This window comes from Columba livia, chromosome 23 (genome assembly GCF_036013475.1).
Source record: "Columba livia isolate bColLiv1 breed racing homer chromosome 23, bColLiv1.pat.W.v2, whole genome shotgun sequence".
In the NCBI taxonomy this organism is placed as follows: Eukaryota; Metazoa; Chordata; class Aves; order Columbiformes; family Columbidae; genus Columba; species Columba livia.
In genome coordinates, this window is record NC_088624.1 from 5480563 (window position 1) to 5590727 (window position 110165).

General features: G+C 49.2%; 11 protein-coding genes, 2 long non-coding RNA genes and 1 other non-coding gene across 20 annotated transcripts in view; 6 read left to right on the forward strand and 8 right to left on the reverse strand.

Moving 5' to 3' along the window:
• The first annotated feature begins 897 nt into the window (after positions 1–897).
• On the forward strand, positions 898–1996 carry LOC135576200 (feather keratin Cos1-2-like). Its single transcript, XM_065039942.1, has 2 exons — positions 898–1062; positions 1352–1996. The coding sequence occupies exons 1-2, from the start codon at positions 913–915 to the stop codon at positions 1676–1678; spliced, it is 477 nt and encodes a 158-aa protein (XP_064896014.1). The 5' UTR covers positions 898–912; the 3' UTR covers positions 1679–1996.
• Positions 1997–5861: 3865 nt separating this feature from the next.
• On the forward strand, positions 5862–6952 carry LOC135576203 (feather keratin Cos1-1/Cos1-3/Cos2-1-like). 2 transcript variants are annotated; one of them, XM_065039950.1, is made up of 2 exons: positions 5862–6012; positions 6309–6952. In XM_065039950.1, the coding sequence occupies exons 1-2, from the start codon at positions 5881–5883 to the stop codon at positions 6633–6635; spliced, it is 459 nt and encodes a 152-aa protein (XP_064896022.1). In that variant the 5' UTR covers positions 5862–5880; the 3' UTR covers positions 6636–6952. The 2 variants fall into 2 exon arrangements, with proteins under 2 accessions (XP_064896022.1, XP_064896023.1); XM_065039951.1 differs by lacking the exon at positions 5862–6012 and adding an exon at positions 6050–6085.
• Positions 6953–9296: 2344 nt separating this feature from the next.
• LOC135576207 (feather keratin Cos1-2-like) lies at positions 9297–10393 on the reverse strand. Its single transcript, XM_065039958.1, has 2 exons — positions 10240–10393; positions 9297–9941 (listed from the first exon to the last, which is right to left on the reverse strand). The coding sequence occupies exon 2, from the start codon at positions 9918–9920 to the stop codon at positions 9615–9617; it is 306 nt and encodes a 101-aa protein (XP_064896030.1). The 5' UTR covers positions 9921–9941; positions 10240–10393; the 3' UTR covers positions 9297–9614.
• Positions 10394–15488: 5095 nt separating this feature from the next.
• LOC135576195 (feather keratin Cos1-1/Cos1-3/Cos2-1) lies at positions 15489–40838 on the forward strand. Of its 4 annotated transcripts, none has more exons than XM_065039931.1 (2): positions 15489–15643; positions 15937–16579. In XM_065039931.1, the coding sequence occupies exons 1-2, from the start codon at positions 15512–15514 to the stop codon at positions 16261–16263; spliced, it is 459 nt and encodes a 152-aa protein (XP_064896003.1). In that variant the 5' UTR covers positions 15489–15511; the 3' UTR covers positions 16264–16579. The 4 variants fall into 4 exon arrangements, with proteins under 4 accessions (XP_064896003.1, XP_064896004.1, XP_064896002.1 ...); XM_065039932.1 differs by lacking the exon at positions 15937–16579 and adding an exon at positions 40222–40838 and having other exon boundaries at positions 15497–15643; XM_065039930.1 differs by lacking the exons at positions 15489–15643; positions 15937–16579 and adding exons at positions 34599–34697; positions 40222–40838.
• On the reverse strand, positions 18576–19666 carry LOC135576201 (feather keratin Cos1-1/Cos1-3/Cos2-1-like). The gene is made up of 2 exons (XM_065039944.1): positions 19512–19666; positions 18576–19218 (listed from the first exon to the last, which is right to left on the reverse strand). Exons 1-2 carry the CDS (start codon positions 19641–19643, stop codon positions 18892–18894), a joined length of 459 nt encoding a protein of 152 aa, XP_064896016.1. The 5' UTR covers positions 19644–19666; the 3' UTR covers positions 18576–18891.
• Positions 25533–26796, forward strand: LOC135576210 (uncharacterized). Its single transcript, XR_010467826.1, has 2 exons — positions 25533–26282; positions 26513–26796. It is a non-coding gene; the product is annotated as an uncharacterized LOC135576210 (long non-coding RNA).
• Positions 28483–65558, reverse strand: LOC102097818 (Feather keratin Cos2-3). Of its 2 annotated transcripts, none has more exons than XM_065039946.1 (2): positions 65475–65558; positions 28483–29126 (listed from the first exon to the last, which is right to left on the reverse strand). In XM_065039946.1, exons 1-2 carry the CDS (start codon positions 65541–65543, stop codon positions 28800–28802), a joined length of 396 nt encoding a protein of 131 aa, XP_064896018.1. In that variant the 5' UTR covers positions 65544–65558; the 3' UTR covers positions 28483–28799. The 2 variants fall into 2 exon arrangements, with proteins under 2 accessions (XP_064896018.1, XP_064896017.1); XM_065039945.1 differs by lacking the exon at positions 65475–65558 and adding an exon at positions 29423–29571.
• On the reverse strand, positions 33426–34512 carry LOC135576198 (feather keratin Cos1-2-like). The gene is made up of 2 exons (XM_065039938.1): positions 34357–34512; positions 33426–34068 (listed from the first exon to the last, which is right to left on the reverse strand). The coding sequence occupies exons 1-2, from the start codon at positions 34504–34506 to the stop codon at positions 33742–33744; spliced, it is 477 nt and encodes a 158-aa protein (XP_064896010.1). The 5' UTR covers positions 34507–34512; the 3' UTR covers positions 33426–33741.
• LOC135576199 (feather keratin Cos1-2-like) lies at positions 44286–45376 on the reverse strand. Its single transcript, XM_065039939.1, has 2 exons — positions 45222–45376; positions 44286–44932 (listed from the first exon to the last, which is right to left on the reverse strand). The coding sequence occupies exons 1-2, from the start codon at positions 45369–45371 to the stop codon at positions 44606–44608; spliced, it is 477 nt and encodes a 158-aa protein (XP_064896011.1). The 5' UTR covers positions 45372–45376; the 3' UTR covers positions 44286–44605.
• On the forward strand, positions 45464–51703 carry LOC135576196 (feather keratin Cos1-1/Cos1-3/Cos2-1). 2 transcript variants are annotated; one of them, XM_065039934.1, is made up of 2 exons: positions 45464–45562; positions 51086–51703. In XM_065039934.1, exons 1-2 carry the CDS (start codon positions 45479–45481, stop codon positions 51410–51412), a joined length of 411 nt encoding a protein of 136 aa, XP_064896006.1. In that variant the 5' UTR covers positions 45464–45478; the 3' UTR covers positions 51413–51703. The 2 variants fall into 2 exon arrangements, with proteins under 2 accessions (XP_064896006.1, XP_064896007.1); XM_065039935.1 differs by lacking the exon at positions 45464–45562 and adding an exon at positions 50653–50797.
• A 4571-nt stretch (positions 65559–70129) lies between the features above and the next one.
• Positions 70130–71711, reverse strand: LOC135576209 (uncharacterized). Its single transcript, XR_010467825.1, has 2 exons — positions 71176–71711; positions 70130–70803 (listed from the first exon to the last, which is right to left on the reverse strand). It is a non-coding gene; the product is annotated as an uncharacterized LOC135576209 (long non-coding RNA).
• Positions 71712–79557: 7846 nt separating this feature from the next.
• On the reverse strand, positions 79558–83280 carry LOC102097994 (olfactory receptor 6F1). Its single transcript, XM_065039961.1, has one exon. The coding sequence runs from the start codon at positions 82703–82705 to the stop codon at positions 81725–81727; it is 981 nt and encodes a 326-aa protein (XP_064896033.1). The 5' UTR covers positions 82706–83280; the 3' UTR covers positions 79558–81724.
• A 3472-nt stretch (positions 83281–86752) lies between these two features.
• LOC110359942 (uncharacterized) lies at positions 86753–87920 on the reverse strand. Its single transcript, XR_010467827.1, has 2 exons — positions 87781–87920; positions 86753–87480 (listed from the first exon to the last, which is right to left on the reverse strand). It is a non-coding gene; the product is annotated as an uncharacterized LOC110359942 (transcript).
• Positions 87921–107498: 19578 nt separating this feature from the next.
• LOC135576111 (uncharacterized) overlaps positions 107499–110165 on the forward strand; it is an 8751-nt gene continuing 6084 nt past the window's right edge. The window contains exon 1 of the mRNA XM_065039478.1: positions 107499–107613. Within this exon, the coding sequence (XP_064895550.1) occupies positions 107499–107613 (115 nt within the window). The remainder of the gene's footprint in view (positions 107614–110165) is intronic.

Here is a 110165-nt window from a genome sequence, read left to right on the forward strand (position 1 = left end):
TACACCTGGACCCTGGTCTAATACGCATTTGATCAGAGCTACACAGCTACTGCCTCACTCAGCCCCAGGCTGGGCAGCTACTCTCTGAGAACCTCTCTGCCAGGACAAAAGCACCACCACTCAGCTGCAGATGGGCTCCTTTTGTCAAAGGCAGCCTGCTGCTCTACGCTGCTCTTGGACACACCAGGGAAGAGTCACCTGCTACAACATGCATGTGTCTTCATTATGAGGGTCATAGAGGTACAGAGGGACACAAGTGTGCTTGTGTAAGTCTGCATCGAAACATGCAATATTCTGTATGCTCACAGAAAGCCAGAAAACCATCAGCAAATGGGTACTTTGTTGAGGACATGCTGGAGACCACTGTGCTAGAAAAGGATTCAAGTTCCAAAGGGAAAACCAGGCCCCAGACAATCTCCTGGCATTTCCTGAGGACCTGCAGAGAGTGCAAGGAGAGGGCATAAGGCAAAGGAGCCCAGCAAAATCATCCTGAGAGCACTGTTAGTGTCGTGATAGTGTCAGACACTCCCAGCAGAGGCCTGCCTGCATCCAGCAATGAACAACCATCGGAAAGGTGGAGGAAACAAGAGAAAAGGATATGGCATGTTGTCCCAAATGTCAGTCCTTGGTCACCGGATGGGAAACATTACAGTGTTGCCCTTTTCCGGACAACTTTGCCGCAAAGGAGCCCACAGTAATGACCCAGCTGAAAATCACCTACCTGCACAGGATGCCACCAGCACTTGGCCTGAGTCTTCTGCCCATGCTGACATCTGTCTACCCTGGAAATCCTCAGGCCTTTCATCCTGGCACTTACAGAAGAAGCCTTCATATGGGAAAGCACATGGCAGAAAACAGGAAATGAAAAGGCGGCAGTGCACAAAATCAGGACACAGCCCATGCCATTAGCCGATGTGTTTTACATTCATCATGAGCTTGTCAGAAAATTATTGCTTCCACAAAGGGTGCCTGAGCCTGAGGCAGTGCAGGACTCCTATAAATGGCAGCCCAACTCCCTGCTCTCTCATCCACTTCTCTCGCTTCATTCTCCTTGGGCATCAGGTGAGTGTGATGCCTCTTGTCCTCCTGCTTCAGGATCCGGTGTCTTTTTTCAATGTGTGTCTCAGCTGATAGGGCCTGTCCTTGCCCTGGCTTGGGAGCTGATTCTGATGGGAGGGGGAAGGGGAGAGAAGGTCTTCTGTTGAGAGAGGCAGGGACTTAGTGGAGGTGGCTGCTGGGATTTGAGGCAGGCAGCGTATGCTGGTCCAGGAGGTGCCTTGTGCCCTCTGTGGTTGGGTGCAGTGCTGCTTTTCATGTGCACGTCATGCTCTGTTTCATCCTGTCCTCTCAGGTGAGCCTCTGTCCCAGAGACATGTCCTGCTGCAACCCATGCGTGCCCTGCCAGCCCTGTGGCCCGACCCCACTGGCCAACAGCTGCAATGAGCCCTGTGTCAGGCAGTGCCAGAGCTCCACCATCGCCATCCAGCCCTCCCCGGTGGTGGTGACCCTGCCCGGCCCCATCCTCAGCTCCTTCCCACAGAACACCGTTGTGGGCTCCTCCACCTCCGCTGCTGTTGGCAGCATCCTCAGCTGTGAGGGAGTGCCCATCAACTCTGGGGGCTTTGACCTCTCCTGCATTACCAGCCGCTACTGTGGCAGCAGATGCCGACCCTGCTAAAGCTGCTGGCAACGTCCTTGGGCAAGAACCTCTCAAGACCTTGGAACATGGTCCTTGAAAGGAGGTAGAGCTTCACAGCATTGCATTCAGAGCTCTGAACTCTTGTTTCCTTCTTCGACTCATGTCTCTCTCTCTTGCTTTTGCCGATTCTGTCTCCCAAGGGCAGTGTGGCAGGGACCTGTTTTTGTCCCTCCCTCTGCAGGGCAGGCAGACTGACACTCTGCAGGAGTTTCACTGCAATCTTATGGCTGTCCATGGTGCTCCCTCTGAGCCACCTCCTTTTCTTCTTGAGTCTCATTAAACTTGTGCTGCATCCGAGTCTGGGCCTCTGAGTCCTCCTTTGTTCTGAGGTAACTCTCCCAGTCTGCTCAGGGAAAACATGGAGGAAGGGGAGGGTTGGACTCCCTGCAGTGGATTGTTTCATGGCCTTTCCTTTGGAGCTGAAGAACACATTCATGGCTAATGCTACAGGCAATGGCCTTAAGTGAGTAAAGGGTTCCAAGGTGTGGCAGGAGTGGCGCTGGGAAACAGCAAGTCCTGGGGACAATACACACTCTCATCTCTCTTATTCCTTCCCCTCCATTACCTGATCTAGTGTGCATGGTCAACACACATGGGCTCAGTCAGCGGGACCGAGGAACCTCCTGCAGTCCTTCAGCATTTGGCAGGGCCCAGTTACTCTCCAGACACTGGTCTGCATGCAGATCATACAATAGCATAGAATAATTTTGCTCAGGGGTTCAATCAGATACCTCCCAGGAGTAGCTTGCACTTATTGCCCCTCGTCTTTTCCATGTGATTGCTTGTAACAAGGGAGTGTCCATCTTCTTTCTAGGCGCTCTTATAATTCTGGAGCATAGTGCTGAGGTCTCCCCTATGCTTCTCCAAACTGAACATCCCCAGTTCTCTCAGCCTTTCCTTATGCTGCAGATTCTTATTCCGTTGATCATCTTTGTGAGCCTTCTCTGGAATATTTCCAGTCTATCCACATATTTGTTGTATAGAAGTGACCAAAATTGAACACAAATTTAAGATTTGGCCTGACACGCTCTGAGTAGAGTGTGATAATGACTTCTTTTGTCTCCACTGGTCATGTCCTTGCTAATGCAACCAGGCATCTAGTTGGCCTTCTTTGCTGCAGCAGGACGTTGTTCACTCCCATTGAGCTGCTTGTCCAGCAGGACCACCAGATCCCTTTTCACAGAGCTGCTCCCCAGCCAGATAGCTCCCAGCCTGTGCTGGGATTATGTTTTCCCATGGGCAGCACCTTACACTTGGCTGAGATAATTCCCGAGTTGGGATTTGTATTAGCCACACTCAGGCCACATAATGGAGTCCCCACTTGCTGTGAATCTAATGACCGTAAGGTCCACCGCAGCCCCGGGACAGAACTGAGTGTTCAAAGGCTCATTATTCTGTCATGATTGCACAGAGGGTGACTGGGCAGTTGGCTTGCATGACAGGGTCTTCCCAGCAGTCCAGTCCCTGGTCGTTGGAGAGCTGTCCTGCAAGAAACCCTGCACACCCCTGGGAACCCCATGGACACACCAAAGTGCAGGGCTGTGCCCTCATGATAAGACACATCTCCCCCTACCAATCTCTGCAGTAAACAGTACCAGTGTTGGTGGTTTTACTGGGAGGAAAAGTACTGGTCGTCAACCCAGGAAGACAAGCCCCCCCGCATGCTGCCATGGGCCTACTCTGCCCTGGGGCCCAGGTAATGGACCCCAGCATGGAGCATCTCCATGCACATGGGAGCTGTTGCCTTGAAGACCTAGGCAATCAAGACAGTCCTCTGGATACATGCATCTGCCACTCTAGATGGAAGTCTCATATGGACCTGCTGACTCACACTTTGGGGGTTCTCATTTCTCTTGATCGTGACTGTGCTTCTAGAGAAGAAGATCGAAGGTTCGTGTCCCTCATTGCTATTCCCTGCCTGCAGAGTATGTCTTTTACAGTGAAGAAGTCTTGGAAATTAGGAGGACTATAGCCACGCACTATCCTATTTTCTCAGAAAAATAAAAAGTGTATTTCAATTGCAATAAACTCTTTTGGAATCAGGATTTTCTTGTGATGACAGTGGTGCAGTAGAGTGGATGGCATATTGTGACATCACGATTGAAGGGCATTACTGGGAGGGACAGGGAATCATAGAATATTGAATAGTGGAAGTGACCTTGAATGATCACCTGGTCCAATCTTTCATGGGAAAGAGAGACAAGATGAGATTGGCTACCACCCTGTCCAAACACATCGTGGAAACTTGTGGTGATGGGAACTCTACCACATCCCTGGGAGGTCATACCAGTGAAGGATTGGTCTTACTGTAGAAAAGGTATTTCTTATGTCAAACTGAAACCTCTCCCATTGACGCTTGGACTGATTGGCGCTTGTCTTCTCCATGTGGCTCCTTTGAATGAGAGAGCTGCCATCCTCTTTGTCGATATTATTTAAGTACTAGAATATGCTGAGGAGGTCTGCCCAAGCCTTCTGTTCATCCCGCAGAAAAACACCTATCTCCTTCAGCCTTTCCTCAGAGAACAGGACCACTCTGGTCTTCTGCCCACACTGGTGCATCCTTGCTCTGAACATCCTGGGAATTCTCAGCTCAGCACTCAAAAGAAGCATCTATGAGGCACTGGTCATGACATAACCTTTTAATACATATGCAGTACAGAGGGAAAGAACAGCAGGTGCCATGTCATTATCCCAGATGTCTCCATTCAGTAGGAGCATTCAGGAAAATCGTGGTTTTCTCCTCCCCCTTCTCATATAGGATGGGATCCAGTCTTCAAGGGCAATTAAGGTTGTATCAGCTCCTCGGTTCTTTGCTGGTGCTCTGAGATCATAGTCATTCAATATGGCAAAGGAGAGGCAGTTTATCATTGAGAGAGGATGATGGTGAGCTGATGTCACTTTGTGGCTACAGGCCAGGCAGGAGGATCTCTGGGCCTGGCTCCTAACAGAGGGACCCTGCTGGGCTCAGTCAAATAAGCTCTTGTTGCCCCTGCACAGCATCCTCCTCCCTACCCAGCAGGTGCCTTTGCTGTCTAACCTTAGGTAAGGTCACAAGGTGATTCACTTCTCATTTTTTTCCATCCCAGCTCACATGGGCTGCCCTAGGCAATGACACAGTTAGGAGGATTTTAACGTGAAATCAGTGGTGTCTTGTTGTCCCAACTCTCTCTCTGGTCAAGACAAGAACAATGTTGTTACTCTACAGTGCCCATGGTCATATCAGGGAAGAGTCTCCAGCTGTGATCTCCACATGCCCGCATGATGAGGGTCACACAGGTACAAACTGAGACAGGTGTGCAGGATTCTCGGCCTTTTTCCCTGTTTGTAAAGCAAGAAAGAGAGGGCGCTGGAGGCAGAGACTGCATTTCAGTTCCCTGAGCATCTCTCTGCCAGGACAAAGGCACTACCATTCAGCTGCAAACGGGCTCCAACTGGCAAGGGCAACCTTCTGCTCTACGGTGTCCATGGTCAAATCAGGGGAGAGTCGCCAGCTGTGATCTCCACATGCTCGCATGATGAGGGTCACAGAGGTACGGACTGAGACAGGTGTGCTCACGCAGGCCTGCGTGGAACCATGCAAAAATCTGTACACTCACAGAAAGCCGAGGAAACATCAGCAAGTGGAGACTCTGCTGAGGAGATATTGGGGACCACAGTGGCAGTATTCAAGTATTCCAGGTAAAACCAGGACCCAAACATGATCCCGTCATTCCCTGAGGACCTGCAGAGAGTACACAGAGAGGACATGAGGTAAAGGAGCCCAGCAAAATCATACTGAAAGCAGGATTAATGTTGCTATAGTGTCAGACACTCCCACCAGAGACCCACAAGTGTGCAACAAGGAGCAACTGTGAAGAAGGTGACAGGAGCAACAGAAAAGGATAAGTCTTGTTGTCCCAAATGGCAGTCCTTGAGCACCAGATGGGAAACATAAGAGCATTGCCCACTTCCAGAAAACTTTGCCACAAAGAAACCCACAGGAATGACCCAGGTACAGATCACCTGCCTGCACAGGTTGCCACCAGAACTTCGGCTAAAACTTATGCCTATGCCTTTCATCCTGGCATTAATAGAAAACTTCATATGGGAAAGAACGTGCAAAATGCCAGGAAATGAAAAGGTGGCAGTGCAGGAAACTAGGACAGAGCCCATATCATTAGCTGGTGTATTTTGCATTCACCATGAGCTTGTCAGAAAATTATTGCTTCCACAAAAGGTGCCTGGGCCTGAGGCAGTGCAGGACTGCTATAAAAGGCAGCCCAACTCTCTGCTCTCTCATCCACTTCTCCTGCCTCCTTCTCCTGGGGAATCAGGTGAGTGTGAAGCCTCTTCTTGTCCTGCTTCTGGATCAACTGTCTTTCCTCTATGTGTGTCTCAGCTGACGAGGTCAGTCCTGGCCATGGGATGGGAGCTTTTTCCCATGGGAGAAGGAAGGGGATAGAAGGTATTCTGCAGAGTGGTGCTGGGACTTGATGATGGTGGCTCCTGGGATTTGATCTGGGCAGCATATGTTAGGCCAGGAGGTGCCTTGGCTCCACTGTGGTTGGGTGCAGTGCTGCTTCTCAAGAGCAACTCCTCATGCTTTATTTCCTCCTGCCCTCTCCCTCAGGTGAACCTCTGTCCCAGAGACATGTCCTGCTGTAACCCATGCGTGCCCTGCCAGCCCTGTGGCCCAACCCCACTGGCCAACAGCTGCAATGAGCCCTGTGTCAGGCAGTGCCAGAACTCCACCGTTGTCATTGAGCCCTCCCCTGTGGTGGTGACCCTGCCTGGCCCCATCCTCAGCTCCTTCCCTCAGAACACCGTTGTGGGCTCCTCCACCTCCGCTGCTGTTGGCAGCATCCTCAGCTGTGAGGGAGTTCCCATCAACTCTGGGGGCTTTGACCTCTCCTGCATTACCAGCCGCTACTGTGGCAGCAGATGCCGACCCTGCTAAAGACGCTGGCAACATCCTCAGGCAGGAAACTCCGAAGACCTTTGAGCACGGTTCTTGAAAGGAGATAAGTCTCAATGACATTGCATTCAGAGCTTTAATCTGTTGCTTACTTCTTCAACTCTCATCTCTCATTCTTTCCCCTGCTGATTCTGTCTCCAAGGCCTGCCTAGTGGGGACATGTTGGTCTCCTACCCTCTGCAGGTCAGGAAGACTGACACCCTGCCAGAGTTTCACTGCATCCTTGGGGGTCCCCATGGTGCTCCCCGTGAACCACCTCCATTTCTTCTTGACACTCATTAAAGTTGTACTGCATCCAAGCCTGGACATTTGAGTTTCCCTTTGTTCTGAGGCAACTCTTCCAGTCAGCTGAGGGTAAACAGTGGCAGAACGGGAGGGTGGGACTCCCTGCAGCAGATTTTATTTTGTGCCCTTTCTCTTGCATCTGAGAATACGTTCATGGCTAATCCATAGCCAATGGCCTTAAGTGATGAAATGGCTCCAAAGGGTGGCAGGAGTGGGGCTGGGAAACAGCAATACCTGGGGAGAGCCTACAGCCTCATCTCTCTCATTCCCTCCCCTCCATTACCTGACCTAGTGTGCATGACCAACACACATGGGCACAAGTCGATACGTACCTCATATATTCCTTCAGCACCTGGCAGGGCCCTGCTGCTCTCCAGACATGCATCTGCACCACCATCATAGAATACCAGGATGAAACAGACAAAAAGGATGTCCTGGACCAACCTTTCTTGGCAAAAGCACCGGCTAGACAAGATGGTCCAGTACCGTGTTTAACTGCATCGTATAGGTGTCCAAAGTTTCAGAATCCAGCACTTCCCCAGAGACAGTATTCCAGTGTGTGCTTGTTCTCATCATGAATAATATTGCTCTGGTGTTCAGTCAGATTCCTCCCAGGAGTGGCTTGCACCTATTACCCATCGTTTCTTCCATGTGACTGCTTGCAGAAAGGGAGTCTCCATTTTCTTTCTAGGCACCCTTGAAATACTGGAGCATGGTGCTGAGTTCCCCACTAAGCTTCTCAAAACTGAACATATCTAATTCTTTCAGCCTTTCCTTATGCTGCAGATTCTTATTCCGTTGATCGTCTTTGTGACCCTTCTCTGTTTAGTGCAGTCCTTAGCGGCTGTAGAGCTGTCCTGCAAGAGACCCTGCTCACCCCTGGGAACCACATGGGCACACCAAAGTGCAGGGCTGTGCCCTCATGGTAGGACATCTCTCCCCACATGAGGCCCTGCAGTAAACAGCACCAGTCTCGATGGTTACACTGGGAGGAAAACTACTTGTTTTAAGCCCAGGAAGCCAAGCCAAGCCAAGTACATGGTGCCATGGACCCACTCTGCCCTGGGGCCCAGGCAATGGACCCCAGCATGGAGTGCCTCAACGCACAAAGAGAGCTGTCACCTACAAGACCTGGACGATCAAGACACTCTTGTGGGTACATGTATCTGCCACTCTAGATGGAAGTCTCTTATGGACTTGCTGACTCATCTTTGGGGGTTCTCATTTCTCTTGATCAAGACTGTCCTTCTAAAGAAGAAGTGCAAAAGTTCATGTCCCGCTTTGCTATTCCCTGCTTACAGAGTAAGTCTCTAGGTGAAAAAGTCTTGGAAATGAAGAGGAAAATAACCATGTACCATCCTATTTTCTCTGAAAAAAAAAAAATAAAATTGAATCTCAATCACAATAAACTCTTTTGGAATGAGGATTTTCTTTGTGATGACAGTGGTGCAGTAGAGTGGATGGCATATTGTGACATCACGATTGAAGGGTTCCACTGGGAGGGAAGTGACCTTGAATGATCACCTGGTCCAGTCTTTCATGGGAAAGAGAGACAAGATGAGATTATCTACCACCCTGTCCAGTCACATCCCAATGCCCATGCTGCCAGGGATTGCAAGAAGCAGATATTCTCCTTCATGGGAGTGTTGCTACGGAGAAGTTTGCATATGGTGACATTACAATTAAAGGACATGACTGAGAGGATCAAACATGAAAATGACTGTGTCACCCAGCAGACAACACAAACTGTTTTACTCAAGGCAAGGAAAATCTACATCATTTTTGACACAACAGTGGCGGTGTATCAGGTCTTCACCAAGGAAATATGAGGAGGAAGAAGAACGGAGGTCATTTTCCACCAGGGTTGAGAAGATACGTGGAGAAGACAATGGCACATGGGGCCATGTGCCCACCCTGGGAGGGATGGGAAGCCCAGGGGAATGAGATCAGTTACAGGTGTCTTGTTCTCCTTTGCCATGGTCCAGTACCTGACCAGAAGGAATCAGAACCCAGATAAGAGTGAAGGAGCAAAGCTGCGGTGGGTTAAATCTACTATTTCGGTTGCTGCCAGAGGGACAAACCACCTTTGTTCCTGACTGAGAGAACCCGCTTACCCCAGATAAAGGTCTGACCATACCAGGGTGAGGTGTGGATATGGACCAGAGCAGAAAGGACCTGACAGAGTTCCGACCAACACTACTGCTCTGCTGGGACTCACCATTACCGTGGAATGGCGGATTCCCGCTGCAAGTGACAAATTTCCACTGCAGGGAGTCCCACCTTCCCCTTGATCCATATTTTTCCCTGAGCAAAATGGAAGTGTTCTCTGTGAGCAGAAGAGGACTCGGAGACTCAGGATTAGATGCAACACAACTTTAATGAGTTTCAAGAAGAAAAGGAAGCGGTTCACAAGGAGCACCATGGATACACACAAGGATGTGGCGAAACACCTGCCGGGAGTCAGTCTGCCTGCCCTGCAGAGGGAGGGAGACCAACAGGTCACAGCTAGGCTGGCCTTGGGAGACAGAATAAACAGAGGAAAGAGTAAGAGACTTCACTGAAAGAAGGAAACAGTGGTTCAAAGCTCTGAATCCAAAACCATGGATCTCTATCTCCTTTCAAGGACCATGATCCAAGGTTTTGGGAGTTTCATGGCAAAAGTACTTGCCAGCATATTTAGCAGGGGCGACATCTGCTGCCACAGTAGCGGCTGGTAATGCAGGAGAGGTCAAAGCCCCCAGAGTTGATGGGAACTCCCTCAGAGCTGAGGATGCTGCCAACAGCAGCAGAGGTGGAGGAGCCCACAACGGTGTTCTGTGGGAAGGAGCTGAGGATGGGGCCAGGCAGGGTCACAATCACTGCAGAGGGCTGGATGACAACATTGGAGCTCTGGCACTGCCTGACACAGGGCTCATTGCAGCTGTTGGCCAGCGGGGTCGGGCCGCAGGGCTGGCAGGGCACGCATGGGTTGCAGCAGGACATGTCTCTGGGTCAGAAGGTCACCTGGAAGAGAGGGTACGAGGAAACAGAGCGTGTGAGGTTGATCATGAGAAGCAGCACTGCATCCAACCACAGAGGACACAAGGCACCTCCTGGCCCAACATACACTGCCCATGTCAAATTCCAGGAGCCACCTCCACTATGTCTAAGCATCTCTCTGCAGAAGACCTTCTATATCCCCTTCTCTCTCCCATGGAAAATGTCTCTCACCCCAGGGCCAGAACAGACCCTGTCAGCTGAGACACACATAGAGGAAAGACCCTTGATCCAGAAGCAGGACAAGAAAAGGCTTCACACTCACCTGATTCCCCAGGAGAAGGAGGCGAGAGAAGTGGATGAGAGAGCAGAGCGTTGGGCTGCCTTTTATAGGAGTCCTGCACTGCCTCAGGCCCAGGCTCCCTTTGTGGAAGTAATAATTTTCTGACAAGCTCATGGTGAATGTAAAACACACCAGCTAATGGTATGGGCTGTGACCTGGTTTCCTGCACTGCCGCGTTTTCATTTCCTGGCATCTGCTACGTACTTTCCTATATGAAATTTTATTCTGTGAGTGTCGGGATTAAAGGCCTGAGGATTTCCAGGTTGGACTCATGTCACTATGTATATCTTTTTAGTTCATGCCCATTGCCTCGCAGATGCTTCTTTTGAAGATCGGATGAGAAATCCTGGGATTTCCGGGGCAAGGATGAATCATTGTGTTCAGAAGACAGGCACTAAGAGCCAGAGGGGTGCAGTGGAGGCAGGCGGTGTCAGCCTGGGGAACTCTGGTGGGTTATTTTGTATGGTCTTACTGACAGGAAGGGTCCCAGCTGCTCCAAGCCCTGCAGTCCTTGACTTTTCCCAAGGACTCCTGTGACTGTGTGCAATGACCTCTCTCATTTTCTCCTGGCTCTCTCCACCAGTCATTGGCTGTCATATTCCTGGGCAGGTGGGCTGCAACTCATGTTTCCATCTCTCTTTCACCCTAAGCTGCCCTCAGGAGGAAATCGCAGCCTCTTTGGCCTTCTCCTCTCTCTGGGCAGTCCATGGATCCCTGAGACTAATCAAGCAATGCTGCCTGTGCATCTGCCCTGCTTAGAGTGCCCCATCCCTGCTGTGGAGTGGGTGTCCCCGGCAGCTCCTCAGTCACATCCATGGCTATGTGCTGATCTGCAATAATGCACCTATTAGCATGATTGTGTACCAGTCTGTTTGATTCCCTACATGCACATCCATGTGCTTGTCCTCCTGGCCGTGCACACACCTGTGTACCTCTGGTGAGACCGTGTTTTTATCTGCCTGTACAATTCTTTGCGCATCTCTGGCCTCGTGCATGTTTGCTTGTGTCTGTGCATCTCTGAAATTCCTGTTGCACACGTGAGCACATTGGATACGTGTTCAGTGCATATGTGTGTGTGTACATAGTTGTGCCTAACCATTCCAAGGCCCTCACTGACACTCCTCTGCTTCAGTGGCAGGCCTTGACAGAGTCTCAGCCCCTTGTCTGAGAGGGAAGGGACAGGGCCACAGCGCTCTGTTCTCGATGAGGAGAATGTCCAACCCTGCACAACTTATGTTGGCTCCAGGTAGCCTCAGAAGGGCTGAGTTGTTTCCCAGGGTCCTTGCTCCTGACTCCTGTAAAAGCTTTGAAGTGACAGGATTCACCTGGCTCCATGACTGACCCTTGGCCAGAGCCAGCAGCTATGGAAAAGAGAATGAGGCTTGGGGAGGGTGGGAGGAGAAAGGTGGTGAACATGAGGTGTGTAGCCAGTGACACCTGTAAAGAGCATCAATGCTGGAAAGAGCCAAGGATCCCAAGTGTCAGCAACATTAGATAAGTCCAGCTGTGCCATAAGTTCTCTTTCCAAGCCTCTAGTGAGACACTGACCCGAAACAGTTCTTACAAACGTTTAGCCATGGCTGAGATGCAGGAGATGTAGCTTCTGGGTACCATGGCCTGGAGAGGGATAGCGGAACTCCAGCATCAGCTAGCATCAGCACATAGGGGAAAGCAGCCACTGGTGCTCCTCTGAAGAGTTTTTAACAGAATCACAGTATGTTCGGAGTTGGAAGGGACCTCTGCACATCATCTACTCCATCCCACTTTCTTAAGCAAGTACACCTATAGCAGATTGCACAGGAGTGTGTCCAGGTGGGTTTTGTATTTCTCCAGAGAAGGAGACTCCACAAATTCTCTGGGCAGCCTGTTCCAGTGCTCTGTCACCCTAGAAGAAGAAAAGAAATTTTCCTCATATTCAAAGGGAAGCTCCTGTGCTTTATTCTGTGCCCATTGCCTATCATCCTATCATTGGGCACCACTGAAAGGATTCTGGTACCATCATCTTGACATCCACAATTGAGATGTTTGTAAACATTAACAAGACCGTCTCTCAGCCTTCTCCAGGCTGAACTGACACAGCTGTCTCAGTCTCTCCTCGTAAGAAAGATGCTCCAGGCCTTGGTCATCTTCATAACCCACCGCTGGACTCCATCCAGTAATTCCTTGTCCTGCTTAAACAGGGGGCCCAGAACTGGATGCTATTCCTTAAATGCAAGCACTCTGACTTACGCCACAGTGCCTTTCCTTTTCCCCAAATGATGGCAGAGAGACTCTCCTCAGCATCTTCAAAGTGTTTGGGGAGATGGTGCATCCCCTGCATAGGACACCTCTCAGCAGCAAACAGAAGAAGGCACCTCTGAACTGGCTGGGAGTCTTGACTGTGCACTGCTCCACACCTTGTTCCCATCAGGCAACTGTGGGGAAAGACCTCTCCCCTTGTGGGATTTGGGGTCACTGAGACACCCAGTGAGTTTGGAACTCTGCAGTGAGTGACTAGTGGTGGAAAGGGGCACAGGGGCTCTGTCTGCTTTGCAGAACCTTACTGCTACGTCCCATCCCACTTGTGCATCCGCAGGTCCAAAGAAACGCTTTTTCACTGTGGAGGTGCTCAAACTCTGAAATAGGCTGTTCAGAGAAGTTGTGGAGTCTTATCTGTGGAGATACTCCAATACAGTCTCGACAGAGCTCTCCGCGAATGTGCTCTAGCTGACCTTACTCTAGCAGAGGTATTGCGCGGGGTCACCTGCAGAGGTGCCTTCCAACCTCAACGGTTCCGTGATTCTGTGAAATGCAGAGCTCCAGGTGCAGCAGAAACACAAGGAAGTTCAGTTTTTTTTCACAGCCAGCAGACAGGGACCCTGAATTCAGTTGTCCCCCATCACTGTAATTCTCTTCTGTCCATGTCCTCCCCAGGACCATGCTGAAGTCCAGCAAAACTCTTGCGCCCACCCCTTCAGGAGACACCACTGCAGCCCTGTCCAATATGTCTCTCCAGAGCTAATCTCACTTCTTAGCCAAGCACCCTTGATGGGGCACTCTGGGCACTGTGAGGCCCTGTCATATAGCGGGAAATCAAAGGCAGCATAAAGGGAAACAGTAGCACGTGCCACAACATTACCTGCAATGTTACCATTCATTAGGAGCATGCAGGAAAATTGTGGCTTATGCAGTGTGTGCCTTTGAGCCCGAGGCCATGTGAAGACAGAAGAAAAACCAGTTCAACCGGCCTCTCCCTCAAACAGTTCAGTCACCTCCTTTACCTTAGGAACAAGATGAATGGGAACTGCCTCTAGACCAGGCAGGGGGATCCCTTGGTTCAGGCAAAGAATCTTTTCAGCTTCCCAGCATCTCCACAAAGCGGGGACATAGCATGCATCAAAGCAAAGCGATCAGATATCCCAGGTACGTGAGCACAAGTGTCAATTGACATTATCGCCCACCAACCCCACAGGGGAGCAAAACCAGGAGAAAGAGACTGCTTGTGATAGAATACATAGAAAGCTGAAATAAAGCATGGAAATGACAGACACTTGTGGCCCTTCCAACTACCATAACTGTTGCAAATCCAAGAAGATCTTGGCTGGCTTTCAGACACCCACCCACCTGGCTACTGTCTCCTTCATCTACGGGACCGGTGGAAAACATAAGGTGAAAACCGCCATGGGTCCTGGTGAAGACAGGGGTATTACTCACCAATGATCACTAGGGGCAAAATAGGCATGGCTTGGAGAAAATTAATTTATATTATTAACAGTAAGACATAAAGCAGAATGGTGAAAAACATCCAAAAAAGCCTTAAGAATTTCCCCGCATTCCTTAACTCTTTTTAAAAGACTCATCTTCCCTCCTTCATTGCAGGCTTCTCTATTTGATCCACTCTTAAACAATACAGTGGGATGCAGAATATGGGGTTGTGGTCAATACACAACAGTTCCTTTCTGATCCAACACAGACTTTGACTGACCTACCTGTGAAAACCATCAGAGTGTTTGTGGCTTTCCCTACTACACACGTCCCTGCATTCTCAGACACAGCTGATGGGCCTTCCGACTCAGTTCTTTTATGGGGACGTGGAAGCCCTGGTGCTTGAAAAGCAAAGGAGTTTGACTGAAAACTCTTGGACTTCCCCTAATGCACCCAGAGATTTGGTCCTCCATCTCACAGCAGAGCTACACCTGGACTACAGTCTAATACACATCTGATGAGAGCTGACAGCCACTGCCTCACTCAGCACCAGGCTGAACAGCTGCAGAAATACATTTGGCATTGTCATGGTCATGAGGAGCCTGTATCTCACCCCAGTCACCAGCAACACTACATCAGCAGGGTATCACCCCAGGGACAATGTCCTGCACAGGTGGGCAGGTTTTCTTGGACTTTCTTCCTGTTTTTAAAACAAGAAGGGGAGGGTACAGAATGCAGAGACTGCATTTCAGTTCTCTGAGCATCTCTCTGCCAGGACTAAGGCGCCACCATTCAGCTGCAGATGGGCTCCTTCTAGTAATGGCAACCTGCTGCTCTGCAGTGCTCATGGACACACCAAGGGAGAGTCCCCCACTGTGACGTGCACAGGTCCTCATGATGAGGTTCACAGAGGTACAGAGTGACACAGGTGTGCTCATGAAGGGCTGAAGGAAAGCATGCAAAACTCTGAACACTCACAGAAAGCCAGGAAACCACCAGCCAGTGGGAACTTTGCTGAGGAGATGCTGGGGACCACTGTGGTAGAAAAGGATTCAAGTACCCCAGGGAAAAACAGGCCCAAACAAGCTCCTGGTGTTTCCTGAGGACCTGCAGAGAGTGCATAGAGCAGCAAAATCATCCTGAGAGCACTGTAAGTGTTCCAATAGTATCAGACACTCCCAGCAGAGGCCCACCTGTGTGAAACAATGAGCAACCATCAGAGAGGAGGAGGGAGCAAGAGGTAAGGATATGTTTTCCTAAATGGCAGTCCTGGCAAACAGATGGGAAACATACGAGTGTTGCCCATTTTCTGACAACTTTGCCACAAAGAAGCCCACAGGAATGACCCAGGTGCACATCACCTGCCTGCACAGGATGCCACAAGTACTTGGGCTTAAACTTGTGCCTGTGCTGACGTCTGTCTGCTCTGGAAATCCTGGGCTTTTCATCCCAACACTTACAGAAGCCTTCATAATGAAAGCACGTGGCAGAAGCCAAGGAAATGAAAAGGTGGCAGTGCAGGAAACTAGGACACAGCCCATGCCATTAGCTGATCAGTTTTGCATTCACCATGAACTTGTCAGAAAATTACTACTTCCACAAAGGAAGCCTGGGCCTGAGGCAGTGCAGGACTCCTATAAAAGGCAGCCCAACGCTCTGCTCTCTCATCCACTTCTTTCGCCTCCTTCTCCTTGGGAATCAGGTGAGTGTGAAGCCTCTTGTCCTCTTCCTTCAGGATCAGGTGTCTTTCCTCAATGTGTGTCTCAGCTGATAGGGACAGTTCTTGCTCTGGGGTGGAAGCTGCTTCTCATGGGAGAGGGAAGGGGGAGATAAGGTCTTCTGCAGAGAGATGCTGGTACTAAGTGGAGATGTCTCCTGGGATTTGAGGTGGGCAGCATATGCTGGGCTGGGAGGTGCCTTGTGTGCACTGTGGTTGGGTGCAGTGCTGCTTCTCATGTGCCTCCTTGTTGCAATTCTCCCTGTCCTCTCTCTCAGGTGAGCCTCTGTCCCAGAGACATGTCCTGCTGCAACCCGTGCGTGCCCTGCCAGCCCTGCGGCCCAACCCCACTGGCCAACAGCTGCAATGAGCCCTGTGTCAGGCAGTGCCAGAACTCCACCGTTGTCATTGAGCCCTCCCCCGTGGTGGTGACCCTGCCTGGCCCCATCCTCAGCTCCTTCCCACAGAACACCGTTGTGGGCTCCTCCACCTCCGCTGCTGTTGGCAGCATCCTCAGCTGTGAGGGAGTGCCCATCAACTCTGGAGGCTTTGACCTCTCCTGCATTACCAGCCGCTACTGTGGCAACAGATGTCGCCCCTGCTAAAGCTGATGGCAACATCCCTGGGAAGAAGCTCCCAAGACCTTTGAATATGGTCTTTGAAAGGAGATAGAGCTTCATGGCATTGCATTCAGAGCTTTGAACCATTGTTTACTTCTTCCACTGAAGTCTCTTACTCTTTCCCCTGCTGTTTCTGTCTTTCAAGGTCAGCCTAGCAGGGACCTGTTTTTCCCCCTCCCTTTGCAGGGCAGGCAGAACTACTCCCTGCTGGAGTTTCACCACATCCTTGTGGCTGCACATGGTGCTCCCTGTGAGCCATCTGTTTTCTTCTTCAGTCTCATTAAAGTTGTGCTGCATCCAAGCCTGGGCTTGTGAGTCCTCTTTTCTCTTCTGTAACTCTTCCATTCTGCTCAGGGAAAAATGTGAATGAAGGGGAGGGTGGGACTTGCTGCACTGTATTTTCTCACTTTGCAATCCAGGAAATAAATTTCATATCTTAATGAATAAACTCTGTCAGGTCCTTTCTGCTGTGGTCCATATCCAAGAGACCTGTCTGCAGGGATACTCCAATCCTGTCTCAATAGAGCTCTTAGCCAATGTGCTCTAGCTGACCTTACTCCAGCAGAGGCATTGGGTGAGGTCATCTGCAGAGCTGACTTCTAACCTCAACTGTTCCGTGATTATGTGAAATGCTTACCTCAATGTGCATCAGCAACACAAGGAAATTCACGTTTCTCTCAGGGTCAGCACACAGGGACCTGAAATTCAATTGTCCCCCAGCACTGCAATGCTTTTCTGTCCATATCCTATGTTGAAAATATCCTTTGCAACACTGCATCACCAGGGTTTCACTGCAGCGATAATGATTTGCCCAAGTGGGCAAGGTTTCTTGGCCTTTCTCTCAGTTTGTAAAGCAAGAAACGGATGGTATACGAGGCAGATACTGCATGTCAGTTCTCTGAACACCTCTTTGCCATTCCAAGGGCACCAGCATTCAGATAAATTCATAATGATTGAAGGACATCATTGAGAGGTCATAGAATACTCCATACTGGAAGAGACCTTTAAAGATCATGTAGTCCAGTCTTTCATGGAAAAGAGACACAAGATGAGATTAACAACTACCCTGTCCAATCACGTCTTGGAAACTTCCATTGATGGGGAGTCTGCCACATCCCTGTATTGTCACTCCAGTGAGGGATTGGTCTTACTATAAAAATGGTATTTCTTCTCTCAAGATAAAACCTGTTCTAATGCAACCTGTATTCACTGGCCCTTGTCTTCTCCATGTGGCTCCTTGTGAATGAAAGAGCCTCTGCCCTCTTTCTAGATACCCATTAAGTACTGGAATACTGAGATGTGGACCCCTGAGCCTTCTGTCCTCCCGGAAGAAAAGACTTATCTTCTGCAGTCTTCCCTCAGAGGACAGTTCCTCCCACCCTTTGGTCCAGTTAGACACATATATACAAGAGTGATGGTGGCTCCTGGATAAGGATCAGTGAAGGCTGAGTCAAAGGTGTGGGACCCCAGCGATGGCTTTCTTGATGAGGAAGGTTCAAGCAGCAGAAGTGGCACCTGTGTGAAGATGACCACAATCCAAGTACCTGTGCTACCAGGGCTTGCAGGAAAGAGATTTTCTCTTTCATGAGAGTTTGGCAATGGAGAAGTTTGCATATGGTGACATCAAAACTAAAGGACATCACTGAAAGAATCATGAAATCAGTGATAGCCAGGAAGACAGGAAAACATCAAAACGACTGTGCCAGTCAGCAGGCAACACAAATTATTTTCTTCATGGCAAAGAAGCCTACATAATATCTACCAAAACAGTGGTGGTGTATCAGGTGTCCACAAAGAAAATATGAGGAGGCAGAAAAATGGAGGTCATTATCCAACAGGGTTAAAACATATACGGAGAAGATAATGACACATGGGGCTATGTGTCCACCTTGGGAGGGATGGAAATCCAGGGGAATGAGTTACAGGTGTCTTGTTCTTCTTTGACATGGCCCAGTACATGGCCAGAAGGAATCAGAACCCAGACAAGAGGGAAGAAGCAATGATGTGGTGGGTTAGATCTATTATTTCTGTTGCCTTCCGATGGACAAAACAGCCCCGGTTTCTGCCTGAGAGAACTCACCCCAGATAAAGGTCTGACAGTACCAGGGTGAGGTGTGGATATGGACCACAGCAGAAAGGACCTGACAGAGTTTATTCATGAAGATATGAAATTTATTTCCTGGATTGCAAAGTAAGAAAATACAGTGCAGCAAGTCCCACCCTCCCCTTCATTCACATTTTTCCCTGAGCAGAATGGAAGAGTTACAGAAGAGAAAAGAGGACTCGCAAGCCCAGGCTTGGATGCAGCACAACTTTAATGAGACTGAAGAAGAAAACTGATGGCTCACAGGGAGCACCATGTGCAGCCACAAGGATGTGGTGAAACTCCAGCAGGGAGTAGTTCTGCCTGCCCTGCAAAGGGAGGGGGAAAAACAGGTCCCTGCTAGGCTGACCTTGAAAGACAGAAACAGCAGGGGAAAGAGTAAGAGACTTCAGTGGAAGAAGTAAACAATGGTTCAAAGCTCTGAATGCAATGCCATGAAGCTCTATCTCCTTTCAAAGACCATATTCAAAGGTCTTGGGAGCTTCTTCCCAGGGATGTTGCCATCAGCTTTAGCAGGGGCGACATCTGTTGCCACAGTAGCGGCTGGTAATGCAGGAGAGGTCAAAGCCTCCAGAGTTGATGGGCACTCCCTCACAGCTGAGGATGCTGCCAACAGCAGCGGAGGTGGAGGAGCCCACAACGGTGTTCTGTGGGAAGGAGCTGAGGATGGGGCCAGGCAGGGTCACCACCACGGGGGAGGGCTCAATGACAACGGTGGAGTTCTGGCACTGCCTGACACAGGGCTCATTGCAGCTGTTGGCCAGTGGGGTTGGGCCGCAGGGCTGGCAGGGCACGCACGGGTTGCAGCAGGACATGTCTCTGGGACAGAGGCTCACCTGAGAGAGAGGACAGGGAGAATTGCAACAAGGAGGCACATGAGAAGCAGCACTGCACCCAACCACAGTGCACACAAGGCACCTCCCAGCCCAGCATATGCTGCCCACCTCAAATCCCAGGAGACATCTCCACTTAGTACCAGCATCTCTCTGCAGAAGACCTTATCTCCCCCTTCCCTCTCCCATGAGAAGCAGCTTCCACCCCAGAGCAAGAACTGTCCCTATCAGCTGAGACACACATTGAGGAAAGACACCTGATCCTGAAGGAAGAGGACAAGAGGCTTCACACTCACCTGATTCCCAAGGAGAAGGAGGCGAAAGAAGTGGATGAGAGAGCAGAGCGTTGGGCTGCCTTTTATAGGAGTCCTGCACTGCCTCAGGCCCAGGCTTCCTTTGTGGAAGTAGTAATTTTCTGACAAGTTCATGGTGAATGCAAAACTGATCAGCTAATGGCATGGGCTGTGTCCTAGTTTCCTGCACTGCCACCTTTTCATTTCCTTGGCTTCTGCCACGTGCTTTCATTATGAAGGCTTCTGTAAGTGTTGGGATGAAAAGCCCAGGATTTCCAGAGCAGACAGACGTCAGCACAGGCACAAGTTTAAGCCCAAGTACTTGTGGCATCCTGTGCAGGCAGGTGATGTGCACCTGGGTCATTCCTGTGGGCTTCTTTGTGGCAAAGTTGTCAGAAAATGGGCAACACTCGTATGTTTCCCATCTGTTTGCCAGGACTGCCATTTAGGAAAACATATCCTTACCTCTTGCTCCCTCCTCCTCTCTGATGGTTGCTCATTGTTTCACACAGGTGGGCCTCTGCTGGGAGTGTCTGATACTATTGGAACACTTACAGTGCTCTCAGGATGATTTTGCTGCTCTATGCACTCTCTGCAGGTCCTCAGGAAACACCAGGAGCTTGTTTGGGCCTGTTTTTCCCTGGGGTACTTGAATCCTTTTCTACCACAGTGGTCCCCAGCATCTCCTCAGCAAAGTTCCCACTGGCTGGTGGTTTCCTGGCTTTCTGTGAGTGTTCAGAGTTTTGCATGCTTTCCTTCAGCCCTTCATGAGCACACCTGTGTCACTCTGTACCTCTGTGAACCTCATCATGAGGACCTGTGCACGTCACAGTGGGGGACTCTCCCTTGGTGTGTCCATGAGCACTGCAGAGCAGCAGGTTGCCATTACTAGAAGGAGCCCATCTGCAGCTGAATGGTGGCGCCTTAGTCCTGGCAGAGAGATGCTCAGAGAACTGAAATGCAGTCTCTGCATTCTGTACCCTCCCCTTCTTGTTTTAAAAACAGGAAGAAAGTCCAAGAAAACCTGCCCACCTGTGCAGGACATTGTCCCTGGGGTGATACCCTGCTGATGTAGTGTTGCTGGTGACTGGGGTGAGATACAGGCTCCTCATGACCATGACAATGCCAAATGTATTTCTGCAGCTGTTCAGCCTGGTGCTGAGTGAGGCAGTGGCTGTCAGCTCTCATCAGATGTGTATTAGACTGTAGTCCAGGTGTAGCTCTGCTGTGAGATGGAGGACCAAATCTCTGGGTGCATTAGGGGAAGTCCAAGAGTTTTCAGTCAAACTCCTTTGCTTTTCAAGCACCAGGGCTTCCACGTCCCCATAAAAGAACTGAGTCGGAAGGCCCATCAGCTGTGTCTGAGAATGCAGGGACGTGTGTAGTAGGGAAAGCCACAAACACTCTGATGGTTTTCACAGGTAGGTCAGTCAAAGTCTGTGTTGGATCAGAAAGGAACTGTTGTGTATTGACCACAACCCCATATTCTGCATCCCACTGTATTGTTTAAGAGTGGATCAAATAGAGAAGCCTGCAATGAAGGAGGGAAGATGAGTCTTTTAAAAAGAGTTAAGGAATGCGGGGAAATTCTTAAGGCTTTTTTGGATGTTTTTCACCATTCTGCTTTATGTCTTACTGTTAATAATATAAATTAATTTTCTCCAAGCCATGCCTATTTTGCCCCTAGTGATCATTGGTGAGTAATACCCCTGTCTTCACCAGGACCCATGGCGGTTTTCACCTTATGTTTTCCACCGGTCCCGTAGATGAAGGAGACAGTAGCCAGGTGGGTGGGTGTCTGAAAGCCAGCCAAGATCTTCTTGGATTTGCAACAGTTATGGTAGTTGGAAGGGCCACAAGTGTCTGTCATTTCCATGCTTTATTTCAGCTTTCTATGTATTCTATCACAAGCAGTCTCTTTCTCCTGGTTTTGCTCCCCTGTGGGGTTGGTGGGCGATAATGTCAATTGACACTTGTGCTCACGTACCTGGGATATCTGATCGCTTTGCTTTGATGCATGCTATGTCCCCGCTTTGTGGAGATGCTGGGAAGCTGAAAAGATTCTTTGCCTGAACCAAGGGATCCCCCTGCCTGGTCTAGAGGCAGTTCCCATTCATCTTGTTCCTAAGGTAAAGGAGGTGACTGAACTGTTTGAGGGAGAGGCCGGTTGAACTGGTTTTTCTTCTGTCTTCACATGGCCTCGGGCTCAAAGGCACACACTGCATAAGCCACAATTTTCCTGCATGCTCCTAATGAATGGTAACATTGCAGGTAATGTTGTGGCACGTGCTACTGTTTCCCTTTATGCTGCCTTTGATTTCCCGCTATATGACAGGGCCTCACAGTGCCCAGAGTGCCCCATCAAGGGTGCTTGGCTAAGAAGTGAGATTAGCTCTGGAGAGACATATTGGACAGGGCTGCAGTGGTGTCTCCTGAAGGGGTGGGCGCAAGAGTTTTGCTGGACTTCAGCATGGTCCTGGGGAGGACATGGACAGAAGAGAATTACAGTGATGGGGGACAACTGAATTCAGGGTCCCTGTCTGCTGGCTGTGAAAAAAAACTGAACTTCCTTGTGTTTCTGCTGCACCTGGAGCTCTGCATTTCACAGAATCACGGAACCGTTGAGGTTGGAAGGCACCTCTGCAGGTGACCCCGCGCAATACCTCTGCTAGAGTAAGGTCAGCTAGAGCACATTCGCGGAGAGCTCTGTCGAGACTGTATTGGAGTATCTCCACAGATAAGACTCCACAACTTCTCTGAACAGCCTATTTCAGAGTTTGAGCACCTCCACAGTGAAAAAGCGTTTCTTTGGACCTGCGGATGCACAAGTGGGATGGGACGTAGCAGTAAGGTTCTGCAAAGCAGACAGAGCCCCTGTGCCCCTTTCCACCACTAGTCACTCACTGCAGAGTTCCAAACTCACTGGGTGTCTCAGTGACCCCAAATCCCACAAGGGGAGAGGTCTTTCCCCACAGTTGCCTGATGGGAACAAGGTGTGGAGCAGTGCACAGTCAAGACTCCCAGCCAGTTCAGAGGTGCCTTCTTCTGTTTGCTGCTGAGAGGTGTCCTATGCAGGGGATGCACCATCTCCCCAAACACTTTGAAGATGCTGAGGAGAGTCTCTCTGCCATCATTTGGGGAAAAGGAAAGGCACTGTGGCGTAAGTCAGAGTGCTTGCATTTAAGGAATAGCATCCAGTTCTGGGCCCCCTGTTTAAGCAGGACAAGGAATTACTGGATGGAGTCCAGCGGTGGGTTATGAAGATGACCAAGGCCTGGAGCATCTTTCTTACGAGGAGAGACTGAGACAGCTGTGTCAGTTCAGCCTGGAGAAGGCTGAGAGACGGTCTTGTTAATGTTTACAAACATCTCAATTGTGGATGTCAAGATGATGGTACCAGAATCCTTTCAGTGGTGCCCAATGATAGGATGATAGGCAATGGGCACAGAATAAAGCACAGGAGCTTCCCTTTGAATATGAGGAAAATTTCTTTTCTTCTTCTAGGGTGACAGAGCACTGGAACAGGCTGCCCAGAGAATTTGTGGAGTCTCCTTCTCTGGAGAAATACAAAACCCACCTGGACACACTCCTGTGCAATCTGCTATAGGTGTACTTGCTTAAGAAAGTGGGATGGAGTAGATGATGTGCAGAGGTCCCTTCCAACTCCGAACATACTGTGATTCTGTTAAAAACTCTTCAGAGGAGCACCAGTGGCTGCTTTCCCCTATGTGCTGATGCTAGCTGATGCTGGAGTTCCGCTATCCCTCTCCAGGCCATGGTACCCAGAAGCTACATCTCCTGCATCTCAGCCATGGCTAAACGTTTGTAAGAACTGTTTCGGGTCAGTGTCTCACTAGAGGCTTGGAAAGAGAACTTATGGCACAGCTGGACTTATCTAATGTTGCTGACACTTGGGATCCTTGGCTCTTTCCAGCATTGATGCTCTTTACAGGTGTCACTGGCTACACACCTCATGTTCACCACCTTTCTCCTCCCACCCTCCCCAAGCCTCATTCTCTTTTCCATAGCTGCTGGCTCTGGCCAAGGGTCAGTCATGGAGCCAGGTGAATCCTGTCACTTCAAAGCTTTTACAGGAGTCAGGAGCAAGGACCCTGGGAAACAACTCAGCCCTTCTGAGGCTACCTGGAGCCAACATAAGTTGTGCAGGGTTGGACATTCTCCTCATCGAGAACAGAGCGCTGTGGCCCTGTCCCTTCCCTCTCAGACAAGGGGCTGAGACTCTGTCAAGGCCTGCCACTGAAGCAGAGGAGTGTCAGTGAGGGCCTTGGAATGGTTAGGCACAACTATGTACACACACACATATGCACTGAACACGTATCCAATGTGCTCACGTGTGCAACAGGAATTTCAGAGATGCACAGACACAAGCAAACATGCACGAGGCCAGAGATGCGCAAAGAATTGTACAGGCAGATAAAAACACGGTCTCACCAGAGGTACACAGGTGTGTGCACGGCCAGGAGGACAAGCACATGGATGTGCATGTAGGGAATCAAACAGACTGGTACACAATCATGCTAATAGGTGCATTATTGCAGATCAGCACATAGCCATGGATGTGACTGAGGAGCTGCCGGGGACACCCCCTCCACAGCAGGGATGGGGCACTCTAAGCAGGGCAGATGCACGGGCAGCATTGCTTGATTAGTCTCAGGGATCCATGGACTGCCAGAGAGAGGAGAAGGCCAAAAAGGCTGCGATTTCCTCCTGAGGGCAGCTTAGGGTGAAAGAGAGATGGAAACATGAGTTGCAGCCCACCTGCCCAGGAATATGACAGCCAATGACTGGTGGAGAGAGCCAGGAGAAAATGAGAGAGGTCATTGCACACAGTCACAGGAGTCCTTGGGAAAAGTCAAGGATTGCAGGGCTTGGAGCAGCTGGGACCCTTCCTGTCAGTAAGACCATACAGAATAACCCACCAGAGTTCCCCAGGCTGACACCGCCTGCCTCCACTGCACCCCTCTGGCTCTTAGTGCCTGTCTTCTGAACACAATGATTCATCCTTGCCCCGGAAATCCCAGGATTTCTAATCCGATCTTCAAAAGAAGCATCTGCGAGGCAATGGGCATGAACTAAAAAGATATACATAGTGACATGAGTCCAACCTGGAAATCCTCAGGCCTTTAATCCCGACACTCACAGAATAAAATTTCATATAGGAAAGTACGTAGCAGATGCCAGGAAATGAAAACGCGGCAGTGCAGGAAACCAGGTCACAGCCCATACCATTAGCTGGTGTGTTTTACATTCACCATGAGCTTGTCAGAAAATTATTACTTCCACAAAGGGAGCCTGGGCCTGAGGCAGTGCAGGACTCCTATAAAAGGCAGCCCAACGCTCTGCTCTCTCATCCACTTCTCTCGCCTCCTTCTCCTGGGGAATCAGGTGAGTGTGAAGCCTCTTCTTGTCCTGCTTCTGGATCAAGGGTCTTTCCTCTATGTGTGTCTCAGCTGACAGGGTCTGTTCTGGCCCTGGGGTGAGAGACATTTTCCATGGGAGAGAGAAGGGGGATAGAAGGTCTTCTGCAGAGATGCTTGGACATAGTGGAGGTGGCTCCTGGAATTTGACATGGGCAGTGTATGTTGGGCCAGGAGGTGCCTTGTGTCCTCTGTGGTTGGATGCAGTGCTGCTTCTCATGATCAACCTCACACGCTCTGTTTCCTCCTACCCTCTCTTCCAGGTGACCTTCTGACCCAGAGACATGTCCTGCTGCAACCCGTGCCTGCCCTGCCAGCCCTGCGGCCCGACCCCGCTGGCCAACAGCTGCAATGAGCCCTGTGTCAGGCAGTGCCAGAGCTCCAATGTTGTCATCCAGCCCTCTGCAGTGATTGTGACCCTGCCCGGCCCCATCCTCAGCTCCTTCCCACAGAACACCGTTGTGGGCTCCTCCACCTCTGCTGCTGTTGGCAGCATCCTCAGCTCTGAGGGAGTTCCCATCAACTCTGGGGGCTTTGACCTCTCCTGCATTACCAGCCGCTACTGTGGCAGCAGATGTCGCCCCTGCTAAATATGCTGGCAAGTACTTTTGCCATGAAACTCCCAAAAGCTTGGATCATGGTCCTTGAAAGGAGATAAAGATCCATGGTTTTGGATTCAGAGCTTTGAACCACTGTTTCCTTCTTTCAGTGAAGTCTCTTACTCTTTCCTCTGCTTATTCTGTCTCCCAAGGCCAGCCTAGCTGTGACCTGTTGGTCTCCCTCCCTCTGCAGGGCAGGCAGACTGACTCCCGGCAGGAGTTTCGCCATATCCTTGTGTGTGTCCATGGTGCTCCTTGTGAACCGCTTCCTTTTCTTCTTGAAACTCATTAAAGTTTTGTTGCATCTAATCCTGAGTCTCCGAGTCCTCTTCTGCTCACAGAGAACACTTCCATTTTGCTCAGGGAAAAATATGGATCAAGGGGAAGGTGGGACTCCCTGCAGTGGAAATTTGTCACTTGACACCACAGTAAATCAGTTTCAAGTTTTCATAGTTCAACTGACTGGAGTTGCTCTTGAGGGACAGTCAACTTAGTGACTTTGACAGTCTATTTGCTTAGCTCTCCTTGGCAAAGACATAGGCATTTCTTAAGCAACATTCTCTGCTCTTGCCAGTCACACCTGATGTATTCTCCGGCAACAGTCTGCATTAGACCTAAAAGGGACTTTTGCCACTTAAAATAAGCAATTAAGAATGAGGCAATTAAGAAACCAATGCACCCAGGAACTGTCACACACCCAACTACGTGCAGCGGGAATCCGCCATTCCCCGGCAATGGTGAGTTCCAGCAGAGCAGTAGTGTAGGTCAGAACTCTGTCAGGTCCTTTCTGCTCTGGTCCATATCCACACCTCACCCTGGTATGGTCAGACCTTTATCTGGGGTAAGCAGGTTCTCTCAGTCAGGAACAAAGGTGGTTTGTCCCTCTGGCAGCAACCGAAATAGTAGATTTAACCCACCGCAGCTTTGCTCCTTCACTCTTATCTGGGTTCTGATTCCTTCTGGTCAGGTACTGGACCATGGCAAAGGAGAACAAGACACCTGTAACTGATCTCATTCCCCTGGGCTTCCCATCCCTCCCAGGGTGGGCACATGGCCCCATGTGCCATTGTCTTCTCCACGTATCTTCTCAACCCTGGTGGAAAATGACCTCCGTTCTTCTTCCTCCTCATATTTCCTTGGTGAAGACCTGATACACCGCCACTGTTGTGTCAAAAATGATGTAGATTTTCCTTGCCTTGAGTAAAACAGTTTGTGTTGTCTGCTGGGTGACACAGTCATTTTCATGTTTGATCCTCTCAGTCATGTCCTTTAATTGTAATGTCACCATATGCAAACTTCTCTGTTGCAACACTCCCGTGAAGGAGAATATCTGCTTCTTGCAATCCCTGGCAGCATGGGCATTGGGATGTGACTGGACAGGGTGGTAGATAATCTCATCTTGTCTCTCTTTCCCGTGAAAGACTGGACCAGGTGATCATTCAAGGTCACTTCCCTCCCAGTGGAACCCTTCAATCGTGATGTCACAATATGCCATCCACTCTACTGCACCACTGTCATCACAAAGAAAATCCTCATTCCAAAAGAGTTTATTGTGATTGAGATTCAATTTTTTTTTTTTTCAGACAAAATAGGATGGTGCATGGTTATTGTCCTCTTCATTTCCAAGACTTGTTCACCTAGAGACTTACTCTGTAAGCAGGGAATAGCAAAGAGGGACATGAACTTTTGCACTTCTTCTCTAGAAGGACAGTCTTGATCAAGAGAAATGAGAACCCCCAAAGATGAGTCAGCAAGTCCATAAGAGACTTCCATCTAGAGTGGCAGATACATGTACCCACAAGAGTGTCTTGATTGTCCAGGTCTTGTAGGTGACAGCTCTCTTTGTGCGTTGAGGCACTCCATGCTGGGGTCCATTGCCTGGGCCCCAGGGCAGAGTGGGTCCATGGCACCATGTACTTGGCTTGGCTTGGCTTCCTGGGCTTAAAACAAGTAGTTTTCCTCCCAGTGTAACCACCGAGACTGGTGCTGTTTACTGCAGGGCCTCATGTGGGGAGAGATGTCCTACCATGAGGGCACAGCCCTGCACTTTGGTGTGCCCATGTGGTTCCCAGGGGTGAGCAGGGTCTCTTGCAGGACAGCTCTACAGCCGCTAAGGACTGCACTAAACAGAGAAGGGTCACAAAGACGATCAACGGAATAAGAATCTGCAGCATAAGGAAAGGCTGAAAGAATTAGATATGTTTAGTTTTGAGAAGCTTAGTGGGGTACTCAGCACCATGCTCCAGTATTTCAAGGGTGCCGAGAAAGAAAATGGAGACTCCCTTTCTGCAAGCAGTCACATGGAAGAAACGATGGGTAATAGGTGCAAGCCACTCCTGGGAGGAATCTGACTGAACACCAGAGCAATATTTTTCATGATGATAACAAGCACACACTGGTATACTATCTCTGGGGAAGTGCTGGATTCTGAAACTTTGGACACCTATACAATGCAGTTAAACACGGTACTGGACCATCTTGTCTAGCCGGTGCTTTTGCCAAGAAAGGTTAGTCCAGGACATCCTTTTTGTCTGTTTCATCCTGGTATTCTATGATGGTGGTGCAGATGCATGTCTGGAGAGCAGCAGGGCCTTGCCAGGTGCTGAAGGAATATATGAGGTACGTATCGACTTGTGCCCATGTGTGTTGGTCATGCACACTAGGTCAGGTAATGGAGGGGAGGGAATGAGAGAGATGAGGCTGTAGGCTCTCCCCAGGTATTGCTGTTTCCCAGCCCCACTCCTGCCACCCTTTGGAGCCATTTCATCACTTAAGGCCATTGGCTATGGATTAGCCATGAACGTATTCTCAGATGCAAGAGAAAGGGCACAAAATAAAATCTGCTGCAGGGAGTCCCACCCTCCCGTTCTGCCACTGTTTACCCTCAGCTGACTGGAAGAGTTGCCTCAGAACAAAGGGAAACTCAAATGTCCAGGCTTGGATGCAGTACAACTTTAATGAGTGTCAAGAAGAAATGGAGGTGGTTCACGGGGAGCACCATGGGGACCCCCAAGGATGCAGTGAAACTCTGGCAGGGTGTCAGTCTTCCTGACCTGCAGAGGGTAGGAGACCAACATGTCCCCACTAGGCAGGCCTTGGAGACAGAATCAGCAGGGGAAAGAATGAGAGATGAGAGTTGAAGAAGTAAGCAACAGATTAAAGCTCTGAATGCAATGTCATTGAGACTTATCTCCTTTCAAGAACCGTGCTCAAAGGTCTTCGGAGTTTCCTGCCTGAGGATGTTGCCAGCATCTTTAGCAGGGTCGGCATCTGCTGCCACAGTAGCGGCTGGTAATGCAGGAGAGGTCAAAGCCCCCAGAGTTGATGGGCACTCCCTCACAGCTGAGGATGCTGCCAACAGCAGCGGAGGTGGAGGAGCCCACAACGGTGTTCTGAGGGAAGGAGCTGAGGATGGGGCCAGGCAGGGTCACCACCACAGGGGAGGGCTCAATGACAACGGTGGAGTTCTGGCACTGCCTGACACAGGGCTCATTGCAGCTGTTGGCCAGTGGGGTTGGGCCACAGGGCTGGCAGGGCACGCATGGGTTGCAGCAGGACATGTCTCTGGGACAGAGGTTCACCTGAGGGAGAGGGCAGGAGGAAATAAAGCATGAGGGGTTGCTCTTGAGAAGCAGCACTGCACCCAACCACAGTGGAGCCAAGGCACCTCCTGGCCTAACATATGCTGCCCAGATCAAATCCCAGGAGCCACCATCATCAAGTCCCAGCACAACTCTGCAGAATACCTTCTCTCCCCTTCCCTCTCCCATGGGAAAAAGCTCCCATCCCACGGCCAGGACTGACCCCGTCAGCTGAGACACACATAGAGGAAGGACAGTTGATCCAGAAGCAGGACAAGAAGAGGCTTCACACTTACCTGATTCCCCAGGAGAAGGAGGCGAGAGAAGTGGATGAGAGAGCAGAGCGTTGGGCTGCCTTTTATAGCAGTCCTGCACTGCCTCAGGCCCAGGCACCCTTTGTGGAAGCAATAATTTTCTGACAAGCTCATGGTGAATGCAAAATACACCAGCTAATGATATGGGCTGTGTCCTATTTTCCTGCACTGCCACTTTTTCATTTCCTGGCATTTTGCACGTTCTTTCCCATATGAAGTTTTCTGTTAATGCCAGGATGAAAGGCATAGGCATAAGTTTTAGCCGAAGTTCTGGTGGCAACCTGTGCAGGCAGGTGATTTGTACCTGGGTCATTCCTGTGGGTTTCTTTGTGGCAAAGTTTTCTGGAAGTGGGCAATGCTCTTATGTTTCCCATCTGGTGCTCAAGGACTGCCATTTGGGACAACAAGACTTATCCTTTTCTGTTGCTCCTGTCACCTTCTTCATAGTTGCTCCTTGTTGCACACTTGTGGGTCTCTGGTGGGAGTGTCTGACACTATAGCAACATTAATCCTGCTTTCAGTATGATTTTGCTGGGCTCCTTTACCTCATGTCCTCTCTGTGTACTCTCTGCAGGTCCTCAGGGAATGACGGGATCATGTTTGGGTCCTGGTTTTACCTGGAATACTTGAATACTGCCACTGTGGTCCCCAACATCTCCTCAGCAGAGTCTCCACTTGCTGATGTTTCCTCGGCTTTCTGTGAGTGTACAGATTTTTGCATGGTTCCACGCAGACCTGCGTGAGCACACCTGTCTCAGTCTGTACCTCTGTGACCCTCATCATGCGGGCATGTGGAGATCACAGCTGGGGACTCTCCCCTGATTTGACCATGGACACTGTAGAGCAGCAGGTTGCCCTTGCCAGTTGGAGCCCGTTTGCAGCTTAATGGTGGTGCCTTTGTTCTGGCAGAGAGATGCTCAGGGAACTGAAATGCAGTCTCTGCCTCCTGCACCCTCTCTTTCTTGCTTTACAAACAGGGAAAAAGGCCGAGAATCCTGCACACCTGTCTCAGTTTGTACCTGTGTGACCCTCATCATGCGGGCATGTGGAGATCACAGCTGGAGACTCTTCCCTGATATGACCATGGGCACTGTAGAGTAACAACATTGTTCTTGTCTTGACCAGAGAGAGAGTTGGGACAACAAGACACCACTGATTTCACGTTAAAATCCTCCTAACTGTGTCATTGCCTAGGGCAGCCCATGTGAGCTGGGATGGAAAAAAATGAGAAGTGAATCACCTTGTGACCTTACCTAAGGTTAGACAGCAAAGGCACCTGCTGGGTAGGGAGGAGGATGCTGTGCAGGGGCAACAAGAGCTTATTTGACTGAGCCCAGCAGGGTCCCTCTGTTAGGAGCCAGGCCCAGAGATCCTCCTGCCTGGCCTGTAGCCACAAAGTGACATCAGCTCACCATCATCCTCTCTCAATGATAAACTGCCTCTCCTTTGCCATATTGAATGACTATGATCTCAGAGCACCAGCAAAGAACCGAGGAGCTGATACAACCTTAATTGCCCTTGAAGACTGGATCCCATCCTATATGAGAAGGGGGAGGAGAAAACCACGATTTTCCTGAATGCTCCTACTGAATGGAGACATCTGAGATAATGACATGGCACCTGCTATTCTTTCCCTCTGTACTGCATATGTATTAAAAGGTTATGTCATGACTGTATGCTTCTTTTGAGTACTGAGAATTCCCAGGATGTCCAGAGCAAGGATGCACCAGTGTGGGCAGAAGACCAGAGTGGTCCTGTTCTCTGAGGAAAGGCTGAAGGAGATAGGTGTTTTTCTGCTGGATGAACAGAAGGCTTGGGCAGACCTCCTCAACATATTCTAGTACTTAAATAATATCGACAAAGAGGATGGCAGCTCTCTCATTCAAAGGAACCACATGGAGAAGACAAGCGCCAATGAGTCCAAGCGTCAATGGGGAGGTTTCAGTTTGACATAAGAAATACCTTTTCTACAGTAAGACCAATCCTTCACTAGAATGACCTCCCAGGGATGTGGTAGAGTTCCCTTCACCACAAGTTTCCACGATGTGTTTGGACAGGGTGGTAGCCAATCTCATCTTGTCTCTCTTTCCCATGAAAGATTGGACCAGGTGATCATTCAAGGTCACTTCCACTATTCGATATTCTATGATTCCCTGTCCCTCCCAGTAATGCCCTTCAATTGTGATGTCACAATATGCCATCCACTCTACTGCACCACTGTGATCACAAGAAAATCCTCATTCCAAAAGAGTTTATTGCAATTGAGATACACTTTTTTTTTTTGCAGAGAAAATAGGATAGTGCGTGGCTATTGTCCTCTTAATTTCCAAGACTTCTTCACTGTAAAAGACATACTCTGCAGGCAGGGAATAGCAAAGAGGGACACGAACCGTCGATCTTCTTCTCTAGATGCACAGTCACGATCAAGAGAAATGAGAACCCCCAAAGTGTGAGTCAGCAGGTCCATATGAGACTTCCATCTAGAGTGGCAGATTCATGTATCCAGAGGACTGTCTTGATGGCCTAGGTCTTCAAGGCAACAGCTCCCATGTGCATGGAGATGCTCCATGCTGGGGTCCATTGCCTGGGCCCCAGGGCAGAGTAGGCCCGTGGCAGCATGCGGAGGGGCTTGTCTTCCTGGGTTGAGGACCAGTACTTTTCCTCCCAGAAAAACCACCAACACTGGTACTGCAGAGCTTGGTGGGGGGAGAGGTGTCCTATCATGAGGGCACAGCCCCGCACTTTGGTGTGCCATGGGGTTCCCAGGGGTGTGCAGGGTTTCTTGCAGGATAGCTCTCCAACGACCAGGGACTGCACTGCTGGGAAGACCCTGTCATGCAAGCCATCTGCCCAGTCACCCTCTGTGCAATCATGACAGAATAATGGCCAGAAAATGAGCCTTTGAACACTCAGTGCTGTCCCGGGGCTGCGGTGGACCTTACGGTCATTAGATTCACAGCAAGTGGGGACTCCATTATGTGGCCTGAGTGTGGCTGATACAAATCCCAACTCGGGAATTATCTCAGCCAAGTGTAAGGTGCTGCCCATGGGAAAACATAATCCCAGCACAGGCTGGGAGCTATCTGGCTGGGGAGCAGCTCTGTGGAAAGGGATCTGGTGGTCCTGCTGGACAAGCAGCTCAATAGGAGTGAACAACGTCCTGCTGCAGCAAAGAAGGCCAACTAGATGCCTGGTTGCATTAGCAAGGACATGACCAGTGGAGACAAAAGAAGTCATCATCACACTCTACTCAGAGCTTGTCAGGCCAAATCTTAAATTTGTGTTCAATTTTGGTCACTTCTATACAACAAATATGTGGATGGACTGGAAATATTCCAGAGAAGGCTCACAAAGGTGGTCAATGGAATAAGAATCTGCAGCATAAGGAAACGCTGAGAGAACTGGGGTTGTTCGGTTTGGAGAACCATAGGGGAGACCTCAGCACTATGCTCCAGAATTATAAGAGCGCCTAGAAAGAAGATGGAGACTCCCTTGTTACAAGCAATCACATGGAAAAGACGAGGGGCAATAAGTGCAAGCTACTCCTGGGAGGTATCTGATTGAACCCCTGAGCAAAATTATTCTATGCTATTGTATGATCTGCATGCAGACCAGTGTCTGGAGAGCAACTGGGCTCTGCCAGATGCTGGAGGACTGCATGTGGTTCCTCGGTCCCGCTGTCTGAGCCCATGTGTGTTGACCATGCACACAAGATCGGGTAATGGAGGGGAAGGAATAAGAGAGATGAGAGTGTGGATTGTCCCCAGGACTTGCTGTTTCCCAGCCCCACACCTGCCACACCTTGGAACCCTTTACTCACTTAGGCCATTGCCTGCAGCATTAGCAATGAATGTGTTCTTCAGCTCCAAATGAAAGGCCATGAAACAATCCACTGCAGGGAGTCCAACACTCCCCTTCCTCCACGTTTTCCCTGAGCAGACTGGGAGAGTTACCTCAGAACAAAGGAGGACTAAGAGGCCCAGACTCGGATGCAGCACAAGTTTAATGAGACTCAAGAACAAAAGGAGGTGGCTCAGAGGGAGCACCATGGACAGCCATAAGATTGCAGTGAAACTCCTGCAGAGTGTCAGTCTGCCTGCCCTGCAGAGGGAGGGACAAAAACAGGTCCCTGCCACACTGCCCCTGGGAGACAGAATCGGCAAAAGCAAGAGAGAGAGACATGAGTCGAAGAAGGAAACGAGTTCAGAGCTCTGAATGCAATGCCATGAAGCTCTACCTCCTTTCAAGGACCATGTTCCAAGGTCTTGAGAGGTTCTTGCCCAAGGACATTGCCAGCAGCTTTAGCAGGGTCGGCATCTACTGCCACAGTAGCGGCTGGTAATGCAGGAGAGGTCAAAGCCTCCAGAGTTGATGGGCACTCCCTCACAGCTGAGGATGCTGCCAACAGCAGCGGAGGTGGAGGAGCCCACAACGGTGTTCTGTGGGAAGGAGCTGAGGATGGGGCCGGGCAGGGTCACCACCACCGGGGAGGGCTGGATGGCGATGGTGGAGCTCTGGCACTGCCTGACACAGGGCTCATTGCAGCTGTTGGCCAGCGGGGTCGGGCCACAGGGCTGGCAGGGCACGCATGGGTTGCAGCAGGACATGTCTCTGGGACAGAGGCTCACCTGAGAGGACAGGATGAAACAGAGCATGACATGCACATGAAAAGCAGCACTGCACCCAACCACAGAGGGACAATGCACCTCCTGGACCAGCATACACTGCCCGCCTCAAATCCCAGCAGCCACCTCCACTAAGTCCCTGCCTCTCTCAACAGAAGACCTTCTCTCCCCTTCCCTCTCCCATGAGAATCAGCTCCCAAGCCAGGGCAAGGACAGACCCTATCAGCTGAGACACACATTGAAAAAAGACACCGGATCCTGAAGCAGGAGGACGATAGGCATCACACTCACCTGATGCCCAAGGAGAATGAAGCGAGAGAAGTGGATGAGAGAGCAGGGAGTTGGGCTGCCATTTATAGGAGTCCTGCACTGCCTCAGGCTCAGGCACCCTTTGTGGAAGCAATAATTTTCTGACAAGCTCATGATGAATCTAAAACACATCGGCTAATGGCATGGGCTGTGTCCTGATTTCGTGCACTGCCGCCTTTTCATTTCCTGTTTTCTGCCATGTGCTTTCCCATATGAAGGCTTTTTCTGTAAGTGCCAGGATGAAAGGCCGGAGGATTTCCAGGGTAGACAGATGTCAGCATGGGCAGAAGACTCAGGCCAAGTGCTGGTGGCATCCTGTGCAGGTAGGTGATTTTCAGCTGGGTCATTACTGTGGGCTCCTTTGCGGCAAACTTGTCCAGAAAAGGGCAACACTGTAATGTTTCCCATCCGGTGACCAAGGACTGACATTTGGGACAACATGCCATATCCTTTTCTCTTGTTTCCTCCACCTTTCCGATGGTTGTTCATTGCTGGATGCAAGCGGGCCTCTGCTGGGAGTGTCTGATACTATCAGGACATTAGCAGTGCTCTCAGGATGATTTTGCTGGGCTCCTTTGACTCATGCCCTCTCCTTGCACTCTCTGCAGGTCCTCAGGAAATGCCAGGAGATTGTCTGGGGCCTGGTTTTCCCTTTGGAACTTGAATCCTTTTCTAGCACAGTGGTCTCCAGCATGTCCTCAACAAAGTACCCATTTGCTGATGGTTTTCTGGCTTTCTGTGAGCATACAAAACTTTGCATGGTTCGATGCAGACCTACACGAGCACAATTGTGTCCCTCTGTACCTCTATGACCCTCATCATGAAGACACGTGCATTTTGTAGCAGGCGACTCTTCCCTGGTGTGTCCAAGAGCAGAGTAGAGCAGCAGGTTGCCCTTGCCAAAAGGAGCCCATCTGCAGCTGAGTGGTGGTGCTTTTGTCCTGGCAGAGAGGTTCTCAGAGAGCAGCTGGCCAGCTTGGGGCTGAGTGAGGCAGTAGCTGTGTAGCTCTGATCAAATGCGTATTAGACCGGGGTCCAGGTGTAGCTCTGCTGTGAGATGGAGGGCCTAATCTCTGGGTGCATTAGGGAGAGTCCAAGAGTTTTCAGTCAAACTCCTTTGCTTTTCAAGCACCACATCCCTATAAAAGAACTGAGTCGGAGGGCCCATCAGCTGTGTCTGAGAATGCAGGGACGTGTGTAGTAGGGAAAGCCACAAACACTCTGATGGTTTTCACAGGTAGGTCAGTCAAAGTCTGTGTTGGATCAGAAAGGAACTGTTGTGTGTTGACCACAACCCCATAGTCTGCATCCCACTGTATTGTTTAAGAGTGGATCAAATAGAGAAGCCTGCAATGAAGGATTGAAGTTGAATCTGTTAAAAAGAGTTAAGGAATGTGGGGAAATTCTTAAGGCTATTTTGAATGTTTTTTACCATCCCGCTTCGTTTCTTATTGTTAGCAATTTAAATTATTCTTCTCCAAGTCAGGCCTATTTTGCCCCTAATGATCATTGGTGAGTAATACCCCTGTCTTGACCAGGACCCATGACGGTTTTCACCTTATGTTTTCCACCTGTCCCGTGGATGAAGGAGACTGTAGCCAGGTGGGTGGGTGCCTGGAAGCCAGCCAAGGTCTTCTTGGATTTGCAACATTTATGGCAGTTAAAAGGGACCAGGACTGTCTGTCATTTCCCTGCTTTACTTCTGCTTTCTATCTGTGCCATCACAACCAGCCTGTTTCTCCTGCTCTCGCTCTTGCTCTGCTGTGGGCTTGATCGGCGGTAATGTCAATTGATATTTGTGCTCCTGTACCCGGGACATACGAAACCTCTGCATGCCATGCCCCCTGGTTCTGGAGATGCTGGGAAGCCTAAGATGACCCTCTCTGGCAAAAGCAATTTCTCCTACAATCCTCTCCTTACATCCCCATAGCCATCTTCTGTGTCTGAGCCTCCTGCCCAAGACCACCTCCACCCAGACCAAGAGGAATGGCCTTGAGTGCTTATGATGCTGCTGTCATGCCAGGGTCTCCTGCAGCACTGGGGTCTTGCCATGGACACAGCACAGGCTGGGATCACCATGCTTGAGGCATGCTCAGAGGCCAAGGGGAATGGTTCTGAGCAGAGATACAGCAAGGGAAGGGCTGAAAACCCACCAAAACGACCCTGGGCAACTGATGGGAGGGGAGGTAGATGCTGTCCAGTGGGGAGCAAGGGTTTATTTTCCTGAGGCCAGGGATCCTCCTCTATGGCCTGTAGCCACAAAGCCACCTCAGCCCAGCCTCAACCCCTCTTCATGACAAACCAGCTCTCCTCTGCCCTCTCCCATAATCACGATCTCAGAGCACTAACATGGGACCAAGGGAAATGTGTCAGTGGAGTTGTCCTTGAAGGCTGGACCCCTTCCTATAAGAGGAGGGCAAGGAGACAAGGGAGTTCTCATTCACTTGGTTCCCAATGTGAAGGAGTTGACTGAACTTTTTGAGGGAGTGACCAGTTGAACTAGTTTTTCTTTTGTCTTCACATGGAATCGGGCCCAAAGGAGCACACTGCATAAACTACAATTTTTCTGCATGCTCCTAATGATGGCAATTCTGCAGGTAATGACATCACACGTGCTGCTGTTTCTCTTAATGTTGCCTTTGAATTCCCGCCCCAAGTGCCTCAACAAGAGTGCTTGGCTAAGAAGTGAGAGTAGCTCTGGAGAGACATTTTGGACAGGGCTGGGCTGCAGCGGTGTCTCCTGAAGGGGTGGGCACAAGAGCTTTGCTGGACTTCAGCATGGGCCTGGGGAGGATTTGGACAGAAGAGCATTGCAGTGATGGGGGGCAATTCAATTCAGGGTCCCTGTGTGTTGACCCAAAGGGAAGCCTGAATTTCCTGGTATTGCTGCTGCACCTTGAGCTCTGCATTTCACAAAATCTTGGAATTGCTGAGGTTGGAAGGCACCTCTGCAGACGACCTCGCCCAATGCCTCTGCTAGAGTAGGGTCAGCACATTGCCTAAGAGCTCTATCAAGACAGGATTGGAGTATTTCCACAGCTAAGACTCCACAACCTCTTTGAACTACTTCTTCCAGTGTTTGAGCACCTCCACAGTGAAAAAGCTTTTCTTTGGAGCAGCGGATGCACAAGTGGAATGGGAAGGGTTCTTCAAGGCAGGCAGAGCCCCCACGCGGCTTTCCACCACTGGTTACTCACTGCAGAGTTCCCAACTCACTGGGGTGTCTCAGTGGACCCCAGATCCCACAAGGGAAGAGGACTTTCCCCACAGTTGCCTGATGGGAAGCGGGTGTGGAGCAGTGCACAGTCAAGACCCTCAGCCCAGCCAGACCAGCCCAGCCTCTTCTGTCTACTGCTGAGAGGTGTCTTATGCAGGATATGCGCCATCTCCCAGAATACTCTGAGGACGCTAAGGAAGGTCTTTCCCTCCATCATTTGGGGAGGAGGAAAGGCACTGTGGTGTGGGCCAGAATGCCTGCATTTAAGGAAAAGCACCCAGTTCTGGGCCTCCGGTTTAAGCAGGACAAGGAGTTACTGGATGGAGTCCAGCAGCAGGCTAGGAAGACAATCAGAGCCTAGAGCATCTTCCTTAAGAGGAGAGACTGAGACAGCTGTGTCAGTTCAGCCTGGAGAAGAGAAGGCTGAGAGGTGATCTTATCAATGTTTACAAGTATCTTAAGAGTGGATGTCAAAATGATGGTACCAGAATCCTTTCAGGGCTGGCCAGTGATAGGATGATGAGCAACGGGCACAGGCTGAAGCACAGGAGCTTCCGTCTGAACAAGAGGAATAACTTCTTCTAGGGTGACAGAGCACAGGAACAGGCTGCCCAGAGAGGTTGTGGAGTCTCCTTCTCTGGCGACTGGCTGCTTTCCTCCGTGTGGTGATGTTAGCTGGTGTTTGAATCCCACTCTCCTTCTCCAGGCCATAGGACCCAGAAGCTACATCTCCTGCATCTCAGCCACAGCCAAATAGTTTCTAAGAACAGTTTGGAGTCAGTGTCTCATTAGAGGCTTGGAAAGAGACCTTACAGCACTGCTGGACTTATCTAGTATTGCTGGCACTTGGGATGCTTGGCTCTGTCCAGCGCTGGTGCTCTTTACTGGTGCTGTTGGCTACAGGCCTCATGTTCACCATCTTCCTCCTCTCAGCCTCCCCAGGCTCTCAATCTTTTTCCCATAGCTCCTGGCTATGGACAAGCCTCATTCACAGAGCTGGGTGAATCCTGTATCACCAAAGCATTTACAAGAGCCAGATGCAAAGACCCTGGCAAACAGCTCAGCCCTTTGAAGCTGCCTGGAGCCAAGATAAAATGAGTTGTCCAGGGTTGGGCTTTCTCCTCAGTGAGACCAAAGGGCTGTGGCATTGTCCCTGACCTCTTACATGAGGGGCTGAGACTGAATCAGTGCCTGGTACTGACACAGAGGGCTGTCAGTGTGGGACTCGGAATGGTCAGGCACAACTATGTACACACACACATGCACTAAACACGTATCCAACGTGCTCACGTGTGCAACAGGAATCTCAGAGATGCACAGACGCAAGCAAATATGCACGAGGCCAGAGACGCGCAAAGAATTGTACAGGAAAAGAGAAACACGGTCTCACCAGAGGCACACAGGTGTGTGCACGGCCAGGCAGACAAGCACATGGATGAGCATGTGGGGAATCAAAAAGGCTGGTACACAGTCACACTAACAGGCACATTCTCACAGATGAGCACATAGAAATGGACTTGACTGAGGGGCTGCCAGGGACCTCCCCTCCGGAGCAGGGATGGGGCACTCTAAGCAGGACAGATGCACGGGCAGCATTGCTTGGGGAGTCTCAGGGATCCATGGACTGCCCAGAGACAGGAGGCCAAATAGGTTGCACTTTCCTCCTGAGGGCAGCTTAGGGCGAAAGAGAGATGAAAACACGAAGTGCAGCCCACCCTCCTAGGAATCTGAGAGCCGGAGACTGGTGGAGAGAGCCAAGGAAGAAGGACAGAGGACAGTGCACACAGTCACAGGAGTCCTTGGGGACAAGTCAAGGATTGCAGTGCTGGGAGCAGCTGGGGCCCTTGCTGTCATTAAGATCATACAAAAGAACCCACCAGAGTTTCCCAGGCTGACACCACCTGCCTCCACTTGACCCTCCTGCTCTGAGTCCCTGTCTTCTGAACACAATGATTCATTCTTGCCCCGGAAATCCTGGGATTTCTCATCCAGCCTTCTAAAGAAGCGTCCGTGACAGAATGGACATGAACTAAAAAGAAATACGTGCCAACATGTGTCCAACCCAGAAATCGTCAGGCCTCTAATCCCGGCAGTTAAAGATGAAGCCATCACGTAGGAAAATATGTGGCAGATACCAGGAAATGGAAAGGCAGCAGTGCAGGAAACCAGGACACAGCTCATACCATTAGCTGGTGTGTTTTGCATTCACCACGAGCTTGTCAGAAAATTATTACTTCCACAAAGGGTGCCTGGGCCTGAGGCAGTGCAGGACTCCTATAAAAATCAGCCCAACGCTCTGCTCTCTCATCCACTTCTTTCACCTCCTTCTCCTTGGCAATCAGGTGAGTATGAGGTCTCTTCTTCTCCTGCTTCTGGATCCAGTGTCTTTCTTCAATGTGTGTGTCATCTGAAAGGGTCTGTCCTGATGGGAGCTTTTTCCTGTGGGAGAGAGAAGGGGAGAGGAGGTCTTCTGCAGAGAGAGATTGGGACTTAGTGGAGGAGGCTTCTTGATTTTGATGTGGGCAGCGTATGCTGGGCCAGGAGGTGCCTTGGCTCCACGGTGTTTTGGTGCAGTGCTGCTTCTCAAGAGCAACCCCTCATGCTTTATTTCCTCCTGCCCTCTCTCTCAGGTGAACCTCTGGCCCAGAGACATGTCCTGCTGCAACCCATGCGTGCCCTGCCAGCCCTGTGGCCCAACCCCACTGGCCAACAGCTGCAATGAGCCCTGTGTCAGGCAGTGCCAGAACTCCACCGTTGTCATTGAGCCCTCCCCCGTGGTGGTGACCCTGCCTGGCCCCATCCTCAGCTCCTTCCCTCAGAACACCGTTGTGGGCTCCTCCACCTCCGCTGCTGTTGGCAGCATCCTCAGCTGTGAGGGAGTGCCCATCAACTCTGGGGGCTTTGACCTCTCCTGCATTACCAGCCGCTACTGTGGCAACAGATGTCGCCCCTGCTAAAGCTGCTGGCAACGTCCTTGGGAAGAACCTGCTGAGACCTTGGAACATGGTCCTCGAAAGGAAATAGAGCTTCATGGCATTGCATTCAGACCTTTGAACCATTGTTTCCTTCTTCCACTTGTGTCTCTGTCTTTTTCCTTTGCCGATTCTGTCTCCAAGGCCAGCCTAGCAGTGACCTGTTTCTCTCTCGCCCTTCAGGAGTTTCACCACGTCCTTGGGGCTGTCTGTGGTGCTCCCTCTGAGCCACCTCCTTTCCTTCTTGAGACTCATTAAAGTTGCGCTGCATCCAAGCCTGGGCCTCCGAGTCCTGTTTTGCTCTTCGGCAACTCTTCCATTCTTGTCAGGGAAAAAGGTGGATGAAGGGGAGGGTGGGACTCCTTGCAGTGGATTATGTCACTTTGGAACACAATTAATCAGTTCCATGTTTTCATAAATAAATTGAGTGGAGTTGGTCGTGAGGGACAGTCAACTTAGTGGGTGTCTCACCCTTGCTTTGCTCTCTTGAGCAAAGACATAGGCATTTCTTAACCAACATTCTCTGCTCTTCCCAGCCACACCTGATGTAATCTCCAGCCATGGTCCACATTAGACCTAATAGGCACTTTGGTCATTTAAAGTAAACAATTAAGAATGAGGCAATTAAGAAACCAATGCACCCAGGAACTGTCACACATGCAATTACATGCAACGGGAATCAGCCATTTCATGGCAATGGTGAGTTCCAGCAGAGCAGGAACGTTGGTCAAAACTCTGCCAGGTCCTTTCTGCTCTGGTCCATATCCACACCTGAGCCCTGGCATGGTAAGACCCTTATCTAGGGTAAGTGTTTTCTCTCAGTCAGAAACAAAGGTGGTTTGTCCTTCTGAAAGTAACTAAAATAGTAGATTTAACCCACTGCGGCTTTGCTTCTTCCCTCTTGTCTGGACAACTAATTCCTTCTGGTCATATACTGGGCCATGGCAATGGAGAAGAAGACACCTGTAACTGATCTCGTTCCCCTGGGACTTCCATCCCTCCCAGGGTGGGCACGTGGCCCCATGTGCCATTATCTTCCCCATGTATCTTTGAATCCTGGAAGAGAATGACCTCCATTCTTCTGTCTCCTCGTATTTCCTTGGTGGAGACTGGATAAACCACCACTGTTGTGTCAAAAATGATGGAGACTTTCCTTGCCTTGAGGAAAATCATCTATGTTGCCTGCTTCTGGGCACAGTCTTTCTGATGTATTCCAGTCTTCCTGGCTACCACTGAGTTCATGATCCTCTCACTTACGTCCTGGAATTGTAACGTCACCGTGTGCAAAACCTCTTTCCTGCAAGCCTTGGTAGCAATGGCTTTGGGATTCTGGTCATCTTCACACCATTGCCACTTCTGCTGACTGGCCCTTCTGCATCAAGAAAGCCACTGCTGGGATCCAAGTCCCCTGACTCAGCCTTCCCTGATCCTGATCTGACAGCCACCACCACCCTTGTGTATGCATCTAATTGGACCAAAGGGTGGGAGAACCTGTTCTCTGAGGAAAGGCTGAAGGAGATAGGTCTTTTTCTGCTGGATGAACAGAAGGCTTGGGCAGACCACCTCAACATATTCTAGTACTTAAATAATATTGACAAAGAGCATGGCAGCTCTCTCATTCATAGGAATCACATTTAGAAGACAAGCAGCAAAGAGTCCGAAGGTCACTGGGAGAGGTTTCAGTTTGCCATAAGCAATACCTTTTCTACAGTAAGACCAGTCCTTCACTAGAATGACCTCCCAGGGATGTGGTAGAGTTGCCTTCACCACAAGTTTCCACAATGTGTTTGGACAGGGTGGTAGCCAATCTCATCTTGTCTCTCTTTCCCATGAAAGATTGGACCAGGTGATCATTCAAGGTCACTTCCGCTATTCAATATTCTATGATTCCCTGTCCCTCCCAGTAACACCCTTCAATCATGATGTCACAATATGCCATTCACTCTACTGCACCACTGTCATCACAAGAAAATCCTCATTCCAAAAGAGTTTATTGCAATTGAGATACACTTTTTTTTTTGCAGAGAAAATAGGATAGTGCGTGGCTATTGTCCTCTTAATTTCCAAGACTTCTTCACTGTAAAAGACATACTCTGCAGGCAGGGAATAGCAAAGAGGGACACGAACTGTCGATCTTCTTCTCTAGAAGCACAGTCACGATCAAGAGAAATGAGAACCCCCAAAGTGTGAGTCAGCAGGTCCATATGAGACTTCCATCTAGAGTGGCAGATGCATGTATCCAGAGGACTGTCTTGATTGCCTAGGTCTTCAAGGCAACAGCTCCCATTTGCATGGAGATGCTCCATGCTGGGGCCCATTGCCTGGTCCCCAGGGCAGAGTAGGCCCGTGGCAGCATGCGGCGGTGCTTGTCTTCCTGGGTTGAGGACCACTAATCTTCTTCCCAGTTAAACCACCAATGCTGGTGCTGTTTACTGCAGAGCTTGGTGGGGGGAGAGGTGCCCTGTCATGAGGGCACAGCCCTGCACTTTGGTGTGCCCATGGGGTTCCCAGGGTGTGCAGGGTTTCTTGCAGGACAGCTCTCCAATGACCAGGGTCTGGACTGCTGGGAAGACCCTGTCATGCAAGCCATCTGCCCAGTCACCCTCTGTGCAATCATGACAGAAAAATGGCCAGAAAATGCACCTTTGAACACTCAGTGCTGACCCGGGGCTGCAGTGGACCTTACGGTCATTAGATTCACAGCAAGTGGGGACTCCATTATGTGGCCTGAGTGTGGCTGATACAAATCCCAACTCGGGAATTATCTCAGCCAAGTGTAAGGTGCTGCCCACAGGAAAACATAATCCCAGCACCTTCTGGGAGCTATCTGGCTGGGGAGCAGCTCTGTGGAAAGGGATCTGGTGGTCCTGCTGGACAAGCAGCTCAATAGGAGTGAACAACGTCCTGCTGCAGCAAAGAAGGCCAACAAGATGCCCGGTTGCATTAGCAAGGACATGACCAGTGGAGACAAAAGAAGTCATTATCACACTCTACTCAGAGCTTGTCAGGCCAAATCTTAAATTTGTGTTCAGTTTTGGTCACTTCTATACAACAAATACGTGGATGGACTGGAAATATTCCAGAGAAGGCTCACAAAGATAATCAACAGAATGAGAATCTACAGCATAAGGAAAGGCTGAGAGAATTGGGGTTGTTCAGTTTCGAGAAGCAGGGGAGACCTCAGCACTATGCTACAGGATTATAAGAGTGCCTAGAAAGAAATGGAGACTCCCTTGTTACAAGCAATCACATGGAAAAGACGAGGGGCAATAGGTGCAAGCTACTCCTGGGAGGTATCTGATTGAACCCCTGAGCAATGCTATGCTATTGTATGATCTGGATGCAGACCAGTGTCTGGAGAGCAACTGGGCCCTGCCAGATGCTGAAGGACTGCATGAGGTTCCTCGGTCCCGCTGTCTGAGCCCATGTGTGTTGACCATGCACACAAGATCGGGTAATGGAGGGGAAGGAATAAGAGAGATGAGAGTGTGGATTGTCCCCAGGACTTGCTGTTTCTCAGCCCCACACCTGCCACACCTTAGAACCCTTTACTCACTTAAGGCCACTGCCTGTAGCATTAGCCATGAATGTGTTCTTCAGCTCCAAAGGAAAGGCCATGAAACAATCCACTGCAGGGAGTCCAACCCTCCCCTTCCTCCACTTTTTCCCTGAGCAGACTGGGAGAGTTACCTCAGAACACAGGAGGACTCAGAGGCCCAGACTTGAATGCAGCACAAGTTTAATGAGACTCAAGAACAAAAGGAGGTGGCTCAGAGGGAGCACCATGGACAGCCATAAGATTGCAGTGAAACTCCTGCAGAGTGTCAGTCTGCCTGCCCTGCAGAGGGAGGGACAAAAAAAGGTCCCTGCCACACTGCCCTTGGGAGACAGAATCAGCAAAAGCAAGAGAGAGAGAGACATGAGTCGAAGAAGGAAACAAGAATTCAGAGCTCTGAATGCAATGCCGTGAAGCTCTACCTCCTTTCAAGGACCATGTTCCAAGGTCTTGAGAGGTTCTTGCCCAAGGACATTGCCAGCATCTTTAGCAGGGTCGGCATCTGCTGCCACAGTAGCGGCTGGTAATGCAGGAGAGGTCAAAGCCCCCAGAGTTGATGGGCACTCCCTCACAGCTGAGGATGCTGCCAACAGCAGCGGAGGTGGAGGAGCCCACAACGGTGTTCTGTGGGAAGGAGCTGAGGATGGGGCCGGGCAGGGTCACCACCACCGGGGAGGGCTGGATGGCGATGGTGGAGCTCTGGCACTGCCTGACACAGGGCTCATTGCAGCTGTTGGCCAGCGGGGTCGGGCCACAGGGCTGGCAGGGCACGCATGGGTTGCAGCAGGACATGTCTCTGGGACAGAGGCTCACCTGAGAGGACAGGATCAAACAGAGCATGACGTGCACATGAAAAGCAGCACTGCACCCAACCACAGAGGGCACAAGGCACCTCCTGGACCAGAATACGCTGCCCACCTCAAATCCCAGCAGCCACCTCCACTAAGTCCCTGCATCTCTCAACAGAAGACCTTCTCTCCCCTTCCCTCTCCCATGAGAATCAGCTCCCAAGCCAGGGCAAGGACAGACCCTGTCAGCTGAGACACACATTGAAAAAATACACCGGATCCTGAAGCAGGAGGACAAGAGGCATCACACTCACCTGATGCCCAAGGAGAATGAAACAAGAGAAGTGGATGAGAGAGCAGGGAGTTGGGCTGCCATTTATAGGAGTCCTGCACTGCCTCAGGCTCAGGCACCCTTTGTGGAAGCAATAATTTTCTGACAAGCTCATGATGAATATAAAACACATTGGCTAATGGCATGGGCTGTGTCCTGATTTTGTGCACTGCCGCCTTTTCATTTCCTGTTTTCTGCCATGTGCTTTCCCATATGAAGGCTTTTTCTGTAAGTGCCAGGATGAAAGGCCTGAGGATTTCCAGGGTAGACAGATGTCAGCATGGGCAGAAGACTCAGGCCAAGTGCTGGTGGCATCCTGTGCAGGTAGGTGATTTTCAGCTGGGTCATTACTGTGGGCTCCTTTGCGGCAAAGTTGTCCAGAAAAGGGCAACACTGTAATGTTTCCCATCCGGTGACCAAGGACTGACATTTGGGACAACATGCCATATCCTTTTCTCTTGTTTCCTCCACCTTTCTGATGGTTGTTCATCGCTGGATGCAAGCAGGCCTCTGTTGGGAGTGTATGATACTATCAGGACACTAACAGTGCTCTCGGGATGATTTTGCTGGGCTCCTTTGCCTTATGCCCTCTCCTTGCACTCTCTGCAGGTCCTCAGGAAATGCCAGGAGATTGTCTGGGGCCTGGTTTTCCCTTTGGAACTTGAATCCTTTTCTAGCACAGTGGTCTCCAGCATGTCCTCAACAAAGTACCCATTTGCTGATGGTTTTCTGGCTTTCTGTGAGCATACAGAATGTTGCATGGTTCGATGCAGACCTACACGAGCACACTTGTGTCCCTCTGTACCTCTATGACCCTCATCATGAAGACACATGCATGTTGTAGCAGGCGACTCTTCCCTGGTGTGTCCAAGAGCAGAGTAGAGCAGCAGGTTGCCCTTGCCAAAAGGAGCCCATCTGCAGCTGAGTGGTGGTGCTTTTGTCCTGGCAGAGAGGTTCTCAGAGAGCAGCTGGCCAGCCTGGGGCTGAGTGAGGCAGTAGCTGTGTAGCTCTGATCAAATGCGCATTAGACTGGGGTCCAGGTGTAGCTCTGCTGTGAGATGGAGGGCCTAATCTCTGGGTGCATTAGGGAGAGTCCAAGAGTTTTCAGTCAAACTCCTTTGCTTTTCAAGCACCACATCCCTATAAAAGAACTGAGTCAGAGGGCCCATCAGCTGTGTCTGAGAATGCAGGGACGTGTGTAGTAGGGAAAGCCACAAACACTCTGATGGTTTTCACAGGTAGGTCAGTCAAAGTCTGTGTTGGATCAGAAAGGAACTGTTGTGTATTGACCACAACCCCACAGTCTGCATCCCACTGTATTGTTTAAGAGTGGATCAAATAGAGAAGCCTGCAATGAAGGATTGAAGTTGAATCTGTTAAAAAGAGTTAAGGAATGTGGGGAAATTCTTAAGGCTATTTTGAATGTTTTTTACCATCCCGCTTCGTTTCTTATTGTTAGCAATTTAAATTATTCTTCTCCAAGTCAGGCCTATTTTGCCCCTAATGATCATTGGTGAGTAATACCCCTGTCTTCACCAGGACCCATGACGGTTTTCACCTTATGTTTTCCACCTGTCCCGTGGATGAAGGAGACTGTAGCCAGGTGGGTGGGTGCCTGGAAGCCAGCCAAGGTCTTCTTGGATTTGCAACAGTTATGGCAGTTAAAAGGGACCAGGACTGTCTGTCATTTCCCTGCTTTACTTCTGCTTTCTATCTGTGCCATCACAACCAGCCTGTTTCTCCTGCTCTCGCTCTTGCTCTGCTGTGGGCTTGATCAGCGGTAATGTCAATTGATATTTGTGCTCCTGTACCCGGGATATACGAAACCTCTGCATGCCATGCCCCCTGGTTCTGGAGATGCTGGGAAGCCTAAGATGACCCTCTCTGGCAAAAGCAATTTCTCCTACAATCCTCTCCTTACATCCCCATAGCCATCTTCTGTGTCTGAGCCTCCTGCCCAAGACCACCTCCACCCAGACCAAGAGGAATGGCCTTGAGTGCTTATGATGCTGCTGTCATGCCAGGGTCTCCTGCAGCACTGGCGTCTTCCCATGGACACAGCACAAGACGGGATCACCGTGCTTGAGGCATGCTCAGAGGCCAAGGGGAATGGTTCTGAGCAGAGATACAGCAAGGGAAGGGCTGAAAACCCACCAAAAAGACCCTGGGCAACTGATGGGAGGGGAGGTAGATGCTGTGCAGCGGGGAGCAAAGGTTTATTTTCCTGAGGCCAGGGATCCTCCTGCATGGCCTGTAGCCACAAAGCCACCTCAGCCCAGCCTCAACCCCCTTCATGACAAACCAACTCTCCTCTGCCCTCTCCCATAATCACGATCTCAGAGCACTAACATGGGACCAAGGGAAATGTGTCAGTGGAGTTGTCCTTGAAGGCTGGACCCCTTCCTATAAGAGGAGGGCAAGGAGACAAGGGAGTTGTCATTCACTTGGTTCCTAATGTGAAGGAGTTGACTGAACTTTTTGAGGGAGTGACCAGTTGAACTAGTTTTTCTTTTGTCTTCACATGGCCTCGGGCCCAAAGGTGCACACTGCATAAACTACAATTTTTCTGCATGCTCCTAATGATGGTAATTCTGCAGGTAATGACATCACACGTGCTGCTGTTTCTCTTAATGTTGCCTTTGAATTCCCAACCCAAGTGCCTCAACAAGGGTGCTTGGCTAAGGAGTGAGAGTAGCTCTGGAGAGACATTTTGGACAGGGCTGGGCTGCAGCGGTGTCTCCTGAAGGGGTGGGCACAAGAGCTTTTCTGGACTTCAGCATGGGCCTGGGGAGGATTTGGACAGAAGAGCATTGCAGTGATGGGGGGCAATTCAATTCAGGGTCCCTGTGTGTTGACCCAAAGGGAAGCCTGAATTTCCTGGTATTGCTGCTGCACCTTGAGCTCTGCATTTCACAAAATCTTGGAATTGTTGAGGTTGGAAGGCATCTCTGCAGACGACCTCGCCCAATGCCTCTGCTAGAGTAGGGTCAGCACATTGCCTAAGAGCTCTATCAAGACAGGATTGGAGTATTTCCACAGCTAAGACTCCACAACCTCTTTGAACTACTTCTTCCAGTGTTTGAGCACCTCCACAGTGAAAAAGCTTTTCTTTGGAGCAGCGGATGCACAAGTGGAATGGGAAGGGTTCTTCAAGGCAGGCAGAGCCCCCACGCGGCTTTCCACCACTGGTCACTCACTGCAGAGTTCCCAACTCACTGGGGTGTCTCAGTGGACCCCAGATCCCACAAGGGAACAGGACTTTCCCCACAATTGCCTGATGGGAAGCGGGTGTGGAGCAGTGCACAGTCAAGACCCTCAGCCCAGCCAGACCAGCCCAGCCTCTTCTGTCTACTGCTGAGAGGTGTCTTATGCAGGACATGTGCCATCTCCCAGAATACTCTGAGGACCCTAAGGAAGGTCTTTCCCTCCATCATTTGGGGAGGAGGAAAGGCACTGTGGTGTGGGCCAGAATGCCTGCATTTAAGGAAAAGCACCCAGTTCTGGGCCTCCGGTTTAAGCAGGACAAAGGGTTACTGGATGGAGTCCAGCAGCAGGCTAGGAAGACAATCAGAGCCTAGAGCATCTTCCTTAAGAGGAGAGACTGAGACAGCTGTGTCAGTTCAGCCTGGAGAAGAGAAGGCTGAGAGGTGATCTTATCAATGTTTACAAGTATCTTAAGAGTGGATGTCAAAATGATGGTACCAGAATCCTTTCAGGGCTGGCCAGTGATAGGATGATGAGCAACGGGCACAGGCTGAAGCACAGGAGCTTCCGTCTGAACAAGAGGAATAACTTCTTCTAGGGTGACAGAGCACAGGAACAGGCTGCCCAGAGAGGTTGTGGAGTCTCCTTCTCTGGCGACTGGCTGCTTTCCTCCGTGTGGTGATGTTAGCTGGTGTTTGAATCCCACTCTCCTTCTCCAGGCCATAGGACCCAGAAGCTACATCTCCTGCATCTCAGCCACAGCCAAATAGTTTCTAAGAACAGTTTGGAGTCAGTGTCTCATTAGAGGCTTGGAAAGAGACCTTACAGCACTGCTGGACTTATCTAGTATTGCTGGCACTTGGGATGCTTGGCTTTGTCCAGCGCTGGTGCTCTTTACTGGTGCTGTTGGCTACAGGCCTCATGTTCACCATCTTCCTCCTCTCAGCCTCCCCAGGCTCTCAATCTTTTTCCCATAGCTCCTGGCTATGGACAAGCCTCATTCACAGAGCCAGGTGAATCCTGTATCACCAAAGCATTTACAAGAGCCAGATGCAAAGACCCTGGCAAACAGCTCAGCCCTTTGAAGCTGCCTGGAGCCAAGATAAACTGAGTTGTCCAGGGTTGGGCTTTCTCCTCAGTGAGACCAAAGGGCTGTGGCACTGTCCCTGACCTCTTACATGAGGGGCTGAGACTGAGTCAGTGCCTGGTACTGACACAGAGGGGTGTCAGTGTGGGACTCGGAATGGTCAGGCACAACTATGTACACACACACATGCACTAAACACATATCCAACGTGCTCACGTGTGCAACAGGAATCTCAGAGATGCACAGACGCAAGCAAATATGCACGAGGCCAGAGACGCGCAAAGAATTGTACAGGAAAAGAGAAACACGGTCTCACCAGAGGCACACAGGTGTGTGCACGGCCAGGCAGACAAGCACATGGATGAGCATGTGGGGAATCAAAAAGGCTGGTACACAGTCACACTAACAGGCACAGTCTCACAGATGAGCACATAGAAATGGACTTGACTGAGGGGCTGCCAGGGACCTCCCCTCCGGAGCAGGGATGGGGCACTCTAAGCAGGACAGATGCACGGGCAGCATTGCTTGGGGAGTCTCAGGGATCCATGGACTGCCCAGAGACAGGAGGCCAAATAGGTTGCACTTTCCTCCTGAGGGCAGCTTAGAGCGAAAGAGAGATGAAAACACGAAGTGCAGCCCACCCTCCTAGGAATCTGAGAGCCGGAGACTGGTGGAGAGAGCCAAGGAAGAAGGACAGAGGACAGTGCACACAGTCACAGGAGTCCTTGGGGACAAGTCAAGGATTGCAGTGCTGGGAGCAGCTGGGGCCCTTGCTGTCATTAAGATCATACAAAAGAACCCACCAGAGTTTCCCAGGCTGACACCACCTGTCTCCACTTGACCCTCCTGCTCTGAGTCCCTGTCTTCTGAACACAATGATTCATTCTTGCCCCGGAAATCCTGGGATTTCTCATCCAGCCTTCTAAAGAAGCGTCCGTGACAGAATGGACATGAACTAAAAAGAAATACGTGCCAACATGTGTCCAACCCAGAAATCGTCAGGCCTCTAATCCCGGCAGTTAAAGATGAAGCCATCACGTAGGAAAATATGTGGCAGATACCAGGAAATGGAAAGGCAGCAGTGCAGGAAACCAGGACACAGCTCATACCATTAGCTGGTGTGTTTTGCATTCACCACGAGCTTGTCAGAAAATTATTACTTCCACAAAGGGTGCCTGGGCCTGAGGCAGTGCAGGACTCCTATAAAAATCAGCCCAACGCTCTGCTCTCTCATCCACTTCTTTCACCTCCTTCTCCTTGGCAATCAGGTGAGTATGAGGTCTCTTCTTCTCCTGCTTCTGGATCCAGTGTCTTTCTTCAATGTGTGTGTCATCTGAAAGGGTCTGTCCTGATGGGAGCTTTTTCCTGTGGGAGAGAGAAGGGGAGAGGAGGTCTTCTGCAGAGAGAGATTGGGACTTAGTGGAGGAGGCTTCTTGATTTTGATGTGGGCAGCGTATGCTGGGCCAGGAGGTGCCTTGGCTCCACGGTGTTTTGGTGCAGTGCTGCTTCTCAAGAGCAACCCCTCATGCTTTATTTCCTCCTGCCCTCTCTCTCAGGTGAACCTCTGGCCCAGAGACATGTCCTGCTGCAACCCATGCGTGCCCTGCCAGCCCTGCGGCCCAACCCCACTGGCCAACAGCTGCAATGAGCCCTGTGTCAGGCAGTGCCAGAACTCCACCGTTGTCATTGAGCCCTCCCCCGTGGTGGTGACCCTGCCCGGCCCCATCCTCAGCTCCTTCCCTCAGAACACCGTTGTGGGCTCCTCCACCTCTGCTGCTGTTGGCAGCATCCTCAGCTGTGAGGGAGTGCCCATCAACTCTGGGGGCTTTGACCTCTCCTGCATTACCAGCCGCTACTGTGGCAATAGATGTCGCCCCTGCTAAAGCTGCTGGCAACGTCCTTGGGCAAGAACCTGCTGAGACCTTGGAACATGGTCCTCGAAAGGAAATAGAGCTTCATGGCATTGCATTCAGACCTTTGAACCATTGTTTCCTTCTTCCACTTGTGTCTCTGTCTTTTTCCTTTGCCGATTCTGTCTCCAAGGCCAGCCTAGCAGTGACCTGTTTCTCTCTCGCCCTTCAGGAGTTTCACCACGTCCTTGGGGCTGTCTGTGGTGCTCCCTCTGAGCCACCTCCTTTCCTTCTTGAGACTCATTAAAGTTGTGCTGCATCCAAGCCTGGGCCTCCGAGTCCTGTTTTGCTCTTCGGCAACTCTTCCATTCTTGTCAGGGAAAAAGGTGGATGAAGGGGAGGGTGGGACTCCTTGCAGTGGATTATGTCACTTTGCAACACAATTAATCAGTTCCATGTTTTCATAAATAAATTGAGTGGAGTTGGTCGTGAGGGACAGTCAACTTAGTGGGTGTCTCACCCTTGCTTTGCTCCCTTGAGCAAAGACATAGGCATTTCCTAACCAACATTCTCTGCTCTTCCCAGCCACACCTGATGTAATCTCCAGCCATGGTCCACATTAGACCTAATAGGCACTTTGGTCATTTAAAGTAAACAATTAAGAATGAGGCAATTAAGAAACCAATGCACCCAGGAACTGTCACACATGCAATTACATGCAACGGGAATCAGCCATTTCATGGCAATGGTGAGTTCCAGCAGAGCAGGAACGTTGGTCGAAACTCTGCCATGTCCTTTCTGCTCTGGTCCATATCCACACCTGAGCCCTGGCATGGTAAGACCCTTATCTGGGGTAAGTGTTTTCTCTCAGTCAGAAACAAAGGTAGTTTGTCCTTCTGAAAGTAACTAAAATGGTAGATTTAACCCACTGCAGCTTTGCTTCTTCCCTCTTGTCTGGACAACTGATTCCTTCTGGTCATATACTGGGCCATGGCAATGGAGAAGAAGACACCTGTAATTGATCTCGTTCCCCTGGGCCTTCCATCCCTCCCAGGGTGGGCACGTGGCCCCATGTGCCATTATCTTCCCCATGTATCTTTGAATCCTGGAAGAGAATGACCTCCATTCTTCTGTCTCCTCATATTTCCTTGGTGGAGACCGGATAAACCACCACTGTTGTGTCAAAAATGATGGAGACTTTCCTTGCCTTGAGGAAAATCATCTATGTTGCCTGCTTCTGGGCACAATCATTCTGATGTATTCCAGTCTTCCTGGCTACCACTGAGTTCATGATCCTCTCACTTACGTCCTGGAATTGTAACGTCACCGTATGCAAAACCTCTTTCCTGCAAGCCTTGGTAGCAATGGCATTGGGATTCTGGTCATCTTCACACCATTGCCACTTCTGCTGACTGGCCCTTCTGCATCAAGAAAGCCACTGCTGGGATCCAAGTCCCCTGACTCAGCCTTCCCTGATCCTGATCTGACAGCCACCACCACTCTTGTGTATGCATCTAATTGGACCAAAGGGTGGGAGAACCTGTTCTCTGAGGAAAGGCTGAAGGAGATAGGTCTTTTTCTGCTGGATGAACAGAAGGCTTGGGCAGACCACCTCAACATATTCTAGTACTTAAATAATATCAACAAAGAGCATGGCAGCTCTCTCATTCATAAGAGTCACATTTAGAAGACAAGCAGCAAGGAGTCCGAAGGTCACTGGGAGAGGTTTCAGTTCGACATAAGAAATTCCTTTTCTACAGTAAGACCAGTCCTTCACTAGAATGACCTCCCAGGGATGTGCTAGAGTTCCCTTCACCACAAGTTTCCACGATGTGTTTGGACAGGGTGGTAGCCAATCTCATCTTGTCTCTCTTTCCCATGAAAGATTGGACCAGGTGATCATTCAAGGTCACTTCCACTATTCGATATTCTATGATTCCCTGTCCCTCCCAGTAATGCCCTTCAATCGTGATGTCACAATATGCCATTCACTCTACTGCTCCACTGTCATCACAAGAAAATCCTCATTCCAAAAGAGTTTATTGCAATTGAGATACACTTTTTGTTTTTCTGAGAAAATAGGATAGTGCGTGGCTATTGTCCTCTTAATTTCCAAGACTTCTTCACTGTAAAAGACATACTCTGCAGGCAGGGAATAACAAAGAGGGACACGAACCTTCGGTCTTCTTCTCTAGAAGCACAGTGACAATCAAGAGAAATGAGAACCCCCAAAGTGTGAGTCAGCAGGTCCATATGAGACTTCCATCTAGAGTGGCAGATGCATGTATCCAGAGGACTGTCTTGATTGCCTAGGTCTTCAAGGCAACAGCTCCCATGTGCATGGAGACGCTCCATGCTGGGGTCCATTGCCTGGGCCCCAGGGCAGAGTAGGCCCGTGGCAGCATGCGGCGGTGCTTGTCTTCCTGGGTTGAGGACCAGTACTCTTCCTCCCAGTAAAACCACCAATGCTGGTGCTGTTTACTGCAGAGCTTGGTGGGGGGAGAGGTGCCCTGTCATGAGGGCACAGCCCTGCACTTTGGTGTGCCCATGGGGTTCCCAGGGGTGTGCAGGGTTTCTTGCAGGACAGCTCTCCAACGACCAGGGACTGCACTGCTGGGAAGACCCTGTCATGCAAGCCAACTGCCCAGTCACCCTCTGTGCAATCGTGACAGAATAATGGCCAGAAAATGCGCCTTTGAACACTCAGTGCTGTCCCGGGGCTGCGGTGGACCTTACGGTCATTAGATTCACAGCAAGTGGGGACTCCATTATGTGGCCTGAGTGTGGCTGATACAAATCCCAACTCGGGAATTATCTCAGCCATGTGTAAGGTGCTGCCCACGGGAAAACATAATCCCAGCACAGGCTGGGAGCTATCCGGCTGGGGAGCAGCTCTGTGGAAAGGGATCTGGTGGTCCTGCTGGACAAGCAGCTCAATAGCAGTGAACAACGTCCTGCTGCAGCAAAGAAGGCCAACTGGATGCCCGGTTGCATTAGCAAGGGCATGACCAGTGTAGACAAAAGAGGTCATTATCACACTCTACTCAGAGCTTGTCAGGCCAAATCTTAAATTTGTGTTCAATTTTGGTCACTGCTGTACAAAAAAGATGTGGACAGACTAGAAATGTTCCAAAGAAGGTTCACAAAGATGATCAATGGAATAAGAATCTACAGCACAAGGAAAGGCTGAGAGAACTGGGGATGTTCAGTTTGGAGAAGCATAGGGGAGACCTCAGCAGTGTGCTCCAGTATTTCATGGGAGCCTAGACAGAAAATGGAGACTCCCTTTTTGCCAGAAGTCACATGGAAAAGACGAGGGGCAGTAGGTACAAACCACTCCTGGGAGGTATATGATTGAACACCAAAGCAAAATTATTCATGATGAGAACAAGGACATGTTGCATTAATCTCTCCAGGGAAGTAGTGGATTCTGAAACATTGAACACGTACAACATGCAGTTAAACAGGGTGCTGGACCATCTTGGCTAGCCTGCGCTTTTGAAAAGAAAGGTTGGTCCAGGTAATCCTTGTGGTCCCTTTTATCCTGGTATTCTATGATCAAGATGCAGACCCATGTCTGGAGAGCAACTGGGCCAAGCAAGGTGCTGAAGGACTGCATGAGGTTCCTCGGTCCCGCTGTCTGTGCCCATGTGTGTTGACAGGTAATGGAGGGGAAGGAATAAGAGAGATGAGAGTGTGGATTGTCCCCAGGACTTGCTGTTTCCCAGCCCCACTCCTGCCACGCTTTGGAACCCTTTACTCACTTAAGGCCATTGCCTGTAGCATTAGCCATGAATGTGTTCTTAAGCTCCAAAGGAAATACCATGAAACAGTCCACTGCAGGGAGTCCAACCCTCCCCTTCCTCCACGTTTTCCCTGAGCAGACTGGAAGAGTTGCCTCAGACCAAAGGAGGACTCAGAGACCCAGACTCGGATGCAGCACAAGTTTAATGAGACTCAAGAAGAAAAGGAGGTGGCTCAGAGGGAGCATCATGGACAGCCATAAGATTGCAGTGAAACTCCTGCAGAGTGTCAGTCTGCCTGCCCTGCAGAGGGAGGGACAAAAACAGGTCCCTGCCACACTGCCCTTGGGAGACAGAATTGGCAAAAGCAAGAGAGAGAGACATGAGTCGAAGAAGGAAACAAGAGTTCAAAGCTCTGAATGCAATGCTGTGAAGCTCTATCTGCTTTCAAGGACCATGTTCCAAGGTCTTGTAAGGTTCTTGCCAAAGGACATTGCCAGCATCTTTAGCAAGGTCGGCATCTGCTGCCACAGTAGCGGCTGGTAATGCAGGAGAGGTCAAAGCCCCCAGAGTTGATGGGAACTCCCTCACAGCTGAGGATGCTGCCAACAGCAGCAGAGGTGGAGGAGCCCACAACGGTGTTCTGAGGGAAGGAGCTGAGGATGGGGCCAGGAAGAATCACCACCACAGAAGAGGGCTCAATGATGACACTGGAGCTCTGGCACTGCCTGACACAGGGCTCATTGCAGCTGTTGGCCAGCGGGGTCGGACCACAGGGCTGGCAGGGCAGGCACGGGTTGCAGCAGGACATGTTGTGGAGCTGGTAGTTCACCTGGGAGAGATTTCAGGGAGGAAGGAAAGCACAGGAACACCTTAGGAACCACCTGAAATCCAGCCAAAAGGAAGCCAAGGCACCTGCTGGGTAGGGAGGTGCCAGCTGTGCTGTGGGGAACAAAAGCTCAACAGGATCCCTTGGATAGAAGCCAAACTCAGGGATCCTTTTGCCTGGCCTGTGTCAAACAGAGACCTCAGCCCAGCCTCAGAATCTCTCTGTAACAGTCTGTCTCTCTTCAGCCCTGTCCCACAATCACAATGTCAGAGGACAAACATAAGACCATGGAGCTGGTATCAGCTCAACTGTTATTGATGACTGGACCCTGACCTGTAAGAGGAGGGGAAGTAGAAAAGGGAGTTCCAACTCACCTGGTTCACAAGCAGAAGGAGGTGACTGAAGTGTTTGAGAGAGCAACAAGTTGATCTGGCTTTTATATTATATTCACAGGGCCTCGGGCCCTAGGCAGTCACTGTGTAAGCCACAATTTTCCTCCTAATGAATGGAAACATCCCAGGTAATGACATGGCATGTGCTGCTGTTTCCCTCTATGCTGCTTGTGTATTTCCTTGATTATGTCATGCCCATTCCCTCACAGATGCTTCTTTTGAGTGCTGGGATGAGAGGTCCCAGGATTTCCGGGACAAGGATGCGTCAGTTCTGCTAGAAAAGATAGACCAGAGGGGTCCAGTGGAGGCAGGTGATGTCAGCTGGGGCAATCTTTTTTTTTATCATCTTGTTGACAGGAAAGGCCCCAGCTGCTCCCAGTCCTGCACACTTGCTTTGTCTGCTTTGACCTGATATTGTTCCCATTTAAGAAATACAGCACTAAGTTTCTACACTTTTGTTTGCTTTTTTGCTGTTGTTGTTGCTTGGTTTGGTTTGGTTTGGTTTGGTTTGGTTTGGTTTGGTTTGTTAATATCTGCAAGTTCCTCTTGATGTATTGTGCTTACATAGACGTTTAAAGAAGAAAGAAAGAGAGACTATATAGTCCTTCTCTTCCAGAATTATTTTAAAAGTAGTCAGGTTGGATGAGGCTTTGAATGACTCATCCAATGAAAGACATCACTGCTTGTGAGAGAGGGGTTGGATAATTTGATCTTTAAAGTTCCTTTCCAACCCAAACCATTATACGATTCTATCATTCTGAAAAAGTGAGGTCTACATCTGTAGGAATGGATAAAGTCCTTGAAGCCACAGAAAGAATGATAGTTCAATGCTAGAAGAGATGAAATATTCAAGTACTAGACATAGGTAGGTTGTGTGGCATGAATTATGCAGGAAATATTTGTTAAGAAGCTCAAGCAGAATGAGAAGTAACAAAGATTAGATCTCCTCCTTCTGAACAAGAAACTGACTGTTACTACAGGTCATTAGGTAATATAGAAAAAACTTTGTTGATTCAAACCCTTGTGAGAGACTGTGGAAAGCAGTATGCGCTGCCAGATTTGAGTATCAGGATTTACATGATCCTGTGGTATAAGATTGTACAGATACATGGATCAGCATTTTTTTAGATTATAGAAAGTGAGATGGACAAAGCTGAATGAGTGAGCTGATAAAGTGATGCATAGCTGGATACACAATCCTACAGCATAAAAATGAGGTTTTGACTGCACAGATCAAGCGCAGAAGGTCTCTGTGCTGCGATTCCCACCAGAAACACCCATTCAAATGGAACACAGCATGATACTGAAATGTGATTTCTCTACCAGAAGGTCTTATTCCTACATCTTCTAATATGTTGTCAGTCCCCTAGGTACCGAAGACCTTATGACACAGATGTGAAACACACGACTCACGGGCCGAATTCGGCCCTCCACCTTGTTTTATCCAGCCTGGCACTTTGTTTCTACTCAGTGGCAGTGCCAAGCTCCTTAACCCCAGGCTCCTGCCAGCATCCCATGTGCAGTGTGTGTGACACGTGTTGTGCTGCAGGAGCAGGAGAAGGGCAGGAGCTGCAGTTGTAGCTACAGGAGAGTGGTGAGCCTGTGTAAGAAGAGTAACAGGTGAGACTGAAGTGGGACACTAGTAACTGCCTGGGGCACTGAAAAACAAGACAGACAAGAATTATGGGGAAGGTGGAGGTGCTTAAAGGCGTACTCTCAACTCTCATTTAATTTTTTAATAAATTAGCCAGATACATGAGCTTTATCAACTACATGTTATTTTCAAAAGTACCTGTAAAAAGATATTTTGTAACCAGAAGCCAGGGTCCCACTCCATAATTCTACATTGTTTTCCATGGATAAGGCCATCCCTGTGGTCCAGCAGTCATGGCCATGCTTGCACAATGACATGCTGATGTCATTTAATAACATGTCATTTAATAACAGGACAGCTCTGGGGCACAAGCAGTCGTTAGGCATAGTCTCAAAGTCATGGCCACTTGCTAAAGTTCATGCATCTGGCTAATTCATCAAATGAAATGTGACTGCCGAGATGGGAATACCCCTTTAAGAGGGGATGCCTTGAGCAAATGGGGTAAGAAGGAAAGTGCCTGCTAGGATTTGTAATGGTGAAATAAAGTAAATGTGTCTACTGGGGAGGTGTGAAATAAGGCGAATGCTCCTCATGGGGGGTGATAAAAGGAGAATATTAGTATGCATGTCCACCCCCAAAGGAACGTTGTCCTTATTCCACCATGAAGAATGAGGAAAATGTTCATGCAGGGGAATGGCATTAAGGATAATGTTGCTGTCCAAGGAACTGCCGATGGGAGAATAAGGAGAATGTTATTGGGACAAACAGAGTGGGAGAAGAGATGGAGAAAGCGTGACTGCTGTTTATGGGGAAGGGGGGTTGAAGGAAAGGTGAGCCTGTGTGAGAGGTCCTGACTGTTATTTAACCTGGTCCTAAAGGACATCTTGGTCTTTTACTTAGGTGGCACACCATACCATCTCTGGTGGAACAATCTGAATCCCAAAATGTCCAGTAAGAGAAACATTGATGCAGAAGGAAGGCGATGTAATGATAGATGGGAAGGCAAATACATGTTTGTGTTTCAAGGAGAAAAAACAGTATGTCTTTTGTGTTATGAGACAGTATTGATGATAAAGGAGTATAATGCACATAATCAAGGGGCAACCACAAGGTCTGCACGCTGAATTCTAAAATTACATTTGGACCTTTGAAGGCAACCACGAGGTTGATGTGGGCCCCGGTGAAAATGAGTTTGATACCCCTGCCTTATAGTGCTACTGCAGGTGGATTCAGGGAGATTCTCCTCTGCACTGTCTGCAGAGGACTCCCTGGTGCTTCTCTGTATGAAGGATGCCATGCTCCAAGACAACATTGGATCATTTGATAATCATTAATGACATGGAATTTCAAGAGACCAAATGCTGGATTCTGCACCTCTGACAGATTAGTACCAGACACAATATAGATTGGGAGAGGAGTAGCTGAAGAGCAGCCCTTCAGAAAGGAATCTGGCATTGCTGGTTGGCAGCAGCTCAGTAGGAGGCAGCAGTAAGCCCCCGTGGGCAAACCCCACCCTGGGCTGTGTCAACACACTACAACAAGCCAGTCAAGAGAGGTGATTATTCCACTTTTTCTGTAGCCCCACCTTGAATACTGTGTGCAGTTCTGGGCCTTGCAATTTAAGAAGGATTTTAAGACATTTGAATGTGTCCAGACGATGACAACAAAGCTGATGAAAAGGCTGGAAGGAATGTCCTATGAGGACCAGCTGAGGACTTTGGTTTGTCTAGTTTGAAGAAAAGGAGGCTGAGGGGTGATTTAATTGCTCTCTACAAATTCCTGAGGAGGAGAAGTAAAGGGGGAGGTGCTGATCTCTTCACTCTGGGTAGGACACATAGGAACGGTTCAAAGGTGTATCAGGATAGGTTCAGTCTCAACCTTATGAAGCATTTCTTTCTGAAAGAGTGTCAAACACTGAAACAAGCTTCCTAGAGAGGTGTTAGATGCCTCATAACTATCAGTGTTTGAGAGTCATTTGGATGACAGCATTAATAACATGCTTTAACTTTTCTTGAGCCCTGAAGTGGTCAGGCAGTGGGACTAGATCATCATCGTAGGTCCCTTCCAAATGAAAATTTCTATTCCATTCTATTTTTCTGACAGTGTGCCTTCTGACACCCTGCACTTAACCAGCATTGGCAGGGTAGGCGGGATGCTGCCCACTTTATCCATGTAAGGTATGACTCAAGTCACACTACCACTAATGGAGGCAAGGGGTTGTGGGACTCTTACATTCAAAAGATATTTGCATGATTTGCTGTTGCTGTCAGACGACCAGTACATTCAGTGTCCCTGACAGTCTGCCAGATCCATTGCATTGCTTATGTGTTTGCTATTTGTGATCAGTGAGTCACCATATAGACATATTGTTGCTTATCTTTCTTAGTGCCTCGAAAAATTAGTTTTATGTGGTTGTCAGACTTCATTGCCATTTGGACCACACTTTCTCTTAAAGATATGGTAGATTCTCTTAAAGAATATGATAGTAGGGCTGTGGACACCCTACTCATGACTCTTGAGAACCCAGGATTCATCACTGCATGGGTCAGGCTGTCCCATCACCCATTCTTGTCTCTAGATTTTTTTATAATTTATAATCATTAGTCCAATAACTTCTTCTTCCTTATCCTCTACTATATCCAATGTCACTGCTCTGGACTTTGAGCAGTCATGGAGAAGTGCAGGCAGATGGCATGAAATAACCTGCTTACTTAACATGCTCACCATTTCTTTGCTTCTTTGACCACAGTTGGGGTTGTAGAGTTGGATGCACTATGTAGCTGCAGGGAAGAGTCCTTCACGTGCTCATCAGTATGACTTCTAGCACAGCTTTATGCCATGAATGGCTCACCTTACTGAGACCTTACCTCAGGTCAGGAGAGAAAATTGCTGGCTGCTTGTTGCCTTTGTCCCAGTCCTCAAAGAAAGGGGGAGACTGCTCACCATGGGGTGTCCCTCCAAAAGCCTGAGTCATGAGCAAACATTTCCTCTGGACATAGACACCTTTCAGTTTCTTCACATAGCTTGAACTGTGCTGTAGGAACCTGGGAAGGCAGGGTATGGCTGGTGGCCAGTGGCTGAAGGTGAGTAACCAGTGTGCCCTTATGGTAGAGCAGACGTACTGCACTCTGAGATGTCTTAGTTTAAGTGTAGCCAGCAGACCCAAGCAAGTGATCCTTCTCTGTTTGTCACTCACAAGACCACTCACAGGACCTGGGGTCCTGTGGTCAGTGTGTGGCTCCTCGGTATGTAGAAAAAATATTGACATGTCAGGGTCCTTGAGGACATGAGGCACTAAGGGAGCCTGAAGGAATGGTACCTTGGGAAAGGAGGCTCAAGGAACACCTGGATGTCTGTGACTGTACCCTGAGGATGTGGAAAATATGGATCCAGACTCTTCTCAAAGAGCACAGTGGAAGAACAAAAGGCAATGGACACAATTTGGAACCTGAGAAACTCTATTTAGATATTAGAAACTTCTTTTGTCAGTCTTGTTTTCTGCATTTTGTTTGTTTGTTTTACCTTGAAAATTCTCAAATACTATAAAAGGTTTTCTAGAGATGCTCTGGTCTTGGAAATTTTCAGGTCTTGGGCACAGCCCTAACCAGCCTGATCTAATGAGACCTGCTCTGAGTAGGGACTTGGAATAGGTGTTCTCCAGAGGTCCTGTCCAACCCAAATTATTCTACAGAAAAAAGTAAAAGTACTTTGGTTTATTTTTTTCTTAAAGGATAATATAAATGCAGATCAAATTTGTTTTGAATAAGCTGAGAATGGAAGGGTTATTATAAAGTGGAAAGGTTGGTTTGGTTTTGGTTTGCTTTATTGTTTGGTTTTGTTGTTGTTTGTTTTTTTTTTTTTTCAGTGAGCTTTTAAGAAACTGATTTACAAAATTGAATGGAATGATGTGGCAGGAAACTTCATTTATTGACTCCTGAGATATCTCCTTTTGGACAGAGTGAGAAAAGCCCACAGTACCAGAGAAGCTGAGTGGGACAGTTGGTATCAGCAGGATTTGGTGGTGTTGACCATGATGTTTGTGAGAGTTGCAGCCTTAGGGTGTGCTGACAGGAGCCTGGGGCTAGATACCATGCAGGAGCCAGGAGTGGCCAATCAGTCAAGGGTTTGAGGTTGATGAGAGAGGAGACACAGGCATCAAGGAAGTAGAGATTCCCAAGATGTTCCACAGGAGCATGTGTCACAGAGGTTGGTCTATCCTTTTTTTTACTCCTCACTTTAGAGAGCCAGAAGTCTTACTCTTTCTGCATTAGTTTTTCCTCTGTTATGTAGCCTAGGATGAGAGAGTTTTATGTCCCCTTCCTGTCCAGCTTGGGTGCATAGAAAGAAAAGCCACAGCCAGCTCTGCAGTGATAGACTCCCAGAAGACTTACAGGAGTCTGGCCAAGCTGATTTCTACATCAATCTGTGAGTTGCCGTAGCCCTGAAAATCTGTGCAGCTGCTGGGCTGTGCAGGGAACTGTTTTGCAGGTGGAGGGTTTATAGGTGTGTCACTGTTTACTGCAGGGTGACAATAAACCATGACAGATCCTCTCTGTTAACCCCGCACCCTCCACACTAAGGAAAGGTAATAGGGGGAAAAAGGAGAGAGACTTGCAAGTTGGAAAAAATTTAAAATGTCTTACTAATGCTACTAATAAATACAGAAAACAATACAAAATATACAAAACCAATCTTGAATTTTGCAGGGCAGTGTAGTGTTGCCTGCAGCAGAGTGGACGTTGCTCCGGCAGCTGCAGGGTAGGTACCTGGAAGTCCCAGGCTGGACTCCACAGTAAACCTCTCCTCTCTAGGGTAAGCAGTTCCAGTTCTCTCAGCCTTACCTCATAAGTGAGAAGGTCCAGTCCCTTAATATTTTTGTAACCCTTCATTGAACTCTTCACACTGCTTTCATATCTCCCTTGTACTAAGGAGCCCACAACTGGAACCAGTACTCCAAGTGTCACCTCACTAATGCTGAGGGAAAGGATGACCTGCTTCTACCTGCTAGTAAAACTCCTTTTAATGTAGCCTGGGTCACCGTTAGCCTTCTTCGAACAAAGGGCACATTTCTGCCTCATGATAAATTTGTTGTCTATCAGGATGACCTAGGTAATTTTCTACAAAGCTTTCCAGGTAACCAGTCCCCATCACAGAGAAACGACCCTATCCTCTATCCTGGTCCTGTGGTTCTGGTGATGTGTGGGGTGTGTGTGAGGGAAAATCCACTGCACCACAGGGCCCAGGTTCTAAATAAGTGGGAAGGCCTTGGCCTGTGTGGGTGGAGCAGTGATGCCTCGTGGAGCACAAGGGCCACTTCAGTCTCAAGGATCTGGGAATGCCGGAGGAGCTTGGTGCCTGGGGGAGGACACCCCAATGTGTGCCCTGTGTTCAGGCTGGTGCGTGCCCTGTGCCATTCAGGGGCAGCTCACAGATCCTGCTGAGCACAGAATCAGATTTCATTGTCACTATCATATCTCCACATGGGGGTACCTGGTCTCTCACACTTGTGGAGCTGTAGAGCTCCTGGGCCTGAGAAAAGCTACTCCATACTTGGAGAAAACAGGGCAGCCCAGAGCAATGTTGTATATTTGGGGACCAGGCACTGGCCTGAGGCTGCCTTCACCCAGGGAGATTCTCCTCTGCACTGTCTGCAGAGGACTCCCTGGTGTTGGGTTCACAGGGACGGGGCACTCTAATATATGGCCTGCTGTAGAATTATAGAATCATAGAATAATTTTGGTTGGAAAAGACCATTAAGACCATCAAGTCTACCCATCAACCTAACGCTGACAAGTCCACCTCTAAACTTTGTCCCTAAGAACCTCATCTACACATAACCTACTGGTAACTGATACCAATACTGACTTGTGAACACCTCCGCCCTTCATGTGTAGTCAACAGCTGGGCCACGCCAGATGCTGTGCTGAAGGGTCATATGACTGCATGGGGAGGTTTTCCCTTCTGCCCATGTCCAGCTGTGCTGGCCATAGCCCCTGATTGATTGATGGACGGGAGGGCAGGCAGACTTGAGACTGTGGGCCATCCCCAGGCCTACTTACCCATTCCCAATTCCAGGGATTCTTTGGCAATTTCTTCTACTGAGCCACCTTACCCAGCACAGCTCCACCCAAAGCAAGAAGAGTGCTCTTCTCCAAGAGCTTGTGGGGTGGTTGACCTGCTTGGGGCCACCACACATCCACAATTCCTCTTTGGAAAACAGCAGTTATCAGCATTCCTGTTCAGATTAAATGCTCCAGGGCCAAGGGGGTTATATCTGAGCAGTCCAATGACTCTAAGGGTGATAAAGGATTACCCTGTGCCCCCATCTATTTTCCCTCCAGAGCGACGGCTTTCTCCCTTGGCAGGCAGTATGCAGATGGAAAGCAAACAAAAAGGCACAGGCAGGGTTGCATGAATTTTTTAATGAGTCTAAAGAGGGAAATAAGGTCACTGAAAGTGGAGGCCTACAACGGTGGAAGGCACAGGAACTACCAAGAATCTGTTCCCCATTTCTTCTGGCAGAGTTCCCACAGGACATGTGTTAACCTGCTCCACAAAAGGAGACAGGCTAGCAGGTCACTCCAGGCAGATTTCTGGGGTCCTCACAGCAGGATTTCAGGGAAGCATAAGACAACAAAGAGAGAAGAGTGAGAGGAAGAGAGGTACACATTGTCTGTATTTTCAAAAAGCCCAGGTTGGCACCTTTCAGCCTACCCTTGAAGGGCAAAACAGAGATGGTCAGCTGCTCTTAAAACAACAGCAGAAAGTTCGATCCTCTGTCCAGCACCATGGTCTGAGTTCTTGGGGTCCTTGTCTGAGGCTGTTGCCAGCACTATTAGCAGGGTTGGCATCTGCTGCCACAGTAACGGCTGGTAATGCAGGAGAGGTCAAAGCACCCAGAGTTGATGGGAACTCCCTCACAGCTGAGGATGCTGCCAACAGCAGCGGAGGTGGAGGAGCCCACAACAGTGTTCTGTGGGAAGGAGCTGAGGATGGGACCAGGAAGAATCACCACCACAGAAGAGGGCTCAATGACAACATTGGAGCTCTGGCACTGCCTGACACAGGGCTCATTGCAGCTGTTGGCCAGCGGGGTTGGGCCACAGGGCTGGCAGGGCAGGCACGGGTTGTAGCAGGACATGTTGTGGGGCTGATAGTTCACCTGGGAAACAGGACAGGGAAGAAGCAAAACCTGGCAATGCGTGAGAAGCAGCCTGTCACCACATTACGAGGGAGCCAAAGAACATACAGGGCCAGAAAGTGGAGTCTGTGCAGAGATGTACAACAGCGTTTTGGCCTCATCCTGCCTTAGTCTCAAAAAAGCCACCCAAAAGAGCTACTGCCTCACTTATAGCCCAGAAGCCACCTCAGTACATTTACGGACTCAATCTATGCTCAACCTTCTCCCCACCTCCCTCTCTTGTGACAAGCAGCCCCAAGATCCAACATAAAAGAAAGCTGGTATCAGCTGAGAAGTCCATTGAGGTGAGACTTCCTTTTAGAGAAAGCAGAGAAAGAGAAGACGCTTCAAACTCACCTGACTCCCAAGGAGAAGGAGGCAAGAGAAGTGGATGGGAGAGTGAGGAGCTGGGCTGGCTTTTATCATGAACCTTTACTGCCCCAGGCTGACAGAAGCATCCCTTGTAGAGGTGACAATTTAGTGACAAACTCATCTTGAATGCAAAACATCCCAGCTAATGCTATGGGCTGTGTTTTGGCTTCCTCAACTGCTGTCTTTTCATTTCCTGCTTAATGCCAAGCACATTCCCCAGTGAAGGCATCTTTTGCATTACAGGATGAGAGACCCTAGCATTTCCAGAACAAAACACATAAATGTGGGCAGACAACTCGGCTCCCATGCTGGAGGTGTTCAGTAAAGGCAAATGATGATGTCGATCTGGAGATCTTTGTGGCCCTGTTGGCTATAAGTTTCTTGGCTCCTGAATTTTAAGTTATCCTGTCCAGCAATGATGCCGGGAATATTCGACTGTCCTGTTTTACCTCCTCCTTTTCTTCACTAAAGAGAGGCATGTGGGCCCCATATCTAGGGCCTTGCCCTTCCCCAGAATGCTCTGTCCCTGTTGTGGTTATCCCCAGATGTCCTCAGCAGAGTCTATAGTTGGTTGTGTTCCTACATGTGTTTTCGTCTTGTGTGCACTTGTGTGCAGCTGAGTCTGTGTGGATGCATGTGCGTGCAAACATTTGTCCATGATTATGCACCAATGTGCACAAGAATGTGTGTGTGTGGCCCTCTTCATGAGGAATTCTTCTGCTCATGACAGCAGCACTGTCCACTGTTCTGTCAATGAGGTACACAAAGCAGCCAGAATCAGAAGCAGCTTGGTTGCAGCTGAATAACAACAGAACCGGCTTAGCAGAGAATTGTCCTCAGCACAGGCATTGAAATACCATTTCTGTATCTTCAGTTCTCCCTTATCTGTTCCTACAAAGCTCATGCTCTGCTGCTGCTGCTGATTCCAGGCCCCAACAAGGACTCTTTCACACCAGGATGAAGAGGCAGATGAAACATTCTGCAGGCATCTGGGACAACTCTCATGATTGCTAGTCCTTCTTCTTGTGGGGGGCTTCAACTTACCAGACATCTGCTGGAAATACAACACAGTAGAGAAGAAACAGTCTAGGAGGCTCCTGGAGTGTGTGGAAGATAACTTCCTGGCACAGTTCATCAGTGAGTCAACTAGGGAAGGCGCCCGCTGGACCTGTTGTTTGCCAACAGAGAAGGACTCATGGGTGATCGGATGATCAGAGGTCATCTTGGGCATACAAATCATGAAATGATCGAGTTTTCTGTTCTTGGAGAAGTAAGGAGAACAGTCAGCAGAACTTCTACCTCGGACTTCCAAAAGACAGACTTTGGTCTGTTTAGAAGGCTGTTTGGCAGAGCCTTGGTAAGGCAGCCCTGAAGGACAAAAGAGTCCGGGAAAGCTGGTAAGATGCCTGTGACAGACCACTGTTTCAATAAATTCCCAGTTTGCCCCTTGATGTCATAATGAGATCATTCATGATATCTGGAGTGAAGTGCACACCCACCCACATAGACTCATGCAAAAAGATGCATGCGTGCACCCCCTCGTGGGCACTCACACACGTACACCTATACGCACACAGAGGTATGCACAGTCACAGGCATGCACACACACTGTCCCACACACATGGGCACCAACACACACACGAGTTTGCATGCACCCAAAGATCAACTTATACATGTGAACACACAGATGTATGTATACATGCTTCAAAAGGAGTCCATGTGCAGACACATGCATAGCCACCCATCATGCCAATGTATACGCACAGATGCTCAAACACACATGCTTACACATATATATGTACACTTCTGTACACAAATGATAATACCCAAAAACACACATTTACACACCTGTGCCCAGACACTTACATATGTGCAGATCAATGTCACACATGTCCGTATTCACCTGTATGAAGGTACATATATGTGCTAAAACACATATAGGTGCACCCAAACACATACACACACACACACTATTTGTAGACAGTCATGCTTGCATGTGCATTACCCCAGGCACACACATGTAAATGTGAATGCACACATTAGTACAACCAAATGAACATTCATGTGATCATGAACATACAGAACACTGAGAACCAGGGCATCATACACCAGCTCTTAGCCTTTGGGATGATTCTAGCAAGACTTTCAGACCCTAGAGTTAAGGCAAGAAATCAGTTACCAGCCAGCCCCATCAGCTTAGTGACCTCAAGGATTTGACAGTGGTTTGGTCAAATGTTTACCCACTGACAGAGAGAAATCACAGGAGAGTCCAAGCTGTCATGGCCTTTGTAGGCATAGAATCTACCCGAGTCCCAAGTCTGTGTGTGAAAGATAATGTAAAAGCTACAGAACATTCTTATTGCCTTAGCCCCACCCTCGCCCTCCCTCCCCACCCAGCAAGTGCCCATTTTAGAAGCAACAAAAAAACGAAAAGATCTTACATCCTTAGAAGTTCCCCACCTGTCCTACTGATCTTCTCAAGGGTCTGAGACCAGCCCTCACCCTTGCAAAAGGAACAGCAGTGATACAACTGTGTGGCATCAGAGGGTTGTGTGCCTGGGACAAGCCAAGCTTCCCTTGAGTTACAGACATTGAGTGTGGGACACCAGAAGTGATTTGTGGTAGTGAACTTGTCTCTAGACCCACTTTAGGTTAAACAATTTCTCTTCAAGTAGCAGAGAAATGCAGGAGCAAAATTAATTTACAGAACAGCTGAAAAAATGGTTTGGCTGCCCTGAGCATGTTCCTGTATTCTTTATTGATGTTGTTTCTCTGGCTTCAGTTATTGTGCAAGTCCTTTTTTCTCTTGTGTTTTGCATGCAGGTGCAGGTGGTGTAATTGCCTGTAGGAAGTGGGAGCTGCCTGCAGCCTTCTCTGTTCCCTCTAACCTGCTGAGTTTATCACGCAGCCAAAGTTCTTATATACAAAACAGTTTCTGCACATCGTATCATAGGAATAAAGACAGTGTATTGTGTTTATGTGCCAAGGTTTTCATCATGGGGAGCCTGCAGGGGTGGCTTCTGGGAGAAGACACCAGAAGCTGCACCCATATCAGACAGACCCACTTCCAGCTGGCTCCAAGACTGACTCATTGCTGGCCAAAGCTGAGCCAATCAGTGAAGCTGGTGGCATCCCTGGGAAAATGTATTTAAGAAGGGGTAAAAGCGCTGTACAGCAGCTGTGAGAGGAGTGAGAAAATGCGAGAGAAAAAACTATGCAGATACCCGGGATCAATTAAGATGGAGGAGAATGAGGTCCTCCAGTTGCCAGAACAGAGATTCCCTGCAGCCTGTGTTGAAGACCATGTTGATGCAATTTGTCTCCCTGCAGACAGGGTGCATTAGCCTTCCACACTGCAGCGCGTGGAGGACCCCATGATGGAGCAGGCAGACATGTCCTGAAGGAAGCCATAATTCATGGAGAGTGCTCACTGGAGCAGGCTCCTGGTGGGACCTTTGACCTCTCAGGGACCTCCGCTGGAGCAGTCTGTTCCTGAAGGACGGTAGTACATGGCAACAGTCTTGAACAAATGCAGTCGGATGGAAGGACACACACTGGAGAAGTTTGTGAAGGATTGCATCCTGTGTTTGGGACTCAATGCTAAAGCAGAGGAAGAGCATAAGAAGGAAAAAGTAGCAGAGATGAAGCATTATGAGTGTGTTATGAATCTCTATGTCCTTACCTTCACTCACAAGCTTTTCATCATATTTTCTCCCCGTATCTTGTTGATGAAAGGGGAGTGATAAAACGGCTTGATGAATACCTGGCAGCCAGTCAAGGTCAACCTACCACAGGCAGTTTAAACAAGCATTAGTTATGACAGCACATGTAGAACAGCAGTGATTCTGAGATATGATTCATGAGTCACAATTCCCTCTTGGTATAGGACACGGGTGTGGGGATTTCTGTTCTTCCAGTTGTACACTTTTGTCAAGGCATCTGGATCTTCATGCAGGAAATAAGACATGGGGCTGTAGTGGGTGCCAAAAGGCACTTTCACAAATCATGAGTGATGAGATTTCCATGTAAAAAAATTCTTTCGCCCTCGAATGGCAGCCAATTCCTGAGCACAAATTCTCTGGAGGGACCAATGAACCAGGGGCCTGTCTCCAGCTCTCTTGGGATGTGCACCCAGTACCCTCATGCTTGCTGATCTTCACATTCTCCTGCATGCTCTGTGTCAGAGCAATTAAATGTCCCTCAGAAACACACCATTTCACTGTTCCCATTTCTGTACTGACTGCCTCGATGCCTTGATGCATTCAACAGCTACTCCTTGTACTAGCATATCCCTGCTACTCCTGCCCATGGCCTCTAGATTGCATGATGAAGAGGAGAGGAAGATGGAATAGCAGCTACAGGACATCTCAAGGGCTGTTCCCTGCATTCTGACTCCTGTAATTCTGCAAAACAAATCACCTTCCAGAGCTGCTCACACACCCTCGCCACCCTAGTGCATCTCCAGTCATAGCAAGAGGAACATCCCTTCCTCAAGAGCTCATGGGGCTCCTGAACCTTCAGGGTCTTCTGCCTTTCTGGGCATTTGTGGGCAGAGACAAAGCTGGCAGCCCAGACTAACACCCTTCTCCTTTGGCAGCTTGGGGAGTGTCCATAAAGGGAAGGACCACATGGAGGCCGGGTTTGAATGCAGCAGAACTTTAATGACTCAAAAGAGGGAAAGTCATTGCAAATGGAGGTCAGCAGTGCCCAGGGAGCACTGGGGACAGAACAGAGTCTGCACTTCTTGGCTGTGAAGACATTCCTGTATGACGTTTGTCTGCCTGTCCTACAGTGAGGGATAAACCATATAGTCCCCACCAGGCTGGCCTTGGGGATGTATTGCAACCCAGGGGAACCAAAGCATACAAAGAAAAGGGGAAAACAAATGCATTCATCTATCCTGAAAACAACATCCACAAGATCGATCATCTACTCAGCACTGTGATCTGAGTCCTCAAGGTGTCTCCCAAGGGTTTTCCCAGAATATTCATCAGCGGAGGTACCTTCTGCCATAATAGCGACTGGTAATGCCAGAAAGGTCACAGCACCCAGAGTTGATGGGCACTCCATCACAGCTGAGGATTCTGCCAACAGCAGCAGAGGTGGAGGAGCCCACAACAGTGTTCTGAGGGAAGGAGCTGAGGATGGGGCCAGGCAGGGTCACCACCACAGGAGAGGGCTCAATGACAATGGTGGAGCTCTGGCACTGCCTGATACAGGGCTCATTGCAGCTGTTGGCCAGTGGAGTCGGGCCACAGGGCTGTCAGGGCATGCACGGATTGTAGCAGGACATGTTGTGGGGCTGATAGTTCACCTGAGAGAGAGGGCAGAAAGGAAGCAGCACAGGTCTGGGTAAGAAGTAGCCTGGTTACTCTGGTAACCCAGGTTCACAAGGGAAACAAGGGTACCACTGAGTGGAAAGCTGGAAGGTGAGCCAGAAGTGACATGATCTTCACTGTCTCGCCTGGCCAGGGCCCTACAAAGAGCAGCCTGTCCCAAGTAAGCTCCAAAACCAAAAACCCACACAGCCACATCCCAGCCTCTCTCTAAGCAGACTTTCTTCCCATTCCTCTCTGTCATGAAAGGCAGTTCAAGCCTCAGCATACGACAAAGCCAACATCAGATGAGATGACCATCGAGTAGAGATCTCAGTTTGGAAGAGAAGGAGAAGAGGCTTCAGACTCACCCAGTTCCAGGCAGAAAGAGGCAATAGAAGTGGATGAGGGAGTAGGGACTTGGGCTGCCTTTTATATCTGCCCTTCATTGACTCAGGACTACAGACACCCTTGGCAGAAGTAATAATTTTCTGACAAGCTCATCTTGAATGCAGACCATCACAGCTAATGATAAGGGTACTGTTTCAGTTTCCATCACTGCTACCTTTTCATTTCCAGGTTTGTGCCATGCCCATTCTCCAATGAAGGCTTCTGCTGATCCGTGGGATTAAAGGCTCCAGGATTTCTAGGGCAGGAATGCAGCAATGTTGCCAGAAGACTCATCTCAAGTTCTAGATGGTTCCAGGGCAGGCAAATTATGTCAGCCTGGGTCACTCCAGTGTCGTTGTCAGGAAGAATTCGCCTGGATGCCCAAGTACACTTGTGCATGAGAATGTACCCTATACTTCTCTTTCCCTCCCAATGGTAATTTCTTGTTGCCTCTGATGTATGTGCATCATGCTGCTGGTTTTGCCCCCATCCTGCCTAACACTGCCTTCAAGAAAAATTATTGGCCTTTTTTGACTTGTCCTCCCTGTGCAATCTGTGAGTACACAACCAATGCCATGGGCTTGCTTAGGCTTGTCCTTCCCCAGAATGCCCTATCCCTGCCACAGATGTCTATGGTATGGTCTAAAGCTGTTTGTGTTCCTACAACCTTGACAGGCTAGAGGGGTGGGCTCGTGTGAACCTTATAGAGGTTCACAAGACTAAATGCAAGGTCCTGCATCTGGGTTGATGCAATCCCAAACACGAATACAGTCTGTGTGATAAGTGATTGAGAGGAGCCCTATGGAGAAGGACTTGGGCATATTGGTGGATGAAAAACTGAATATGTCGTGGCAATGTGCGCTTGCAGCCCAGAAGGCAAATCATATCCTGGGCAGCATCAAAAGAAGTGTGCCCAGCAGACAAAGAGAGGTGATTCTCCCCCTCTACTCTTCCGTCCCCCTCTCTCTGCTGGAGTCCCCAGCATAAGAAAGACATGGACCTGCTCAAGCAGGTCCAGAGGAGGACCACAAAGATGATTAGGAGGCTGGAGTACATCCCCGATGAGGACAAGCTGAGAGAACTGGAGTTGTTTAGCCTAAAGAAGGGAAGGCTCCATAAGACCTTACAGTGGACTTTCACTACTTTAAGGGAGCCTACAGGAAAGACAGGGAGGGACTCTGTATCAGGGACTGTAGTGATAGGATGGGTAATGGTTTTAAATCAAAAGAGGGCAGATTTAGACTAGATATTAGGAAGAAATTATTTACTTTGAGAGTCGTGAGACATGAACAGGTTGCCCAGAGAAGTTGCAGATATCCCCTCCCTGGAAGTGTTTCAGGTCAGGTGGGATGGCAGCAACTGCCCCTGGGAAGAAAAGAACATTGGATTTGAGGCCACACCATGCAATCCCTGCTGCTATCACACAGGAATATCCAGAACAGACCCTCTTCCTGCCAAAGTCAGTGCACTGAGTCCATCTTCCTGTCTGAATGTTTGTCTGCCTTGGCTTAGGTCCCGCTTGGAGTGAGCACAATGGTTTCTCCCTTCCCTTCAGTGACCTTGATGTGAACACTGCCAGGGAGCTCCTCTGGAAGAGCTCAGCCAGGGGAGATTCCCCTCTACATGGAGCTGCTGTTTCTGAGCTGAGGCTTTAGTGCAGGCAAGGACCAACCTCATTGCTTTCTAAGGAAGTAACAGACACTGTGGACAAGGGAATGTAGGGCATATGTGTACCTAGAGTTTAGCAACACCCTTTACACCTTCTTCCATACTTCCTTTATGACCAAACTGGAGATGGATGAATGCAGTTAGAGGATGATAAGGTGGGTGGAAAATTGGCTGGACTACCAGGTAGGAAGAGTTATGACCATGAAGGAATGAGCTGTCAGAAATGCCATGAAGGTCAAAAATAGCAAGGGAAGGTTTTGAGTCTGGGGAAAGAACCAGTCCATGCAGTCCTGCAGGCTGGGTGCTTGCTGTGTAGGAAGTAGATCCACATAAATTAATGTGGGGTTTTAGAAGAAATGCATTCATCTACAGTGTAGACTACAGTGTATCCTTGCAGAAAAGTCCAAATGTATCCTGAGATGAGTTAGTCATGTGGTACCAGCAGGTCCAGGAAAGCATCCCTGCCCCTCTGTCCCATTTCAGACCACATGTTTCCATGTGCTGCATCCAGGTTGGGGTCCCCAGTCCAGGAGGGACATTGGCATACTGAAGTGAGTCCTACAAAGCCCACCAAGTTGATTAGAGTGCTGGCAAACATGACATGCAAGGAGAGGCTGAGAGAACTGGGACTGCTCCTCTTGGAGATGTCTCAGGGCAGATCTTGCTTTCTACAACTACTTGTTCAGAGAAGACAGAGAATAGCTATGCTAGCATGTGGCAAGCCCCAGGGCAGTGCTGGTGGCAATGGGCAAGGGCAGAAGAGAGGACATGCTGGTGCCAGAGCAGACAGCCCTGGCTGTCAATGGGCAGTGAGATGTGGTCAGCAGAGGGTGGGATGAGCAGGGCTGCTGAGGCTGGCTTCAGTGCTACTGAGTGTTCAGGGTGGGCATGAGCTGTTGGGTGGCCAGGGCTGTGCTCATTCTGCAAGGCATTTCTCCTGCCTCTCTTCCACCTCACTTCAATCTTTCTCAGCTCTGAGTCCTGCTCAGTATTCTTGTCTCCATCAAGTCTATTGGTATGAGTTTGCTTGCATTCATGGATGTCTTTCAGATATACCAACTCTTTCCCTTGTTCATTCAGCACTTATTGCCCTGAATTTAGCCAACTGTACTTCACTATGACACTCACTCTCCCTGCCAGTTTTCCTCTCTCTCTTCATCATCCATCCATTCATCTAATCATCCATCTGTCTTTTGACCCATCTCTCCATGCATCTACCATCTCTTTCTACTCTCTGAGAGCCCTCTCTGATCTTTTCCTCTGCCTTTGTCATATCTATAAGCACAAGTTTGCTTTCCTGCACCTTACAATGATTCCATTCATCCATGCATCCCCTTCTACATTCAGCATTCATTCTTATTCTGAATTAAGCCTTCTCTCCTACACTATAATACTCATAACTCTCCTGTCTACTCTTTATGTCTTTATCCATCCAGCCGTCCATGCATCTGACATTCATGCCAGCTCTCCATGCACCTATTTCAAATTCCTTCCCAGTCATTGCTTCTTGCTCCTCAAAACCACACCCGAATCAATCTCTATCCCTGTCCCTATGTGTCGCTGTTGAGACAGACAAACCACACAAAGTTCTTTTTACATGCAAACAGCAGTCTAACTTTATTACAGCAGACATTTTCTTATATGCTCTTTATCAGAACATGTGTCTTTTTGCTATTGGCTACAGGCTGCAATAACAACATATCATTGGTTAATTTTGCTTCTGTCTCCATACTCTCAGTCAGGGGATCTGAAGACCTGCCGTAGTCCCGCACATCTGTGGGCACACCCCCATCCATTTCAGTCCAGCTCTGTCTCACTGCCACTTTTCCTGACCATTTCTCATTCATCAGAGCTGGGTGATCTTTGGTGATTTTTTATCTTTCCTTCTGCTTTCTTGGCAGTAGCTGCTAGCAGAGCAGAGGTGCAGCAGGAGCTGTTGGAAGAGACCATGGAGGGCTCAGGCATCAGCATCAACTGCTCACAACCCACTCACAATACACTAAGTTCACCCACTGGTACCCTCTGCTCCCTGCCTGACATCCCATGTTTCTCGTGAGCCATCTAAAAGGTTTCAAAGTGCTGCTGGACTCACTGGAATCGCTGTCAGTGGTGAAGTGATGGTGTTTTACTGCACCCCAGGACACAGCGGGAGGGGAGCACACACCATTGCAGGCAGCGCTGGATGTGTGGCAGAGGAGAGTGGGGGCGGGGGACAATTCCAGCCGGGACCACCTGGGGGCGCTGCTGCTCTGCCTACCATGGCGTCGACTGAACAACAGGACCCTGAAGGCCTTGTGGGAGCAGAGTTGGGAATTGGAGCTGCTGTGCTAATAACCAGTTTTCTGTGGTCCCTGCCAACTGTGTGAGCAAAGGGCCCTGGCTGACAAGAGGCAATGGAGCCCTACTCCAGGCATCAGACATCAGAATACATTAAAATCAAGTAGCCCTTTTGCTTGCCTGGGTATTCGGGTTCTGGGGGTCAGACTGGGACAAGTGCCTGAAGGTTGTGAGTAATGTGGGGAAGTGAAGAGACACAGAAGCAATGCCTGTACAACAGAGAGTGTGTTGCCATGTCCTCCCCCTGCCAGAATAAGGTTTCTCCTCCTATGGCCAGAGGAGTATGGAGAGAGTGTGTGAGACCTGAGTCCAGGCATTTCAGTGTGTGTCTGGTCCTCCCTCCATCCAGATAGTCCCAGGGACAGGATGGGCATGAGTGGGTGCAGGGCTGCCTTCTCCATCTCCTGCAGAGCTGGGTGCAGGCCTATGCAATTATCTAGGTGGTTGATGTCAGGAGAAGTTCACCAGCGATGCCTGTCCCTCTGATAGATGGTACCTCATCCATGAGTCTGTTATCTCTCTGAGGACTCTTCTTGTGTAGGGGAACAGACTCAAAGATGCTGATTGAAGCAGCAGGGAGAGAATTTTGCTCCACCCTCTGGGCTGGGGTTTGGAGGCCTCTTTGATCTGGCAGAGGCAGAAGAGCTCAAGTTGCAAGATCTGGTCCCCATGCTGGCAGGTCCCTGGGCATCCCATGAAGGAAGCGCATGACATGGTCCTGATTTTCCTGGCAGCCCTGGTGGAACTGGTAGACTTTGGTGAGACGTGACTTTTGGGATGGGTAGAATGAACCAAGAGTTTGTGCTGCTGGTGCTGGAAGGGAGAAGGACATGAGTCCTGATTCCCCAGGGGATGTGGGAGTGTTTCTGTAGGGAGAGCAGGGGCTGCAGATGGGTGTGCCAAATAATCTGGGAGATGTGGTGTAATAAGCATCAAAGGAGGAACAATAACTCACTTTAAATTTTGAGGTACTGAGCATTCATGGCTGTGCTATTAAAATATATGAAGTCTGAAAGAGGGAAAGATGCTATTGTGTGTGAGCTGACATGGTCAGGTTGCAGGAACAACCACAAACTATGGATGAAATGCAAAGAGTGAATTTATTTTCCTTACCTCACTAACAAGGGGATCCCCAAAAATGTACCTGAGTAGAGGTACACAAGTGGGAACGCAGGCACTGCAGAGCTCAACAAATGTTCTGTTTCCACCTGTATTTCAAGGATTCATGCTGACGTAGTTTTTTTGCTGTGTTGTGATCCTCTCAAGAGCTATCTCAAGCATGTTGGACAAGTTACTTCTAGGTCTTTCACAGGCCTATGTTATGTAAACATAGAGGTTTTACTTGTCAAGCACACAAGGCTAAATAACATTTACTGTGATTTATTATATGTGGTTTTCTACACCACAGCCGCAGTTGCTTGCGTGTATTTACAGTTCTTCTTACCAATCTTCCTTTATTTTCCCCCACTAGAGAATGGATTGATGCAGCTTATAGGAGCTTCTATCCTAATGTATTGAATAAAATGCTACCAGTCTTTGCAGGGATGGTCATAAACCTTGGGGGAAAAACAGAGAAGGCAAACTCAGTTCAAGAAGAGCTGAAATGCCATACACAGCAGGGCATGGGCAGAGACTATGTTGTGTTATATGGAGACACAGTTATAGCACGAAGATACGGTCAGAGGTGGGAGAGGAAAAGCTCATGTCTTCTGCTGCTGAAAGAGAACCATCAGCTAACACAGCTCAGAGGCAGATATGGAGAGAATCAGTGGACTAGAAGATCAGTCACTATGGCTAAAAAGCAGGATGACCTGGGGGTGTAAGATGTGGCAAGAAACTGAAGAAATAAATGTACGGGGACAAAGAGCTCAGCATTTCAGAGTTTAGGGAAAGTGAGATGGAATGTGGGGACAGTGAGCAAGGTGATGAAGCAATAAACTGATAGGTACACAGGCAAGCAAAGCTGAGATCCCTTTCTGGCTTTACAGGTCGTGCCCAAAAGGACTCTGTGCTCCAGTTCCCAGTAGAAATGACCATCCAGGTGGGACACAGCACATCTCTGCACTGCAATTTCTCCACTGGCGATTCCAATCCCTACATCTACTGGTACCAGCAGTGCCATATCCAGTCCCCTCAGATGCTGCTGTGGGTGAGCAAGTACAGAGCTCACAAAGATTCAGGGAAATTCTCCTCTGCAATGTCTGTGGAGACCTCCTAGGTGACTCTGCATGTGTGGGATGCCAAGCTCCAAGACAGCGCTGCCTATTTCTGTGCACCGGGCCCACACTGGTGCTCACAATTTATAGCACAACACAGAAATGTGGTGTGTGCTCTGAGGTTGATTCCTTCCCTGCCACTGCTTGCTCATAGCTCTGAGCTCAGCCTGCCTAGTGCTGGCACCTGGGGGCTGTGGTGAGGCTGAGTCTCTGCCTCCCCAGCCTCTGCTGCTGTGAAGCACACACCAGTTTGAGTTGACAGCTGTGTCTAGACCCAGGGTCTTTGTTGACGAAAAGAGTCCAAGAAACCTGACTTGTGGCAGACCCATTGGAGGCTACACCATAAACGAGCCAAACCTGGCTTGAAAATGCCCTTTGCTTGAAACGACTCACTGGAGTATGGGAAGGTGACTTATCAGTTTGTCTTCTTATTCCCTTTCCTTGTGCCTCCACTGATGGTCATGGCTGGAGAATGAAGCTTATGGAAGGAGGCACAACTGGTCTTATGTTTTTGCCAAGTGCCCATAGTATCCCAAAGACTGAATAGCCCTTCCTTGCCCTGCATTTGGGCATCAGCAAGTAAAAAAGACCCATCAGCCATATGCTGGATAAGATTCTGTCTTCAAACCCTTCCTTGCATTCATGCAGTGCTGAAGCGTAGTACCACTCTCTTTCACATCTCTCCTCCTTCTCAGAGAAATCACCAATGCTTGGCTGGGAGGAACCCCAGTGTCCCTGAGTCCATGATAATTTTCCATCCAACAGCTGGTAACCACAACACAGTGATCTTGTTTCCTTCCATAGGAAACAGGGATGGTTCTGGGGACCCAGATGGAAAACAGGGAGCAGAATGAAGCCCCAGTAATCCAGGGGGAAATGGTTAGCAACCTGTTACACCACTTAGACATTACAAGTCTACGGGGCCAGATGGGATCCACCCAAGGGTACTGAAGGAACTGGCAGTAGTGCCACCAAGCCACTTTCTGTCATTTTTCAGCAGTCTTGGCTAACTAGGGAGATCCCAGTTGGCAAATGTAAAGCCCATCTACAAGAGGGGTTGGAAGAAGGTTTGGGGTAATTACAGGCCTCTAAGTCCAACTTCAGTGACAGGGAAGATTATGGATCAGGTTTTCCTAGTGCCATCATATGGCATGTACAAGAAAAACAAGTGATCAGGCTTAGTCAGCATGGGTTTATGAAAGGCAGGTCCTGCTTGACCAACCTGATCTCTTTCTATGACAAGGTAATCCACTTAGTGGATGAGGGAAAGGCTGTGCATGCTGTCTACCTGGACTTCAGTACAGCCTTTAACACTGTTTCCCAAAGCATTCTCCTGCAGAAACAGGCTGCTCATGCCTTGAACAAAGGGTGGTAGAGCACTGGAACAAGCTCCCTAGGAAGGTGTCATGGCCCCAAGCCTGATAGTATTCAAGAAGAGACTGGAGACCCTCAGACACATGATGTGAACTGTGGAGTTGTCATATGCAGGGACAGGAGTTGGACTCGATGATCCTTCTGGGTCCCTTCCAACTCAGGACATTCTATGATTCTCTGATTCTACTCTTTGCTGGGTAAATAACTGGTTGGATGGCCAGACCCAAAGAGTTCTTGAGAACAGAGTCAAATCCAGTTGGTGGCCAGTGACAAGCAATGTTCCCCGGGGCTCAGTATTGGGGCCAGTTCTGTTTAATCTCTTTATCAGTGATGTGGATGAGAGGATTGACTGCACCCTTAGTTAGTTTTCAGATTACACCAAATTGGGAGGGAATGCTGGAGGGTAGGATGGCCATACAGAGGGATCTGGACTGACTGGATCATGGGGCTGAGGCCAGTTGTATGAGGTTTAACAAAGCCAAGTGCTGCGTCCTGCGCTTGGGTCACAACAAACCCATGAACACTACAGGCTCAGGGAAAAGTGGCTGGGAAGCTTCTTGATGGAAAAGGACCTGGAGGTGTTGATCAGCAGCAGCTAAATATGAGCCAGTGTGTGTGCCCAGGTGGCCAAGAAGGCCAGCAATATCCTGGCTTGTATCAGGAATAGTGTGGCAAGCAGGACAAGGGCAGTGACCATCTCCCAGACTGGGTACTGCTGAGGCCACACCTCAAATCCTGGGGCCAGTTTTGGGCCCCTCATGACAAGAAAGAACTTGAGGTGATGGAGCAAGTTCAGAGAAGGGCAACAAAGCTGGTGAAGGGGCTGGAGCACAAGTGTGATGGGGAGCGGCTGAGGGACTTGGGGCTGTTTAGCCTGGAGAAAAGGAAGCTCAAAGGAGATCTTATTCTCCACAAACACCTGAAAGGAGGTTATAGCAAGATGGGTGTTGGTCTCTTCTCCTAAGTAGTAAACAACAGCAGAAATGTCCTCAAGATGTGCCAGGGGAGGTTTAGATTGGTTATTAGCAAAAATTTATTCACAGAAAGGGTTATCAAGCATTGGAACAGGCTGCCCAGGAAGTGGCTGAGTCACATATAGGTATGCTGCATAGGGACATTGTTTAGTGATGGACTTGGCAGTGCAAGGATAATGGTTAGACTTGATAATCTTAAAGGTCTTTTCCAATGTAAAATATTTTATGATTCTAAGATTCTGTGATGCTGTCCTCCAGCAATCCCATCCCAGCACTGCATGTCAAAGCTCAGCTGGAGGGTGCTGACTTTACAGCTGAATACCATCCAGTGAATCATGCACTTCACCTGAGGAAGCTGAAGGTACTTGGTTGTTACCCTACTGCTGTTCCATGGTGGCCTGCCTTTCCCAGTTGATGTGGGTTTGCTCTACAAGCCCTACTGGAGGCTTTGCACACTCCTATTTAGCTCAAAGCACCATAGACAGGGTCTATGGGGAATTGACAGTAGTCCCCAGTTTCCTGCAGTCTGCTGTGTCTAGGGTCCCTTGGACATCAGACCCTGAGTTTGTTTGCTCTCCAGGGCTGCAGAGGGATTCAGCACTCCACAGACACAATTCTCCATCAAAATCAACATCATCCCTAAGCAACACTGAACAGCAGTGATAGCTACCTGAGGACAGATCCAGGGTCAGGCTCTTTCTTCAGCCTCACTGGGCTGTCCCAGGGATTTTCCCAAATGCCACCGAGAAAGAGAGCACCGCTGACAAGGGTGGGCATCAGCCTGTCCTTGGGCACTGGTTCCTGGGCCTGGCTGCAGGACTAAGAGCCAAGTGCCTAGGACTGGTGGACACAGGAGAATTGCCCCCAGAAGCACCACTGCTTCCAGAAGGGAGGAGCAGACATTCAGTCCAGACTCAATCTTTTCACTTGAAGAGCTCTACACTGAGGTGAAATCAGTCCCACACTCCTCATAAAGATGTATCTGCTGTGTTGATGCCTCCTTATGAAGTGGTGACATGGACTCCCTTCACTGTCAGTGTGCAGAAAGAAGAGCTTTGAGAACACAATTCGTCTGTTCTGAAATGAAAATCAGGAGGGGAAAAGCAAGTGCCCTTTGGAAGTGCTAATGTCCTGCCAGTGAGTGTAAAGAGAGACTTGCTGCCAGCCAGCCTTCCACAGCTCTGCAGTTTGAGGACTTTGCCAATCACATTAAAGTGTTTCCACAACAAAGCCCAAAATGGGTGAAATGATGAACTGTTGAAAATTGATGTGGGGTTTTAGATGTGGAAGTACCCTGACACATCTAGCATGAAGCATAGTGATTTACATATTTTTAATTAAAACTTAAAAAATACATTCAGATATTGCACAGGGGGAAGGACTGTCTTCTGCAAGGAATGATGGCTGTAGGTAGGCATACCAGACATTGCCAAATTTTCTCTTGAACCAGAGCATGATTCTGTGAAACAGCCACAACTATGGGGCTCAGATGCATCCAGAAAATGTCAGATTAAACAGAGAAATACTTGTCCACTTCCTAAAGCAGCAAGCCAGGTAGTGGGACTTCTTAGGGGACTCATATGAGTCCCTGATAAAATGAAGCACCCAAAAAACTGGAATAAAAACCTGTGGGAGGACGACCCCTACAGTGTTCCATTAGAGAATTGTTGCCAGTTGGGGTTTGTGACCCCTTCCAAGTGCTGATCTCCAGAGCACAGTGAGGTATTCTGGGTTTACCCAGGAGTGAACAGAGGGAGGTGGAAGCATTAGGATCTAGGCTCAGCCCAGCCTAAGGTGGCTGTAAGGTGAGTGAGATGAGCTCACTGGGGAAATGGTGGCTTCTCACTGCTTGTGATGTCCAGGAGTACTTACACTTTGGTGAGGAACTTCTGCAGGATAGAAGTTATAGGAGAGAGGGGGTGAATCTGTTTGCTCCCACTGAGACCCTTTGAAAAGCCACTTCACTTTTTCTGGAAAGCCCACTCCAGAGCTTTCTTCACTTCTTTGTTCCTGAGTGTGTAAATGAAAGGGTTCAACAAAGGAGTTACAATTGTATTAAAGGTATTTACGAGTTTGTTCAGATCCAGGGAGTTCCGGGCTGATGGCTTGACGTACAGGAAGATGGTAGAGCCATACCAGATCGTGACGACACTGAGATGGGCAGAGCAAGTAGAAAAGGCCTTTTTTCGGCCATGGACTGACTGGATTCTCAGTATGGAAGAGATGATGTACATGTAGGAGACCAAGGTTACCACACAGGAGGCCAGTACAACAATAATGGAGACAAGGAAGGTTGCTAACTCTACAGACCACGTGTCACTGCAGGAGAGGGCAAGGCAGGAATCTATATCACAGAGGAAATGATTGATGATATCTGGCCCACAGAAAGTCAGTCTTGATGTCAGAAAGGCCAGCAGAGAGATGGCCAGAAAACCTCCCAGCCAGGAGCTGAGCACCAGCTGAGCAGAGAGGACACTGTTCATGAGGGAGCTGTATCTCAGGGGGTAGCATATGGCTATGTACCGATCATAGGCCATGACAGACAGAAGAAAACACTCAGTGGAGCCTAGGGAGAGAAGAAAGAACAACTGGAGGGTGCAAGCACTGAAGGAGATGGTCTGGCTAGTCCCCAGCATGACTCCTATGGCTTTGGGAACAGCACCAGTAGTGTACCAGATCTCCAGAAAGGAGAGATTACAGAGGAAAAAATACATTGGGGTATGGAGGTTGCTGCTCATCCACACGAGGGCTATGATGGATGCATTGCCTATTACTGCCAGGGAGTACATCAGTGCAAATATCACCGCTAGTGACACTCGGAAATGCCAAGTGCCTGGGAAGCCAAGAAGGATGAATTCTTCCACACTTGTCTCATTTGCCATGTCCTCCCAAGTATTAACGTCCTTCTGCAAAGACAGGAAAGTTTCTGTGAGCATTTGCATGCCTGTGCTGATTCTTCAAATGTTACTAGTAGTGAAACAAAACCATAATCCCCAACAAAGTCATTGGTGCATAGCATGGGAAAACAGTATCACACAGTATCACAGTATGTTTGGGATTGGAAGGTACCTCAAAAGATCATCTAGTCCAATCCCCCTGCTGGAGCAGGAACATCTAGGTGAGGTCGCACAGGAACATGTCCAGGCGGGTTTTGAATGTCTCCAGAGAAGGAGACTCCACAACCTCCCTGGGCAGCCTGTTCCAGTGCTCTGTCACCCTCACTGAGAAGAAGTTTTTTCTCAAATTTAAGTGGAACCTCTTGTGTTCCAGCTTGATCCCATTACCCCTTGTCCTATCATTGTTTGCCACCGAGAAGAGCCTGGCTCCATCCTCATGGCACTCACCCTTCATATATTTATAAGCATTAATAAGGTCCCCCCTTAGTCTCCTCTTCTCCAAACTAAAGAGACCCAGCTCCCTCAGCCTTTCTTCATAAGGGAGATGCTCCACTCCCTTAATCATCTTTGTTGCCCTACGCTGGACCCTCTCCAGCAGTTCCCTGTCCTTCTGGAACTGAGGGGCCCAACACTGGACACAATATTCCAGATGAGGTCTCACCATGGCGGAGTAGAGGGGAAGGAGGACCTCTCTTGATCTACTAACCACCCCCCTTCTAATACACCCCAGGATGCCATTGGCCTTCCTGGCCACAAGGGCACAGTGCTGGCTCATGGGCATCCTGTTGTCCACCAGGACCCCCAGGTCCCTTTCCCCTACACTGCTCTCTAATACGTAATTTCCCAACCTATACTGGAACCTGGGGTTGTTCCTGCCCAGATGCAGGACTCTACACTTGCCCTTGTTAAATTTCATCAGGTTATTCCCCGCCCAACTCTCCAGCCTGTCCAGGTCCCGCTGGATGGCAGCACAGCCTTCTAGCGTGTCAGCCACCCCTCCCAGCTTAGTGTCATCAGCAAACTTGCTGATAGTACACTCTGTTCCCTCGTCTAGATCGTTAATGAATATATTGAATAATATTGGCCCCAGTACTGACCCCTGAGGCACTCCACTAGATACTGGCCTCCAACTAGACTCCACACCATTGACTACCGCTCTCTGGTTTCTCTCCTTAAGCCAGTTTGCAACCCACCCCACTACTCTATTGTCCAGACCACACCTCCTCAACTTAGCTGTGAGGATGCTGTGGGAGACTGTGTCAAAAGTTTTACTGAAGTCAAGGTAGACCACATCCACCGCTCTGCCACCATCCATCCACCTTGTTACATTCTCATAAAAGGCTATGAGGCATCTATCCTAAGTTAAATAATCAGGGAAATCATGTGCTGCAGGAACAGGTTTGGACAGTTAGATCTGACCCTGAAAGTCAGGCCTCAACCATCAAGTGAACATGGAGAATTATTTATCAGATAAAGTACAAACAACTCCTTTAGAACATGGGGATTGCATTCACTTCTGTGAGACAAAAATTTCATTTAGAAAACTGTGGACAGCAGGCTGAGGGTTTCCAGCTATGTGAAAGGCTGTTGCAGTGAGGGAAGGGAATTACATACCTGCACTCTTCATGGCAGGCAGCACTGAGTTGTGATTTCAGCAAATGAGACTGAGAGAACAGAAAGCTGCTGTGATAATGTGGCTCTGGAAGATATTCTCTCACCTCTGCTAGTCAGTTTATCACAATGGCTTCTGACTGAGATGGCACTGACACAGACTGCCAGTATGCCAGTATGTCTCAAGGACTCATGATCTTGTATATTTGCTTTCTTCCAAGCCTCAGCAGAGGAAGCTTTTGCAAATACCTCCATTACCTCCACTGACGCCTGCTTCTCAGCACAGCTACTGGGGAGAAGACTCACCTCTCTGTAATTTTGCCATCTCAGCATCAGGGGAAGGACTTCTGATGACCAAGTGGAAAGGCCTTTAATGAAATATTCCTATCTCAGCTTACCCTCTTTCTTTGTCAGTGGACAGACAAAAGGCAGGAAGGAGAGATGACTCATCTTATTTTATATACATTGACAAAAGCCAATATAAAGAAGTGCCAAGTTGTCTCTGAGGACTAAGGCAGGAGTCTAGCGAGAGGCTCAGATGAATAAGTCAGACATCTCAACTTGGGCAGTAACTGAATTAGTAACTGAAGGCAAAATCCTGTGAGTTGAATCCCATTCAGGGTAGCTCTGCTGAGCCAGCTGAAATGCAAGGTATAATCTATGCTCTCCTTGAAGACAAAGGAGAATTCTTGATCTGTTCTCTAGGGAGAACAGATCTCATCCTCAGGTGGGTGTCTCAGACGGAGCTGAACCACCACCTGAAGGATCTCTTTCTCTCCTTTCTTACTCCTTAGGAATTTACATACCACAAATTGCATGCGGCTAAAGAGCAGAGAAATCTTTCTTAATGTGTCTCTCCTTAAACATGCAAGGCATTGGGGGTCTGTGCTATGTATCTTGGGCAGGTTTCACTCACCAGCTGAGCCAATGCAAATGATCTGAACATCTCTTCATGCACCATCCTCCAGATGAAGACTTAGTCTCCTTGGCCAAGGGAGAATATTGGAAGGAGGTTGATTTGTTGGAGGAGCTGTGGATGCAGTGATGTCAGGAGAAGTGTGGATGAACAGCTCTCACCTTGCTGACTCACTTCAAGCTGTACACAACTGCCTGACGTTGTTTCATCTCCATCCACCTAGCAGGTATTGACAGCCTGTGCTCCCCATTTTCTTTCCCCTCACAGCTACCACTGTGCTTCCATAAAGTGGGGCCTTGTGTGTAACACTGTGACACAGTGTAAAGTCTCTGCAGTTTATCTGATTATGGGGAGAGCACACTTCAGAGAGTCACCAGCATCATTAGGACAAGAACATCATCACTCTCACCTCATTACCACACTGAAGTTCCAGCTGGCCACACTGGGGAGTTTTTCTGTTTTCCCTCTGCATACCACAGGGAGTTTGATCTCTGAGGAATCTCATAGAACAGTTGCAGACAAATAAAGCTCTCTCTCCACAGAGGCCAATTAAAGAACAGCAATGCAATTCTCAAAAATGGTTGTCAGGCTGCATGTTTGTCTCCTGCCTGCAGCTGTGGTATGTGAACACTGTGAGAAACTCAGTGCTGTCTTGTGTAGCCATTTGCAGGCACACAGGAGATGTGGGAAATACTCATGTTCAACAAGGTCAAGTGCAAGGTCCTGCACCTGGGTTGGGGAAACACCTGTTATCAATACAGGCTGGAGTATGAAGGCAATGAGATCAGCCCTGCCAAGAAGGACTTGGTACCAGTAGAGGAAAGACAGGACATGAGCCAGTAATGTGTGCTTGCAACCTGGAAGGCAAATTGTATCTTAGGCTGCATCAAAACAAGTGTGGCTAGCAGGTCGAGGGAGATGATTCTGCCCTTCTACTCTACGCTCATGAGATACCCCCTGCAGCACTGTGTCCAGCTCTGGAGCCCTCAGTACAGGAAAGACATGGACCTGTGGGAGAGGGTCCAGAGAGGGCCACTAAGATGATCACGAGAGATGGAACACCTCTCCTGTGAGGACAGGCTGAGAGAGTTGGGGTTGCTCAGCCTGGAGAAGAGAAGGATCTGGAGAGACCTTATTACAGCCTTTCACTACCTAAAAGGGACCAAAAAGATGGACACAGACTTTTTAGAAGGGCATGATACAACAGAATGATTTTAAACTAAAAGAGGGGAGTTTCAGACTAGACATGAGGAAGAAATTTTTTACAATGTGTGTGGTAAAATACTAGAACAGGTTGCCCAGAGAGGTAGTCAATGCCCCATCTCTGGAAACATTCAAGGCCAGGCTGGACAAGGGTCTGAGCAACCTGATGCAGTTGAAGATGTGCCTGCTCATTCTAGAGGGGTTGGACAAGAAGAACTTTGCGCGTCCCTTCCAACCCAAACTATTTTATGATACTATGATTTTATGATTCTGCCCTCACCCCCTTCCACCTCAGGGCAAAACCCTTCTCCTTTGGTCATCTGGGGAGTGTTCACAGAGGGAAGGACCACACAAGGCCAAGCTTGAATGCAGCAGAACTTTAATGAGTCAAAAGAGGGAAACAAAGTCACTGCAAGTGGAGGACAGCAGTGCAGGAATCCCCAGAGGAATCCAAAATTCTGCCATCCATGGTTGTGAAGAAGTTCATACATAAGTTCATCTGCCTGCCTCATAGAGGGAGAGGAGACAGATGCTCCCCACCAGACTGGCCCTGAGGGAACCTCATTGCCAAGAGGAACCAAAGCAATCAAAGATAAAGGAAAGACAGGCAAAGCCATTCAGCTATACTTGAAAACACATCCAAAATCTTGATCCTATGCCCACTACCATGTTTTGAGTTCCTCAGCATGTCTCCCTGGGCCTTTCCCAAAATCTTCATCAGCGCAGGTACCTTCTGCCAAAGTAGCGGCTGGAAATACCAGACAGGTCACAGCAGCCAGAGTTGATGGGCACTCCATCACAGCTGAGGATTCTGCCAATAGCAGCAGAGATGGAGGAGCCCACAATGGTGTTCTGTGGGAAGGAGCTGAGGATGGGGCCAGGCAGGGTCACCACCACAGCAGGAGGCTCGATGACAACTCTGGAGTCCTGGCACTGCCTGCAACAGGGCTCATTGCAGCTGTTGGCCAGTGGGATTGGGCCACAGGGCCGGCAGGGCAGGCACTGGTTGTAGCAGGACATGTCTTGAGAGTGGAGATGAAACTTGGAGAGAAGCAGAGCACAAGAGAGGGTGAGGAGCAGCCTGGTTACCCTGCAAAAAGGAACCAAGGCCACTACTGAGTGGGGAGCCAGAAGCTGTACCAGGAGCAATGTGGTCTTCATCACCCTACAAGGAGCGGCCTGGAACTGGGAGACTCTCTCCTAGTGTGTAAACCAAAATCCCCCTCTGCCATGTCCCAGCATCCCTCTAAGCAGCAGACCTTCTCCTTGCCTCCCTCTCCCATGACAAGAAGATGCAAACCCCAGGACAGGACACATCAAATGTGAGCAGAGATGTCCATTGATAAGAGATGACAAGTTTAATAAGGAGGAGAAGGGGGTTCAGACTCACCTGGTTCCCAAGCAGAAAGAGGCAAGAGAAGTGGATGAGAGAGCAGGGACTTGAGCTGCCTTTTATACCTGCCCTTCTCCACCATAGGACCAGAGGCACCCTTGGCAGAGGTAACAATTTTTGGACAAGCTCATCTTGAATGCAAACCATCACAGCTAATGATATGGGCTGTGCTTTACTTTCCAACACTGCTGCCTTTTCATTTTCAGGTTTGTGCCATGCCCATTCTCCAATGAAAGCTTCTTCTGATCCGTGGGATGAAAGGCCCCAGGATTTCTAGGGCAGGAAGTCAGCAATACGGCAGAAGACTTCACTCGAGTACTGAATGTGTCTACAACAGGCACAAGAAGTCAGCCTGGGACACTCTCTTGGGGTTCTTTGAAATGCCATTGTCAAGAAGAAGTTCTAACCATCCTCATTTGGATGCCCAGGGCTCCTGCATATGAGGAGGTGTCAAGTTCTTATCTTTCCTGCCTTCCTCAGCTCACCCTTATGGTCCTTTTTTTTTTCCTTCCCAGGTGTGAGTGTTGATCTGCTTGGTTTCTGACCCCATCCTACCCAACACTGCTCAGTCCATATGTGTCCTCAGCAGAGTCCATTAACTTCTCCAGGAACATGGTTTATGGTGTTGCTATGGGTGTTCTTTTCCTGTGTATACTTGTAAGCAGCCAGGTTTGTGCTGATGCATGTGGGAGCATAAATTTGTGTATAACTCCTTGCTAGTGTGCATGAGCCTGCATGCATGTGTGTGTCCTTGTGTATTATACACCATGAGGGAATGTGCTGCTCATGGACAGGACACTCCACTGCTTTGTCCATGAGCAGCACAGAGCAGCAGGTTCCCAGGGTCAGAAAGAGGCTGAGTGCAGCTGAGTGGTGATGGTACCAGCCTGCTGGAGATCTGTCCAGGGGAGAGGCCCTGAAATGCAGCCCCTGTCTCCTGAGCCATCATTTTCCTGTCTTTTCAAAGCTCTCAATCTTCTGCTGCTGATTTCAGGCTAAACAAGGATGGTTTCACTGTAGTTTGTATCCTTGGTTTAATTCAGTGTAATAACATTGGGAGTATCTCAGCATGGCTGGCAGTCTTCCTTCCCTGCATCTTCCAGGACAGGAAGCAGCTGCTCCCCCCAGTGCTAGAGTTCAAAAGGATGGCATTTGCTCTGTGGGCAAGGAGGAAGGCTGAAGAATCCTGTCTACCTTGTGCTGACCATCCTTGAGTGGATCTTCTTCCAATGCACTCTTGAATGTGTCTGAAATGGAACACAGCCCATTACACTGGATTAGGGAATGAATCCCCAAAAGCCAGCTGCTGTCCTTCTTTCTGAAAAGGTTTGTGCTTGATGGGTAGTTTTTTTAAGCCTCCTCTCCTGAATGACTCTCATTTGGAGCTCAGATCCAACTTACAGGCAGTGCAGTTGAGGGCTTTCCTCCTTCTCTTTAGTGACCTCACTGAGATCAATGCCAGGGAGCTCAGCTGGAAGAGCTCAGCCGGAAGAGCTCAGCCAGGGCTGATTCCCCTTTCCATGAAGCTGCTTTGAGCTGAGGCTTGAGTGTATCTGAGGGACAAACCCATTGCTTTCTCACAAAGTAACAGGCACTGTGGACAATGGGAAGGGTGGGGGATTTGTGTACCTGGAGCCTAGCAAGACTTTTAGTGTCCTCTCCTGTACTTCCTTCATGACCAAATATGAGATGAATGGGTTCAATGGAAGGATGATAAGTCAGGTAAAAAATTGCCTGGACTACCAGGCTCAGACAGTTGTGATCACAGTGGCCTGGCTGCCCCAAACTTATTAGTGAGGTCAAATGGTTGGGGTCAGTCGTAGGAGCAATACTGTTTGATGTTTTCATGAATGCCATGAGTCATGGGAAGTGGGGAACAGACTGTAACTGTCAAATACACCTGCTGTCTAAAAAAAACTGGACAGGCTGGAGAAACTGGCTTACTGGAGCAACATGAATGCCAAAAAAGAGCAAGGACAAAGCTTTGCATATGAGTTAAAAAACAGATAGTTTTTTTCATACAGGCTGAGACTGGCTACCTGAGAAGCAGATCCATGGAACATGATGTGGGGTTTTAAGAGAGACTCAGCTGAAGATCACAGTATCACAGTATGTTTGGGATTGGAAGGGACCTCAAAAGATCATCTAGTCCAATCCCCCTGCTGGAGCAGGAACATCTAGGTGAGGTCGCACAGGAACATGTCCAGGCGGGTTTTGAATGTCTCCAGAGAAGGAGACTCCACAACCTCCCTGGGCAGCCTGTTCCAGTGCTCTGTCACACTTACTGAGAAGAAGTTTTTTCTCAAATTTAAGTGGAACCTCTTGTGTTCCAGCTTGATCCCATTACCCCTTGTCCTATCATTGTTTGCCACCGAGAAGAGCCTGGCTCCATCCTCATGGCACTCACCCTTTATATATTTATAAACATTAATGAGGTCCCCCCTTAGTCTCCTCTTCTCCAAACTAAAGAGACCCAGCTCCCCCAGTCTTTCTTCATAAGGGAGGTGCTCCACTCCCTTAATCATCTTCGTTGCCCTACACTGGACCCTCTCCAGCAGTTCCCCGTCCTTCTTGAACTGAGGGGCCCAACACTGGACACAATATTCCAGATGTGGTCTCACCAGGGCGGAGTAGAGGGGAAGGAGGACCTCTCTTGATCTACTAACCATCCCCCTTCTAATACACCCCAGGATGCCATTGGCCTTCCTGGCCACAAGGGCACAGTGCTGGCTCGTGGGCATCCTGTTGTCCACCAGGACCCCCAGGTCCCTTTTCCCTACACTGCTCTCTAATATGTAATTTCCCAACCTATACTGGAACCTGGGGTTGTTCCTGCCCAGATGCAGGACTCTACACTTGCCCTTGTTAAATTTCATTAGGTTATTCCCCGCCCAACTCTCCAGCCTGTCCAGGTCCCGCTGGATGGCAGCACAGCCTTCTAGCGTGTCAGCCACCCCTCCCAGCTTAGTGTCATCAGCAAACTTGCTGATAGTACACTCTATTCCCTCGTCTAAATCGTTAATGAATATATTGAATAATATTGGCCCCAGTACTGACCCCTGAGGCACTCTACTAGATACTGGCCTCCAACTAGACTCCGCACCATTGACTACCACTCTCTGGCTTCTCTCCTTAAGCCAGTTTGCAACCCACCTCACTACTCTATTTTCTACACCACACCTCCTCAACTTAGCTGTGAGGATGCTGTGGGAGATTGTGTCAAAGGCTTTACTGAAGTCAAGGTAGACCACATCCACCGCTCTGCCATCATCCATCCACCTTGTTACATTCTCATAAAAGGCTATGAGGTTGGTCAAGTACGACTTACCCTTGGTAAAGCCATGCTGACTGCCCCTAATAACCCTCTTATCCTTGATATGCCTTGAGATGGCACCAAGGATAAGCTGTTCCATTACTTTCCCAGGGACAGAGGTGAGGCTGACCGGTCTATAATTACCCGGGTCCTCCTTCTTGCCCTCTTTGAAGACTGGAGTGACATTTGCTTTCCTCCAATCTTCGAGCACCTCCCCCGTTTCCCAAGACTTGGCAAAGATGATGGAGAGCGGTCCAGCAATGACTTCAGCCAGCTGAAGATGAAAGATGAAACAGCAGTGTGCCCTTGCAGCAAACAGGACCAACTTCATCCTGAACTGTGTTACTCAAATTCTTGAGAGCAGGTCCAGGAAAATGATTCTGCCCCTTTGGCACATCTAAGATCACATCTGGAGTACTGCATCCGGGGAGTGGTCCCTGGTCCAAGAATGATATCGCCAAACTGAACTGAGTTCAACACAGACCACCGTGTAAATTAGGGGGCTGATGAGCATGACATGCAAGGAGAGACTAAGAGAACTGGTCCTGCCCATCCTGAACAAGAGAGGTGTCAGGGGAAAAATTCCTTCTTTCTGTAACTACTTTTTTTCAGACAAACAGAAGAAGATTGACCTAATCAATGAAAGTACCCAAGAGTTTGTACAGTTCCATCATGAGAGGTGCTAAAGAATGGATTGAATGTGACTGTGAGCAACATGATCTAATGGGGTGTGTTCTGAGAAGAGGTGTGATGCAGATGACTTTTGGAGGTCCCTTCTCACCTGCATTCTGACGTGGCGATTTACCCCCTTCCCACCCCAACCCCTTCACATCCATGGACACGATAATACTCACTTCCCCTCTGCCACAACACAACTTTCAGTCATTGTGCTGGGGCTACGCAGAGGCAACTAAAGGGAGTCTTTCAGGCTCCTCACTGCAAAGCACAGGAAATCAGTGGCTGCTGTTTCCAGCCCCTGATCTCAGAGACAGATCTCAGAAGCTGGTCCGTCTCTTGGATCAGGGCCTTGCAGTTGGCACTGTGTGAGCTTCATCTGGCTGGAGGACAGGCAGAGTCCATTTCCCAAAAGCCAAAGTTGTGGCCGTGCAGAGCCCCGAAGTCCTGTGACCCCGGTGAGATCACAAGTGGTGCCGGCACAGGACTCAGCCCCAGGGTGGAGCTGGTGGTGAGAGGAGAGAGGAGAAAGGAGAGAGAGAGGAGAGGCTGGAGCAGAAAGCCGGGGCTGGCAGGGGGCAGCGAGGCACGGGTGGCGGAGCAGCAGGGTGCGGCGGTGCCGGGGTGCAGGGCTGGCAGGACTGGCTGCGGTGCTCCTGGGTGCGTGGGGGACGGGGCTGAGCCTGGGGTGTTCTCAGAGGTCCCTTGATGCTGTCTTCCCCTCTGGCTTCCTCATGGATCTCTGTCCTCCAAGCGTCCTCCCATCCTTCTTTTCCCATTCCATATTCCATCAGAAAAGTCTTATCTCTGTTATTCATCAAACTCTTCCTTTCTTTTCGCCTGTGTCTTTCCATATAATTCATGGAGACATTCCATCCTCTGTTTGTCTTCTTTCCTTCTTTCTTTCTTTCTTTTCTTCCTTTCTTCCTCTCTTTCTTCTTTTCTTTCTTCCTTTCTCTCTTTTTTCTTTCTCTCTTTTTTCTTTCTTTCTCTCTTTCTTTGCTTCTTTCTTTCTTCCTTTCTCCCTTTCTCTCTTTTTTCTTTCTTTCTCTCTTTCTTCTTTCTGTCTTCTTTCTTTGTTTCTTTCTTTCTTCCTTTCTCCCTTTCTCTTTTTTCTTTCTTTCTTTCTTTCTTTCTTTCTGTCTTTCTCTCTTTCTCTCTTTCTTTCTCTCTTTCTTCTTTCTGTCTTCTTTCTTTGTTTCTTTCTTTCTTCCTTTCTCCATTTCTCTCTTTTTTCTTTCTCTCTTTCTTTTTTCTGTCTTCTTTCTTTGTTTCTTTCTGTCTTCTTTCTTTCTCTTTCTTCTCTTTCTCTCTTTTCTTTCTTTTTTCCCCTTTCTTTCTTCCTTTCATCCTTTCTTCTTTGCTTTCCTCCCTCCCCACCATTACTTGTTCAAGATTTCCTCTCTCCTTCTGCAGGATTTGTTCTGGGAAACAGCAGGAAGGCCTGGGCAGAAACCAGGACTGAGGTACTTTTTATTCTTTTTCTCCTCGGTAGTGACTGCAGGCAGAGTCCAGGTGAGGCAGGACCTGTCAGCAGACATCACCAAGGGCATCGGCATCAGCATCAACTGCTCACACCTGGACGTTCAGGGGACTGTGAATATTCAGTGGAACCGTCAGCTTTCAGACCAGGCTCCACATCACATTTTAACAAGCTTCATGGGTAATAAACCAGTGCCGAACCTGACAGGTTGGCTGTCAGTGGCGGCAGAGTGCCGGTCCAGCGCCCTGTGGCTCGCCCGGCCCCGGCGAGGGGACGCGGCGGTGTATTACTGCGCCGTGGGAGACACGGGGAGAGGAGCCTGGGCCGGAGCCGGGCACGAACCGCCGCGGGCAGGGAGACAGTCCTGGTGTGCCCACCAGGGGGCGCTACCGCTCAGACAGCCGTGGCCTCCTCGCCCCCCCGGCCCCACCCGACCGGCACCGGCAACTGCTTCAGTATCAACACCGGCACCGGCATCTCGGGGTCCTCCTTACAGTCGCTGTCTGGGCTCAGCACCTCTTCTCATCGACGGCTGCTGTGGGTCTGTGCTCCTGAAAGCAGCGAAGAGCTGCACTTGGGCAGCGCTACATGTGGCGACTGAGATGGTCTGTGCGAGGCAGAGAGGGAAATAGGGTGTTTCCCACAAGGCTCTCTCTCTCCCCAGAAACGGCTCAGAGTGTTCTGGGAAATGTGCCATTCTCTGGCCTCTCTGTAAAGACCTGCAGCATTGTCTCAGAAATGCCTCACAGAGGTCATCGATTCCCATCCAGTCCGTGGCAGCCTGGTCCTCCTGTTGCCTCCATTCTTCTCTCACCAAGGATGCTGAGCTCTTTCTGCCTTTTAGGAAGACAAAGTGACAGTTGTAGGTCCTTCACATGAAGACACAGCACAGGGAGTTCATGGTGTCACAAGCAAATTGATCCCAAATGCTCCAGAGGGTTGCTCAGCCTAGTGGGTGTCTCATCAGAGATTATCTCCCTTGTGAAAATACACCAGCAGATCCCACCCAGTGTTTTTTCCCTTCCCAAGGACACACACAAGGATCTCAACACAACATTTTTATTGACACTAAAAGGTTCTGTGGTCATTCCAATTATACAATTACGAATTATGCAATTATGAAACCGATGCCCTCAGGAGTTACCAGAGTTGCAATGGGAGTCAGCCCTTACATGGCAAAGGTCCATTCCAACAAACCAGAAATTATTGTCAGAGCTCTACCATGTTCTCTTTACTGTGGTCTACCACCTGCTCCACAGCCCTGATAAGGCCAGACTGTGATCTGCGCTCAAGTGGTTACCTTGCCTTGCAGCCATGGTTGCTTTTATTCCTCTGGCACCAACAGACACAAGGGATTTATCCCAGCACACCTCCGGTTCCTCTCTCTAGCCTGGGTAGTTGATTCCTTCCGGACATGACAAAGCTGTTCCAAACAGAGCAGTACATTGCCCTGAATGAAGCACAAACATATTTAAACAGGATGACCTCGCCAAGTAGCACATGGCTCTGCTTGTCTTTGTCTTCTCCATGGGTCTCCTAACCATGGTGGGAATGGCCTCATGCTTGTCACTGCGGTGAGCAGCCCCTGAGGATGCTGATGTAGTTCTTCCTTGGCAGACTTTCCTTCCCAGAGATCTGCATCACCACCCTTGTTCCCAAAATGCTGGAGACTTTTTATAGCATGAGGACTACCATTTCTGTAGTCAAGTGGTTTCTTTCAACCCACCACACCTGTGCTGGGACAAGTGTTCCACAAACAGAGCTGTAGCCTGGCCTGGCTCAGGGGTGCTGGAGTTGCTGGGCAGCTGAGTGCTGGTGGGGGATGTCCCAGCGTGTACTCTGTGGTTGGGCTGGTGTCTGCAGGTTCTACTGTGTCCCCAGGGCAGAATTGATGTTTGTGCCCTGGGGCTGCCTGTGGGGCAGGGAGAGAGTGGAGGACTCTGGGAGTCCCAGGCAGGGTGAGAAGCTGGATTGCCCAGGTACTGGCAATTCACCCCAGTGGTAGTGGTGCAGGTCTTGTGTGGGAGGAGGTGAGGCCCTGGGCATGGTGAGAATGTGTCCTGTGGCCAAATAGATAGAGAGAGTCAATGGCTCTGCCTCAGGTCTCAAGTAGGAGGAATGTGCATGGAACCTTGCCTGGTCTGTTAGGCCCTGTATGCCTGAGCCAGAATTTTGAGCTCTGCAAGCCGCGGGACCCTAGAGGGCACAACTTTCTATAGGAACACCATCTGTAAACTGTGGAGAGTTGGCTGAAAATTGTTGGTTTGGTTCAGGGATGTACAGAGGAAAGACATTTTGTGACACTTACGCTTGCATAGCTGGGCTTTCAGAGCCCTCATCCCTCATTCCTCTTCCATGGCAAGCACAAGCAGAGGACAGAGGTGACATCATCTGAAAGATGAATTGAGGAGAGGACTCACTTTGGAAGAAGAGGAGGAGAAGGGGCTCCAGGAGGAAAAAGCAGCGAATTTGGCTGGCTTTTATATCTGCCCTTCCTTGCTGCAGGACCAGAGGCACCTTAGCAGAGGTAACAATTTTCTGACAAGATCATCTTGAATGCAAACCATCACAGCTAATTATATGGGCTGTGGTTTTGTTTCCAGCACTGCTGCCTTTTCATTTCCAGGTTTATGCCATGTCTGCTCCTCAATAAAAACTTCTTCTGATCCCTGGGATTAAAGGCCCCAGGATTTCTAGGGCAGGAATGAAGCAGTGCAGGCAGACAACTCAGCTCTAGTGCTGAATGGGCCCAGAACTGGCAAGTGGTGTCAGCCTGGGACACTCAGTTGGGGCTGAAATGTCGCCTTCAGGAAGAAGCTCCAGGACATCCTCAGCTGGATTCCCAAAGAATCCTGTGCGTGGGGACGTGCCATGTCCTTCTCTTTCCTTCCCTCCTCAGCTCACCAAAATTGTCACTTGTTGCCTCCCCAGGTGTATGCATTGTTCTGCTGTTTTTGACCACATCTTGCTTAACCCTACCCTCAGGAAAAACAATTGACCTATTTTGATTTGTCTCCTCTCTGTGCAGTCTGTCAGTACACAAATAGTGCCATGGACTTGCCTGGGGCCTTGTCCTTCCCCAGAATAATCACCTGCTGTGGTTGTCCCAAAGTGTCCTCTGCAGAGTCCATGGTTGGTCGTGTTCCTACATGTGTTCTTGCCTTGTGTGTATGAGCCTGCTAGAGATCCTTTCAGAAGTTATGCCTCTGCCTCCTGAGCCCTCCTTTTCCTGCTCCTCTAAAGGTCTTAGTCCTCTGCTGCTGATTTCAGGTCACAACAAGGATGGTTTCACTAAAATTCAGATCCTTTGTTCAATTAAACGTAACAGTATTGGAAGTGCCTTAGCATGGCATGCAGTCCCCATCTGCCTGCTTCTCCAGGCCATGACTCATCTGCTAGAGAGTTCAAAGGGATGGCGTTTGCAAGGAGAAAGTCTGAGGAATCCTGCAGACCACATGCAGGCCATCCTTGAGTTGATCTGCATCCAATGCAGTGTAAATGGTGTCTGGGATGGGACACAGGCACCTCCTGTGCACAGATGGATGCCAAATGTACTTTTGCAGCCCATGGATCAAGTGCTGTGTCAGGCAGAGGCTGAGACGGGAATAAACAGGTACTGAATGAAAAGAACATGGAGTCTGATGTTGCTATGCTATGAGTGGAAGGAAAGACCCTGTGACTTCCACAGGGATAGCCAAAGAACTGATGGCTGCTTTGATATTCAGCCCCCAGCACCATCATGTCCCACACTGGAATCTCAGTCTGAGTGCCCAGCAACTGCTTCTGGAAGGGACATTGGATTTGAGGTCGCATCCTCCAAAGCCTGATGTTGTCCTACAAGGATGTCAAGAAGGGACCCTCTTTCCAAGAAGGGCTCTGAATAGTGAATAAAGTTTCTGAGCCCATCTCCCTTCCTGAATATTTGTCTGCCTGAGCTGAGGTCCAACTTGGAGACAACACAGTTGAGAGCTTCCCTCCTTCCCTTTAATGACCACAGTGAAACCAGTGCCAGGGAGCTCTGCTGGGAGAGCCAGGGCCGATTCCCCTCTCTGTGGAACTGCTTCTGAGCTAAAGATCTAGTGTAACCAAGAGCCAACCTTATTGCTTTCTCATAAGGTAAGAGACGCTGTGGAGAAGGGAGAGCAGGGGAGGTGTGTACCTGCAGTTTGAAAGGACCTTTGACACCCTCCTCTGTACTGGCTGATGATGAATGGCTTAATTAGGAGGCTGATAAGGTGGGTGGAAAATTGGCTGGACTACCAGGCTCAAGGAGTTGTTAACTTGAAGAAACAGGCTGACTGGTACCTCATGATGACCAAAAAGAGAAAGGGCAAGGTTTTGTGTCTGGGGTAGAAAACAGACCATGCAGTGACACAGGTTGGGGAGTTGCTGCTAGGAAGCCAGTTCACAGAAGGTGATTTGTGTTTTTAGGAGACACTTAGCTGAACACAAGACAGCAGAGTGACCTTGCAGCAAAGACCAACCAGATCTGTGCTGTGACCACCAGCAGGTACAGGAAAATGTGCCCGTCCCTCTGTCTATTTGAGATCATATCTGGAGTACAACTGCCAGGCTGGGACTCCCTGGTCAAAGAATGATACCAACATACTGGAGAGTCCAACAAGAGCCATCAAGGGGTACGTTGTCAAACCTGACAAGTGAGGAGAAGCTGAGAGAACTGGGCCTGCTTATCTTTGAGATGTCTCAGGAAGACCTTCTTGTTCTCTACAACTACTTAATCAGAGGAGGGAGAGAAGATGGGCAAAGATTCTGGAAGTGCTCAGAAAGAGGAGTAGACACCAGCAACTGAGACACGAATAAATCTGACTAAGCAATAGACTAAAAGAAATAACAACTGGAGCAGGTTTCCCAGGGAGCTTGTGCAATTATTTATCTTGGGAGCTGTTCAAGGCTGGACTGAATGTGATCTTGCACAACCTGGTCTAATGGGATATGCTCCAAGCAAGGGGTTAATCCATATGGCCTCTGGAGGTCCCTTTCCACTTACATTCTGACTATGCAATTCACACTTTACCCCTGCTCTCCTTGACCCCTGCATACCCATGGGCACATTTGTCCTCACAATGCCTTTGCCTCAGCAGAACTTTTAGGCATTGTTCTCTGACTGCAGAGAGGGGCAGCTGAAGACACAAAATCCTGACACTGGCTTGCTTTTTACACACATGGTACACACTTATTATGGCTGCCTGCTGGTTAACAGTGCCAGCAGCTGATTTAGCAATGCTGCATGCTCCTTCTGAGAAGAATTCTGACATACCCATCTGGCTGGCGCCTTGCTTCCTGATGTTACACTTGCAAAGCATAGCAAGGAGCTGGATGCCTTCCAAGGGAGACAGCTCACAATAGGAGGAGATCTGAATCGGAGGCTTTCAGGCCCTGGGCACATGCCAGCCCTGCTGGGGGGCTCTCAGGCCACAAGGTTCATCCTCCTGCTGCCTGTGCAGTGCTGGACACACCCTCTTCCCACCACTCCTGTGGTTGTGGAGATTGCCTCAGTGCTAAAAGCAATTGAGGAGATGGACATCTCCAGCAGTGGAGCTCCATGAGCTCTGATGAGTCATATTAACTGAGAGACATAAGGGCTTGGCTCAGGCAGTGGAAATCCCCTCTTGATGCCACCCACTATTTAATATTTAGTTGTCTTTTGATGACATGGTATTTATCTTAAGGCATCTTCCTCTGGCCAGCTGCTTCTTTGCTGTCCCAGCCTCAGCATTTGCAGCTTCCTGGCACCTGGCTCAACCCAGACCTTTTGCTGCCGTGTGAGCATGTCAGGGCAGAACCCCTCCCTGCTTTGAAGTTGGAACTGGTCCCAGACCTCCATGAGCACCCTACGGTGATCATCAGGGATGGGCTGGATCTTGTTAGACTTTCATATTACTTTGCCTTATTAGGTGCAGAACCCCTGGATCTGCAGCAATATGGATGTTCTCAAGCTTTGCCTTTGTCTCTCATGCACACACTTGACATGTGAACAGGCTAAATGCCCAAGAAAAACACTGCAGCTTGTACCCCAATACACTTTCTCTCTTCCCTGTAATGAGAACACAATCAAACTTCTGTCCAAGTCACAAAAGTCCTAAAGCCCTCTGCTGTCATTAAATCCACCAGGAATGGCTGGTGCCTGAGTCAGCTTCTTAACACTGGGCTTTCAATGACTTGCCTAAATTAGTGCACTTTTTTGCAGGTGAGTAAGTGTGTGTGGTGTAAGTGTTCGTGTACATGTGTGGGCACATGTGTGCAGACGCACATGGAGATGTCTGTGTTTGTACATGAGCTTCCATATGTATCAACATGCAGGTGTTAGTGTGCCATACCAGCCTCTTTCTCTGTGTTATCCTTTCCTCTGTTGACACTTAAGTGCTCAGTGAGCAAGGTATTGGTCTAGGGTGATCAGAGTGGAGCCAAAAGGGGATTCTTGACTGTTTGCAGAGTATGTGGAGTGTGGGACACAGTGCTGTGGGCCCTTTCAAGGCACTGTTCCTGGCAAGTGAGGAAGGCTGCTGCAGACCAAGTGACCTGCCTTGCTTTGCCTCTCACTAGAAATGCCCTCTGGAGCATGTCCTGTGGTTGGGGAGCCTGAGCAGTGGTGTTCTTGAGTAAGAAGCCTGGGGACTGTAGCAGGCCAGTGGGAGGCCTGTGGCCTCCTCCTGAGGACAGATCTTCCTCCTAGTCTGCATGGAGCTCTGCTGGGAGGTAGCTGGGCAGAAGATCACCTTGAACGTCAGCACAAATTCATGTGCAGAGGGGAGAGAGAAGCAGGAGAGAGGCACAGCAGGAAGAGAGACTGAGGCTGCTGCTTAAATGTCCCGAGGGTGGCCAGAATCTTTCCAAATAACTGGTTTTGTCCACAGAGGAGTTGGAACAAGTCACTCCCCTGTGGATAGGGAACTACTCAACTGCAATAAAGTGTTGGGCTTGCTGAAACAACTCAGCTCAAGGCCTTGCTCAAGGGTTAACTTGGCAGCAGACACCAGACTAACTCTCTGACCCTACAGATCTTCAAACTCCTCACAAGCAAAACCCAGGAGGGAAGGGAGGAAAAGCTGTTGAGAAGGGAGGTAACTTTTTCAAGAGAGACACGTGAACCGAAGTTCTGATACACTAATTCAAAATCTCCTTTTCTTCTCAGCTGCTACTTAGGGTTTATGTTTGGCTTTTGAAGGGAATGCATTTGTCTGCAAATAAACTTGGGAGCAACTTCATTAGTTCAAATTCATGTCTGTGTGCAGACCTCAGCATTTGCAACCTGCAGGAAGCTGTGCTGGTAGCAGACACACAATCCTCTGCTACGGAATTGTTTCTCACATAGGAACTGGGGGTGCTCATTCCAGACCCCCATGTCTCCATGAAGATCACAAAGAGCACCAGCGAGGTGATTGTCACGCATTCTTTGTTGCTACCAGTGGGGTAGATGAGCCACTTGTTGATAACAAGGTTGAGGCTGGGGCTGTGTCCCCAGAGAGAACAGAGGGCCCATGATGTTCCATGCTGCCTGGGTGGAGCTGTTCTTTGTCGGTGTTTGTTTTGGTTTATTGTCATGCCAATAGATAGCAGAAGGAAAAAGTACACCCTCTGCCATGACTGAAGTTCTAGAGGGAAATAACATAGTGGAACCAGTTTTACTGCGTCTCTGCCTTGAGACAAGAGAAATCCTGTTGCTGTCAGGGAGGACGGATGTGTCTGTGATTATTACTAGAGGTCAAGATGAAAAAATCAGTAATATGTAAATGTAATGGCTCACGTATGTGCAGCTTGCGCTTTACCAGACAGCAGAACATTTTGTGCATGTTTTTATCACTGATAATAAGACTGCACCTTAATGCCATGTGCTGTTGGAACATTTAAGACCCTGTTTGCATAAATCAGTGTCTGGATGTTTCTCATGCGCAGCTTCAGCGTTTGCAGTTAAATGGGAATTCAAATTGTAACTGCTCAGAAGTGGTAGTTTGTGACCAAGGAATGATCTACCATGGAGGGCAAGAAGGCCCAACTTCAGAAAGGGTTAAACTGGCTGGAAGCAGGGATGTCAGATGCAGAAAGACTCTTGTACAGAAGTACAGCTTCCCTGGTTGAGGAGATAAGAAAAACCCAAAGCACAGTCTTGTAGCCATCCTAGAATGGGAGTGCTGAGGACACACCTCTGAGCAGGAGAGATGGATTGAGGGATGGGCACATGGCTGGGCTAAGTGCCCCATGCAACAGCTCATAGGACTGGTGATAATGGAGATATATATAAGGAACCTGTTGTGATGCATCTTTGCATACCCCTTGTAGAACCACTTTTGGTAGTAGGACTCTGCCCAATACATTGTTCTTTTTGTATTTTTTTTTTTTTCTAACTTTTATTCTTTAAGCACAAATGTGATTGATTTGCCTCAAGGGGTAATGTAAATATTCCCCTACTGCTTGCCTGCTGCAAGTCTGGCTTCTCCCAGACATGGAGTCCCCTGCTGCTGTGGGAGCTCATCACTATGACACCACTCCCTGTGCAGGAGCTGTGGATGATCATAGATCCCTCTAACTCCTCTGAGGAGATTTTAAGGAGCCCAGGGGGCTGTAAGGCTTCATTTGTATGTTGTTCTCTTTGCATAATGGTTATGAACATGGAGAGCTCTTGATCCTTTGGCAACTGGGGCGATTCTGTGTGGTTTGCTTTTCCCCTCAGGCACCCTCCAGATTATCTGGAGATAATCTGATTAATTGACTGTAATCCACCTGAATTCTTATTAAAGAGAGCAAACAAGTCCAAAGATCTCTGTCAAAATGCCCTTGAGGAGTCTGGGTGGGCCTGGTTGGTGCTTGATGTATCAAATCAGTCATGAGCTTGCAGGAATTTACTGAGTCTGAGGGTCTGAGACTAAGCCCCTGGCATCCTGGTTCCCAGCAGGCTCTGCCCTACAGTCAGGGTCAGCCACCTTCAGAGCCGCTAACACTGGTCCCTTCCAGGAAGAGGATCCTGTTCTGCAGATCCCTGGGGGCACAGGGGAAGCAGCACAGCCAGGGCACAGCTCAGGGCCTCTTCCCACAAGCTCAGCCTTGCACAGACAAATCCCCTCCCTCCCCATGGTTCTTCAGCAGCCAAGGAAGCTCCCTGCACCAGGGTGCCTTGCACAGCACGGAGGTACAAGGCACTGTCAGACACCTCAACTTCCTCCACCTGCGGGACGCTGTATTTCCCCGTGGTGTTCAGTGATGTGCTGAGATGACTGTCATGCTTGAGGCCAGATCCTGCGTGATATGAGACCAGCTGGGGAGCTTGGCCTTTTCTCTGCTGGTGTCAGAACAAACCTTGAAAGGTAGGGGTCTGGGATGCGCATGTTGTTTGGAAGGTGTCTCTGCTTCATTGTGACTTGTCTTTCTTGCTGGGTGACAGTGACCTGTCCCATGATGCCTTGAAGAAGTGAAGGTCAGCAGCTCTGCAGAGAAGGGTTCTGGAAAGCAAACCAGGAATGGACGCAAACCCAGGCAAAGAAGCCTCCTTGTCCCTTGCCCTGTAGGAGTATCCTGGTGCTTGAGGACAGTAAGATGGAGAGTAGTTCTGGGCAGGAGGTTGGAGCTCTCAGCCCGGTGTGCATTCTGAGGAGAGCTGTGCTGTGTCCCTGCTTCTGCTCCTACTGCCCCAGAGGACCAGGGAATATCCTGCAATGTCTGACCGTCGTGCCTGGGGACCAGCACCCCTTGATCAGGCTGAACCATCCATGGAGCTATGGAAAAAGATTTATCCTGCTTTCCCATACTTCTCATCTCAGATGGCTCCTAGCTCCCTGAGTGTGTACGATGTTGAGCTTGAAATAAGGGAATCCTGACTGTGACAACAACTAGAAGAAAACTGGAAGCTGTTGTTGATGTGTCAGCCAGGAAGCAGAATAGAATTCCCTATTAATCTCAATTGGATGAGAGCTTTATAGTCCCTGGGGCAGCTTTGACTAATTTGTGTTAATTTGTGTTGGAAACGGAACAATGTGCAAGTGCAGAGACAGCTGAGATCTCCTGTGAAGACAGAAGGTGGATCAGAAGAGAGAAATGGATTAAAGACAAGAGAATAGCAGGAGAAGAGGTCTGAAATCTCTCTCCTCTCTCCTTTTGAGCAACAAGAGCATATTGAAAGAACCAGTGTAAAGCCACAAATGCGAGGTGGCATTTACCAATGTTTTCCTGTAATTCAAAAATATCTCTGCGTATGGACCTGACTGGTGATGGTTTCCACAGGAGACAAAAGATTACTTTTCAGAGTAATTTTTGTTGGAAGTGACCCTTAAAATCACGGAGTCCAACCATAACCTAACTCTAGCACTAAACCATGTCCCTAAGAACCTTGTCTAAATGTCTTCTAAACACCTCCAGTTATGGCAACTCCACCACATCCCTGAGCAGCCTGTTCCACTGCTCTGAAGCTCTCTCCGTGGATAAATGCTCCCTAATATCTAATCTGAACCTTCCCTGGTGCAACTTGAGGCCACTTCCTATTGTCCTATCACTTGTTACTCAAGAGAAGAGACCATCAGCCTCCATACTACAACCTCCTTTCAGGTAGTTGTAGACAGCAGTAAGGTCTCCTCTCAGCCTTCTTTTCTCCAGGCTAAACAGCCCCAGTTTGATCAGCTGCTCCTTATAAGTCTCGTGCTCCAGACCCCTCACCAGCCTTGTTACCCTCCTGTGCACTCTCTCCAGCACCTCAATGTCTTTCCTATAGTGGGAGGCCCAAAACTGAACACAGTATTCAAGGTGGGACCCCACTAGTATGGAGTACAAGGGAACGATCACTTGCCTGGTTCTGCTGTTGAGGAAAATCCAGATCTTACCAAGCACTTGCCTCAGGAAGGCAGTGAGGATGAGATACCTGGGGTGCATGCCAAAACCATCCTGCCCGTTGAGTGAGAGAGAGTCAGAAAAGCACCTCCCAGCCCCGAGATACCAGAGCTGTCGGAAATGACGCTGGTGGGGGAGCAAATGTAGAAGTGGGGAAAACAAGTGATCTGTCCTTCCTGTGCCTGAAATACTCCTTCTGGGTTTCTCCCTCCTCCAACAGCAAAACCTGTGGCTCACTCAGCAAAAGGCTTTCTCGGCATTCCCACGATGAGGGGCCCTGGTCATTCTGGGAGCCCCAGTCATGGGAAGGGGCTGTTCCTGGTCTGCTTGCAGTGGAGTCCTCACAGCCCCAGCTGGAATTGCCTGCTCTTCTGTACAAACACTGCTGGGCCATTTGGGAGGTCAGAGGTTTCTTCCCCACTGAGGCTTCACATCTTTCCCTGTGAGCCTCAGCTCTCTGGGGACTCTGTTATTTTAGGAAAAGAAATCTCTTCTGGTTTTGTCTCTTCTCCCCTTTATTTCCTCAACTGCCTGGGAACAACACCTCTCCCCCAAATCCCCCCAAACAGGAGATGAATTTGCTGTGGATCTGCCCAGGAGTTCTGGCTGTGTCCTTTTCTGCTGGGATAACCCACAGTGTGAGAGAGGAACATGGTTCTAGTGGGGTTGCTGGGTGCCACAAACCCAGAGATGACAAGGACAACATACTCCCAGTCTAAGGTAAAGGGGGAGCGATCATCAGGGAACAGGATGAGGGACCAGTGGGTCTCCTCCTACTCCCAGGGAGCACATGGGGCACTCATTGGAGCGCTGCACTGCGAGGGGTGGGGATAGGGTAGCCATGCACCCCAGAGCTGAAAGGGCATGTGAAGGGGTGGGGTACTGCAGATGATGACCTCTACCCCCACCCTCTTTCCAGATGAACTTCAGAGTGATCCAGTGCACCAGTCATGGCAGAGGTAATAAACTGTTCGTTACCATTAAGTTAATCTGACCTGAGCAGGCACAGACCCATTTTGTGCTGAGCTGTGTAGATCACTTGGCAAACTTGGCAAAGTTGCTGCAAACACATCCTTGTGTTGATCTGGGAGTGAGCGCTGTGTCTGCATATAAATGTCCTTCTGCTCAAGAGTAGAGATTAGGAGTGTTTTATTTCCAGGAATATCTCATAAAAACATAAAATACAGCAATGCCAGCAAGTCTCAGCATGGGCAGGATTTGCACTGTGCCCTAAACCCCAGCTCAAGATTGACCTCATGCTGCATAACTCAGGGTTCCCAGCATCAAAATGTGCATAACATCACCTGTGCCATTCCCTTTTACCTTCTTATCTTCAATTAATATCATTTTAATCAAAACTGTGGAGCCAGTGTCTCATTCTTACTGGGATCTGTCTCACACATGGAGTTCAGGAGTTCAAGCTCCACACCGACAGCAGAAGGGAATGTTGAGATCACAGGCACTACAAGCACTCCCCACAGTGGCTCAGTGTTGAGACCATGAGCTTGTTTGACAGGAGTCGTAAGCTTTGGAGTTGAGGCCAAGGAGACAGAGTAAAATTTGGACTGGTAACGCTGACCACAACCCCAAGGGATGCCAGATTATAGAGAGTGAGTCAGAAAGAGATTGACTAAGTTGCCTTAAGGGGCTGGAGATCTGATTTGAGTGAGAGCTGTCAGGAGGCCTCTGGGAGAAGACGGTGGACTCCAGCCAGTTCTCAGCTCTAACAAGATTAGATATTAAACCTGCTAGAGTACGCGCTAGAAAGATTAAAATCCCTGAAAGAAACTAGGTAAGCCCAAGGCTCAACTGTTTACCAAAAACATAGCCTTCAGCTAAACCAAGTATTGAAAGTGATGCCTGCTCAGTGACATCACATTTAATGGCCATGGTATCCTAACCGTGTGAGGGTTATGCAATCAATTGTCCCATAGATCAAGACTTGCATGAATTGCTCTCAACTGTCTCTTAGAGATAATCGGTGAAATTGGTCTCCCTGTGCAAAAGCAGGAACAAACACAGAATATGAGAAGACACTGTAGAACTTAAAAATCAGTGGCCACTGTACAATGAAGTTAAACCTGCCAGGCTCACTGCCCACCAATACACCAGCCTGCATTTTTTGGTTGGGGTGACCTGGAAGAAAAACAGACCTTCCAAACATAAGACCACACCTCTTAACCAAGAGCAACTCCTCAGTGCTCTAATAGCAACTAGACCAAATATAATTGATCAACGGACTAAGCTTCCCCAGGGAGAACAATGCAATCCTCTCCAAGAGCCCATATTGATGAGGGGGTTTGCAACATCAGTTTTGGATCAGGACATCATAATGGTGCAGCTGTTATCAAGGGTTCACAAAAGGACTGGAAATGCAAGGCCAATACTACAAGCATGTTTAAGCCCTTTGCTTAGAGATTCAAGTCCTCTCCTTTACTTTCTCACTTGTCTATGACTCAACCTCCTGCCCTAATTTACCTTACCATATCCCAATCATACACTGTATCAATCCTAATCTCTGTAGCCTTCTTATACAGTAGTGAAATGGAAGATCCTAGTCTATGGGCAAATCCAAAAAGGTCCACACATTGCAGGACCCTTTGGGCTACTACAACCAGTAGCAGACAGAGTAAAACTATTTATTAAAGAAACCATCTGCCCATCCAAAGTGTAGCAAAACCTGCACCCTAAACACCTTCACCATTACCCAAGAGTGATTATACCTCATCTTCTCCTCCACTGCAAGAGCATTCACTCTGTTCTTCTTAGCTGACTACCCAAACGTCATACTGATAAATGCTCTACCTTCCTGTTATTCCACACAAGCTCACTCGGTCCACCCTCAGAGCTGTTGTCAAAGCATGGTGCCCAAAAGAGGAGTCACTGTTGAGTGTCCCAACCTCCCATTCCTCTGTAAATGGAGAAGGATCCTTTTGTGCCCTTACTCCCTTCAACCCTAGAGAAACACCATTCTCCTTTGGTAAATTGGGGAGTATCCACAGAGGGAAGGACCACATGAGGCCAAGTGTGAATGCAGCAGAACTTTAATGACTCAAAAGAGGGAAACAAAGTCACTGCAAGTGGAGAACAGCAGTGCAGGAATCCCCAGAGGAATCCCGAAGTCTGCCATCCGTGGTTGTGAAGAAGTTCATGCAAAACGTTCATCTGTCTGTCCAACAGAGACAGGTGATCCCCACCAGAATGGCCCTGGGGGAACCTCGTTGCCAAGAAGAACCAAAGCAATCAAAGAAAAAGGAAAGACAGGCAAAGCCATTCAGCTATACTTGAAAACATATCCAGCATCTTGATCCTTTACCTAACACCATGTTTTGAGTTCCTCGAGGTGTCTCCCTGAGCCTTTCTCAGTATCTTCATCAGCGCAGGTACCTTCTGCCAAAGTAGCGGCCGGAAATGCCAGACAGGTCACAGCAGCCAGAGTTGATGGGCACTCCATCACAGCTGAGGATTCTGCCAACAGCAGCAGAGGTGGAGGAGCCCACAACGGTGTTCTGTGGGAAGGAGCTGAGTATGGGGCCAGGCAGGGTCACCACCACAGCAGGAGGTTCGATGACAACCCTGGAGTCCTGGCACTGCCTGACACAGGGCTCATTGCAGCTGTTGGCCAGTGGGGTCGGGCCGCAGGGCCGGCAGGGCAGGCACTGGTCATAACAGGACATGTCTTGAGGGTGGAGGAGAACCTGGGAGAGAATCAGGGAGGAAGCAGAGCATGAAGGTAGGTGCGAAGCAGCCTGGTTACCCTGTCACAAAGCAGCCAAGGCCACAAGGGAGTTGGGAGCTGGAAGAAGTCCCAGAAGCCATATCATCTTCATCACCCCGCAAAGAGCAACCTGGCACAGATAGTCCCTCTGCTAGTGTGTAAACCAAAAACTCCCTCTATCATATCCCAGCCTGTCTCTAAGCAGATGTTCCCCACATTCCCTTCTGTCATGAGAAGAAGATTTAAACCCCAGGACAGAACATAGCCATATGAGCAGAGGTGTCCATCAACAAGACATGTCAAGTTGGAAAAGGAGAAGACTCACCTGGTTCCCAAGCAGAAGGAGGCAAGAGAAGTGGATAAGAGAGCAGGGACTTGAGCTGCCTTTTATACCTGCCCTTCCCTGCCGCAGGAACAGAGGCACCCTTAGCAGAGGTAACAATTTTTGGACAAGCTCATCTTGAATGCAAATCACCACAGCTAATGATATGGGCTGTGCTTTACTTTCCAACACTGCTGCCTTTTCATTTCCAGGTTTGTGCCATTCCCATTCCCCAATGAAAGCTTCTTCTGATCCCTGGGATGAAAGGCCCCAGGATTTCTAAGGCAGGAATGCAGCAGTGCAGGCAGAAGCCTCAGCTCAAGTGCTAGATGGGTCTAGAGCAGGCATATGAAGTCAGCCTGGGACACTCTCTTGGAGGTCTTTGAAATGCTTTTGTCAGGAAGAAGCTCTGATTGCTCTCAACTGGATGCCCATGAACTCCCAAGCATGACAATGTGCCATGTTTTTGTCTTTCCTGCCCTCCTCAGCTCCCCCTTACACTCCCTTGGTTTTCCTTCCCAGGTGTGTGTGCTGTACTGTTTGGTTTTGATGACATCCTGTCCAACACTGCCCAGTCCCCAAGGGTCCTCAGCAGAGTTCATGAACTTCTCCCGGGCCATGGTTCATGATGTTGCTATGGGTGTTCTTTTCCTGTGTGTACTTGTAAGCAGCCACATTTGTGCAGATGTGTGTGGAAGCACAAATTCGTCTATAATTGCAAACTGGTGTACATGAGTCTGCGTGTGTGCGTGTGTGTTCTTGTGTTTTACACATCACGAGGGAATGTGCTGCTCATGGCAGAGACACTCTTTACTGCTATCTCAGTGACCACAGAGCAGCAGGTTCCCAAGGTCGGAAGGAGGCTGAGTGCAGTCGAGTGCTGATGGTACCAACCTGGTGGAGATCTGTCCAGGGGAGAGGCCGTGAAATGCAGGCCCTTTCTCCTGAGCCCTCCTTTTCCTGCCACTCCAAAGTTCTCGCTCTTCTACTACCTATTTCAGGCTACAACAAGGATGGTTTCCTTGGGGTTTGCTCTATGGGCAAGGAGAACCAACCATGCGCTCGCCATGCCTGAGTGGACCTGCTTCCAATGCACTCTTGCATGTGTCTGAGATGGAACACAAACCACTACATTGGATTTGGGAATTAATCCTCATAAGCCAGCCACTGTCCCTGTTTCTAACAAGGTTTCTGCTCAGTGGCTACATTTTCTAAGCCTCCCCTCCTGAATGTCTGTCAGCTGGAGTACAGATCTCACTTGCAGGCTTTCTCCATTCCCTTTAGTGACCTCAGTGAGATCAATGCCAGGGCACTCTGCTGGAAGAGCTCAGCCAGGGCTGATTCCCCTCTCCACGAATCTGCTTCTGAGCTAAGGCTCTAGCGTATCTGAGGGCAGCCAATGTTACTGCTTTTTCATGAGGTTCCAAATACTGTGGAGAAGGGAAGGACAGGACGTGTGCACCTAGAATTTAGCAAGACATTTGATAGCCCATCTTGTACTTCCTTCATGACTAAATATGAGATTAATAGGTTTAGTAAGTGGATGACAAGTTGAGTGGAAACTTGGCTGGACTACGAGGCTCCGAGAGCTGTGATCTTGGTGCAAAGCCCAACTGGCTGAAACACATTAGTGGTGTCTAATAGCAGGGATCAGTAGTAAGACCAATGCTGTTTAATATTTAATGGATGCCATGAGTTGTGGGAAGTGAGGAACTCCCAGCAAGTCTGTGGAAAACACCCAGCAAGGAAAACGGGTTGTAACTATCAGACATGACACCTGCTCAAAGGACCAGAACAGGCTAGAGGCACTGGCTAACTGGAACTTCATGAGTGCCCAAAAGCGTAAAGGCAAGGTTTTGCATATGAGGGAAAAAGAATCGATGCAGTCATACAGACTGGGGCTGTCTGCCTGCGACACAGATTCACAGAACATGATGTGGGGTTTTAAGAGAGACCCAGCTGAAGATGAACCAGCAGTGTGCCCTTGCAGCAAACAGGACCAATTGCATTCTGGGCTGTGTTACTCAAATTGTTGAGA

What these genes read in the sequence shown, in the direction of transcription:
- LOC135576196 (XM_065039934.1), top strand. Translation starts at nt 45,479, where the DNA reads ATGAAAGGCCTGAGGATTTCCAGGGTAGACAGATGTCAGCATGGGCAG. An exon ending in GCTGGTGGCATCCTGTGCAG is followed by an intron (nt 45,563 to 51,085) that starts GTAGGTGATTTT and finishes CCTCTCTCTCAG; the next exon opens with GTGAACCTCTGGCCCAGAGA.
- LOC135576198 (XM_065039938.1), bottom strand. Translation starts at nt 34,506, where the DNA reads ATGTGTTTTAGATTCATCATGAGCTTGTCAGAAAATTATTGCTTCCAC. An exon ending in TCATTCTCCTTGGGCATCAG is followed by an intron (nt 34,069 to 34,356) that starts GTGAGTGTGATG and finishes CTGTCCTCTCAG; the next exon opens with GTGAGCCTCTGTCCCAGAGA.
- LOC102097994 (XM_065039961.1), bottom strand. Translation starts at nt 82,705, where the DNA reads ATGCAAATGCTCACAGAAACTTTCCTGTCTTTGCAGAAGGACGTTAAT.
- LOC135576203 (XM_065039950.1), top strand. Translation starts at nt 5,881, where the DNA reads ATGAGCTTGTCAGAAAATTATTGCTTCCACAAAAGGTGCCTGGGCCTG. An exon ending in TCCTTCTCCTGGGGAATCAG is followed by an intron (nt 6,013 to 6,308) that starts GTGAGTGTGAAG and finishes CCTCTCCCTCAG; the next exon opens with GTGAACCTCTGTCCCAGAGA.
- LOC135576201 (XM_065039944.1), bottom strand. Translation starts at nt 19,643, where the DNA reads ATGAACTTGTCAGAAAATTACTACTTCCACAAAGGAAGCCTGGGCCTG. An exon ending in TCCTTCTCCTTGGGAATCAG is followed by an intron (nt 19,219 to 19,511) that starts GTGAGTGTGAAG and finishes CCTCTCTCTCAG; the next exon opens with GTGAGCCTCTGTCCCAGAGA.
- LOC135576199 (XM_065039939.1), bottom strand. Translation starts at nt 45,371, where the DNA reads ATGTGTTTTATATTCATCATGAGCTTGTCAGAAAATTATTGCTTCCAC. An exon ending in TCATTCTCCTTGGGCATCAG is followed by an intron (nt 44,933 to 45,221) that starts GTGAGTGTGATG and finishes CTGTCCTCTCAG; the next exon opens with GTGAGCCTCTGTCCCAGAGA.
- LOC135576200 (XM_065039942.1), top strand. Translation starts at nt 913, where the DNA reads ATGTGTTTTACATTCATCATGAGCTTGTCAGAAAATTATTGCTTCCAC. An exon ending in TCATTCTCCTTGGGCATCAG is followed by an intron (nt 1,063 to 1,351) that starts GTGAGTGTGATG and finishes CTGTCCTCTCAG; the next exon opens with GTGAGCCTCTGTCCCAGAGA.
- LOC135576195 (XM_065039931.1), top strand. Translation starts at nt 15,512, where the DNA reads ATGAACTTGTCAGAAAATTACTACTTCCACAAAGGAAGCCTGGGCCTG. An exon ending in TCCTTCTCCTTGGGAATCAG is followed by an intron (nt 15,644 to 15,936) that starts GTGAGTGTGAAG and finishes CCTCTCTCTCAG; the next exon opens with GTGAGCCTCTGTCCCAGAGA.
- LOC102097818 (XM_065039945.1), bottom strand. Translation starts at nt 29,554, where the DNA reads ATGAGCTTGTCAGAAAATTATTGCTTCCACAAAGGGTGCCTGGGCCTG. An exon ending in TCCTTCTCCTGGGGAATCAG is followed by an intron (nt 29,127 to 29,422) that starts GTAAGTGTGAAG and finishes CCTCTCCCTCAG; the next exon opens with GTGAACCTCTGTCCCAGAGA.
- LOC135576207 (XM_065039958.1), bottom strand. Translation starts at nt 9,920, where the DNA reads ATGTCCTGCTGCAACCCATGCGTGCCCTGCCAGCCCTGCGGCCCGACC.